The following is a 137,344-nucleotide window of genomic DNA, read 5'->3' as shown; positions in this document are numbered from 1 at the left end:
AACACCAAACATTGCTATTATAGCTACCACTGTCTTTTCTTAAAAAAAGGTGTACTTACTAAGTTAGAAATACAAGCAACTGTTGCATCATCTTACAGTACTGCTGTTGAATATCAGGGAAGGGTAATAGGATAGATAAAAGTTCTCTAAAAGAGAAAGCACCAGAACTAGAAGAAAGGTGGGGTTGGTCAGCCCTTCATTTGAATGTAAATGTAATTATGAGGCAGGCAGTTAGGCTGACGTCAGACGAGATCTTGGTAAACCATTACCACCAGCACCTGGTAACACAGTTGATAATAAAAGAGGATGAAGTAGAAGATTCCAAGCAGAGTGGCATTATTAGAGAAAACCAAACACAATTATTTTTAAGCAGTGAAAGAAAATACGGAAGAACAAGATGTTGTGACAACGTGTTTACAATCTGTGATAATCACGTAGGTGAGCTCTCCCTTGGATAAGGAGAACAGCATGTATCCAGGATCTGCGAGGGGTAACAACAACCTGCCAGTGCAAAACTTTGTGTCTACTCCACCCTATTCAGATTACATGGGATACCATCATGTGCCAACTCTGGACACCCATGGACAGCCTGCGGGAACCTGGGGATCCCACTATGGCCCACAGAGGGAGGACTGGAACGCTTACGGCCCAGGACCTTCCAGCACCGTTGCTGCTGCACAGATCAACGGCTCGTCTCCTGGACAGGTCTCCTACAGTTCTGCTGACTACAGCTCCCTCCATCCTGCAGGAGCTGGGGGGTTACCTCCTGTGGAAACAATTAATACACAGCAAATCTCTCCCAACAGCCAAAGGCACAGCTCTTACGAATGGATGAGGAAAACGGCGCAAGCTAACACTACTGGTAAGCGTATATTCAACTTTCAGCCTAAGAAAGGATATTCTGCTATCACTGATCTTATAAATAATTAACTTCACTTGAAGCACATAGGTTGGTGGGTCATTTATGACATTTATTTAACCTACTGCTGTTTAAAGCAGTTTTAACTAAATTTGCACTAGTTTCACTTTCATCCCATAAAGGCTTTATAGGGTTACTCTAGTGGAATGGCTGTTGTATTTAGATATGGCTGCATCTTGCTCAAGTCCAGGAATCTTTGTTCTGACATTCTGTAAAGCATTGTGGATGAAAAACATGATACTCTTGAGAATGTTATGGAATAATGAATGCAGTAACCTTTAACAGTTACAGGCAAAAATACTACATAATTATTTTGTGCCACAAGGTAAATATCAATATAAAATCAGGTCGATCTTTTTAAATCTTTAGAGACTTTTCAATGCTTTTAAAGAAAATTATGTGCTCTGATCCAACTGTAGTGATTATGCAATTTTCTGCTGTTGTTCCCCTGTCTTTTATTTTCCTACCTAGATTTATTAGGTGAGAAGAAATATTCCTAGAGATGTAATCTGACTCAAATCATCAGCGTAGACTATATTGTTTGTAGACCACATATCTCATCAGTTAAGCTTCCTTTTCATTTACTTTCAAATCAGTTTTACATATTTTTCTCACATACCAGAATTCTGCAGCTTGCCACAATTACACAATTAAAAATCACTTTCTTGCAAGTGTCACTCGCTGATGCGCCTGTTTTTGTCACAAGCTGCACGCCAGATGAACCTTTCGGTGTATATTCCCAAGGTGTAAATTGGGTGTAGTAAGGTTTGCTAAATCTATTGAAAAGGTTAAAAGTAGTAAGTGTATGTTAGAGAGCATCAAAGAAAATGTTCTAAAGAAACAAGAGCAATTACAATTGGAGCAATCTTAGAAGACACAGAAAACCAGCACTGCTGCTTAAGACACAATCCTCCTTCAAATGGTTATTACTCCAGAGCAAAATTAGCCTGGTAATTGTTTCTTAGTTATAAAGCAGATATACACACTGTTTTCCCACTGTTACTAAATAGAAAATACTTAGTGAACATTAAGATATCACAATACCACACTTCCACTTGGAGCCTCTATAAAGGTCTTCAAAGCCAGGCAGATTTATAGTCTGTTTTCCCCCCCTTATGTATACTCATGTAAATCAGCAGTAACATCGTTAACATCATTGGAGATTTCCAGGTGTAGAAGCGATGCAAGACTTGAGTGTAGACCAAATTCAATTGAGACTACTGAATGTCAATGAGGTAACCCTGTCTCTGTCATGTTGTCACTGAATTTTAAATGTGTTCGCATTCTTATAGAATAAAACAGACTTAAAAATCTAAATCCTAGTTTTACATTTATTGCACAGACACGGAAGACCCTGAAAGGTTTCTCACACGCTTGCTCAACTTCATAAAATATATATGCAATTCAGAAAAGCAGTTATGTGCTTAAATTCATCTCTAGGCTGAAAAGCACTTACACACATGTCGAAATACTTTACGGACAACACTAGACAGGTGAATCGGGGCCTGTCAATAGGTACATGTCCTGAGGCCGTACATTCCTAGAGCCCAGTCCTTTGAAGTGTTAAAAACAGCTCAGGACTTCACGGAATTGGGTTCAAGACAGCAACGCAGCTTAAAAAAAGGGTTTGGGAGAGTAAAGCACGAAAGTGGTATTTTGCAAAACAAGAGAAGTACCAAATAGATTTGGCTTTTCGTTGTTGTTTTTAAAATAGTTAACTGTAAAAATTGGAAAATTTTAACACCGACACATAAAAAGTTGTGAAAAATGAAAGGAAATTCAAACAAATAATGACAAGGCGAAAATTATGCATGTAACAGCTACATATTAACTCTTCAATGCTTCTTCAAGAAGGTAATGTAAGAAAACTTACTTGATGCCATTAGAACTACTCTTTGAAACAGACTTGCTCTGTTTTTCCTTATTGCCATAATCTTATTCATGCTATCAAAGGAGCTAGTAGCTTCTTCCCTTCAATATTATCGCTGCTTAATACAGTTGTCTAAAATTTCTCTCTATAATTTGAGAATTACAGCCCTAAACTTTACAAATCTATTTATATACATAAATATGTGTATGTCCTTAACTTCACTAGCGGTGTGTACTCACACCAATGTATGTGAGCAGCATGGAACAACAAATATCAAACCACATCTAATTAAATGAGGGAGCCTACTGAAATATTGTCCTAAAGACAACAGGAATTCTTTTTGGGGAGGGGACGTTAATGAGAATTTTTTCCCCTCTATTTAGACTTTATTAAATACACTACATTCTGATTCAATATTCGTATTTAGTGTTTTATACAAAAAATTAAATTGCAGAAAAAGTGAAATGCAAATTTACCTGACCAAGTCAATTCTCAGGATGAAACACCATCACCAAGACAGAAGTACTATGTCCTTTCAACAGATAACATTTTATTTGAAATTACATATCCTCTTACTAAAAGCCCGTAACTGTATATTCAGAACCAAACCTTTTTTTATTGCAAACACACAGACCTCGCAAACATATGAGGCGATAGGATTTTTAAAAAACAAATATTGAAAGTGGGCTTGGTAAAGATATCTTCCCAGCCAAGCTATCAAAATGAGAAGAACATCTACAGAATTCCTTACAATCTGATCCTGATTTTATGAAAAATTAATGACAAAACGCCCTATCAACTTCAGTTATGTAAGAGCAGAACTTCAGACCAATTCATTTCTAAAACCTGTGTAATCAACAGAGTAAAATGTGTATTTTATGAGAGCAAGTGAGCCTTCAAGGCATGAAACTTACTGAAAGGAAGGTATCTAAACAAGGGCCTAGAAAATAGATTTTATATCTTTTAAAACTTGCTATGAAACTGAATCTGGGAGTGACCCTTCTCAGGAAGAGAGGGGACTAAACAAAAGGACAACATTATTTTTATATTTTGCAAGATCAGCCTCAGCTTTTTTTTTTAACCATAGTCAACGCATTTTATGTCTTTGTCTAAACAGGCAGTGATGTACCAGTAAGTCAGGTTACATGACAGCAGAAACACAGCCAGAAAGCAAAACAGAAAAGCAGGAAAAAAGGCCAGGCCTCTGCTCTAATGCTAATTTATTTTGCTTTGTAAACTAGTTGTGACATCTATTTTCCACTGGCCTACATTGTCTGAGGTTTTGAGGCCTATCTGTCATATTGAGGCAACAGACCCTTTCAACACTTCACTTTGCTTTGATATGCAGTCTTGTCTCTTCCTTCTCCCTCTTTTCTTCAGGAGTTATATTGCCGGAAAGGGTGATGATTTTCACAGCAAATAAAGAGGCCTTCTCCTGGCTTTATTGTCTTCAGAAGAAATGCTCTGTGAATTTTATGACCAAGGGGAATGGGGAAAACTACTCCTTTTCTCCACCCTCTCAAATCATGGTTATATTTGCTGATTATAGTGAAGCCGGAATAACCCTGTTGAATTTTAACTTGTTTTCAAAGATTACCTTCTAAGCCTTCAGTTTACAAGGAACCTGAATATCTATACTATTGTTAACATTATAACTATCACTTAGAGCAAATATTTCAAAGCCAACAATTTGTACCTTGAAAAAAAGTAAACTTAGTTTGATGATTGTTTTAGTCCTGCAAACTTAGGCAGGAAAACCTTGTACACTAGAAGTCAAAGTGGCATAGGATTTGGGAAAACATCCTTAATTATGCGGATTTCAAAATGTCTTAAGCTCTGTCTGCCTCTAGCCTTCACATAAAAATATCGCAGTCTATCCGCAGTGCTGGTCCAAAATTAAAGAGAACTGAGGAAAAAATATTCCTTCATCTATTTCTGTCCTTTTTTCCTCTGCTAAGATGAAAGAGTCTGACATTTGTTTAGGGCTTGTAAATTCCAAACCAATTGGCTTGTGTTTCTGAATGTGAAAGGAGTTCTTGATAAGATCTCCTTGTCGCTCCTTTGTGTGGCGTGTGCTTCATCTTAACACCTCAATGGATTTTAGGGAACCACTTTAAAGGAGTCTTTGTCCTACAGTTTGTCCCAGAAAACTCACATCAAAAAAAACCTGGGAAGATCAGAAGAAAAAGGAAAACTATCTAGCTGGCTGTCGAAAGTGCAAAGGAGAACAAATAAGTTGAAAAGTGATCTCTCTATATTATTATTACACGAAGAATTGTTTAAAAAAAGTCTATGAAATGAGAGAGATCTTCTAAACATCAAGTAATGCTTCTCTTAACAGTATTTATCCGGTATAGCTAAGACTATTTCTTTTATACATTAGAGAGAGGATGATACTGAAATCCTTTTACAAGTATTTTATTGCCTCGTTTTACAAATTGCCAAGTGCCTTCAACTCAAAAGGGAAACTCAGCTCGCAGGGTACCCCCAGCAATAGCTCTGCAGGCACTCAGCATCTCGCAAGACCGGACCTTTTTGAAAAAATAAATTCAAATTATCATTTAACTTATGAGCACGCCCTATGGCCACACAAGAGAGTGAACACATTTCTAGTAGGACATTTCTTTGTGTGAGAGGTGATCTTTAAAAATTCAAATAAATAACCAGGACACAGTACAACTAAACAAATTGTGACTGAACTTCAGTTTTGAAACCCTGTGTATTTATGCCTGCATACAGAAGTCACCTCAATGAGCACTGAAATGAAACCCTTTTGAGGTCAAATATAGCCAGAACCAATTATGTACTGATATGAATTATTTAAGATGCTTCAGGGTGTTTTTCACTGAAGAGCTTTACATTTAAATGTAGTTTACAGAGAGAGGGAAATAAAGAGGGAAGACAGTTATAATTACCAATAATCACTTACTTATTCACCCTGCACCTCATATTCTTTCTCTGTAACACAGAAAACCATCCCATGCAAGTACTCTGTAGTTTAATGAATGTCTGTAAAATGTTTGAGATGTTTGACAGATGGATGCTATAGAAAATAAAATTCAACATATTAATAATATTTCTTTCTTAAACAGGTAAAACAAGAACAAAAGAAAAGTACCGAGTTGTTTACACAGATCATCAGAGACTAGAATTAGAGAAGGAATTTCACTGCAACAGATATATCACGATAAGGAGAAAGTCAGAACTCGCAGCAAACCTGGGACTATCCGAAAGACAGGTACACAGAGACTGTCCATCATTCGTACGCGCCGATCCACCAGACACTGTTACTGCCAGAGGACACGAGCAGCATTCGCGTTCTGTATCCAAAAGCAGTGTGAAGGCAACCGTGATAAAGTTTCTATATCTTTGACACACAGAGAATACACTAGGCAAATACAAATTAATAAATAGGCTAATTTGACAGAAACCTCCAATTATGGGTAACTAAAAATCAGGAATTCATTTATACTAGAAAAAGTACTTATTTTTATGTGCATAACAGCTTGCTAGACAGCCAGAATTTACACAGTTCAACTTAACGTTATCTTAGCTATGTTCTCAATAGTTATGACATTCACGATTCTATTTCTTCTTGCAGTCACACAAAATGGTGGCCAGAAAAAAATCCAAAGCATTGGATATATTTCAGCTGTAAGCCAGGAAAATGAAAACTCAGCATTCAAAGATCAGTCAAATGAGATATCTGTGTATTTTTTGTTACAAATTTATTGCCACTGTTTCCACAGGCCACATTCTTCCTCAGCCAGTTAGATTTCAGCACATTTTAAGGAGTATTTACAGCCTTTGATTTTCAAGTCAGGGTTTCTTTTTGCTATTATGTTCATGGGTACCTCACCTATAGCAGTAGTTCACACGCACTATATACAGGATGCTTTAGGCTATAAAATTTGGTGCCAAATCTTTATGCCTCTTATACACATATATGTAGCAAAGTAAATTTTTACTACATTTACTTAATTTACATTAAGTAAATTTTCAAGTGCATACTTAGATCCATTGTTTCTTTGGAAAGCAGCTCTGCATTCATTCATCTCAAGTACATATTTAAGCTCTGTCCTGAATAAAGACAGCCTCCTGAGCAGGGGCCCAGCTATCTTAGCTGTGTTCATACAGAGACTAGAGGAATTCAGGATAAAGAATTTCCTAAAATCACTGTGTTGGAGAGCACGCTTACAAAGCACAGCTCTGCACTCTGCAAATATAGTAACTGTTGAATCCAGCCCTCCTTACACAACAGAATTGCAATGGTTCTGCTACAGCTGGAGGATAAGGGAAGATTTGGCAATACTGAATAAGGCATCTCATACCTTAGCAACCAGATTTATTGCCCCCAGGTAAATTTAAACAAGAGATATTTCTGTTCAGAATTTTACAAACTTTTGTTCTTTCTGAATATACACATTCAGTTCACTAAATACTGTCCCCTTTGAGTGGCCTCCTCTGCTTCTGCATTCAGCCTGTGCAAGAATAGAGAGGGACCAACTGAGGCTGGAAGTGTAAGAACACATAGATAAGCAATGGTATTTTAGGATCAAGCACTGGATTTTTATAAAGATATGGTAGTGCAGTGATGTTCAATCCCAGACCCAAACAGTACATAGATTACACCCCACAGACCATAAGCAGCCCCAGAAAGTAACTACAAAAAACAAGTCCATCACTGATGGACTAAAGTTTGTTATACAGTAGGATATAGCTGCATTGGAAAATTTTCAGAGAACTGCAGTTATGAAAGATTCAAAACCTCCACCTTAATGTTATGCAAGCTGACTGATTTAGAATACAGCCATGCCTGGAGTAAGCAGTGATACTGCATAAAATCAGCAGTTTCCTTTTACATAGCTGTTGCTCTTAATGCCATCCAATTTTTGACTGGTAAATTTCCTTCAAGTATAATGCAGACAAAATACATAATCTGGCTGCATTTCTACAGGACTCAGGACAGACAACGCTAAATGCTTCTTACTGTCATTATCAGTAAAGTAATAAAAAAAACCTAGAAAATAATAATGAGATTTTTAATACAAAGCAATGGTACAACTTTCTACATCATATTGTATTCAACACACCTTAAAGGATATAACAAAAACTGTAAAGTAAGAACACAAAAATTAATTATAAGGAAAACACAAGTGGTGCTTTCTACTTATTCACACAAGGAAAGAAAATATAGATACTTAAACTAAAAGTAGATTTCAAACAGATAGGAGTTTTTACATATGCAAAATTAGCCTGGAAAATTCACTGTCATTAAATAATGCTGATGTATCTATTTATACACAACATAGTACATATGTACCTGTAAAATACATATATAAATATATAATCCAGCAACAAAAAAATTCAAAACTTTTAAAATACATAAGATCACTCACAAGGTAAATGAAGAAAAAGAACCATCGTTACTTGGGTTTGAATTAATCTGTAACATAGATGACAAAGAAATCTTCAAAATTATTCCATAATCGCATCTTCCTGAAGAATGACACATACCACTGTCAAAGCTTAGATGATGAACTAGGTGGACCATGAGTCTAAATGAGTAAGCTGATCCCTACATTCCTAAATATAACACAGCAAGTCCACTCTACACCAGGTCTAAGAAAAGAAAGTAATTTTCTATTAATTATGATGCAGAAAATGAATACAGAGTAACTAAAAAATTTTTCGCTGCACAAATCCAGTGTTTTGATTTGTGTTGGTTTGGTTGGTTTTTTTTTTTTGAGGTTTATGGGGTTTTTTGTGGGTTTTTTTTTGTTTTGGGGTTTTTTGTGGGTTTTTTTTTTTTGGCGTTTTGGGGGGGTTTTTTGAGTTTCTGTAATTTTTTTAACATCTCTATATGTTAATTGCTATTATTACTGTAAAAAGCTTACCACTACTTTGAATTAATCAGATATCATTTTTAACACCACAGGTGAAAATCTGGTTCCAGAATCGTCGAGCAAAAGAAAGAAAAATGATCAAGAAGAAAATATCTCAGTTTGACGGCAGTGGGGGCTCAGCTCAGAGTGACTCTGGCTCACTCAGTCCAAATGAAATATCGAGTTCTCTGTTCCCACCACCACATGGAATAACTGGATTACAGCCTAGTGACATTCATCAAGTCATAGTTTCAGAATGAAAAGAGGAAAAAAAAGAAAAAAAGAAAAAAGCAAGAATGGATTTCCCTGACATCCCCCCTCCTCGAAAACTCAACTTTGCAAAGGACCATTCTCATTTAACTGCCTTCAGAGTGCTCATTTCTAAGTACAGGATCTGGGACTATTATTAAAATATTTTAGTTACTGCAGAAATCTCAGGGAACTGCGCTGCTAAGATTCATCACTCAAAATCTTTCAGTAGGAGGTAATTTGCTTCAGACACTGACACAAAGCATGATACAACTGAAGATTCAAGTAATCGTAGTTCTAGTCTGATCATATATATATACAGAAAACTAAGTGAACTGATTATAAAATAGAGTAATATTGCATAAAATATAAGATGCTGGGTTTATGTGGTTTGTTACATTTGATATAATTAGAGTAAACCGTAGATGTTAATAAATATTGGCTTAACTTAAAATTTCTCTTTCCTTCTAATTTATGTCAAAATTGAAATAAAAAACAGGTTCACATTCAGTATATTCAAAATTACCCTCTTGCAGTTTCTAAACAAGCTCAAGTCTACCTTTCTGAGTTGCCAGGCAGTCAGGAAACACCATGCTGCTCTGACAAACTGGGCAGAAGAGCCACTGAAGCCACTGATGGCACTTCAGAACAACCACTGTTCATAAAGGAAACATTTCAAATGAGACTATTTTAGATGTCAAATGGGAGTTTGAATGAGATACAAAACACCTCCTATGAGACGTTTAAAATCAGTCTTGTCAATAAAAAGTGTTTTCCTTTTTCATGATCTTCACCCTGAATTTTTTCTGTCAGGTCTATTTAAAATGTATTCAAAGCATATATTAATAAATATTTGGGGGATACATCTCTCATGCACTAGATAATGATCTCTAAGCCTAAAAACTGTATCAGATTATCTTCTCTGGCTACAGGTAAGTCAAATAAGAAGTTATTCCCCCGATCTTGCACTGTGCATAACCACCCTCCATCTAGATCATAATGTCCCTTTAAATTTAGGTGTAGCGTCACAGCTCTTTCTCAAAATAATCCAAGGGAAAAAAACATTATTAAATCCTTTAGACTAACCTAGATCATTTTTAGTAAACTGGATTAGAGAGTGATTAAATATGCAGTCATATTCCCAGATCAGGAAGATGGGAAGCCATAAAGAGCAGAAAATGGCAAGCAGACAAAAGAAGAGAATTCTTACTCTGACAGGGTTTGTACAGTGTATCTGACTGTAGCCTACGCCATTTTTTTGCCAGAAAACATTATCCCAAATCAAAATACACTTCAGAACTACATGCTGGCACATTTTAATGGCCCATTAAAGACTGCATGACAGCCCGACAGGAGTCCATCCTATATTCAAGTTCTGCCAAGATCAGCATGGGAACCCAAGGATCAGGATGTGAAGTTGGGTGGAGGCCACACAGCCGTTACAAAGTCCCTACATCGCTGTTATTTTCTGGGCAGCTACGTTTGACTTTTCGACATTGCGCATGTAAAGGAAAAGCTTCCGAAGACATGATCCAATCCTTGTACTTAATTTTTGTATTTATGGGGGTGAGAAAAAACACTAAAGGCTATAAATAACATTTTATACTATTTATCTTTCCTCCTTTGAAGACTTCTACAGGGATTTTAATTAGACTCTCCCTTAGCACAATTAGGCAATTAAAATAATAATAAATCAAACACAATCCTTCTCACCCAGTGGGTATTTTCCCCAAGCTCTCTCAGTTTCTTGTCTTTTTCACTTTATGTAAATAGAAAACCATCACACTGTTCAAGTTCAGCTGTTTGATTGGTATTTTGAGTTTGCAAAGCAGCGAGCCGCTTCAACACCATGCTGATATCAAAAGAAGATTCTGCATCACCCAACTGTCTAATTCCAGCAGCCAGCAAATCCCTTCTGACATTTATTTGAATCACCTTTATTCTTATGAGAATGCTGCAGAGGTGCCAAAGCTTTGGGAACAATTGCCTTTCTCAGTCCCACTATCTATAAATACTTAATCAAGAAGGAACACTTTACCACAAACTGTTCATGCTGAGACTCAACGTATCAAAACTGAGGCATTCGCATCTCCAGTGAGGCCCTGAAGTTCTGAATCCCCTCCCCTTCTTGAGATGATGTTGATCAGCAAACACGACGGTTCGTCCACCAGCCCTAAAATACATTCTCCAAACTCCAAGAGTATATTCCTATTATCCAGCAACCTCTTCCTTTGTTTAAACACTTAAGTGTCTGAAATGAGTCAATTATGACAACCAACACGACATCTCTCGTTGCATATTCTTCCTTCTGAATAATGATTGTGTCGTGGAGATTTAATGGAACAAAGAAGGAAAAAATATATTGGAAGAAGACTCAGTATCTCTCAGGCCCACATTAGCATTCACCTTCCATGTTCTCTCAATTGAGCTTTTATTTAATACTGCACTTTGTTTTAACTCCTATCTCTCATGCACTCTTTTCGTGTTTCATGCTCTCTACAAGAACACTTTTATCCCAAGGAAGGAAGTGATTTGGGTGGATAAACACTGCCAGAGACCATCACCTCTCTACCGATCATTCAGTTTTTATGACATAATCTTTTCATCTAATAAACGGCATCCTAAAAAGAACATTGAAAATGAGGCATCTAAATACTTCTTCCCATGAAGCCATAAAGTTTGGTAAATCATACTGAAAAAATTCCCTGTAGTATTTACATCTGAAACTCAATAGTAACCAAGCATTCTTCAAATACAGATATGGGTTACAAAAGCTGTTTTTCTAAAATGCTCTATTTTAACTCCAGATAATCACCATTCCTGCTAGGAGAGAACCCCCCCACACACACACAAAAAAAAGTCTACTGAAACATCAGTTGAACTTTGACTTCAACCTATTAACTAAAAAGCATAAGACGTTAAATATGAAGCTAGTATAGCAAAGTATCTTTTTCAATTAAAGAGACTTCATTTCTTGGTTTGCTAATACCTCAGACGCTCCTTCTAAAAAGGTCACGCCGTATGTTATGCCAAATCTCTACACTTCCTCATTTTACCCTTCAATTCAGCAAATTATTTCACCACCTGTTTGAGCACTTAACAGAATTCATGCCTTAATTCCACCAAATGCTCCCTTCTGTCACAATGTCCATTTAACTGCCTGTAACATAAGCTTATCTATTAAATTAGAACACAAGTTGTATTAAAATGTAGGCTTTTCAATTAAACCTGCATGATGCTGCTGCTGGATCTCTCACTGTTTGCCATACCTTTCCATAACACCTGCAGCTCATCACTGTCATACCTAATGCTGAAGTTGTAAATCCTTGCAGATAAGTACCTGTTTCTTTATTTCACTTCACAGTACACATGCTGCTTGTCTCTCCTTTTGTTTCATCCTTCTAACATTTTCAATAGATTTTATGTGAACAAAACTGAACACATGCAAAAAACAAGAAGCAGACTCGGCTTTAGAGCATCCAAGGGGGGTCCTAAGCGCTCTAAAAAAAAAAATCTAGCACAAATCTTCTTAAAGGGCTTGATCCACATCCCAAGTCAGTGCAGAAGCGCTTATCCCAGTGAAAGCTGGATCGTGCCAGTAGGGCACAGTGTCGTGACCATGTGAAATCCCAGACTACAGCCCTCATGAGTTGTCTCTGTCGCTCTCATTTATTCACGTAAGCGGGCTGTGGACTGCTCCTTAGCCACCTGTAATTGTCTTTTCCCATGTTTTACCTTTCTCCCTTAGGTATCTAAGTGTTACGCACAGTAATATGCATAAATCACCAGACAGTGCTGAAAGAGGGTTAACGCCCTCACCTTCCCTAGCTCCGTGCAGCGTGGAGCCAGCTTTGCCGAGAGACAGTGAGATATCTCAGTGGCAAACTTTGTCACCCTCTTATTCCAAATAATTTATAATCATGTTGAACAGAACTTACGGCTGTTGGACCTCACTAGTTATCTTTCCCTGTTAAGAGGACTGTCTTTATCACTATCTTTTGTTTTCTATCATTTAACTGGTCATTAAGCTATCCTTCATCTCAAAACAGCTTAATTTCAGCACTTGAGACATTTTTATGGAAAACTGTTCTGAAATTCAAATACTTTACATCAATGGAATCACCACCAGTGTCATTTTAGTTTTACAAAAAACACACACAAACCCACGCATCCTTTAGCAGACAGGAACAGGATCTCTCAATTCATAAGGTTACAAAGATGCTGTTACAAGTAGTCAAGAAATCTTTGCTATTTCTTTCGAGGCCAATAAATCTTTTCTATGGATGTACCCACTGTTCCATTAACAGGAGTATTGCAAAGCCATGGTCCAGATGAAATAATGATGATAATCAAGAAACACAGACACCGATAGTTAGTTAAACACACAAAAAGATGCCAAATATCTTTACAAACATGCCTTAATCTAATTATTTAAGACAATATATTTCACATCTGTCTGGGTAAGAGTTAGAAACCCCACCTGTGGCCCTCTATTCAAATTATTCCTTTGAGTATGGAAGCACCTGTAAAAACTCTTTACTTGTCAGCTTACAATATTCTATGAAATAGAAATACACCAGCAAGGTTTATAAAAATCAGTGGTCATACCAAGCTTTGAGAAAACAAGAAGTGTCGTAGCACTGTGAAGAAGATAAAGCCATTATGTTTTCAGTATTTTATTTAGCATTCTGCAGGGACAGTGCTGGAAAATGCTTCCATAATAAACTAAGCACATGTTCCATGGATTGCTTCAAAATTATCCCAGAGCTGTCTGACTTCTGCCCAGCAACAGCACATAGCCTTGAACCCAAGAGCTTCCGTTAGCTCTCTCTCCTAGGAAATGCTGGCCAAAAGGACAGCAGGTTACAACCCCTGTAGTTTTATTTTAAATATCATTACTTTTCTCACGGACAGTTCACCAAAGCTGCCAAGAACTAAGATAATCTCAACTAAATATTAAAGCCTGTAATGTAAATGCACAGCATCAGACCTATTATTTCTTAAAGTGTTCTCAGATCTTCTTGTCTTTCACATCAGTTAAAGCAGACATCCTGAATTTAACTGAGAGTAAAATAAAGGCCAGTACCTTATTAGTAACCCCATATACAACTTTATTTCAGTGGTTTCAAGACTTTGTTTCCATGGGTTATGAATAGCAATCATGTATATACAAATGAAGACGAGTGGAAAAAACATTAAATCCTCAATTATAGAATTATTTTCCCTTTTTTGACATGTTTATAAATAGGACATCTTTTTAATATTTGGTAAATGACAGTGAGATATATTCTGTCCCACACTTAGTTTCTCTCAATTTCTCAACAATACTCATCACTAAAGAAGAAAAAAATATTTTGACAAAAATGGGAGAACAGAGAACATGTATTTTAATTTCATTTTATAACAACATGTTATCCCTTAGTTGTGATTTTTTTCTCAAGTCGTTAGAGTGTAATTTACCTGCAACTCCACATAAAACGGATAATCTGCTGAAGGAAGAGTACGCAGCACTGATAAAACTGTAGCTCATACAATTTTGCTTCTGGAAGCAGCAAAAATCTTCACAATCAAGTCATCTGCATTTTGCTGCTGTCTAGAAAGTCCTGAAAAACAGCAAAGACAATTTATGAGAGGTCTTTTCCTATGAACAGCAGACAGGGATGGAGACCCACTCATCCTCTTTGAGGAGGTGAGCTCCCTTACAGTAGCTGTGAGTCAGGAATTCAGATTTGGCCACATACCAAACCCAACCCATCACTTGATGGCAGCTACACTAATAATAATAATAATAAAAAAAATCAAACAATCCAGAAACCCTCTCAGATTTTATTTCTGATCCCTGTATTTCAATTACAAACACATTTTTGGCTTATGTTCCATTTGCAGTAGGTGACTAACAAAGTGCTTACACATACCTCAATAATAATTTACACCTGTGTATTGGCAAGGCATTCCTCTGCTCTCAACTTTCCGAGATTTTTCTTCCCCAGTTTTGGTACTCCTCCCACGTGGATTTTCTTTTCCTCTCACCACCCCATTACCCAACCGACCACCAAACCCCAGACAACCATCTCAAAGCTTCGGGAAAATTCAAGAGTCATCGGCCCCGTCGTAAAAATCATCCCCTCCTCCCTCACCTTCACCTTGGCCACGCCGGTGAGCGGCTCAAGTAAAACCTAAGCAAGCAAGCGACGAAAAATTAAGAGGGGAAAGTATCTCCCCGGCTGTTTTTATTAAAAACGCCACAGAAATACACCTGCAAAGGGGGCAAAACCGAGCGGCGCACCACCTGCCGCGCCGAGGGGCGGGCGGGAAGCCGCCTCCCTCCCTCAGCCGCCTCTCGCGCCGGCTCGTGACCCCCGCCCCGGCAGCGCGTGCGAGGGATCGCGAGCCGCGTCACCCCCCGCAGTGCGGCGGGAAAGGGCGCGCGCACCTGAGGCGCGGCGGCGGCGGCAGCCTCCTCCCGTCAGCGGGGCCAGCCGCAACTTCCCCCCCCCCGCCGCGGGTACCGCCTCCCGAGATACTGCAGGGGACACCCCCGTCCCCTCCGCAGGCGCTGCCGCCGCCACGGGCAGGCAGGCGGGCAGGCAGCCCTACGCTCCCCTCCGCCCCGCGGGGCGAGGCTGAGGAAATACCCCCCCACCCCTCCTCCGGATGCGCGCGCCCCTCAACCCTCTCACAGGCGCACACATATATGGGCGCGCGCGCCGCCTCGCGCTCCACTGCGCGTGCGCGCCGGCCTCCCGCCGCCGCCGCCGGCGCACGGGGCTCCGCCCGCCGGCGCGCAGTGCGCAGGCGCGCGGCGGGGCCGCGCGGGGGGAGGGGCTGAGATGAGCGTACTACTGCCCAATATGGCGGACTTCGACACTATCTATGAGCTGGAGGAGGAGGAGGAGGAGGAGTCCGAGCCTGTGGTGCGGAGCCAGGAGCTGCCCCGGCCCCGCGATGCGCCGGATCCCGTAGCGGTACGGGGCGCCGGGCACATCACCGTGTAAGGAGTGGGGGCTGGCGGCGGGCAGGAGGCAGCGTGACAGGCCGGCGGGGCGGGGCGGGGGCGGCCGGGCGGGAGCAGCGTGCTGCCGGCGGCACCGTGCTGCCGGGGCACGGTTGCTGGCTGGCGGTGACGGGGCGGGGTAGGGACACCAGGAGGGTTGAGCTCCGTCCCTTCTTGCCCCGAGCTCCGTCCCTTCTTGCCCCGAGCTCCCCTTCCCCCGCGGACGCGAGCTGCCCGCGGTACCGCGAGCTGCAGCCCTGCTCCCGCCCCCGTCGCCTGGTTTGTGAGGGGAGTTCGGCTTTTAACGTGTTAAAACGGGAAACTTCGTGTTTTCCAGTAGCTCGAGGCAGCCCAAAGTCATGAATGAACACCTGAAGTTCAGTTGGCCGTTGGGTGCAGAAGCAGCAGCTAATCAGCCCTGGCAGTCCTGGGTGCACTTTTTCCAAACAATCTGTTAGATAAAAACTAAACGCCCCACGATGCCAGGATCAGCAATCTGTTCCAACAATTTCCCTGTGACCCTTCTCTGCCTCAGCCGAGCCTCGGAGCCCCCGCACTGCACTGCAGAGGAGGCACATGGCTGTGTTGTAGTTTATCGACTGCGAACTTAGTTGTGAGTTTGGTTTAGGTTAAGTGTTTTTATCATTAGAACGCAACATGAGCCAGAATGTTTGCTCATCATTTAAACAGTTTGAACAGAAGATGAGCAAACTGTGACCTTATATGTGATGTTTACTCATAGGGATTTTCTTAATATTCCTACTCCTCCAAGTGGAGGAATTAATATAACCAAGTACATCCGTAACAAGCCGTTGGTTGTTACATTCACTTTTATGGCAGGGAGGGAGGTATTGAAGCTTTTATATTGCAGAGATCCATCAAGCTTGTGTTGCTTTGGGTCTGTCTTTGGATTGCATAAAAGAATGCACATTTCTCTCTGTAAATAGGTGCAGTGTGATCTCTAGCTATCTGCAGCAAAGCCACTGGGTGGGGAAGGCCCTCTCATCCTAAGGGAACTAATCTTGGATTTGATATTGTGTCCGTCATGTAAGTCTAAATCAGGTTTGCATTGAGCTAGTGCCAGTGGGCAGTTGCTCTGCTGCACCACAGTGTACTTGCTTGTGTTGATGGAATTTCTTTCTGCCCTGCCACCAAATAGCATGTTGCCAGACTAAAGGAGGGATGTAACACACGCAAAATGATCAGAATACCACAGACCCACCTTATTAGTTACCTGGTTTTAAGCACTAAACTGGAAAAAATGTTACACACTTATTTGCTTTGTCTGCTGTGATGTTTTTTGTGTATTAGTCGTGTTCCTTAAAGTTCCTTCTTGGCTCCAGCATCTTTTGGGGATGGGCAGGAGCATCTCCAAGAACTCTCTCAACTAGTGATGTGTACATCAAAAGAAAGAAGTACTTGTAAGTGATGTGTAAATCATGAGCTGGCATACATGCCCTTGTAACTACCTGAACTGAATTCTGATCCACCTTATTTTCCCTTTCTTTCACTCCTCCCAGCTTTCTTCCTGTCACAAGCATACATACCTGAATGGTAGAAGGCAGCTTTTATCAGTTCATGATGTATTTTTAAATCTGCATATATTGGAATCATGGAATCCTTTTGGTTGGAAAGGATCTTTAAGATCTTCAAGTCCAATCATTAACCTAGCACTGCCAAGTCCACCAATAACTACATCCCTAAGCACCACATCTACCTGTCTTTTAAATCCCTCCAGGGATGGTGACTCTACCACTTCCCTGGGCAGCCTGTTCCAGTGCTTGACAACCCTTTCAGTGAAGAAATTTTTCCTAATATCCAATCTAAACCTCCCCTGGTGCAACTTGAGGCCATTTCCTCTCATCCTATCACTTGTTACCTGGGAGAAGAGACTAAACCTGCCTCGCTACAACCTCCTTTCAGGTAGCTGTAGAGAGTGATTGCTCCTCATAAGACTTGTGCTCTAGACCCTTCACCAGCTTTGTTGCCCTTTGGACTTGCTCCAGCACCTCAGTGTCTTTGCTCCAGCACCTCAGTGCTGACACCCCTGATGCCTCCACAAGGAACAGAGATGTAGCATGGAAAAGAGACTGCCTGGGTCAACAAGAAAACCAGGCATTTGGCACTCAAGGGAGCCTTGGAAGGAGCAGTGAGATACCTCAATCAGCTGGAAGAGGCAAGGCTGGAGTGAAGGGTTGGACTTCTGCTCTCCCCTTGCTACATCCTGTCCTTGAAGATCTGTGTGAGAGGGCAGTGGCTAGAGGATTTTGCTATTATTATTGTTGTTGCTGTTACTCTTATTATACTGAAGCAAGAACATTTAATTTTGCACCGAAGAGAAAGCCTTGAGCTGGAGCTGGGTGCTAATATAGAACCTGAAGACCATAACACAGACTCTTAGATACAACAAGAGTCTGAAAGCGTCCATTAAGGGTCCAGTATTAGTTAACTCTGTCTTTTTTCCTCATCCACTTCCCCTGGTGTGCTTTTACATATATTATTAAGGTGATCTAGGTCACATATTTCTGCCCATTTAAACCCTTAAGTGTCTCAGTTTCTTTGGCTGATGATGTTACGGATTTGAAAAAAATACAACTGTGTTCTGCTTGGCTCATTGGACCATTTAATATCCTCCCAGCAACTCCAAGTACTGCCTTGATGAAACTCATCATACAAAAGAAAGGATTCCCTCCTCTTTAAGTACATATTAATAAAAACGGTTAGGGGATGTTATCAATAAAATGCAGATAAGCCCTGGACACTATAGTATGTAATCCTAACCTGCTTATTAAATGGCAAATATTTTGCTTCCTGATGAGTTTCTGGTTAGTATGTATCAGCTCTGAAATTCTGTCACTTTTTGATCACACAGATGCTGCTGCTTTTGAAATCAGTTGGCTTCAGAAGCAGCCTGCTCTAGTTACTGCAGTGAGATACATCATCGAGTAAAATTTGTGTTTGTTTTCTGAACCTGTCTGGAACATTGCTGATAAAAAATTCTCTCCTGACAAGTCAAACACTGTATTAAAAAAACAAGAAAAAGGAAAAGAAAAATTTACTTTTAAAAAGCCATTGTTTTCCTTGGATTTTTGTTTCAGATGCCTTCTGTTCCTCATCTGACACTGGCCGCCTTGGATACTTTTGGTGTATTGAGCAGGCATAATTCTCTAATTCCAGGGTCATCTTCTGGTCCAGTTTTTCATGTACTCTTACAAAACTCCCAAGTTAGTAGATTCAAACTATGTGTTAGTTTCTTGCATGAGAGTTTTTATTCTTATGATCTTGTCAGCTGCTGACCCTAATGGAGTTCTACTGCAGTATCCAACAGCACTAAATATAAATTCCAAAAATCTTCTGAGGGTTTTTAGCAGGATCTTGCTTTTTTCCACTGGCTGTTTTGCTAACCCTTTTACCCCTATGCATGGTAAGAGTGGTCATGTAAAGTGTATTTGTTTTATTTTACACAGAGAGAGAGAGAGAGAATGTGTGTGAAAGCAGTTAGCAAAATTTATGCTCATCTTGTTCAACGCTCTTTCACTCTAGAAGATTCAGACTTTGAAAAAATTAACTGTCAGTCATATTTACTGTTTTCAGAAAGCTTTTGAATTTTAGCACAGAGAAATTACTAGGACCTAGTAAAAGCCTTTTCTTTGCTTCTGAAATTCCATTTTAATGAGTTATAAACCCATTGGTTGCTGTTTCTTGCATAGTCAGTGTGACTCTGGTTGGTATGTCCAAATATCTCACCATAAACATTTTTAGTGAAGACTGAGTCATATGCCTACCAAAGCAACAGCGATAACTTTCAGAAACAGAGCAGTAAACAAACTCTAATTTGGCTAGAAGTTTTTATTTATCTGATGTAATTTTTCCATATCACTAAGTCCATGTGGATGGATAGTAATGAGGTAATGAAATAGCCATTAAACATATTTTTGCCCTTAGTATGCAGGTTGTGATTCCTGCTTGTCTGTAAACCACTAGTTTTGGATACAAGTTAACTTTTCTTGTTCTGTTACCTTTTCTTTAGGAGTGCCCCAGGGATCCACAATCCAGGTGCTAATGAAAAGCACATTGTCATCAATTAGGGAAGGCAGGGAGGAGCCAGGTGCTCTCAGTTGTGATAAGATGACATTTGATTATTATCTGATATTACTCCATGTTCTGTGTATTTAAAACAGCAGATTCCACATATTTAAAATAGCAAATGATCTAAGCCTTCCACTAGTTACCAAAAACTTAGTTTTCCAAAACATCATCCATAGGTAAGGGCGCTCTCCAGTAGTTCTGTTGGCTTCATAGGAAAAGGTCTTAGACTAGGAGGAGAAATGTGAAGTGTTCAAGGAGATTTCAGCTCAGGGCTCTTGATGAATGTCTTCTTTATCCTCTAATGCTGGACAAAGCTTACATGACACCTGAGAAAGAATAGTATGTAGGATCTGAGTTCGTCTGTTCAAGATAGGCTGAACTTAACCTGGATTAGGTGTGGGGAAAGGAGCCATGCTGAAGGGGGGTTGGAAAGCCTATTGTACCAGAGTTGACTAAACGGGTTTAGCTTGTGTAGTCTGGTAAGGCTGATTACTATCTATAAATACAGTAGTGGGATAAAGAAGAACGAAGTGCTATTTAAGTCAAAAGAAGAAAAAAGGTGTAGCACCTGTAAACATGTCTGTTCTAGATGTGAGACAGTGCTTTCCAAATCTTCCTGTTTCAGTTCTGGGGACAGGAAACTGTACATCCTTATGCTTTGTAAACTAAAAAAGAATTTTATAGTGTGATACGTGTTGCAGGTGGGGTTTGCAACTGATGATTCAGGGTGTTCATTTCAGTTTCTGATTTATGCAGGATTTATGAATATATCTTATTACAGCTCCCTATGAGAAGTTGCATTCTGTCCACTTTACAAATGGGGGAGAATGGGGTTATGGGACTTCTCTGATGCTGTACATCAAAAGAGGGAAAGAGAGACAGAAAAACTAGAAAGTGAGGTCATCCTAGTTCTATTCCAGTGTTGTTGCCTATAGGAAACAGTACCTTGCTTTTAGAGATATTGGTCATTTAAGGAGAAAATTGCAGCCGAAGTATCTGGGTGACTTACCTGAGTTTCTAAATGTTAGGCTTTGGGCAGCTTTCACTGAGGAGCCAGAGAACTAGCCCAGAAATAAGTGGCCACCAACTGATGTCTTAGATGATTTGAAGGACAGGTACTGGAATTTATTTTACATCGCAATTTTTAAATATACTGAATTTTAGAGGGTTTCATGTGCCAAATCGTGCTAGATTATTAGTCTGTTGTAGAAGGTCTAATGAAGTTATTTATCTCTTAATCGAGACTTTAGATTGTAACTTTTTTACATTAAATATTCTAATAACACTTCAGTACTTTTACAAAGTTGCTTGCAAAGCTGTAGAACTATACAACATTCTGCTTTAACATTTCTAAAAAAAAAATTATTTTTTTGTTTGGTTTTTGAATTCCAGTGCTCCCCCCGCCCCCCCCAGTCTAATAGGAGTTTAATGTTTCTGAACTGTGTGGTAAATCATCACGAGGATAGTCTGTAAAACTTCTAGAGACACTTTAAAATTGTGCTAAAGGCCATCAGTGATGCTGACTAAGCGCAGTATTAGAACGCAGCCTAGGCCTGGTTCAGTATAGTCAGAACCTTTTATATTCTTTTAGCCATTTGCAGGTGTCAGAGATGCATTTCTGTAACTGAGGTTTCTTGGATGTATCATAACTGAATGGCATGTTTTGGCAACTGATAAAAGTTTTGGCTTTTAAATATGTTTCATGACATTACCAGACTTCAAATTTAACGTAATAAAAGGTGTTGTGGGCTTGTATTCTTAATAGATCTAAATCAGGAAGCACTAATTTATGTCACTTTTTGTGGAAATTGGTAGTGCAGTGGGAATTTTAATGAGTAGATGTGAGATAGAAGACACTAGCTATGGCTTAGGAAGTTTTTGAACTACGAATTGATGACGGTCAGAAGAGTCTTATGGGGAAATACTAGTACACATTTGCATTTTTTTTTCTTTTGCTGTTTCCTAGGCATCTGCTACTGGCCATTGTAAGAGTCAGTGTTCTGGGCTAGGTGGACCTTTGGCATGATTTAGTGCAATTAGTCTGTTATATTGGTAGAGTAAATAATTCTGCAGTATTACCAGAACTTTCTAGTAGTTCATTTAGTATGTTGTCTGATTGCTACAACTTTGTGATCATTTCAGGTAGTTTCATTGCTGATCTATGGAAAAGTCTGTATTCCTCAAAGCAGTCTCGTGTATATGCTTTGTATTGTTGGTCTTTTATGGATTTTTTTTAAAGACTGAAAAGACTACTTCATTGTTCTTCAAGCTTCCTTGAAAATAAATACAGAGTGTAACAGAACTTGGAAGATTTCAGCTGAAAAAGAAAAGCTACAAAATGCAGAGGCTGACTTGCTAGATTACATTCACAGAGAATGGAAATGTGCTGATATTAGTAACCTCTGTGTTTGCTAAAATCTTACTGGTTTTGCTGTTTGTTTTTGTAGCACTAATGTAACATCATGGCTTGCTGGTTCACGTGAATATGCAGTAGCCCATGCTGTGCTGATGGTCAGGTCACTTGCATTGACTTCTAGAAACTTTTCAGTGAAAATATGTTGAATGAAACAAACACAAAGAGGTGGCAGTTAGTTGTAGTGCTTAGAATAGCTTAAGAGACAAAGGTTGAAGAAACACTTCAATTAAGATCTACTCTTTGGGGTTTTTTTAATGTTTTATACAAGTAGTGCTCCAATATGCTGCTCTTTACAAGAGTCAAGGCTCAGACTTGAATTAGCCATTGATTGGACTTCACCAGTATTGTTGACAAACATTTTAATGAGCTGGATTTCTAAAGACAGCACAAGTTCTTTTATTATGCTTCTCTCTTCTTTAAGGTTTATTTTACATTTTTGTAAACAAGCTACATTGCCAAGTTTGGATATCTCAATTATTATGCTGTGCCCATGAGTATGTCTGTAGTATATAATGATGGGGAACTGATGACATTGCAGCAATACTGGTATTTGTACAAGTGACCAGTAAGGAGTACTTCAGGTGTCAGTTTGACTCAAAGCAAATACTCCCTCTCCAGAAGGTTTGTTTCTACAATAAATATTACACTACTAAATGTATTTGCGCTCCCCTTTTTGGCTGTGATCCTTTTGGGTTTTTTCTTTTTTTTTGAACAAAAATACTCAGGAGATAGTTTAGCAGAGCTGAGAGTGAACTTGATGTACAGTATGTGTAACTTTACAAACTTACCATTAAGCTCTGTTCAAACATAGAGGTTGTAGCCGAGATGCCAGCTGCTGTTGTATTTTGTTAAACTACTGAACTGCAAAGGTTAAAGATTTCAAGTGAGGTAGAGGGGATGGAAGATCAGAGTTCTTGTTCTGCAGAAGACCAACTTCTTGCCTACTTACATGCTTCAAATAAAACAAAGTCAAGTCAGCCTGCACTGTCGGTATCCTGCTGATCTACAACACTGGCTTGTGGGGAGTTTCCATTGGTTCAGTAGTTTTGGAGCTAGTGGTAATACAGGTTTACAAGCGAAGTCCAGCCCCCTGTAGGTTTCACTGGTTATAAGGAAGATTTACCCCTTGCTTAATAAGAAGAACGCTTCAATGAAGAATAATCACAGTGATACCTAAGACTTAATTTTCTTGAAGTTCATAGTTGTTTTAAAACTGTTCCCTGTGTAGGCTCTTACATGTTTTGCATGAGATAGTTTAACTAAGCCCAAGCAATTTTTTAAAACTACATGGTTATAAATTTCTACGATGATGATGAATTTATCCTTATAACTAGCTTTATCTGTTGCATGTGAATAAATTGCATGAGTAAGAAAAATAGCAGTAAAAGGATTATTGAACCTAGTAAAAGTGGAGTTTAATAGCTGGAGGGTTTTTTTGGTAGTGAAAGCAAAGATCGAAACTTAGTGCTATCCAATCGTAAAAGAATTTTTGTGCTTTTAGAGACTTGAAGGTATTGAAGTAAGGCAACAAGCTATATTGCTCTGTCTTGTAAGTGACCTTATGAATGATACATGAGATCTTATATAAACTTAGATTGAAAGCTCATGAAATAATGTAAATGTAAGGACAAAAGAAATTAATAGCTTCATTTTTTTAAAGTACAAAATCTATTACATTTTTTTATTAAGGGAAACAAAATAAGTTAGGTGGAATATATTTTGTTTGTCTCTTTTGTTTTCAAGGTTTGGCTTGAGCAACAAGTTTGATACAGAATTTCCTTCTGTTCTGACAGGGAAGGTAAGTGTGAGATTAAACTGTTTTTTTAAATGGGAAGATCCAGTGCATCCAGTGGTTTGTGTTACAAATACATACTCATGAATCCCCAGTGCAGTGCAGGTCAGCACCGCACTGAAGACTGTTGCCATAACTCTGTCCTGTATGAACTAGCTGGTTGATGACCAAGTCCCTACGGTGTACTCTGAAACAAGGAGAAATGATTTGCAGTGATTGCTATCATTATTGACATCCAAAACACAGAAAAGCTCAACATGGCATCATACTGTTTTCATGTGGGCAATCTACATGAAAGCATCTCACTTAACCTTGCTTTATAGGTATTTGGAGTTTGTGCTGCCTCCTGTGTGAATTAAAAATAATTTCAAATGCTCGACCTCTCTTTAGTATGTCTCTCAAGCCTTGAGTTTATATTTAGACAGATCTCTGGAAGAGAACCTGTTTTATCTGAAGCTTTAAGGAACAAAACATTATAGTGTTAAATCTATAAATTAAGGAGCTTGTCTCTCAAGCCTTGAGTTTATCTTTAGACCCATCTCTGGAAGAGAATCTGTTTTATCTGAAGCTTTCAGGAACAAAACGTTGTAGTGTTAAATCTATAAATTAAGGAGGTTTTTAGTACACTTTCAGAAATATAATAATTTTGTATTTCTGAAAATTAGTGTTGGCAAGTCTCTTGCTTTCTCTGGAATCCTGTCATCTTACTAAATGCAGGTTTAATAAATATTCATTTGTAGCTATTAATTAATGAAATCTTGTAAGAAAATTCTTGGTTGTGGTCCTAAATTCTTTTCATAATTGTGGTTTTCTTTTAGACTTTTAAAATTCTGGTTTCTTTTTCTCTTGGATTTTTTTTTTTCTACTGTTTCACTACCTACTGCTTTTCTTCTGCTTCATTTTATATTCTTGTGTATCTTTTCCAGAATTTGCGAGGAAAAAGTTTATTTGGCTCTTACTGCTTTCTCTGATGGCATACCATACAGCTACACTGCCTCTGCAGCCTCTTGCAGTAGCTGTTGAGTCATATTAACAATATACTAAAATGCAGCTGGATGGCGTTTCCTAGTTCTGCCAAATCCATCTGGGGTTTTTCTCCTTCATTTTCACCCCAGAGTATAATGAATAAAATATTTATGTTGAATTTGTCCAGCTTTTTTCACAGCAGTACAATTGAAAAGCAGGTTGCTATTTGGAGTTTTTGGTTGTTAAAAGATAGCATGGGAGCTCTGGCCTTGCTTCAGAATCTCACTGAGCTCAAGAGGAAGAGTCTTACTGTTTCCGCAGTGTCTAATGTGAAGGCTGGTGATAACACCATTTGCATTTCACTACCTTGAATGTCTAAGGTTTATTCTTTTCTGCAAAGCTCTTTCTGAGCACTGAAAAGCCACAGAATACTTTTTGGAAATAACAATTTTATGTTCTTTTAGTCAAGTTGTAGTTTGTTATAATTAAGCCTATAGAAAATATCTAGCAGGAAATGTTAAATCTTATTATATAATGTCATCTCTTTGTGTCTCTCTAAAATATATTTGTGTGTATTAAAAAACAAAACAAAACAAAACAAACCCAAACCCAACCCCCCCCAAACACACACTTTTTAATATGAGCATCAATGCCTGTCGCATTTTCCACTTGATTGTCCTCCTCTTATTAAATAGACAGTGAACAGAAGTTTAAATTAAAGTTCAGTTGACTGCTTGGACATAATTTAGCAAAGAGAGGAAAGAGGAAGTTACTTGGCATTTACCCTTCTTGTTCTATAGATCTAATCAGTGACAGCATAAATCATATGAGCAGGGATTTGCTCTATGTAGGTGTGCTGCTTCTGTTGAGAATCTTGATATCCTGCTACCTTTTTCCCATATGTGGATTTGAGGGGCTTTCTGAGTAAGAAGACCTTGAAAATAAATTAGTTCCCTTTTGTGAGGGGGAAAACGCCAATCAGATGAGACAGTAAACACATTTTTCTTACTGCCTGTCACACGCTGCCATGAAAGACATTAAAAACCACAGTTGTGGTTTTTTTGGTTTTTAATACTTTCATGAATTGCAAGAAATAAATAATCTGCTTCTTCCTCTGGTTGTAGCAGTCACCTTTATCCCTATTGAAAATGAAAACTCAGTTTTTTCCAGTAGGAAGGTTTTCTTCAAATATCCTGATAAATACTGCACAATAATAAGCATTGTAGTCAATTGATACACCACTTTAAGTAGAAATTTTTACTTTCTATGAAATCACAATTTATGCATAGCATAGTGACTGTTTATATTAACAATTTGTGATTAAAATGTTTACTGTGAGCTTGCATTAGTACACAGCTAGTATAAGGCAATGTCATACTTTATTCAGAATGTTTGTGTAACATCAAGTTTAATGGCTTTGTTGTCATTGTGAATTGATATTAATAATATATCCCATCTGCTAATGGGGTGTAAAAGATGAAGCCATTAGGTGGGGTTGATAGATTTCTCTATGGTTTGTCTTTTTAATAAATACAGATGAAGATCTAGGTTTCTAAACAGAGGATGAAAATCTATCCAATGCACGATAAAGATGCTAAATAGATAAAACTGGCTAGCTACACCTTTCTCTGAGAAGCACAGACTTTTTGGATTTATGCCACTGTGTAGTCTTAGGAATTTACTTAAGCTTCCTGACCCTCAGTTTGCCCATCTACATAATGATGATCGTAAACCTGCTAACTTCCCTTTTTTAAAACCTGAAATACCCCTCCTTCTTCACCCACTTCCCCTATGTCCTTATCTCCTAGTTTTCAGAGTCTGGATAGTTATTGTAAATTAGCCTAGCGCCAAGATGCATGTAATTACATCTTAAATATTTAATTGAGACATGTTTGTTGCTTTTTTTGGGGGGGAGAGGTGAATGTGTATATTTGAGGATAGAACATAGACAATAAAACAATAAAGGAAAGGAAAATAGCAGGTAGGTCAGATGTTGGGCCTAGCTCATTCAGCTATTAATTCTTTTAAAACAAGCATTTAAAAGCTTTTAACAAAATACTCATATGATATATGGCACAACAGCACACACTGCTCCAGGTGACAAGAAAATGATGGAGGCAGCGAACCTTAAGGGAGAAAGTGGAGTTTCCTGCCCTGATCTTAAAACAATAAGGGTCCGAGACAGAGATTACTGTGCAAAGCTGGGAAATGTAAGCCATAAAATGTGCTCTTGGTATTGTGATCCCATTGCAACACGTGATGGATAGGCTTTGTGGGCATGATGACTGAAGGAGAAAGATCAGGCCTGCTGGGCTTTACTTGCTCTCTTCCTGTGTTTGGAGATCCTCTTGCATCCTGTTGTAAAATATTATTACACCCCCTCCTTTCCTTTTATGTTTGGGTTTTTTTTTCATCCCTTAAAGACCTAAAAGGAACTGATGTCTCTTTACAAGGTGTACTGCACAGCCAGGAGCTATGGACTTATCTCATTCTTTTCAAGGCCCAGACAGAAACTCTCCAAGAGACTTTCCAAAATTACTCAAAACTAGACTTTCTTAGGGAGCTTGCTTTGTTCAGGAGGCGCTGTTAATTCTCTGTTTGTTTGAAATAGATTAGTGATTTCATATTAACCTTTCAATATCTGTACCTGCAAGAAAGGCGAGATTTAAAAGCATGCCAGAAAATCAACAAAATTCTTTGGTGACTGTTTCATTTGGATACCATTTTATTATTAAATTAGAACAGTTATTTTATTTACAGATATTTCATTCTTTGTCACTGTGTAACAATGCTTAACGGTTACTGAGCTGTAAACTGAGAGCAACAAAACTGTGTTTTGCTTCTGTTTATCACAGAATGAGGCTTATCTTGGTCCTTGGTTCCTTTAGTTCCAAATGAGGATGTGTCATTGACTGACAGAAATATTTATTGAGATTACATTTCCTAAAGGGAGAAATATATCCAATAGTTTGGGTTAGCCAAAACCATCTTAAGTAATTTCATCTTAAGTCACAGCTAAGAGATTCACCTTTACGTGGAAGTATTTGGTGCATTACCAGGTAGTAGTGGTGCTTTCATAATACAGTATTAAGGTAAATATCATACCAAAATTGCTGAAATAGAAATTCTCTCTGTTTCTTGGTGGCATCCAAAGTTGGTTTCTAGTTTAGCCTTTCGCAGTGCTGTGCTCTACAGGAAGGAGAAGACGTCAACATTGTTCTTAGAAGGTACCATCAAGCTGTTAACCTGATGTTACCCTTAACAGTAGCACAGAAATAGGGAATCTCACCATCCCAGTGCTTTCTTATTAGGTCCCAAATTTTCCTGCCAGCTATGATCTAAGAATCTGGTTGACTTCTTCTCATGTTGGATGTTATCACTGATGACAAGGTTTCTTCATGTTAAACTAAATTCTAGACTGTGCGCTTCCATTGTCCTTGGTAGGTTTGTACAGCTGTATTTTGAGGTTGGGGTGTGTTGTTGTCAAGGTTCAGTAAACTTTGTGTCTAATAGAAAAGGAAACATTCTCTTTTCTTAGTGAGATTCATTGCAAAAGTACTAATGGGGTCAAGAAAAAAAAACCTACTTACTTTTATCTTTCAAATAAACAACTAGAATGATACATGTACAGATTTCAAAAGACTTGCCAAAGAAAGTGCCATGTGTGTACATCTAAATGTTAAGAACATGTAAACTTCCTTAGGAGCTGAGAATACGTACATTAAAATTAGCAATCTCAATTTACTTTGAACCATGTTTGATTGCAGTAGCTGTACAATATTACTTGTACTGCATACAACCGAGTTGCACTTTACTACAAAACTTGCTACCACATTGAAGGTGAAATGGTCTTACGTGCATCTGCTATTTGTAGTATCCTAAATACAAGAGCTGGCATTGCCAGAGATCTGCAGAACCTGCTGTTTCTGATACATGCAAGTACAGGCTAGTTTTCCACATTACAATGGGATTTTTTTTTTCTGTTCATTGAAAATGTCCCAATACGTGGGGTCTCTGTTTCTTTTTGCCATTTTCTTTCTTTCTTTTTTTGAACTAGGTGTCTTTTGTAAAACATATTTAAATGTTGATGTTCCAGTCAGTCTAAAGAAATTTGTTGTACTTCCTCCATTTGTATATGTAAAAAGAATTATAAGACAGTCTATTTAATATGGGGGGGAGCCTGTATAATTGCAAAATAAATACTTTCTATGTACTTATTAATTCCTGCTATAAAATAATCACAATGTTAAATCATGTTCTTATATTACTACCTGTAGGCCTGGCTTGTGTACAAACCCAGATGACCTCTGACTCTATACTACGTAGTGATCTGAAGGGCCAGGAAACAGATGTTGTATTTATTTACTCCCTTTCCTGCAATGTTTTAATGAATTTAGCTCTTGTGAATAGGCGGAGGTAGCAGAGTCAGGTCCTCTCCATTTCCTGTCCCATAGTTTTGCTCCTTTGGTGAAAGGAGTCTTTGTCATTAATGCTTTTGTTGTTGCCCTTGTTTGCAGAATCAAATGAGCAAAGTTGGGTTTGCTTAGTTGGAAGAATTATGTAGTAGTTGCACAGCTTTGTATACAGACTAATTCTAGGGGTTTTTTTGATTCAACGTGGCAAGTAGTTAGGAAAGACTTTTTTTTTGAGTTGTGCCTGACTGGTCAGGTCTATTGAAGTTGCATCTGATTATTCTGCTTTGTGTGTCCGGATGCTGGATTGTGTTACAGTTAAGTGCCATCTTGGAGTCGATACCATGAATCCATAGTTGACTTGTCAGATAGAAGTTATTTAGATTCTGTCGAGAGATGAGGCATTTGGGGTGTGTAAATAGGTAAGTGCTCTCGCTCTTCTGTAGGAAACATGCTGCTATCAGAGAAAGGAGCTTATTTCTGATAGAAAATGTGCCACTGTGACTCTGCAGTGGCAATATATAGCAAATACTATTTTGAGTAAGCTCTGCTGAATATTCCTTAATGTAAATAAGTTGGTTTTCAACAGCTAGGCTTTATTCATAACGCTGTACAAGATGCATTTCTTTGCCATGAATATGATCCAGTATATGTCTTTCCGGGCTTCCTTAGTTTAGGAAGCAGCCACAAGTGGAGTTGTGGCCTCATGTCGATATGGACCACTTCAGGAATTTATTTGTGGACAGAGGTCCACCTTCACTCAGGCACAGTGTAGACTTGCATTGGTATGAAATTAATTTGAACAATATTATCCTTTTTCCTATGTGACACACAAGTGTTTTTACTACGCAGCTGCCCCGCATTCCCTTGGAAACCAGACATCTGTCATTCTTCCATTTGTTTTGGTCAGTGTAGCCAGTGCGTACGTTGCACAGCTGTGCCCCACTTCTAGTTTTGTTTGGGGCCACTATGTTATCAGGACAATTGGTTTATTAGTGGAGCAATAAGTACGGATGAGGCTGTTCATCTAAGCGATGTTTAGCTTTTTAATGCACGTTTTTGCAAAGCATGCACCATAAATTAATTTTTTACAGGAAAGCGACTTTTCGTGCTCACTGGGTGACCAGTGTTTTAGAAGATGGGGTCATATTGTGTAATGGTATTATGTTTCATTGACACTTTAATCTGTAGAGGCAATTATTGAGAAAATACACCTGTAATGGCTTTCCACTGAAGTTCAGCACTTCTGTTGCAGGTTGCCCCAGAAGAATTCAAGACCAGCATCAGTCGTGTGAACACCTGTTTAAGAAAGAATCTCCCTGTCAATGTAAAATGGCTGCTCTGTGGCTGTCTGTGCTGCTGCTGCACACTGGGCTGTAGTCTGTGGCCTGTAGTCTGTCTTAACAAAAGAGTAAGTACATGTTTCATTCTTCTTATTCTATTTATTTTTGATAATATGAAATCATGTTCGATACTATCATCCCTGTTTCAAAACCGCTTTTTTTGTCTTGCATTCAAAAGGTAATTCCGTTTTCCATTCCTTAGAAAATAGAAAAAATATGATTTTTAATGAAATAATGCTCAATTACCAATTGAATTAATAGGTTTAGGAATAGCTAATCCCATCTCCGTTCAAAGAACAGGATGGAGTATATGATAATCTAAATTTCCAGGATTTCTAAAGGTCTAAGAATTGAATTAAATGCGTGCAGAACTGGACATTGACCTTCAAAGACTGCCTGAACTGGAGTGAAAATTACTTTTCTTCTTCACACACACCCCTGCCACACTCCAGAATAAATATTTTTTGAATTAAAAATCACTTTTTTGTATGTAATAGTTACCATAACTTTTCTGAGCTGTGGCTTAATTGACATATTTTACTGTGCTGTTTCTATTAAGAACAAACACAAATTTGTTTTCTGTTCAGGAAGTGTAAAGACTTCCCTTTTTTATAGGTTTTTTTTTCCCAACAGAAAGGTGACAACTCGGGTCCAAAGTAATACTTCTGAAAAGCGCTTTAGCAGTATCAAGTAAACATGATCCTAATTACCTCTGTGGTTTACATTTAGAATTGATTGATCACAGCAGTAAATGTTTAGAAAATACATAAATAGGTATAGTGTAGTGATATTCTTTGCAGCTACATAGTTTAAGACTTGTAGCCATAAAATCTTGTTATCCATAAATATAAATAGTACATAGGTGCACTAGGGAAAAAAACCTCACACTTATCAATTTAATTATAAGAAAAGATCTTAAGTAAAAATCTGCTAAAAAGTAATACTTCTGGCTTTTGAGAGTTTATGATCTTTAATAAAACAAACTGAAAGCAAAAATGAGGAATAGGCATTGATTCAGAGAAAATAAAACGGAAGTGTTTTGCCAAATTTCCAGCTTGCTCAAGAAAATAACAGTTCTATTGACTGACATTGAGTTTTTGGTTAAAAAAAAGTGAAATGCAGAAAAGGCATTGTTACCTTGTTGACACTCGCTGAAGCCTGTGTCACTAAAGTTACAGGACATGTTTTAGCTCGTTTTAACTGCCTTCATAAACATTCTTATTGCAGAGGAATATGCTTGAGATATACAGATGGAATATTTGCAGTTTTAAAACCATATTTAACATTCTTGTGCTAGTGAAAATCTAAATAAATGCCCATGTGATGTTGTAGTGTTCATGTAGTTGTCAATTTTCTCTTGTGGTGGGTTGAACCTGGCCAGCAACTAAGCACCCACCAGCTGCTTGGTTTACTCACCACCCCCCAAGCAGGATGGGGGAGAGAATCAGAAGAGCAGAAGTAAGAAAAACTCACGTGTTGAGATAAAGAGAGTTTAATAAATGAAGGAGAAAAAGGGAAGAAAACCCAAGTGATGCAAAGGCAAAGCACTTGCCATCTCCCTCTGGCAGACCGATGTGCAGCCTGTCTCTGGGCAATGGGAAGAATAGCCCCCAGTTTTATTGCTGAGCATGACATTACATGGTGTGGAATATCCCTTTGGTCAGTGCTGTCCAGCAATAGCTAAAACATTGATGTGGTATCAACACTATTTTAGTCATAGATCTAAACCACTGCACCATACAAGCTGCTGTGAAGAAAATTAACCCCAGCCCAGCCAGTTTGGATCTCATAATGCCTTTTGTTGCTAGATGAGTGTGTGGGGACTTTTTAATTTCAAGGATAGCTTCATCACTGGAAAACCTTAAAAAGAAGCGGTGGATTCTCCACCATTAACTCCCTGACTCAGGATTGGATAGCTTTGTATCTTTAATGAGATGGTGTAGCTCACCTACCGTTATTAGCTTTAGCAAAGAAATTGGTGGATGAAATTCTGTAGCATACAATGCAGGAACTAGAGTAGATCATCACAGTGGTCTTCTTGTGACCTTAAAAATCACTGGAACCCCAAAAATCATCTCCTCTCCCACAGCTGTCAAAAGAGTAGAACATGAAGGTCTCATGCACTTTGGTATCCAAGAGTTGAAAATACAGGCACTGGTTGTTGTGAGCTGGAGTTCTGTGGTGTTGAGATTTTTTTCAGGATTCAGATAACAATTACATTACCAAAATCTGGAAATTACATGCATGTAAATTACGTGTTGTCAGCAGACCACCTGTAGCAAGTGCAGTATTTGGCCAAGAGAATGTGGGAGATTCTGTTTTGTTGGCTTGGCTGTGGAAGACAAAAATACTGAATTCAAAGAATCTCTTACTAAGTAAATGAATTCTGGGAAAGTTGCTGTCCTTAGTTAACAAGAAACCTGTGGGTGTTTTCTTTTTTTTCTGAAGAAGATCTGATGGTGAGGAGTGGGAAGTTGAAGTGGTAGGACTTCCATTTGTAATTTTTCTTTTGCTTGGTTCTACTTTTATAAAAGTAACTTATTTTAAATTAATCTTAAGCCAGAAATGCAATAGTAAGTTTCTTCTGGATGAGGCTGGCTACTGAATCATTTATAATACAGTTTTGACTTACTTTTTAGACTAGAAGATCAATTCAGAAGTTATTAGAATGGGAAAATAACAGACTATATCATAAGGTAAGAAAAGTTAGAGTGCTTGTTTTTTTCAGCTTTAAGAATAGTAAGTTTTTTTGCATGATTGGCATGGAGGAATTTTACAGTCTTGTTATAATTCCATACTTTATACTGATCTTAAATGTGTGTCTGAAGTGTTCCAGATCCTAATAATTTGATATTGCTAATGCATGTTATGTTACTCATGGAAACGATGCTGTGGTATGCATTAATCCTTTGATAATTATTTTCTTAGCTTGGTTTGCACTGGAAGCTGAGTAAGAGGAAATGCGAAACTAGCAATATGATGGAATATGTAAGTATTACTTCTGTTACTTATTTGGTATTCAACATAACTATGATTTTATAGAGAAAATCCTTAATTTACTAGACTCACCTGTCTGAAAAAATCTCTCAGAAAAACATGCAGTTGTGCTTGACATATAGCCATGAAATCCACTTTTAACAAGAGCAGCCATGGCATATAATGAGACTTAGAAATTTTCACCACAGGTTTTCTCTTCATAGCAATTCTGCATTTGCACTGCAGGTACGCTTGTTTTGGTCTGTAGTTTGTAATGAGGGAGACCCACTGGGACTCGTGCATTGATGTGACTCCCACACCAGTCCATAGTTCTTTAACACTTACCCACCTTTTCCATTGGTATTCCTAATTACTTTGATTCAAATTATTTGTGCAGAAATATTGCGTTTTTATAGTAGTGTGGCTTTTGTCTGGATTTTTTTTTTTTCTTTTTTGCTAGCTCTGAATTTCATGAAGTTTTAACCAAGACAGTCCATTTAGGAAAGCAGAATTTGAAATATTTCTCTGGTCCTACTAGTCCCCCATACACTTTAATGTATAGCTGTGAAGAATTGGGTAGGCTTGGAGAAAAGAGATAGTCACTCCAAAAAAGTCAAGCGTCCAGAAGCCCTGTATTTCAAAATGACTGAAATCTCTGCTTTGTTACTCTGGGAAACATTCCCTCCTTACAGAATATCTCAGATATGTTTAGTCTTCTGTACTAGCTAATGTTGCATGGAAATTGTGCTGAAGGTTTGAACTGTTTGGTTACTGTGTTCTGTTCTTGTCTTTTTCCCTTCTTCAACAGGTAATATTAATAGAGTTCTTACCAAAATATCCCATATTTCGACCTGACTGAGGAACAGCATTTGGTCTTTCATGTTACCTGTCATTTTCTACCCTTAGTGCCTTGTAGATGATTTTGGAAAGAAGATGGTCTACTTTGCTGTGACTTAAAAATGTTCTTCAGTAGAATATCTTCCTTGCTATGTTACTTTCTTTTGTTAAGAAGAGAACAATTTGCACATTTTTTTTATGTTAAATGAGGCTTCTATGTTGCACTCTGAATTTTTGACATTAACTGATATAGTTGCCACTAGGGATATCTAACATCAGTACTGCTTAAACTTGTTCTGAGCATGCTGCCTTATTAATTTCTATATTTGCTGTCCTCAAACATGCATCCTAATGCCGTGTCATAGTATATTTCATTCTAAAAGTCACAATCCTATAAACCCTCAGTAGAAATGTCCAGGTAAGCATCTAGTAGTAATGATTTTAGTATAACTTGCTTGCATAGGACTTGCAATCAACAGCACTGGTTTTGTCCTGCACTTTGCAAAATCATCATTTACATTAGGGGGTTAATTATTTTACCCACTATGGATTTGTAAATATTGACTCTTTGCATAATGTAAAGTGTGGTATGCCAAGGTTTACAGAATGTAATATAGCTCTTATTCTATTGCCAACAGCCAGGCATTGTTTTATTCATTACATTTGCTGGTACCCCTCTGTATAGACCCATTCACATGCTGTTTTTATGGTAAAGCCATAATGAGTTTGTACATACTATCAGATGTGTAGGGCTCAGTTGCACTTTGTTTAGTAAATGGATGAAAAATGCATAGCATTTCTGTCTTTTTTTTTTTTTTTAAAAGTATTTCAGGTCTTGTTTGTAGCACCTGGAACAGGACGCCTAAATACAGTTCACCTCTGAAAAAGTTGCATTTGTGGGGTAGATGGCGGCTGCTATTAGCAAAATATCCCAAAGCCTCTTTTTAAGTTAGGAATATATGGATGTCAAGTTTTGTTTTGTTTTCTAAGTAAGGAAAAAAATGTTTTATAATTTGAGACCTTCATTACTAAGGAGAAAAATTTGGAACAGCCAAATCAAAGCTGAAGGAACACTTTGGTTATTTTTGTAGTGTGATAGTACTTCAACATCTTAGCAGTTAGGTGACATGGCATCCTTTCCAGTGGAAATAAATTTTATCTAAATCAGAGTAGTGTTTCGAAATATGCTGATGGGTGGAAGTGGATCAGTTGAAAGGGTTCATGCGTATGTTTTGGCGTTCAGGCACAGTCTGAAGAGCCACAAATGCCTCGTGGAATTCACAGATCTTTTTTGATTCTTCCCTGTTTGCCTGATCTCAGGAAGGGAAGTAATTGTAGAAAAAAGTCCTGTAATGGCTGGCTAAGCCACTTGATAATAGTAAGCAAATGAAAGTAGAGGCACATTCTCTCTCGTTTTCCAAACTAGAAACAAGAAATCAGAGAAAAACCAGCAGATGACTGAGTATCTGTGGGTTGTGATGAATATCATCGTAAGTGTCCAGGCATTTCTTTGCAGCAGCTTGACTCCTTGCAACATCATCCCAAGTTGCTTTTTAGTTTCAGGGTGACTTGGGATTTCCTCTGAATGTATTTGCATCTTTTCAGTATGCAATATTGTATCAAAATATAGTATTTGTAAGAACATTGCATTCTAATAGCTGTAGTAGGCCAGATTTCTTGTACACAGTGTTTACAGAAGGCCAGTTTCATGCAAGCTGTTACTTCGAATCAAATTTCGTACTATTCTTACTGTAGAGCTGAGGAGTGTTGGACTCCAGCACTTGCAGTAGTTTCCAATCACAGACTGACGCTTCCGATTCTGAAATCTGTATACTTAGTGCAGAGGTTTCATTTGACTGGTGGATTGGGGACAACTAACTGTTTAATTGCATTTGTAACATAATGAATAAAATACTATGTTGTTTGAATTTAACATTAGCTACACCTTGCAGCTCAGATTTCTATCACAGAACCAAGCAAGGTGTTCTCTCCAACTTATTTTTTTAGGATGAGCATTAACTGGAAGCAGAGAAAATACTTGATGGCAGAAAAATGCAGTGTAAACCAAAACTGAAATAGCACACCCGATTCTGTGTATTTCCCTTACAAACAAGTTTCTGGAGTAAATGAAGGGAGCCTAGCTTAATTAACAGAACAGTGGAAGTTTCTTACTGTTATGCCAGAACTTTGTTAGTAATTTTCTTTTTCTGTGTGTAAGAAACTGAAGAAATCTCAGCAGGTTCTTATTTTCTTCTTTATGTGACTATATTTTCAAAGTGTTCTTTTCCAACTGAGAGAACAGGCAAGCTGAGTGAGAGTTCACAGAATCACAGAATGTTAGGGATTGGAAGGGACCTCGAAAGATCATCTAGTCCAATCCCCCTGCCGGGGCAGGATTACCTAGACCATATCACACAGGAACGCGTCCAGGCGGGTTTTGAATGTCTCCAGAGAAGGAGACTCCACAACCTCTCTGGGCAGCCTGTTCCAGTGTTCAGTCACCCTTACAGTAAAGAAGTTTTTCCTCAAATTTAAGTGGAACCTCCTGTGCTCCAGCTTGCACCCATTGCCCCTTGTCCTGTCAAGGGATGTCACTGAGAAGAGCCTGGCTCCATCCTCTTGACACTTGCCCTTTACATATTTATAAACATTAATGAGGTCACCCCTCAGTCTCCTCTTCTCCAAGCTAAAGAGACCCAGCTCCCTCAGCCTCTCCTCATAAGGGAGATGTTCCACTCCCTTAATCATCTTCGTGGCTCTGCGCTGGACTCTCTCTAGCAGTTCCCTGTCCTTCTTGAACTGAGGGGCCCAGAACTGGACACAATATTCCAGATGCGGCCTCACCAGGGCAGAGTAGAGGGGGAGGAGAACCTCTCTTGACCTGCTGACCACACCCCTTCTAATACACCCCAGGATGCCATTGGCCTTCTTGGCCACAAGGGCACACTGCTGGCTCATGGTCATCCTGTTGTCCACTAGGACCCCCAGGTCCCTTTCCCCTACGCTGGTCTCCAACAGGTCTGTCCCCAACTTGTACTGGTACATGGGGTTGTTCTTGCCCAGATGCAGGACTCTACACTTGCCCTTGTTATATTTCATTAAATTTCTCCCCGCCCAACTCTCCAGCCTGTCCAGGTCTCTCTGAATGGCTGTGCAGCCTTCCGGTGTGTCAGCCACTCCTCCCAGTTTTGTGTCATCAGCGAACTTGCTGACAGCGCACTCTAATCCCTCATCCAAGTCATTAATGAATATATTGAATAGCACTGGTCCCAGAACCGACCCTTGCGGAACTCCGCTAGACACAGACCTCCAACTGGACTCTGTCCCGCTGACCACTACTCTCTGGCTTCTTTCCTTCAGCCAGTTTACAATCCACCTCACTACCCGATCATCCAGACCACACTTCCCCAGTTTAGCTGCGAGGATGCTGTGGGAGACCGTGTCAAACGCTTTACTGAAATCGAGATAGACCACATCCACAGCTTTACCATCATCTATCCACCGGGTAACATCCTCATAAAAGGCTATCAAGTTGGTGTTCTTCTAGAACACCAGAACTATCAGAGTTCTAGTAATTGCCAGCGGTGAATGCTGAGCAGTCTTCAGTCTCGCTGCTAAAAGGAATCCTCTTCTGTCTGTGCTGACTTCATTGTATTCAGTTCAAAATTTCTCAACTTGATTTGTCTCATTTCTGTGAAGTGCTGTGCCAATACCCTGAGCTCCAGGAGCCCTCAGTCCCTGTGGGCTGCTCCCTGGCCACCCCGTGCTGTGATATGACCAGAGATCCAAGGCAGAACAGGATCTCAGCTTTGCTTTCCCACCCTCATCCCTTTGTCCTCTTCCCATGGGCCTGGCCTTGTCCAGCGCTTGCAGGCTCTGCCCGTGTCCGATTGTCTGCCCCTGGGTCTCTCCTGGGCACCACGAGGCACTTCAGCACAGAATATTAGTTTTTAAAGTTTACATTTTAAGTATGTAAATTCTATACATTTTTACTTTGTCCTTAATTGTATAGTCCTTCAAACCATGGAAGGGTCTCTTCTTTTTGTGTTTTAATAGGCATTTAAATATGTGGCCATAAAGCAACTCGTAAAGAATGAGAGCCAAAATGGCTTACTGCCATTTACAGTAAGCTCCATCTTATAATAAGTAGATAAATTTGCATTAAAATGCAAAACCAGCATGCAGTATTATATTTGCATCTGAAGGACACAGGTTCCATAGCTCATTTAAAGATGAAGGCAGCTCTAAGTACTGCTGTGAACTCTGTGCACTTCTGCCTACAGGTTCTTTTTTGCCTGGGCTATCCTTTGCTTTAATATAAAAACATTCAGGGGTAATTGTATCTCAAGAGACTGAAAATGTCATTTTCTGACAAAAAGAAGTTAGCATGAGTTGGTAAACCTGTTTATGGACGATACTTGTTAATTGGAGAAAGACGTTGTAGCACTATAACAGAGATTAATGTTAGCAAAGTGTAGTGGAAGTGGTAAAGAAAGTGCCTTGACTGGTTCCAACAAAAGAGAAAACATTGTGCAGGGAGTAGGAGAAAAGGGAACTAGTAACTATCAGTAGTGTGAGTTTGCAGCAGATTTTTAGAAGCAGTTGCTGTCTGCCAAGTCAGTGTTTAATTTTTCATATAAACATGTTGACCCTAACTTTCCTTTTTAGTTTTTATCTAGGAAATATTTGGGTTTGTATCTAGTAAGTTTTTGTATCTAAGGAGCATTGAAGTATTAAAGAATACTGGCAGAGCATCAAAGCTCTTTCATACTCATTCCCCACCTGTGTCTGTGAAGTTGTTTTACTGTAGGAGGAAAAAAAAAAAAGTGTTCCAAGACATGCACAGACAAGTCTAGGAAGTGTGGATTCAGTTGTGGTTGGGTGACTTTAAAACAAAACATTTTTGCTAAATCTGGTGTGGTCTTGATAAATAAAACAAAATAGTTCCTATACTTTCCTTGATAGGTCCAAAACTCCATATGCAAAAACAAAAATATGTGTTTATTATTGTCCCACTATGACAGTTTACTACGTTCACTTATCAACACACTACCATTGGAGCAATAAAAATGTCAAGCTATTAATGTTCAATGTATTTATCATCTTAGTAAGTAATGGTATGTGATTCTTCTGCCATTTTTTTGTTTTCTGCTCTTGATGTTCTTACGGTGTTGTAACATTACTTGTACTGCTTAAGAAAAGTGGTTTTGTTTAAGCTGTATCAAACTCTGTGTTCTTAACATTTTTATTCTGTTTACAAGTGAACCGCCACTTTTTTAATAGGACCTCACATCTTGAGAATTTTCTCTTTTTTTTTTTTTTTAATTAAAATAAAATTCAAACTGAGCTCGCTTTCTACAGTTTACTGCACTGACTTGTGCTATTAAAAGAAGCTGGAAGTCAGACATGCTTAATCACTTTGAGACATTTTTCTTTAATTAAATTTAAAGATTAAAACGTTTGAATAGTGCAATGTGTTTGTGGGGAAAAAAAAAAAAATCTTCTGCATCTCTCCCTGTAGGAGTGTGCTGATCAGCTGTGAATGGAATGGCAGTAGTGGTGGGGTTTCTTTAAATGGACACATTTCGTGTATGGCCAGATCAGGTGCTGGTATTGGGACTTTAAGTATGGTTTGGCTGGTTTAAAGAACAAGCCTTGGAAAGCTTAGGAAGGCTTTGCAAAAAAGAAAACTGCAGAATGATCATCACATTTAGTCTTCCAGGTAATGTGTTTGGTCTGCTTACAGGCCCTCTGGTGTAAGGACTCCTTGTAGGAGTCTCTTGCCACAACGCTCCTCTCCAAAAAGCAGAGGGTTTTCTCCTGTGCTGTTGTAGTTGCACCTCAGAGGGAGCCTAACCTGAGCACGGATAGTGCGTGTTGGCGAAATAAATATAGAGGAAGGTAGGACAGTGCAGCCTTTTGTGTGTGTTAACAGGCCAGCTTTGTAGCTGTGAAAGCAGGACTTCAGATTAAAGCCTGTGGCTCATCGCCGAGGGAAAAATACTGCATTCCTGAAATGGGCACGTGCAGTGTTTTTGTTGCAAGTTGGTGTCCTCAGTTGTTTTGGACAAATACAGGAGCCTCTGGGTTGACACGCTGCTTAAGCACGGAACTGTTACTGAATATTATTTTGTAATTTTCTAAAAGCCCTTTTACTTAGTCCCTTACCTGATTTAAATTTTTCTATTATTTCTCCATCCAACTGAGCCAGTAATTTCCTTGTTGTAGTTTCTCTGGTAGATCTAACCTGTTTGGACTTGGATTTACACCTGTTTATTTTGTAAACATGTGGAATAGGCAGATGTGGGTCTAGGCTAAACTACTGTATTTTCTGTAATCACTGGATCTGTTCAGAGGATTATCCTTTTAATATATTCACATTTTATTTCACATTCTTTATATAAACCGTAGGATCCTTAGTAGCCTTCTTTTGAACAGTAAATTAAAATTTCTGCAGGAAATAGATTTATATATCTAAATTCACTGATAACAAATAGGACTTGAGATTTCTTCTAGGAAAAAACACTTTAAGAACACTCTGGGTCACATGGGATATACAAAATTGTAATAAAATCGGGAGGAGGAATTACGGTAGCTCTCAGACTAAAAAGAATTTAAAATTAAATTAAAAGGCATATATTAAACAAAAGGTAATGACTCACCTGTATTTAGTGTAACTTATGTGATGTGCAAGCCTAAATAAGCAATTGAAAGTGGTTCTCCACACAATATCTACAGGGATATCCTTGGACATTGATGGCAGTGAAGTGTCTGAATAGGGCAACAAAGGTTAAAAAGGAGTTCTCACGTTGGCAGTGTCGCAGACAGTGCGGTAACATGCCTAGTGGTTGTGATGGGTGCCCAACCTGAGATGATTTGAAGCCGTATGACTTGCAGAATATGGTCTGTTAGGACTTTCTGCAAACAGCAGCGCTATGTTTGAGTGCATAAAATGGCTTAGAGTGCCCAAACAGTAATGGGAATGGCTAGGAGAAACCCCAGCGATAGGGTACAGCTCAGCAGTGCTGGGCAGCTCGTGAACTTAATTCCACACTGGTTTGCTACATACCTGAACATTTCATCCTTCATCAAAGACGAATTAATTTTGACCTTAAAATGACAGTCTATTGGATGGTGAAATCCGTAGCCACAGAGGGTGAGTCCACATCTTCATCTGAGCTAGACTGTGAAGTACAAAGTTGTAAATTGAAAACTAAGAAGCCAGTTATCCTAACTGCTGTTTCCATCAAAGTACAAATAAACTCCTTTCAAAGCTAATGTAATTCCTTTTTTTTTCTTTCTTTTTTTTTTTTTTTAAGATAATTTTCAAGTGTTTGTAAGGTTCAAGTGCTGTTTTGGGACCATTTTGGGGGGAAAAAAAAAAAAACCAAACCAAAACTACAACTATTCTAAAATCTGTTAATAGGCAACAGGAGTTGTTGGCCACTGCTGAGGCTCTTCGTGTGAGTGGCAATTTTCCACCTCTGTGTGGGTCAGTCTGAAACCGTTGGTAATGTATGACCAGAGGATCTTGGGGGTCGACTCTCCGTGTACTTCATGGGTCCTGTGGAACAGCTGTCTAGTTCCTATTCCAGTTGCTACAGTGAGCATTTGTTCAGCATTTCTTTCCACCTGTAGCAGAAAGCAGGGGACAACGAGGAGGAGTGGATCCTAGCCACGCTTGAACCACAAAGGAGAGACGCTTCTGAGGTAACTCTTTGGTAGAGTACTTTTTGTCATTGTTGAGTGCGTGGAAAAGGTGACTTGCTTTATGATTCTTTATAATTTTCAGTAGCATTGAGTAGTGCTGAAAATCACATTGCTGTAAGTGTAATTCCTAATCAGTACTAATTCCATGTGGTACTGGTGGAATTAAGAGCTTTGAAACTCAAGAGAGGGTGATACTAACTGGTACAGCTGCTCTAAAGCAGAAGCTACATGATGGGTTTGAATTGCAGAAGAATAAGCATCAGGTGCTACGTGTTGAGGGTGTAAAATGTGTAAATCACTGACTAGCTGCAAAGCCAGAAATGGGTTGTGTAAATCCCACCCAAAAAGTACTGAACTGTTCCATAGTGTCACCAACTGTTTTGTGAATACTGCTATATTAACAGAACAGCTGTTAGGAGTTGTGAAACAAACACAAATAGCAGCATTATTTGCCTTCAGTCATTTCAAAAAACCTCTGGAACTTGTGCTGGGCTCCTCAAGCCCTTTGGGGAGCTCCTGCAGGAGGCCCATGAGCATTGGGCACAAGAGCCACAATGGCTGTTTGGGCTCTTCTGCTCTCCATGTTGAGCTAATTTCTGTAGCTGAAACTCTCCGGAGTCTCAGTCTTAGTAGACTCAGTGTGAAAGGCTGAAGAAATCTGTGATATTTTAGAAAAGTCTGAGGCATCCACAGTGCCAGACAGTGCCGTTGTAAAATGCAGGTGCTTGGCTCTGCTTGGGAAGTAGTTGTTAAACTAGGCTTTGGTGTGTGTCCTGTAGGGGCTGTGGCCGCAGAGCACCACACCAGATCTGGTCAGATCTGTGAGGTAAAGACGAAAGATTGGTGTGGTGGTTGTGACAGTGGAACCCAGCGCGGCTCACGTGCCGTTGGGCTCTCGGGACAAGGCTCGAGGCTGACTGGGAGAGCGGAACCTGCTTGTTCAGCTGGCGAGTGCCTGCGGTGGCAGTGGCCAGCGCAGCCTCCCCGCTGCTCCGCCCGGCCCGGCCCGGCCCGCCGGGGGCGCGGTGCAGCGCGCGGCGCCTCCCTCCCGCCGCGGGCTGAGGGAGGCCGCTCCCGCCCTTCCCGCGCGCCTCAGGCGCCGCCGCTCCCCTCGGCGCATGCGCCGTCGCGCCGCGCATGCGCGCCCTCAGGCCCGTCCGGCGCCGAGCCGTAGCCCAGGGCCCGGTGCGCGGCGCCTTTTGTAACGGCGGAGCGGGCGGTGCGAAGGCCCGGCGGCGCCTCCGCGCCCGCGCCGGGGGGTCTCGCCCTCCTCCGCGCCTCCCTCCCCCGCTCCCCGCCCGCCGGAGCCAAAGAAAGAGCAATGGCGGCGCGCTAGAGAGGCGTCCTGGGCGCGGCCCGGCGGCTGCGGACCTCCCCGCCCCGTGCCGACCGCAACGGATGCGCGCCTCGCCTCAGGCCCCGGCGGGAGCCTAGCGGGGCCCCGGCGGCCGCCGCCGCTTCTCCTCCTCCTCCGCCGCCTCCTCCTGTGGGCGCGGGGGAGGGCGGGCAGCTCGGGGCGCCCCGCTCCCCTCAGCCCCGCGGCGCGGCGGCCATGGCCACCGAGCTGGAGCCGCCGGCGGCTGGCGCCGTGCCGGGCGCGGCGCCGCTAGAGGCGGAGGAGGACGAGGAGCACTGGCTCTACGGTGGTAGGTACCGCCGCCCCCGGCCGCGCAGCCAGGCCGCGCCCCGGGCCCAGGGAGGGGGGATGCAATGCAAAGCACCCGGCCTCCCCAGCATCGCCCCCGACTCCGCCTTACGGGCCGCCCCCGCACTGGGGTCGGGGGTGTCCCCGCTTGCCCTCGGTGTGCGGGGCCCGGGCGGTGTCACCCGCCGGCGCTGGCCGGCTCCCGGCGGGGCGGCACGCCACTGCTCGGTGCGGGCGGCTCCCGACCGAGCTTCCCTTTGGGGGGCGGGCGCCGGAGCTGCTTTTTTTGGGGGCGGTGGGGATGGGTTATTGTCCTCTTAACAATAACACGGTGACGCAAGAGGTTAACGTGATGCTTTGTTACGGTTCCAGTTTCCTAATCATCCCAATCTTATTAACGTGATTGATGCAGGTGAACCCCTGGGCTAACGGGACTGGTGTGTGTGTGTGTCTAGGAAAAAGTGTAGACTTTATTTAAACATCTTTGTCGTTTCCAATTGAATACTTCTACGTTTCTTATTGCCTGGCATGTTAAAAGTCTATATATAGACCTTCACATCCGACTTCAGTTCCTTATGTGATGTTTCCCTTTACTCCCACCATTGAGACTTTGAATTTGTATTTTGAATTTTGTTCTGTGTTGGCGGGGTGAGGCTTCACTTCTGCAGATAGGTTTTGTTTGTTGGGTGGTTTTTTTTTTAGTTGCTCCATTTCTAGTTGAACTTTGTCAAAAAGAGAACATTGGGCTTGTAGCGCCTTGGCACTACTGGGTATTTCTGTAGCTGCAACATATTTAGTGCTTAAATTCAGCTTTTTTTTTTTTCTTTCACTTGAATAACTATTTTTTTATTGTTGTTATTGTTTTTGCAGATGACACCACTGGTAAGCAAGAAGATGGACCAATTTCTGGGTGAGTCCAGAGACTGTTTATTCATTCTAACAATATATGCTGCAAAGAAGATCAAGCCACGTTAAGCGTAGCTTCATGAACGCTTTAGACCAACGCTGTTGCCAGAAGTACCAGCCTGTCCTTTTCCCATCCCATGCCACCACGCTTGGGCTGGCACAGCATTTATGGATTTGGAAGGTGAACTGGATCAGTCAAGTGATTTGACTTAAATCTAACTTTTAACCCTTTTTTCCCCTCTCCCCAATTATTTTTAAATCAGATCTGTTTTCCAGTTTAATTCTATGGGAAAATGGTGCCTTGAGGATTGGCCTTTGTGCTGGCCTGGCGTTGGTAACGTGGCCTGAGCTTTAGCCTGGAAAAGCTAAAAACTTTAAGCCTAGATGAAATTATTGAGTGATCAAATTATGAGAGATCTATGAAATACGTGGTTTGGATAAGACTTTTGGATAAAAACGTTGGGGACAACTCATTGATCAGTTTTGCTTTCTGTATATGGAAAGTGTTGCCTGTCCTTGGTCATAACTCCCTTCTATTTGTAGCAGTGTGTTTTGGACCAACAGAGTTTTCTCTAGGCAGAAATATTGTCTGTTTGCCGTTTTTAAATGTCATGTGGTTTTCAGAAGACTTGATCTTCACTGGACTTCTGTGTGCTCAGCACCTTCAAAAGTTCAGTTTAATGTTTATTATCCTTTAAGGTCATTGTGAATTCAGTATCTGGAATTTCTGAGATTGTTGTGGATGCTGTCCTACTTCTGTAGTAAGTATCCTGTGCTTAGGGAATGTGAAAACTTGTTCAAAAACAAGTTTTAGGCAGACTTGGTAAATTGTTACCTGAAAACATCAAATGAGTTTTGTGAGAAGGAACAACTTTTAGTTTAGATGAAATTTACTGCTAACTTCTATAAATCTATTGTTCCTTATCACTTTCATCTGAATGTAATTTTACTGTACAAGCAGGATTAAAAAGCTGCATTTCCAGCAACTGTCTCCAGTAACTGCAAGATGCAGAAGTATTAGTGGTCACGCTAGCTCTCCTCTTTTTTCTTTTTTTCCCCCTCCTTTTGTTTTTTTTTTTTTCTTTTCTTTTCTTTGTTGCACAATGAGAATCTTCCTAAATGAAAAGCTGTGAAGTGTTTTAAGAAAAATGACTCTGTTTGCTGTGTTGTCGATGGCTGCAGTTCCAGGGATGCATTGCTGGCTTGTCTCGAGTGTTTGTCTCTACCCATGAAGCAGAAATCAGTGTGGTGCAGGATGCTGTTATGTCAGTAATGCACAGGGTTAGGGTGGCATTCCAGGGAAATTAAATAGCTGTGACACGTTTTTGCACGCAGATGATGGCTGTGGACCTGTCACATTGTTCATTCCTGGGAAGCAAACAGGTTAGGGACAGACTGTTACTTAGCAAATTATTTGAACTCCGATTCATAAATTTTAATGCACACCCACAGATACTTCATGTGACTTGAAGCTGAAGGTAATACTTGTCACTCTACCAAAATTCAGTCATCTTGGTCTTAAGAAAATTCTAGGGATGAGGTCAATGTTACAAGTTGCTTGGATTTGGCAAACAAAATGCAGAAAGGTCTTGGAGCCATCTGTGAGATTTTTTTCCAGTGGTACATCTTTTGGTCCTTGTGTAATAGCCCATGTCTGCAGCTTTGACATACTTCTACAAACTGATTTTCCCTTAAACATCTTGGCTGCTTTTTATGACTTAAAGTGTCTTCACCCGTCACCTCAGGGACTTGGTGAAAATGGGACCTGTGCTTCCTTGGTTAGCTGCTGAATCTTCATCCCTTCTTCTCAATCTTGGCTTGATTGTTGCATTTCTTGGTATATGGGGCTTTTCTAATATGGGAGCTTCAGGAACTGCTCCAATAGTTCTTGTTCGTTTGTTCTTTTTTTATGCTCAGTAACTGCTTTCTGAGTTGCATTAGTGTGATCTTTTGGCTTACTTGTTTGGTGTCTCCTTTCCTGCCGCCTCTGAAATGGCTTTAATCTGACCAGTGTTTGGATTCTGTTAGGTGTTACGGATGTTTCTTTTTGAAGATAATCTGGTCTATGGTTATTATCTGACATGGGGTTTTAAATTAATAGAAACATCCCCACAAAGTACTGGTGGAGAATTGGGTTTCCTGGGCCTGGGCTATTCTAATTGTCTCTTTTGAAAAGCCAGAATTATTTTGAAGTTCTACTAGGTTTTACCTACGACATTAGAGAAAAATGATCTCTGTATTTCAGTTTTGTAACATGTAACATACTCTCTTCTAGCATGTGTACACCAGTTTGACTTTCTTGCTTGGCTAATGCAATAAACAGTGTTAGCATTTGTACAGACTCTTTAATTGGAGTTAAATCTGAACGTGACCATTGTTGCATTAGGAATAATTTGTAATGAATGAGAAGATTGGGTGGATAATTATCTGTCTTGTCTTCTTTAAATTTTAACTACTCATTAATGTAAGCTATTTGTAGAAACACTAAAATCACTTTTTCCTTAATTTCTACGGGACACATGCGCTTGCTGCTTACTAAACATATGTATAATTATTAGCATCCTTAAGGGCAAGGTGAAGTTTTGACTGTTATGGTCTTGTTCCTATCAGTTGTGATTGTGCCAAACCAAAACTGAAGGCTATGGTAGTTGCCACTTGTATATTAGGTGTTGAGGGGTGTTTGGCGGGGCAGCCGTGCTCTGTGGAAGCGCTAAACCGATTGTTTCCAACAAAAGCAAAGCCAAGCAAGGATGATTAATTTTTTGTCGTGTAGTTGAGCTAACTGCCAGCAGAATGAACACACTACGTGAATAAAGCCATTATATGAAAGTCACCTGGATGAATGCTTTAGAAGTGTTTATAGGTGAACCTCTAGATTGGGCTTGTCCACTTTCCTTTGTCTGTCACGTTTACTAGACACACAGAATCTTCTCATCCTTTGCAAGATGCTCCTCAGGAGAACCGGCCTGCCAGCAATGAAGACCGAGAGGTGTCGCAACACGTAAGTGTTCCACTGCAAATGGTAGACATGCTTCTCCACCCCCTCTTCCTCTAGTCTTTTTGATGATGGGTTTATTTTCTGCCACTGTGGTATGTCAAGAGGGCTCATGCAGAGTTCTGAGAAACCCGTGTGCCATGGAAAAGGAGGGAGGGTTAGGAACACCTTCCTCCTACCCTTTTGTATTGGTGAGGTGTTAATTCAGCTCATGCGTCTTACAAAACTGCACTGCTGGATATCTGGAAGACTTCCTTTGCTTTTGTGCCTCAGCAGTGGTGCTCCACTGGAGTTGAATCGGCACCTGTAAAGTTCTTATGTAGAGTTAAGTGCCTTGGGGACTGGTTGTGCTAAATAAGCCAAGCCGAGCTCCTCAGCAGCTTCCTGCCACACAAGTTGTGAGAGAATATTTGCTCCAAGGTTCTTAGGTGAAGCTTGGTCAATGTAATTTGGTGATTTTTATTTGGGATTGTATGCTTTCACCATGGACCTGTGAAGGAGATGTGTCAGAAAAGCTTTGGCTCTTTCAGAAAGAGGAGAGGAGAACTGTGGGACATGATGAAATTCTTAGAACCGAGCTAAACCTTCCCCACCTTCAGAAATCTTATCCTGATTCTCATGTAGGGTCACTTCTTCAAAGGACATAGCAGTTTCTTTGTGGGCACCTGTCCGTTTATGTTGAAGGCTGGTTACGTCCGTGGTTTTTGCCTCCAGAGACAACTTTGTGTAGCCTTGGAGTGCAGTAGAAAGTTATGTCTTTATATCAGAATCATTCTTTCTAATAGTCCATAATCATACAAGCTTTGTGAGATTTGGCTTACTGTCCCAGGGAATTTATCAGTTTTACGTATTAATGAGCTTCTGTGTGCTTTTATTGGTGCTAGACCCTTCCAAGTGGTGAAGATGATGAAGATGACAGCGATAGTGACAGTGATGATGACGACGTGAAAGTTACTATTGGCAACATTAAAACGGGAGCACCGTCGTACATGTATGTATTGGTGATTACGGTGTGATTTTTGATCTGAGGTAGCTCTAGTGCCTTGATTGGGATTGAAAGTGTGGACGAGAGCTGATCTGTCCTGGGGGAGACATGGGAGTAATGGCTAGAACACCGGAATGGGGTTAGAAGCTGATGGGCAGCAATGTCCTGCGATTGCTTGTTGGGGAATCCATCTGTAAAATAGGAATGATAATGCATGGGTCTGCTCTTGGAAAATTAACCAAATAATTACTGTGCTTCATCGGGCAAAAGCAAAGGTGGGAAGTTATGCTTAACTCATCATCTGTGAAAACTTCAAGAACCATAATTATATTGATAAGAATTTGCATAAGATGTGAATTTACTGATTTTTCAGCTGTCTGATTTTTCATGATTCAGAAATGGTGAGGCTGGATTTGTGAACCAGGAAATTGTGTCACTGACTTAAAATTCTACCTAATTTGCATTGAATAAAAATAATACGACAGCTTTTTTGCTTGCTGCTAGCAGCCTTCCTCTTAAGGAAATGAGTTACATGTGCTTTGCAGCATATTCTAATTTTTCCACTTCGTGGATCATTTCCTTCCCTTGTTGCAGAGGTGGTTTCAGTCGGATGGATTACTCTGAATAGCAGCGCATCCGTTAGCAGCTCACTAGATTTTGCAGACAACCTTTTTGAAATCTGCTGCTTCTGCCTTTCTCTCCTCGTTCTGTGACGTGCAGCTGTGATTTCCATGTTGTTCTGTTCCATTTAAATACTAAGTACGTTCCTGGACAGAATGGTAACTGCCACTCTTAGAAATAACCTTTCCCTTCATGTTCAAGACAATCCTCTTGTTCTGTTGTTGGTCAGTGAGTATGTTTGCTGGGTTTGTGTAGGGTTAGAGAAACTCAGTGGCAAATCAGTCTCACTTGTAAGGTGTTGAGACTTTGTAGTAAAAATCGTAGAGGCATGAATGAACCCAAGTGAACTAAGCATCTTCTGAAGGATCTCAGGGCTTGAATATATTTTGCATGAAAATCTTCAAGCAAGTAATTTGTTCAAATACCAATGTAGTGATTCTTTTCTATAGGGGAACTCCTATGAATCTAAACTTAAAAACGGGTAGAGGCTATGGAGCATCTGCTTCAGGTATTGCTGTTATTTTTATCCTTCACATTTTGCAATGTTTCACTTAGCTGGTGCTGACAGCTGGAGCAGCTGCAAATCTTGGTCTGTGTTTGGAAGGATATAGAATTAGTGCATTTTACTTAAACGAGGAATAGCAAGTGCATTTCCTAAAGATACGCGCTCCTAGGGCAGTCTCAAGGGCCAGGGTGCAATGGAGTGATTTAATTACCCATCACTGAACAAGCTTATTATAATTCTATTTAAACTAGAAAAAAAATACATTGATTATTACTTTTATAGTAAAAAATGAGAATATTTCTAAACTATATCGTTGCACTGGGGCCAAACATTCTAAATTGCCTGGAGAAGAACTGTGTGGTCAGTATACTGAGCTGCTTGCAGTGTGAGATACTAAAAGAAACAAACTCTGGCCTTAAGTATCAGCTATGCATACTTCTGCAGATGAAATTTTCCCCACCACTCGGTTTAATTTATACTGTATGTTGAGACGTGGATTCTGTCCTTCCTCATATGTGAGACTGTCCTTTCATGGGTTTTGTATACTTCCTTCGGTTAATTTCTTTATGCAAATGACTTACCTTTTGATTGAGAAAATAAGAACAAATTCTCCTTGAAGATTCTGTACTCAACAGATTTTTGCTGACTCCACTTAAGACTGATCCTGAAAAAGTCTCTTTGTTACGAGAAAATGTGTGTATCTTGGGAGGGGAACACAAATTTTCTTCCCTTTGGGGTAAATTTCTTGCATGCTCTAATAATTTACTCCATTCGTCTGTAGTACTAATGGGTTGAATTTGCTTCTCTGCTGTTCGAGTGCAAGTGCTGTATACCCTGGCTGTTTATTTATAGAGTGACTGAAGTGATTTTTATTAAAAAGTTGATTGTGGTTGCCTACATGCTATAAAGCCAGCAGTGAATTTACAGTAACGCTTTATTTTTGACTGGAGTAATTTGCTCAGCAAATTAGTGGATTGCAGGCATTGCATTAAAAGTCGTAATGGTTTCTCTCTCTCCAAAGCCAAGTTGCAGCCCAAAGGTATTGACTTAGATGCCGCAGGGAATATAAATGGATTGCCTGTTATAGAAGTGGATTTAGATTCATTTGAAGACAAACCGTGGAGGAAACCAGGTGGGGCCTCACAGTTTCTTGTGGTAAATATTTTGTGCACTTTTAGTTGTCTCTTTAATTTCGCATGTAATTTCTGTCCATTTATTGCTGCCAGGGAGCAGGGAAGTGGAACAATGCACATTGCTCACCCTCTGATGCCTGTTTAGTCGATCAGTGACATTTACTGATCGATGAAGCCATGCTTCTACCTAAAATTGGGTAGCATTTACTCTATTACAAACTTCCCTAGAGGGAACAACTATTTTTTTTAATGTTCTATTTTATTAATTCCCTAGTTCCAGGAAATATTGCACTGATATCAATACGATAATGTTTGCCTGTAAAGTCAATTGAGTAGGATCAAGATTTGGCTGTTGATGTGTGGTCTCCTCTTCACGTGCAGCAGCTTGCTCATTCTGTCTGACCAAGGCCAAGCTCAGAGTCATCCCCGTGCACCCTTCTCAGTTGGGTCCTGGGGTTGTCCACGCTTCTGCAGGAAGGTGCCCCTTGCAGAGGGCAGCAATGGTGGGACTTACGTGAGCACGTCATGAGAGGAAAGCTGTCTTTTTGTGTTGAATTCTCCTGCTGCAAACGATGGAATAGAAGGAAGGAAAACGCTGTCTACTCTGACAAGAAAGGCTGGGATTTTTCATTTAGAAAAGCTGTGTTGCCTAATTCTTTGCTAGATTCTGCCCCTAGGTGCATGACTGTGAGCGAGCAGTCCATGCTTATTTCTTCTGGACAATATTGTCTAGACTGTGTCCAGACAAATAGTACTTGGCACAGCAGGTTTTAATATGGTCTCTTTTGTCTTCCTGATTAGTATTAGGGAGATTTCTACTCGGAAGCGGCTCTTGCATGACAGCTGTAGGATGCTACAAATAAACTTCTGGTTTTCATCTGAATTTGATACAAAAGTAAATGAAGGAACCAGAGAGATCCAAATTTTTGCTGTGCTACTCTCATAAAACATGTTACGATGAAATGTTAACTGAAACAAGAAATCCACTTGCCTCTTCTCAGAAATAATTTTTCTCCCTGCCAGCCCCTCTACTTTATTTATCTTTCAGAAATATTGCTATGCTCAGTAATGCTTTTATCAGGTTGGCTGTGGTGTGTTTTTGGTATCTCTTGCCCACCTGAAATGAAGGTGTACGTAACATCGGAGTACATAACAGTGGTAATAACTACATTGACATGTCATGGTATCAAACCAGCACTAAAGCGCTGTGGGATGGATAGTAACTAGTACAGACATAATAGAAAATGTGGTCTGTCTTCTGCAGGGGATTTTCCATTGATTGTGAAATGAGAAAGAGGGGGCTAGGAAGGAAATACTAGAAGGAAAACAATGAAGTGAGTTCAGAGATAAAGCATGGAAGTCACGCTGACATCCCTGGACCAGAATGAAGCCAGCTAGCCTTAAAACAGTGTTGAAATATGAGTAGAGGGAAGATGTCTGCACAGGGGTGTAGCCCGCAAGTTTATTTTAGATGGCAAGTAGCTTGTTACTCAACAGCCTTTCGGGTTTGTGTCCTTTTCAGTTGATTGTTCAGCAGGTTGGTATCTCTTTAAGTGAGGGAGAGGAAGAAGAAATGTGGTGTGGAAGAACTGACAGAGGGCTGAAATATAGGCTGATAAAATAGATATGTAAATGTCATGTTGCTGAGTCTGTGTTGGTGAAATTTGCATATTTGGGTGGTACCACAGGAAGAGCGGCCTGCCTAGAAGATAAACTCAAACCTCGCTGTGTAGATCCAAGCTCAGCACAGTCTAAGTGTTTTGCTTAGCCATTCTGTATCAGCTCCTTGTTTTAGAGTTGGTCTGTCTAGGAATACCTTTGCGAGAGGGATGTTTGAGGGACACCTCAGCAGGGCTAGGAGATGCTTTGTAATGCTTCCTGTTGTATGTTTTACGGAGTTAGTTGCAGCTGTTTGTCCCTCTGCACCTACGTTTTCTTGGCAAGCAGGTTGTGGCCACCTCTCTTACTCAGAAGTGCTCGTGCTGAGTTGGCACATGTCACAGATGACTGTCAAAGTAAGATAACGATGTTGGAAGGCTAAAGTTAGGATCGTGACTGAACTGTAATTACTGTGTAGTCTGAGATGTATCAATAAAAAACTTCCACTTTAGCCCTGTTTCGTGAAATGGGTGAGTCCCAGAATCTCTTCTCGAAACAGCAAAGGCAGGGATGGTCAGGAGCGGAACGTGTTCGCTTAGCTCTGCCAAGGAAAAGGTTTTGTGGCACCATCCAGGTTTTGTGGTGGGAGCTGGAACCATCATTCCTGTGTTCTCCCCAGCACTCGGCTCATTTGGACAATTGAAAGAAACCAGTCTGAAAAAATGGTTGGTGAATAAGTGGTTGCAAGGATCTCTTTTAATAGCCTGCATATGTGCTGTATTCTGTGTCCCAAATGGTCCCACTGCTGTTCAGGCTGTAGTCCCCCTCCCACCAAAAGATGCAGCCATCTCTGCTGTGTCATACAGTGGCTTTCTGACAGAATGGAGAGTAAGCTGTGCTCTCTAGAAGATTTTTGTTTTCTTAACTCTTCACTTAATCAGTTAAAGGACAATTTGAGAATGCAAGTCTGCTGGAATCCCTGTGTTAACTTCTGCTCCCTTTGTCAGGTGCTGATCTTTCTGATTACTTCAATTATGGATTCAATGAAGAAACATGGAAAGCTTATTGTGAAAAGCAGCGACGGCTTCAGCTTGGACTGGATCCTGCTCCTCCCATCAGCACTGAAAATAAGATCACGGTAGGCGACATGTTACTCCTGCATATGGCTACGATAAAACTGGGACTTGTTTTTGTGATCATGGAGATGGGAGTATAAGAGTAGAAGGTACCTTGATACCTAACTGTTTTGTGTTCCTTTCAGTGATGACAAATACAAAAATGTATATTTAAAGATTAAACCTCTCTGCTAAAAATCTTTTCTGTATGGAACGAACATTTCCATCCGCCTGTCAGGTTTGAACCACTGCAGCAGCAAGACCTGAGTGAATTTCCAGTTGACTTTGAGGCTACTCAGCTGTATGTGTGTCTGGTTGGAAGGTCCTGTGGATGTGAGAGGTGCAGAGAGGGGAGCTGGGCATCCATGGCTGTTTTCCTTGTTGCTGTTGACTGCTGCAGTTGTGTGGCTGCCTTTGTGTTTGGAGACTACTTTGGCCATCAACCTTTGCAGAAGTCCATCAGGTGGCCAACAGCTGTTAACCAGAACTTTGACCAAAGTGTCAATACAGCAAGTACTACTATTTCCAGTTTTGACTTAAGGTCAACATGAGAAAGGATATGAGATTGTTGAACTTTTGGACTTCTAACAGGAGACAGTGGACAGCAGGCCAAGGCTGGAAGAGCCAACTAGTTTACGGAAATGTCTGCCACCTTGACTGAAGAATAGGTTGCTCGTTTGCAAGAGCCCTGTGATTGTTCCTCAAGGGAGCCCTTTTCCTTTGCTGAGGGCTAGTCTCTGATTCTACATTCAGTTGAAAGTAAGGGCATTAAACCTGTGTGTTATATATTGCCTTGCATAGGTTCAGCAAGGAAGAACAGGAAATGCTGAAAAGGAAGTGGAAAACAACATCATCAAAACAGAATTCAAAACAGACTTCTTGGCTCTGGTGGGAGGACGCATGAAGGCTGGGCCGCCTCCTAACAGGTAAGAGATGCTGCAGACATAAAGCCCGGGTGCACTGTGTTCTTCATAGGGGTAGCTGGGATCCACCTGCATCATATCTCAATCTCCTCAGGCCTGAAACAGAAGCAGCTTTTAAACTTTAGAGGAAGCTACTGTGGTCACTCGCTAACTGTCGTCTTCAGCAGTGCTCTCCTGAGGGTTGTGCAACCCCTGCCTACCCATTTACCTCTCCTTGGTGATACCCTCAGTATAGTGCTGCACAGGGAGGGAAACCTGTATCCCAGCTGGAGGGACACGTCTCTTGGAGTAGAAAAAACAAGGCAAATACCTCAACTTTGAGGGCTTACATTGCTGGCTGCTTGTGCTTACTTGGCTTATTCTTACTCCCACGATGTTAATCTTTGCCTCCTTAAGTGGAAGTGGATTACGTGTTTGGCAGCTGATAAGAGGAGCTATTGGTTTCTGAACCTGTACACTATGCTGCTTGCTGCATGCTAATTAGTAACTTTCTCCAATGAGAGAGAGGATCCACAAGGCTGGACAAAGCAAAGCAATTGAGTCGTTTTGATTGGCAGCCTCTGTTGGGGAAAAAAAACACTTTGGCCTTATGAGGTTGATGCTTTTTTATCAAAAGCTTCAGAAAAACAAAGCTGTGTGAAACCAGAAGAGCCAGAGCTTTGGAATCTGGTGTTGCTTTATTCACATTACATCTTTTGCACACCTGTCTTGCAGAAATCAGTCTTGCATTCCAACTTCTCACTTTGTCTGAGAAGAGAACCAACTACATGCTTCAAGTATAAGCTTTAAAGCTCTACTTGGCCTGTTTGCATTTAAGCACTTTGGCATTTCTGTCCCCCTTCATAGTGCCATCAGACCAGTCGGGTTTGTTTCCAGCTGTTATGTGTATCTCATGAGATTTTTGAAAATCTACACCACTGCAAAATAAGCCAATGCTGTTGTGACTGCACAGCATTTTTGTCCATTTTAACTTGCAGTCTGGTTTTGAAAGTACTGGCACACAAGATTCCGTTCCTGCAGCAGAGCTTTTGGTCAGGACCAGAACGAGTATCTTTGTGCACCACAGCAGCATCAAAACCGTGGGCTTAGCAGTGAGTTGTTTGGGGTGTTTTTACTTAAACAAAATGAGCAGATTTCAGTGAGAAAACTTTATCTCACCAACTAGCCAGCATTTTATGTCTACTTTGTCTAAATTTCCTGCTGAGACAGAAAATTCTGTAGTCTAACTTGGAAAAGTGCTGACACTTTTCTGTCCTAACTGCAGGAAAACATGTCTAAGGCCATAGTTACAGAAATCAATTGATGCATAAATATAGGACCAGGGATTCCTAAACTTCAGTTGCGAGTGCTTTCTCTCTCACAAAGCTTTACTTGTGATGACCTTACAACGAGCTCCTATAAAAATGTTCTTCCCCTGAGAGTGACCTGGGTATGGAGATAAACGATCGTGGAGAATTGTAGGTTCTGTGACTGATTTCCACTGGTGCATACACATCACTGTTTCTTGGCTACATTAATATTTTCTTTTTCCAAGGATCTAGCCTTGATTTCATTGAAGGCAATGGCAAAAGTTTTGACTTTAATAGAAGCAGAGTAGACCCCAGGGAGGTGGGCTAGAAAGTGTCTGAGAATCCGATTTGTAAATAACTTAAATGATATCAGCAACAGTTGGAATAGGACAAAAAGTAGGAAGAATCTGGGCTGATAACATTAAAGGCTTCGCCTGATAAATACTTTCTGCTTTCTCTGAGCCTGATCTGGGAATGATTGTTCAAATCTGGAGAGTGAGTAAAGGATTTCAGCTCTGAACCAGAGTGTGCAATCCATGTTATTACACCCATGTGTGGTGATTCCTTGGATCATGTTTCTGGGTGTTCAGAGAGCCCGAACTCTCCCCTGCTGGCAGAGCTCAAAGTGCTCAAAAGTGAAGAAGGGCTTCTCATTCACCTCTTGTCCCCTTTGAGTGCTGCCTCTAGAGATTTTTCCTGGGTGGAAAAGAATGTACGAGAGAAGTCTGTCTGATAGTGGGGAAAACTGCTCCTTCTTTGAGCCTAAAAAGATGCATCTACTTTGTACCAGGAAGCTGGGTGGGACAATTGATGTGATCGGTGGCCAGGCAGGCACAATTAGGAGAGTAGAAGGAAGACGTCGTGATAAGCATGCCTCTGAGGAGAACCCAATTCAGGTAAACGTTTTGTGCCATCTTGACAAATTTCTGATTTTATTGATCTTCTAATGAACCCTGGGCAAATGTCTGTGCATTCCTGACCTCCCACGTCACAGTTTCTGTCTGCAGTACGTGGTATGTCAACCCTATCAAGGCGTACACATGTATCATTCCCTTCTGCAGGTTGAATTAACTTCTGTTAAAAGCTGTGTCTTGCTAGGAGCTGGGGATTGCCCTTTAAAGACTCGCCTTCCCAGCTGGATGGTGAGGCCCAAGTTCCTTTTCTCATCAGCTCTCCCAGAGTATTCCTCGGGGTACGTAGCTGGGAGGCTCTTAGGTGGAGTATTCCCTTCCCCTCCACTGTTGGGTTGGAATCTCCAGTTCTGCAGTGGAGTTCTGGGGGCTTGTGTTCCTTTTTGCTTTGAAGTAACATTTAGTCTAAGCATTGTTAGATGCAGCCCACGCTTCAGACTTAGGGTGGGCCTGTGTTACTGGATCTTGTCCCTTATAAGAAATAAAAGCCTGGGGTTTAAAACTGGAGTCAGTTCTGATCTTGCATGTCCAGTGTATGACCATAATGTTCTGGTTGGCTTCTAGGTAGGAAGGTGCTATGTGCAGGGTTTGAGGACCACCTGCTGAGAACTCTTCTCTCTTAACCACCTTCCTCCTACCAACCACTCCCAATTTACCAAAAAAAAACCCAAGTATGGAACCTTTCCCCTGTCTACATGTTGTTTTTACATGTGTTTTTGTGGTCTGTTAATATTTTTAGTGGTCAGTTTTCCAAATTTTGACAACAATGGCCAAAAACAGTTTGCCCAGGAGAACAAATGTGCTAGGAGATGGTGGTTGTTCCTCCCACTTACAAGCATTGATACCCGTGTTTCCAGGTCATTCTGGTATTTCTGCATGTTGATCGTTCCTTCGGCAACGGTGGGTATGTGACCTGCTTTGGTCAGGCAGCTGGGTACCATACCCTGGGTATGGCATAGTCTGGTCTTTCCTGGTATCACAGTGCTGCCTCTTTTGGTGATGTGTTCTCCCTTTATGCCAGCACAGCGAGGTCCCAGCTGCAGGAGCAAAGAGATTAAAATGCTCTCTTCTCATTCCTCTGCCTTCTAAGGTCCTTGGAGACCACGGAAGTAAGCCACAACCCCCCCAGCAGCCCCAGCAGCCATCACAGCCCCAACAGCCACCTCAGCAACAGCCGTTTGCACCACCAGCAGGCCCACCGCCTCCCCCGCTCGCTGGGCCACCTCCACCACACTTCCTCCACCCTCCTCCACCAGTTACTTCTGTTCCACCTCCCCTGCATCCTCCAGGTATGTGTTCACACAGCAATATGTGACGGTCTGAGGCTGCAAGTTAGGACGTCCCAAGCTTGGAGGGAATCAAAGGTTTAATTGTTAAATGCTATGGGACAGTCGAGCAATCAGGTAACAGGTCCTCAGACCTGGCCAATCTTCAGTGTCTCCGTCAGCCTGTTCAGCATTTGACCTTGAATACTTAAAAAATGGCAGCTGTTCCTTGAAACAAAAACCCTCTAGGCTTTGTTTCTGTGGGAGAGCCTTTGGGTGCTACCGATCCGTTTGCTTTACTGATAAATGTAAAGAAATGGGTTCCTGTTTATCTGTGGAGGAAGGGGAGAGCACAGGAATTGCTGTCCTGGGTCAGATCAGCAGGCTGGTTAGTTCAGATCCTGCCTGGCTGTGACTGATTCCAAATGTTTCAAGGGTGATGCTGGAATTGGCAGTTCTGCAACAGGAGCTCTAACAAACAACTTTCATTCTAAGCCAGGTCCGTTCTTGGTTGGTTTATGCCTTGAAATACCAAGATTTGTATCTTTCTGTGTTTGTTTCTGTGCATTTTATTGTACCAACTGCCACTGCAGGATGACTCTTACTGCTCCCAGAAGAGTCTAGTATCCAGTGCAGACATTAGAGCAGTGCTTCATTTTAAAAGCAAAATCTAAATAACATAAATGAGGTCTTTACCATGGGTTTGTGGCCAGTGCTCAGCATTGGCAAGTTTGTGTGCTCTTATCAATAACCAGAGGGGTTTGTAGTGTGCTAAGAGCACTTGGTGCTTGAGAAGACCCTGCCAAGATAAGTCCTGTGCCTGCAGGAATGCCCTTTGCCTCTGCAGTTACAGACTGAGTCCTGAAACCCAGTGAGATGGCAGAGGTAACATCTCTGATTTTTTTCTACTTTGTTGTCTTGAGCACGATGGTACAGAGCAGTTTCACTGTCTTTTCTGTGCATGTAATAATTCAGCTTCCACAAGGTTCCTTAATGCCTCTGCAACGTGGAGGCCAGCAGGACTCTTTGTGGGCACCAGGCAAAACAGGGCAATGCTGGTGAAGAGAACAAAGAACTTTGCAACTCAAAAGGCCAAATACACTTACTCCTGCAGCGTTTTCTGGGGGGGCGCAGGGTCGTTTTCCTGTTGACCCTTTTCAGAGCAAGTTTACAGACATACTGGCCACGGCCTGAGACACATTTTTCTGTCTTCACTTCCTGCTAAGTCTGCGTGTCTTCTGATCCAACACAAGCCGTGTCTGTGCCCCCGTTGCTTCTGGCTTAAGTAGCGCATCAAGGTTGAAGCAGCCAGGCTTCTGAGAAGTCACCAGGAGCACGTCAGGCAGTAACTCCTGTATTTTGTCCTGGCTCCACGTGCAGAAGGTACAGAATAAGAAAAATACAGTCAAGGCTTTTAATCTGAGGAGGATTATTACTGCAACACTTGCTGGTGGACCACGGTAGCTTTTCCTGCTGCCTTTCATCAGAATGATTTGCAAAATCAAGATAAATTGTTCACTTGTTCTTTTGGTTGTTGACCAGGGTCTGATGTCACTATGCAGTTATGATTGACTTTTTTTCTAAAAGTTCAAAAGAAAAAACAACAACAAACAAGCCAAAGGGGACACTGGCGTCGGCAGCAGGTTCTCCTCTCCAGCGCCTTCAGTTGTTCTGAAGGCCAAATCAATTGTTTGTGTGTTGACACTTGGAAAAAGGAATTCTCCAGTGTAAGAGCAGCAACATTTAAAATTATAATATAAAGGTAAAGGGATTATCATTTGGGAAAATTATATAGTTCGTAGGCTGGTCACTGCTTCATAGCACCGATTTTTCTGCTGGTCAAATATGTGAAATTTATTCGAAAGTGTGTTTTTAGGTTTAGCTTGAGGTACAGGGATGACGTGCTTTACCTGCTGCCCTCACTTGTTTTGCTTGCTTGTTTCCATAGGTCTGCCACCACCCGGCCCTATTCCAGGTAGGTGTTAACAGCAGTGGTTCTGAGCACACAGATGGCCCTGTCTGGGCGTTTGGATTAAGTAACACGAGACAGGATGACACCAAGACCCATTTTAGAGCACATTTAATTTAAAGCTAATAAACTCTAGTGCAGTGTTGCACTCTAGCTGCTTATCTTATATTCTGGACCTAAATAATAATCTGTAGGGCTTTTTAATGTGGTCTTGTTTTGTCTCTGAAGACCAGTCTAGAAAGTGAAATGGAGAACTTCAGATGGCAAAAGCCCCTCAGATTTGAAATGGTTTAGTTCTTGTTACGACATTTGCACAGCAAGAGTCTGAGTGCCAAATTGGTGCTTTGTATAGGAATTTGGAGTGTGAGACTGAGCAGAACAAATGCCATTTCCATCAGAAGCCTTTGCTCCCTGGTGTGCAGCAGAGGTGGTGAATACTAATAAGGAAATATAGCAACTAATCTTTTGTGTAAGTTAAGAACCCCAGAGCTACTACAAAACTGAGTTTCCTCTAGCTGTAATTTTTTTTTCTACTGGAAATTTTGCCTAGTCCAGGGAAAAGAAATTCAGCTGTCTCTGTAGTAGACCATTTGGAGCAAGAGTTCTGACCAGATGCTGTACCCCTGAAAATCCGAGGCTGATGGTGACACGTACGTGCAGTGGGGCCACTGTCTCTGGGTTGTACTGTGTACTTGATTCATGTACTTGCAAAAGGTCTGCACCCAGAGCACCTTGGACTTGATGTGCTTGTCCTCACTGTGTGTCAGACATGTTGGACTTGATTCACAGCTTTTGTGTCCGTGCTTTTGTATTTATACTCTGCCCTGGGCTTCCCAAATGGAAATATGGAAAACCTACACTAGCTGGGCTGTCCCTCAGACTGGGAAAATTCCTGTGTTTCTTAAAATGTCATCTTTCATACTCCTCCCAATATACAATAACATTGCAGAGCTGGTTTTCATTGTTGTACTGGAAAGAACCTGCTCACAGTAAGCTTGGACATAGAACTATATTGTAGTGAAACTGAATGCAAACCAGTCTTGAGTGTAGACATTGCAGCGCCCAGTTGCTAGTCAGGTGCATTCAGATTAAAGTCGTTCGGGAGGAGCAAGGTGGACAGAATGACCAGGCTGTTTCAAAGAACTTCCACTTCAGGTAACTGGGTTGGAAAGGGAGATGAGGGAGAATACCTGCTAATTATGATAATGATGATCCACCACCATTAGAGTTAGGTGCTTGTAACAGTGGTACTTTGAAGTACTTGGCTTGGTGAGCAGGTGTGATTGAAGTGCTCTAGGCATTGCATTTTATCTGAAGATCTTAAGAAAAGGAGGGGGGAAAAAAAAAGGGGATCTAAGAGTGAGACATGTTCCCCCAACACGTTTGCAGCATAAATCTCCACTAGCTGAGCTGGAGACTTCAGACTACCTCTTTTTGCAGTGAGACACTTCTAGGGAGGGGTTCTCCTGACCCACTTTAGGTGGTCACAGTAGGAGGTGATGAATGGCCCCATGGTTTGGTTGATTATGCTGGCTCAGTCTCCATTGACTTGAAAAGGAACCTGCAGTTAGTCAGGTGACTCGACTCCTTTAGTTTGCTCCTTTTTTTGTTTGTTTAATAATAAACAGGAATTTTTATGCAAAGTCAAGCCAATGGGTGGTCAGTCTGGTTTTGTTGGCATTGGTGACTGCCTGTAGAAATACTGGTTGCTTATAGTTATGGATACAAGTTTAAAAAATTCCCTTAGGAGCAGTCAGCACGTCCTTCTCACTTTGTTTGGTGAAGATTGAGGACTTTGGCTTCCAAGGCTTATGTCACTTCTGGAAGTGGCCTTCATAAACTTCTGCTTAATTCTGCTTTCATGAAGATCCTGCCTTGTGATTTTGTGTAATAACTTCATGTGTTTGACATTGGGCCCATTTTTGAAGTGTCAGACCTTTCAGGCAACTCTCTCTGCATCGTTGGTGCTGTGGCTTCTCATGATTTTTAGATGTGTGTGTGCTCAGAAAATTGGCTTTCTCTAAAAACAAACAAAACCAGATGAATTCTGTGTTAGATGCTTTGTAAGAGACAAAGTTACTCACTTTAATCAATGGAGCAATAAAACCTTTGCTGTAGTTGCACCATGTCTGCATCCTAAGAACCAGACTTTTCTGTCTTCCACAGGACTATAAGGGTTAATGTTTACTACTTAATGAATCTTATGTTTACGATTAATAAGCCAAAATAGAAGGCAGTTCTTCCTTTATTTTTCTTTCCGTACCCTTACAGCACTTAACACAGCTGTAGGGTTTTAATTTTGGTAGGAGATACAGCCCTGAAGGAAGATTATTTCATTTCAAGCAGGGCCTTGTTTAGAGTAAAAAGATGCTTTAACTGCTTTTAACTGTAAACAGCAACGAAGTCTTGTTCCCTCATGGCAAACTGAGATGTTTGTGGTGATTTACGCTTCTGTGTCTAGGGTTGTTCCCGCCTCCCCTGGCACCACCACCAGCTCTCCTCATTCCAACCTTGGATGGGTAAGACCACACCTGGGCTGAGCCATCAGTACAGCTCCTCTGTAGCGAGGAAGGGAGGAGAGCAGGTCTAAAGTCAGTGCTAGGGATTCGTAGTCTGGGGTTGGGTTGGGGTGGGGGGTGAGAGCAGAGTCCGTAGGGAATCCTCTGGGATTACCTTGCGTGTTCATGACACAGGAAGGAGCCAATAAAATCTAGGTGTGCACTTAGGTCTAGTGCAGAGTAGTTGATAGCACCTTATGTGCTCCAGATGTTTTCTGTAAAGATTCTCCGGGTGCTTTGTAAGCACTGGTTATTTCCCAGGAAGCCTGCCCGAGGTACAGGAGGGAGGGGTAAAGCAGGGCAAGCAACGGAGTTACAACAGTGTCCAAAGCTGTGGCAAAGCAACCGCACCTGTACGCGTGATAGTTTGCGATGCACAGTGAAAGAGATTCACTGAAACAGGGGGTTTTCCATGAGGGTGTCCCACAGGGCTTCAGAAAAACTGGGGTGAACTTGCAGCAGACATACCTGCACGGGTCAGTGATGTTAGTAACCTGCACCCTTTTGTCTCTCTCCAAAGCCAGCCGGCCAGCTACAACAACAGGCAGCCTCCTCCCTTTGGCTACAACTCTGCAGGTGAGCACTGAGGAGAACAGTCAAACCGCTTCTCTCTCTGTTCTCTGGTATTTGGTAGTTTAGGCTTTTCTTAAGCTGGTGGCCATCATGCTTGCTTTAACCTCAGGGTCTTGCTTGTGCCGAGTCACTAGACACACATCCTGAGTTTGGCTGCACCAGAAGGGGTTTAGAAAGCTGAATGTTCTGCAGCAGTGGTGAATGGAGTTTTGTAGCTGAGTGCTAAGCCAGGGTCACTGTTTTCAGTGCAGATACCCAGCAACAGAGAAGCTTCCCCGTGTGCCTCCAATGTGTTCTTGTTTGCACACATACCTGCTCACCCTCACTCCACGCTCTCTTCCTTTTCCCCCACGCTCAGGGACAAACCCAACCATGAGCTTCACATCTCCCTGAGCTTTTGTGTGCCCTCCTCCCCCACTGTATCATCTTCCTTGCCTGCAGGCACACACGGGCATCCGTCTCCTTTTGTCCTGTAATGGAAGAGGCAGTGCCAGCATTTCAGCGAATTTCCTTCCCTGTTGCAGCCCTGCCAGCAGTGCCCACGTTCTCTCCCCTTTCCTTAGTGTCCAGCACTTGGAGTGGCATCTCCTCGCTGTGCTGAGCAGGGAGAATCCCGGGCAGCACCGTGCTGCCTGCTCTAGAGGGGATGGTTGGGGGAGTGGGCAGTGTGAGCCCTTCCTGAGAAACAGGAGTGCTGTCATATGTGCAGCTTCTCAGCAGCTGGTGCTGCTTTGGGTATGACCTCGCTGGCCCAGCTGAGCAGGTCCCAGCACCTGGTTGGGGAAGCGCTGGTGGCTCTGGGCTCATCAGGTGGCATCCTGCATTAACAGCTGGTGCCCCTGGCCCTCCCCAGCTGCCACCGTAGGCGAGAAGGTGCCTGGTGAGAAGTGAGACCTTGTAAGGGTGGCCGAGAGCCTGGGGCTAACTCAGCAGTGGGAGAGGGGTGCCTCAGCACTGCAGGTATATTTGCTCTCCACGCCAGGATGTCTGGGAGGGATGGGTTGAACCTTTTCTCAGTGGAGACCTTAGAGCATGGCCTCTATAGCGGGACCTACAGAGAGCAAGAGCTGGGGTGTGCACAGCCCCTGCAGTGACGTGCTGTGTGAGGGGCTGGGGAGGTTGTGCAGCGACGTCTGCCAATATCTCGTCTTGAACACAAAGGTGGTCACGTGTTTTTAGCAAACTGCTGAAGGTAAAAAGGGAGAGTGAGGACAGGAGGGAGCTGGGCCGTTGTCACCATGGATCCAGCTGTACCTCCAGAGGGTGTCTTTGGAAAGGGAGGGGCAGAGAGGATGCTGTTAATGCTGCAGACGAACAAGGATTCTGCTCTCTCGCTGCAGATTCGGGTTTCATCAGCTACCCACCCATCTCCACGTCCCACACGCCCTGGGTGACAACGGTGGACAAAGGCACAAGCAGTTCCAGCAGCAGCCATTGGGAGTACTCGGGCTCGAGGCGTGAGAGGGAGCGGGAGCGTGAGCGGGAAAGGGAGAGGGAGAGGGACAGAGACCGCACTCCGACCACGAGCGAGTACAACAAGTGAGTGCTGCTTCGGCGGCGCCTGCTCCCAGCTGCTCAGCGGGGAGCTCTGGAGCACAAGGAGGTGTTTGGTTGAGGGGTGGGATTATAGATTACACCAGTTTAATTTCCTGAAACGTCTGGGGAAGAGACGCTTTGGATCAATAACTAGAGGACAAACTAGGAGCCAGTGTCACTGGCTGCTTTCCTTTGTTTTTGGTTTAAATCCAGCAGAACCAGTTCCTCTTGCTCTCCCACCTGTAATGTGAGGCCAGTAAATGAAATAGCCCCTCTGTGTTTACCGGGTATTTCACAGCTCGGTGTGAAGCACTGGCCAGAGGAGCTGCTGCTTCTTGTCTTCTAAAGGCAACTGTCAGATCAAAGGAAAAACCACTTGTGCTTTGCTCAGCTCTCCTGTAGAGGCTTTCAGGGCAAGGAGTGCCATTCCCCAGGAGTCAGCCATGAGATGTAAATCCTTAACCGGGCGTTTCTGCGAGCAGTGCTGGAGACAGCCACCTTGGTGGGAACCGCTGTGATCTCAGGTGACAGCAGTGCTGGGAGCACTTGGGACAGGAGGCTTTCAGCCTCCCAGCGTTGAGTAGGGAGCTCAAGTGAAGGCTAGGCTGCGCAGACTCTTTCTAAACCCCTCACTTTTTTGTTCTGTCCCAGGCAGCGTCAGTGTTTTTGCAGGCTTCAGGCTCAGAAATGCAATGGTCATTCAAACCATGATCAGAATGCGCATTCCTGGCAGAGGGGTGCTGCCTGCTGGGGAACTTCCCGGCCCAGGGGCTGAGCAAAGAGGGCAACGTTTTCCTAACCTTTTTGGATTTTTCCCTCCTCTTTTTTTTCCTTACAAGCCTGTGGGCACTGTGGGTGGAAGGGGGAGGAACAGGACAGAAGACAAACTTGCTACAGTTTGAAGAACTCAGACTCCCACACTTCCTGAGCAGGTTCATGCTGCGGCCAAGTCCGGTGATCAGCACTCCTGAGCACATTGTTCGCATTTCTGGGGGCTTTGGAGCGTGCTGACCTCTGAGATGGTGCTTGTCAAGCAGGGCAAGCAGCCGTGCTCAGCGGAGGCCCTGTGGAGCACTCGCAGATGATTGATATTGGATGTTTATTTGTCTAGCTTGTTTCCATGAGCGTCAGGGCGATGTTTCAGACTTCCTTTCTCTCAGAGTCTCAATATTGTTTCCCACAGCAGGACTTGTTAACCCATTAGATTTTGGGTTTTGGAAGCTGAATAGGGACTATGAGATGTAGAGGGAAGGGGAGGGTGCGATGTATCAGAATCTGGGGTACATCGTGCCCACTCCTGTGTGTGGATTTAATGAGGTGCCTTGGGCAGGTAGTTGGTGTAGGCAGAAAGACCGTGTCAGCTGTTCTCACAATTTGAGTTTTTGAACTCGTGGGGAAGAAAACAGTCCCTTAGTCTAACTTGTACAAAAGAATTACAGGTTATCTGGGACAACCGTGTTGTGAGGTAAAATCCAGCACCAGGGGAGGCAGAATGTGAAGAGGAGTGTGTCTCTGTTGGTTTTGAACAAGGTAGCTCAATGTCTTGGACATATTCCAGAAGGATTGTGAGAGCAAAAGCCCCGAGATGGTGGCCACATGCAAATCCAGAGAACAAATTCTGTGAACCCTTTGCCTCAAGAGGCCAGGAGAAAGCCATGATACCCAACTGTTTGGGCATATGAGCTATGCAGTAGGCAAATGGAGAACGTTATTTCGCTGTGGTTGGCAGCTGGGGTTGGGTTGCATCTTGGGTTCAATAAGCAGCAGCAGGTTATTGTTACAGGTGCTTGCAGGAGCATCACAGATACCTCACCCTGGTGACAGAGGAAGAGGTGGTGGATTTTGTTGGTGAGGATGGGGTTCTGCAGTCCTGTAAACACGGCTCCTGACTTCCAGGTCCACGAGTGGTGTGTTCCTCTGCCTCACTTCTCCCTTCTCTTCTGCAGCGATGACGAACGATACCGCTACTACAGCCGCGAGCGCAGCTACGACTTCGAGCGCGACTACCGCCGGAAGCCGAGACCGCAGCAGGGAGCGGGAGGATCGGCACCGGGAGCGCAGGCACAGGGACAAGGAGGAGAGCAGCAAGCATAAGTCGTCGAGACGGTAAGAGCTGTCCGGGGTTGAGCTGGGCTGCTGATGGGAACACACCTTAGCTGCAGACAAGGAGCTTTGTGTTCTGAGCTGTTGCCCTGGGTCATACTGGCTTCCCATGACCTGCTGATGTCCTAAGATGCAACACCCAGCCAGAGAAAGCGCTTGTACCTGGGCAGGGGACAGGACTGTAAGAGGGAGAGGAGTCCGTGGTGTTTGTAAGTTCTCACAGAGGCAGCTGGCAGGATGGCAAATCGCTGGCAACAAAACTGCAGCACTGATTGACGAAGGGAGAGGTTACCTGTGCTGAACATCACATCAGAACAGCAGAGCTCCCACTGTGAAAAAGCACACACAAAGTAAAATGCAAAGCATCAGCTGTCAGTGTCGTGTGTTCTTGTGCAGAAGAGCTGAGCTTTCTTCAGCCTGTAATCTGATATTGCCTCTTGGAGCAGGGGGCTGAGCAGTGTGCGATCGGAGCTCTGTGCCCAGTGCTTCTGCTGGTGAGCTTGATGATGATCTGGAGAAAGGTGAAACACTTGGAGCAGAGCAGGGTGTCCTAAAATCTCAGCTTTTCTGGAGAAAATGTGTCTGCTGCAGATGATGTGCCTGTGAGAGCATTCCTCCAGCACAGTAACAGGTCTGGTCTGAGGCAACACTCTGTTGCTGTGTCGGTTTACATCCTGGCAGTGCCTTGAGCAGACTTGCTCAGTTGTTTGGTGCTTCAGCTTGTGTCCTTCTTTCAGATGAAATCCGTGTCAGCTCTGTAGGTAACTACCTGTATTTTGAAATTGGTATCAGAAAAACTCCTACGTAGTGACTGGAGGCAAAAGGCTGTTCTCATCCTTAAGGAGATGAGTAAGTTTTCAAGAAAGGGCTGATTGCTGAAGGGTTGGGAACAAAGTGATGGGAAGGAAGGCCAGGACCATAATCAAAATTGAATACAGAACAAATGGAAGCCAAACTGGTACCAGACGAGCAAGCCAGTAGCTTTAAGGTTATTTCTCAGCTTCCTCTCCTCAGAATGACATCTGGTGTTAGATACCTGACTGTGTGAAACAGGATGGGATTCACCAAAGCAGTGTCGGAATCTGCTCAAGAGCTCCATTTACAGAACTGGGCTACTGCACCAGGTGGGAACGAGGTTGGCTGTTCCCTCTGCTCCTTAAACCACACACCGATGCTCTCTGTCTTGCTCGGAGTGGTAGGATGGGAAGTGTTCGTTAGCTAAAGCAAAGGGAGGAATACTTCGTGTTTGAGGCCCCTTCGAGTGCATACCAGAGTCCCTGCTTGAGGCACTTTGAGGTTTGAGCCTGTTTAAGGCATTTGCAGGAAGACAAAAGGGTTTCCTTGCAGTTTCCAGCTTACTGCAACTTGACCAGTCTGAAGGAAATCACTGACACTTGCTTAAATATTAAAGGACTTAAATATTAAAGGACTGTATTGTTCAAGGATAAGCCACTGCCACGTTGCTGACCTCACGGTGGCTGAAGATGTGTTGAGAAGAGGCAGCAGCCTTTATTTTCTTTCTCTTTTTTTTTTTTTCCTCTTCATTTTAATGACTGTGAAACTGTTTATTAAACAAGTCAGAAAATTCCTCAAAGCCTGGAGCTTTTCAGCCAGGGCTTCAGTGGTTCAGCCAGTCAGGTGTCTGCTGCTAAACTGGTAGCCCAGCTGTGGTAAGAATTGGTCTCCACACCTGCCTGTCCCTGCTCGCAGAGCTGGGTGTCTCTACTGTGGGACTATTGTGATAAATTAATCTGCTTTTCCCTGGACACTGTGCTCTGTTTTAGTTCTGCCACCTTCACACCACAGTCAGCCCTAGGGAGCTCACTTGGTTTCCAGTCTGTGAGGAAAAATAATTGCATGTTTGCAAAGCAGCAGAAAATCTCTTCCCAGGAGGGGCCAAGAACTGGAGTGGGCAAAACCAGAGCTCCCACCTTGCCACTGTCCCTGCTGGGAGACGGAGGCTGGTGTGGGCGGGTGGGGGCTGTCGGGCACGCGGTGTGCACGCAGCGCAGCCGGCCGTGCTCAGCGGTGCAGGGCGCGGAGGCACGCGCAGCCGGAGTGACTGGGGCTGGGATTCCTCCCACGTCACACAAGGCCTGTGTAAACGTCCACAGCTGCATCTGGAGAAGAGTTCTGGGGGAGGAGACAGAGGAGTTCTAGAGCACAAAGCTAGTGAAGTGCCAGGTCATTTATGAGTAAGCAGGAGTAGAAACACCATCTGCCTCCCATTAGGAAACCCACGTTTCTCTAGCTACACTGATCCCTTTCTTGCCTCTAGTCCAGGGATTTCCCCAAGAAATCTGAAATTTCCTTTCAGAGGAGTGAAAGTTTCAAACACCTCTCACATTTCAGACTCTCTTTTCTCTCGGCAGCCTCAGTGCTTCTCCTTGAAGCTTGAGATGCCTCAAAAACGTTAGAGCTCCCTTAGGAGTGGGAAGGACAGAGATGTTGCTTATACAAACTGTTCAAAAGTTACTCTGGCAGCAGTGTGTGGTACGCTGCAGCCTGGGCCGTGTGCTGACGCAGCGTGTGGGGCAGAGCAGCCACCTCCAGCGGTTTGTGTAACCTGCCCCCGGTTCAGCCACAGGTGGTATCAGATCGTCCCACACAGACACGATGAAGCCTTTCGGTGGCACCGTGCTGCCCTCAGCGCTTCTGGTCTGTCTCCTGCTCGAGATCAAAGCGCTCTCCCCGCGTGTGCCGTAGGGTCGGTGTGTCGGGGCTCTGCTGCGGGCTCGGATGTAACCAGCTTCTCCCGTTCCTTCCCCACCGCAGCAAACAACACGAGAGCGAGGAGGGGGAGAGTCATCGGCGTCACAAGCACAAAAAGAACAAGCGCAGCAAAGAGGAGAAGGAGGCCAGTGAAGACGGTGCCCAGGAGGGAGAGGAGCCGGACGCCAAGGAGTAACCCAGGCCCACGGCCAGCCCGCAGGAGGAACTCGCTCCGTTTGAACCAGCGTGGCGTTGGTGACGTTTTGTTTTGGGAGTTTGATGTTGTTCATTTTTTTCCCCCAGGGGAGCAGAGGCTGACTCTGGGTGAGCAGTGGAGCCCATGGCAGTGGTTTGAGAGCCGAGGCTGCACATACAGTTGAACTTTTTTTGTTGGTTGGTTGTTTTTTTTGATACGAGACAAACTACAGCAGTACTAGTATCCCAAGCACTGAGCTACTCATAAACATCCCTAGGGAGAACTTTGTTGTATCAGATCCTATGGTTTCTGATGGAAGATGGCTTCAGCTGAAACTAACGCATTTAGGTCATAGCTTTTGTTTATTTTTTTGTCATCATCATTCCTTTTTGAAAAATAGGACAGTAAGTGCGACTTGAAATTTATTGTCCAAAGAAAAGTGTGATTTAGATCCTGAGAGCCAGCTTAGAGCTTGGCTCCTAGTAGTGAAAAGTTTCATCCCCAAATAAATTTCTTTATAGCTACAAAACTGTCTTCTGATTTCTCTGGGGCCGCTGGGCAGCGTGTGAGGAGGAACTGCTTTTCCTGGTGGGTCACAAGATGCTGCTTTAGTCTGATGGCTTTGAGAAGCTCTCATGGGTGTGCAGAGACTTCAAACCCAGCAGTTTTTGTATTCAGTGCAAAAATAGTTCTTACGTTACACCTATAGGTGGGAAATCAACAGAAGACCCATAGTAAGAGCGTGAGTTTCTCTTTAATTAGTTTTAATTTTTTTTTAAAGTATTTTCCACTACTTTGACTTATTATTTAAAACTGTCTTAAATCTTTGCCCTAAAATAATACAGTTCTGAAATGTTACATTATTTTTCTTGTATTGTAATCTTGCAAGTCTGAGTGTCACGTGAAGCTTCCAGCCTGAGAGACGTGAGCCAGGATGGCACTATGGTAACAGTTTATGTGCTGTGACGGTGCATTTGATGAGTCATTAACTGCAAAACCTGGGGGGAGAAGAAAAAAAAGAGTGGGTGTTTTGTTTGCTTCTTGTTTTTAATGTAGCTTTTTAAAGGTGCTTTGAGATGCCAGGAAATGTGTGTGCAGTGGGGAGGTGTGTGCGCTGCACCAGAGTTCGAGGGCAGGGCCTGGAATCGGGCTTCACAGTGTTCCTGCCTCTGCAGCCGCGTCAGGTCTGGTGGAACACCGTGATTTGAGGGTCACAGCATCTCTCATCGGTCACCTGTGACTCTGGCATTGCTGCTGGCACCCAAGGGAGGGCCAGGCACTGCCCCCCAGGCCAGCCTGAGCTGGTCTGTGCCTGGCTTGAATCAGGGCAAAATGCTGGCACTGGAGCTTTTATGCTGAGGTCAGTCTAGGGTTTGGCCCCCGGTCAGCACTGCTCCTTCCATGTTTGCATGCTAAGGGGGACGTGGTGCCTCTCCAGGGTGGACAGAGCTCTTGTGCATCCACTCCCCTGCTCTCTTGCTCTGTTTGTGGAGGTGACAGAAGCTACTCAAGCTGTAAATAGGTATAATTAACAGTGATGACATCCAGCCTGCACCCCTCTGCACCTGGGTGTATGGATGGTGGTGTGGGAGAGGGGACAGAGAACCTTGTGTTGACGGGTCAGTGCTGCAGCTTCCGCTGGGGTTTTTGGATAATGTTTTTACAGATGGACCCAAGTCCTCCACTGATGTTAGCAGGCTTTTGCTGCCAGAAGCAGCTGTGAATTTAAGGGAAATGGTTTGAAATGGTTTATTTTCATGAAATAAGTAGAGGTGAAATGTTTGCCTTTAATGTGTTAGACAAGTCCAAAGGTGGGGCACTGGAAATGATCTTTACTTGCATCAGGTAACGACTACAGGTTTCATGGTCGTGTTCCCAGGGGCTACTGAATGGTGACTGGTAATTCTCGGACAAGAGGCCAGTTCTGGGGCCGGTGGCATCAGTGTTTGTACTGGACCAAAGCTGGAGGTGAGCGCAGGAGGCCCCAGGGGCTGAGCATCGCTGAGAGGGTGAACGTCCCAGCCAGCGCTCAGCACTTGCACAAGTCTCATGGTGCAAGCACCAGCCACCTTCACGTGGAGAGAAGGTGTAAGGCAGCTGGGGGAACCTCGGGCAGGTCGTTCAGCTCCTGACAGCGTGAAACAGGCACAGCCTGGAGGAGAGAGGCTGACTTCATTATGGCTGTGGAGCTCATAGTTAATGGCAGTGATGTCCCAGCCCACCAGACACTGCCCTTCCAGGCAGGGGACGGTTTGTGCTGCCTGCCCTGCAGCAGAAATCACAACAGCAGCCAACCCACCCCCAGCCCGGACATGCATCCTTCTGGGAGCAACAGCAGCAGCCCCAGCCTCGCCTCGTAGTTGCTGAGCTGTGCAGCCCGCCGAATGGGGGAGTTAAGCCTCGTTAAATAAAGCTTTATTTAGTCCCTGGGTTAGCTTTTCAGTCGAGTCAGCTCTGAGCCAGTGGGCTGGAGCCAGGAGCAGGGGCACAGCTGGGGGCAGGGGCTGTGGGGTTACTTGTGTTCAGGTTTTGTTCCCAGCCACAGCCGTGGTGTGTTTCAGGATCGTCCGGCTCCTTTCCTGGAGAAGCAGCAGACAGTCACCCCCTTTCCTGCCTCACGAGGTCTGTGTCTTAGAGCCTGTTGTTGAGGTGACCTATTCTGGGGGCGCTGGGTGATGCAGTGGAAGGCAAGGTCAAAGAAACACCCATAATACATGTTTTTCAGCAATGTTACAATAATTTATAAAGGCATCAAAACAAATCCAACATCTATTAACAAGGTGATCGTGGAAACAATACTTAAATTACTAGGACATTGTGGTGAAGTTGAAGGCACTTTGAAACAAGATGGAGTAATAGCAAACACCACGCTGCCTTCTGCAGCATCCTCTTCACTTACACTGTGTCTGACGCCCAGCTCCACGGCTTCCTCCTTCTGTACTTTATACAGGGGACATTTGGAATCACCCTCTTGATCTACAGAAATATTTCCTGTTCCCTACCAGGCACAGATTCTGCACGTTGATTGGAAAGAGACAAAAATTCCTCAGGTTTTTCTGTTCCTTTGGGTCAGACAGGGCCAGTGACTAATTTTCCGCAGGCACCTTTCTGACTCCTGAATTATTTTGCTCTCAGCATTCAGTAGGAACAACAGGGGAAAAAAAGCCAACGAGCCCAGCTGGCCGCACACTGCTGCTGTCGAGGTCCACAGGGGTATTTATCAACCACAGCGTGTGCCAGGGAGGCTTTTGTGACGCTGGGATCCGAAGCTATTCGTGTGTAATAGGCTCTGCTCACAGGCCCTGCTCCAGCCTGCCTTCAGCTCGCAGCCAGAGGAAGCGAAGTCACTCTGTGTGTAAACAACTACATCATCTAGCAAGGAACGATTCTACGCTGCAGTAATAGCAAACTAGGAAGGAGGCAGCCCTAAGAAAAGCACTGCTTCGGACACGGAGGGGCACTTACCTGCAGTCAGCTTGCTACAAGGAATTAAACATTCATTCTAGGGAGCATTTTTATAGGAGGGAGTTTCTCTGGCCCCATAAAAGGTACAGTAAAAGAGCGTAAGAGGAAAGATCTCTTTGAATGCAGCCTGGTCTGAGGAAGGTCTGTCATTTCTACTGCTGCTTAACAACCTTCTAAAAAAGGAGGGGCTGGCTTTGGGTGGAGGTCCCAAGTAGGAACCATAGGTCAAACCAACATAGAATTCGGTAACAAAGCCGACTGCTTTGGCTTCGGTTCTTTTATTCCAAACTTTCATTTTATCAAGTCCTAAAACCAGGGAACCCAAGCTGAGGAAGGGGATGAAAATTAAAAATTCCTTATCATCTCTGGCAACTGTGACAGATGCGCTCGACTCCCTAACCCAGCTCTCGGGGGTCTGGTACAGGCTCCAAAGGAGGTAAAGGCCGGAGCCGTAACCAGGCCAAGAACTTCTCCAGTCCCACTCTGTTCTGTGAAGGAGCAGCGACACAGGGAGCAGCGATGCGGATGAGCTTGGAGCACTGATCATGTGATGATTAACACGTGAATAGCAGGTGGCTTTTCCACAACTCATTTACCAAGGAACAAAGTAAGTTGTGGGTACGAGGAGTCCCACCCCTACCTTTTCCATCACGTGTAGTTTGACTACAAGCCAACCAGTTTTTATTCCATAAATACGACAGCATAAGGGAGCTGCCTTTGAGCTCTCCCTGCTCCGCAGCTGGCCGCGTGGTGGTGATCTCCCCTTGAGCTGCGACACCTCAAGGTTGCTCCTCAAGGCTGAGAGACCTCTCCCCAACTGCAGATCTTCGGTAAGCGACCGACATCACACGTAACCTTGTAGTACGGTAACTTTGATGTGTGTCTTGGTAGTTTTGAATCGTTATATCCTTTGTGCAGTAAGAGTGAACTTTAACAAAGTTCAATGGCAAAGTCACACTTTTACAACATGATATTTCAATGAAACCACTTCTGCTGATACCTTCCACAGTTCTTTAAGTGGCCTAAATCGCCCATTCGCAAAAAATTCGCAGAGCTGGCAGGATCCTGCATCAGGATTCGTGATGGCTACATGGTGATAGGACCTTCGTCCAAGTGAACACAGCTCCACCATGCTAACCCAGCAGCTCTTCAGCTGTCAGCTGAGACTTACAATTGGTTTTTTAATGTATAAACACATTCATTAGGCTTCAGTAACCTAAAAATATTGACTGGGGGCTATAGGAACTGCTTAATTGGGGCTGCAACCTTATAGTTTTATTAGTGGCTTTTAAAAGCATGTATAAAATGACTCAATATCCAGGACTGGCAGTCAGAGCAGTAGCAGAGCTGTATTAAACTAGTAGGGGAAATCAGACAGTCACACCTGTTCTGACCTCTTCAAAATATTAAATGGAAAGCAGAGCTCTGAAATTGAGGAAAGCACCTCAAAGGCAATTTGGAGAGAAACACTGGAAAAAGCTTTCTCTGCAACACCAATTCTAAAGAGCTTGAATGAGCCCAGGAAGCTACAACAACTGTTGGGTTTAACCATTACTTTGAATCCAACAACGCGATTTGTTGATGGCCTCAGCACAGTAAAGACATTTTCTCCAACAAGGAAGGTAAAAGTCTTCCATGGCAATATGCTGTGTAGCAAGAGTCCAGCATTCCCTTGGCTTATCTGTCCCACGTTTAGCTTTGTGTGATGGCCAGCTGGTATCGAGTACCTGAAGCTGTTGTGTGGTTGGTTTGTGCTTTCACACCAGGCTTCCCGGCCAGGACACCACAGTCAGCGTGACCTTGTTCCTTTGCTCCTTCAGCATGGGGATCAGTTCCGAGTTGCTCATGCCTATCGCTGGCACTCCGTTTACTGCCACTATTTCATCTCCACACCTACTCAGAAGACAGGAAACATGCTTGTCAGGATTTATTTAATTATTCCAAACACTGCACCCTAGGACCCCCAAGGTCCCCCCACCACGGCTCTGGCCCAGCTCTGTTCTTTCCCACTGTTTCCAGGGGAGCAAAGCCCAGCTCCCTACACCAAACCTATGTCCCCTGCAAGACAGCAGCCTCAGCCCCTCAGCCTGCCGCACGCTTGCTGAGGAGCCAGCTCTGTTGGCTCGCAGAGATAACGCTGTGAGGGAGCTCTGGGGGGTTCTCCAGCTCCACTGTTCGCTCCCCCACTCGCTGCGATTGTAACAAACAGGTCAGCAAAGCTCGTTTTAAGTTTCCTGCACAGGAGGACTTTTGTTGCTTCCACTGGGATACTTTTCCTAATCCAGGAGGTGTTATCCTCTGGAACCTCCTAGATTTCTCTCAAACATCCCCTTTCTACTTCTACCTAATGACTCAAATAAAACCTTTACAGCCTTTTAAAGCGTAACTGTTAATTCCTTGTCGTTGCACCTTTATAGAGAAAGCAAAGCACTTATTAATATCGGACTTAGTGTTACCAAAGTTGTGACAAACTATTAACTGCAGAAATTTCTGAGCGTCTAAGAATTAGAAGTCAGTAACTTCTAACTGAGCTCGTTAAAAGGGCAAAAGCCCCTCAGTAAAACGGTGCACACTGAGGTAAGCACCGCCAGTGTTCCTGACACAAACACCAGCGACCCACGGGGTAGCTCATACGTACCTCAGCTTCCTGTCCCGGAAGGCAGGAGTCCCGGGCACGATGGTTTTGATGAAGAATGGCTGGTTTCCTTTGCTTTCCTCAAAGCCTCCGACAATGCTGAAGCCCCAGCTTTCCAGGTTACCTTTACTAAGGACAATATCCTGACAGCAGTGAAGGTAGCTGTGAAGACAGGCACAATCAAAAGCAGAGACAGCTTAGGAGTGTGTCTCAAGGCAAACTGCCTAACCAGAAGATGATGTTTTCCCTTGTGGAAAGCGCAGCTCTGTAACAGCCTCATATTTTCTTTTTTTAAGGACTTGAGGCAACCCCGTTGCATGGCATGTTACAGGGATAATTCTCAAATCTGAAGATGCCAGTCCTTGAGAAATCTTTTCTCAGTATTGTCAGTGCTAGTTTAAGAGTTAACAGAAAATTACCATTCTCTAAAGATGAAAGATTAATAACTTCCTGAATTCTACTACTGAACATGCACAGTACTAGTGACAAAAACAAATTAATCGTGAACAGCAGTTACACCCATGTAATTAATGAGAATCGAGCTGGTTTTAATTCCATCTGTATAGTGCATGCTTGGTACAATGAAGGCATTCAGCAGCTGTGTATCACTGATGGAAAGCAAACATGTGAGGTATGGCAGCCTTTCTTCTACTAACTACCAAATCAGAACATGAAAGGTCTTTCCTGCAGGACCTACACCCAGGATTGCTGTGGACAGTAAGATACTGGAGAGAGATCACAGGCTGCTGGTTTTGAATGCCAGCCCCTGAGGTATGTCCTCTCGGTAAGCCTGGGGTGTGCTGCACTGCCAGGGCTGCCTTGGAGAATGGGACAGGTAAGTGCTAACAGCACTTGCTCCTTGAGTTTGTGGGACAAGGACCTGCAAAGCCTTTGCGAGGCATCTGAAGAGGTGTGGCAGGGGCGCAGGCAGCTCGGGTGCTCTGGCTCACAGTCAGGTTACGTTCTGGCACCGAGGTGCTGCCAGAGCTACCCTGTGTGAAACTGCCGCTGATCGCCCCACGGAGGTATTCCAGCAGCTAAACTTTTCCTAATAAACGTTTTTTGCCTCAAGGGCTTGGCTTGAGCAGTTTGCAGATGAGTTTCAGATTTCAAAAGCCTGCTCAGTCAACTTCTCACTAGGAGAAAGATCCAATTATCTACTTCTAAACTGTAATTTACTTTTGTATGAGTTCTTCACACATAAACGCTGGAAGACCCAGCTCTAGCTTAGTGATGCCTCCATGGTTTTCTTCTACTGGTCCCTGTAGCAGAAAATGTGGTGAAGCTGCAAGCCACTAGACGTCCAAATAAACTGGAAAAGGAAGAAGAGAGAAAGTACAGCCAGGCTTTTCCTTGCTATACTTCACTGCAGGAGCACCCATGAGGGACAAACACCAGCCAGCATCTGAGGGTTTGCACTCAGGTTTGGGCTGTCCAGGTGCAGCTCAGGGCTGGTTCACGCTGGGCCTGCACAGAGCAGACAGGCTGATTCCCCGGGAGAGCAGAGGAAACTGGTAGGACGGTGCTGAGTACAAGCCAAGTTACAGTTGCCTGAGACACAAAAGCAACCTTCCTTGGGCTGTTTTGTTTAGCATTTACAGGCTGCTAAGTAACACACGGGTAACGTAACAGAGGCTTTGTTAGTATTTCTTCTTTCAGGTGCCTCAAGAAACAAGGCTGTAAATAATCCGGGCTTTCCACAGAAGGGTTTGGCATTACTGTTCCACACGCATCTCCTGCACGATCCTCCTCCAGTCAGCTGGAATGCCAACAGACTCTACCTTTCTCCTCTGAGTGTATTTTGATGAAACTGCACCAGTGAGCGAACCAGAGGATCACCTCTCCAGGGAGGAGATAGAAATTCAAGATTTCAAAGCCCCAACCCTGTCACCTGGAACTTACCACATTGCTGCTCAGATCTGTGCTAAGTCTATGGTCCAAAGCTTTGCAGCAGGAAAACTCAACTATTCAGAATAATTTCTGCTTCATGCTAAAGATGACACAATTACAACAGCCAAAAAGAATTGGACTGAAAGAATGCCTGCCCCTAATTGAGATGATCAGATTAGAGACTCTAAAGCAGCACAGGTATCCATTGGCTTCTGTTAGCAATACAGAAAGAACCACAGAGTGATTTCAGTTAATGATATCTTAGCAGGGTCTGTATCTATGTTGACTCTCTGTCAACTCAGTGCCTCAGATGCCAGAATCTATACTTCTCATTTTCTGTGTTAGTCGTCTTTGAAAAAAAAGGGTTTCAGGAACTTCTGAAATACAGTTACTGTCCGACAGAAGTGGGGGAATGATGGGTCACACCGTAAAAAGCAGTGGAAGTTTCTTATGCATTTCTTAGACTCATCTCCTTGACAAATGAGGCTTTCCACTGGCTTAGAGCTAAATGAGAATACCAGTAATGCTTCCAAGTCAACCAACAAAGCAATTAATGTCTAGTGTTTGAGTGAAAGTCAGCTCTGTGATGGAACAGATCTCTGTACAGTCACCGAACAAACATACCTAGGCAAGCCGAGCCATGTGATCCAGAGGGGAGACCAGCTGAACCCTTGCTCCTTCACGTCCGGAGATGGCTCTGGTGAGTTCAGTGACAGGATTTCCAAGGCTTTCAGTACAACTGAGTGGGAAGCCGCGTTAGATTTCAGTGCTGAGACAGCTTCGTAGTAGTTCAGGTGAGTCAAATCAATGCCATTTATGCTCAAAAGTACATCTCCTGTTGATTAAATAAGATAGGATTATTACAGACCTTTTGCTGTGAAGCCCATTTCTGCCTCGAGGTCTCACATGGAACCCTGTTTCCAGCCTCGCTTTAGTTTCCAAGTCCACCTTTCACTGAAAAACCACCCCAGTTTCTAAAGGATAAAGGATCTAAGACCCTCCTTACCTCGCTTGACTCTGCCATCCCTGAAGAGGCATCCAATGGGCTGCACACTCGTTACATATATAGGGAGCTTGTTTTTGTTGTCCCTTCCACCTCCGATTGTTATTCCTAAAGATTCCTTTGGTTCCTTTTTTATTGCAACTGTCTTTTCATGACTTACGTATCCCTGAGGTAAATCCTACAAAGGAATGACAGTACAAAATGCAGCTTCATTAAGGCAATTAACATGAGAAGCCCAGATCTGGAAGAAAATAACAGAATATCCTGTATCTTTAATCCAGAACATTTCAGCAGTGTTGCTGGATGGTGAAGTCAAAGAATAACCAGCGCTTTTGCAGTTATTTACAGAACTTACCTTCTGGTAGTTAGATTTTCGTCTGTAGTGGTTCTGGTCTAGTCGCCTCCGATGGTGCACTGGGCTCCCTCCATTGCTGCTGCTGCTGCTGCTATTGGAGGTGCTGCCATCTTCCACTGAGTCCGACAGCTGGACGCCTGGCTGCCTCAGGACGACAAAGTTCACTCTCGAGTCACTGCTCTGCCAGGAGAAACAAAAAGAGTGTAAATAAAATAGCTAGAAAAATAAATTAGAAATTAGGGATGGCCCCTGTCATTTTCTGGGGGAGAGAGAGGAGTTGGTTTCTACAAAGGGTCTGAAACGGGGCTGTGCAGCGTGATGCCATGTTTTTTGTGAAGAGGCACAGAATCCTGTGGTGAAAAGAAAAAAGGAATTAGCACATGGTATTCAGAAGGAACAGGAATAGAGGCAGGCTTCACTGCTGCCTCCCTCCCCTACGAATGCCAAACAAGAGAAAGTGGAAAGGGACGATTAAATCCTCCACTTCAGTACAAATAACCACAATAGCACATTGTGTTGGGATACAAAGTGAACAGAGGTGGAACGCTGACCGCTCCACACCGATGGATGACCACGATACAAGTACTGGATGCTTTTTCTTTTATTGTAAAGAAACTCCTTAAAGCTCTTTCCCTCCCAGCTTATGTACCACGCCTGCTGTTCAACATCTCCCAGCCTTTTTTTTCCCAGAGTACCTGAAGACGTGACCTTTTGTCTAAGATTGCTGCCAATTAAACACTTAACCAGCTGTACGGCTGGCCTTGGCAGAACTACAGGGAAAGTATTCACTATTGTTACAGCTCTTCTCATTTGGTTTGTTCTTTCAGATAATTTGACAAAACCTTATTGTGAAGGACTCCATCGGGGTAAGGCCTATGTGCTTACTTGGGACATTTCCTGCAACGGATGAGAGGAGTACGGTTGCTGCTCTCACTTCTTGACATGGGACCCTGTTCCCCTGGTGCCAAGCACCCTGGCAGCAGGGAATTCCCTGGCCTCTGAAGAGGGACTGCATCAACAGTTTGGGGTTTTTTTCTTTTTAGACAAGTACTGTTTTCTGAAACAGAATTTAAAAGCCTCTTGCCTCCAAAGTCACTTCAGATAGAGCAATTTTTTTTCCAGACAAGTTGGCACACATCTATGTCTGCATAAAATATATGGCAAACATCACATCATAAGATGGGGATTTGCCCTCCCCTTCAACCAGGAGTACCAGGCTATGTACAGTACATATGGCTGTGCATATATATATATATATATATATGTAAATGGTACTTCACAATACAGGTAGAAGGACTCTTTTTTGCAATGGTTTGCAATCAAAAATAAAACTACATTTAACCAAGAATTTGAATTTTAGCCCTCAGAAGAACAGATAATGTTTGGAAGACTGTCACAGTTTTACACAAACATCACTTCAAAAGGAATTCAAACCTACTGAAGCTGGTTCTGAGACTTTGGTTACTGATTTCAGTGGGATCAAGAGAGAGTTCCTCATATGAGAGTTATGCTTGCACATTATGACAGAAATACAGCAGCACTTAATGGGATGCAAACAAAATTCTAAGAGGCCATAGAATGGAATCAGATCTATAACATAAAAAAGGATCTCAGTACTGGAACTCTGCTTTTTCTCTTCTTTTCTCCCATGCCACTGCACTCCTCTGCTGATTACCAGGAAGAGAGCTGGCTCTCCCTCACTCTGCTGACCTCAGATCCTTTCCGGGATATAAACAGTATGTGATGAGATGTATTGTGTCAGGATCTGATCTTTAGATAAAAACAGAAACTGGAGGTCATCGCCTAGGGAGATAAAGAATTTAAACTGATCAACACGGTATCTGCTGCACACGTAGCAATCCTTAATCCTTAACCAAAATTAGTCGCCCACTCCCTTCACCAAAACATTTGGCACACTTCAAGAGGAGCACAGGGAAAGACCACCTCTCTTCTACCCATTTAGTATTTTAGGATGTTTTTAGCCTGAGGTGCCTCATGATGTTTTCTAGGCTCCCTTCCCAAATACAGGTGAAATGGGGAGAGAGGGCTTCAAATCAGTCAAAAAGGTTCTGTTCTGTGCTGCCAGCCTATCACACCTCCCGACAAACACCTTCAGTTTGACTGAAGCACGAGAGGCTGTCCTAATTTCTCCTTGTCTCTGCTGCATGCAGCTACACAGTGCATAGAAATATTCACTCGACAAGAAAGGATCCAAACACCACACCACAAAGGAGATCCAGTTGCCTTAGCTGAACTAAAGGGCCATGAGCAACTGCCTCACTTCAGACTTGTCAGAGATGACTCACGATGGATTCCCGCTCTTCATGTTTATCTTCACTTGGAAGCAGTGCTTACCACACATCTGCAGGGAAGTCACTTTCCCAAAGAGATATTTCAGGGAATGCAGTTTGCTCTGGTGTGTTCTGTTAGCCCTTGGGTCAGAACAGGAGCCCTGCCATCAACGCAGACAGCGGCAGAGTCATTAGCCATACAACCTCACCATGTCATAAATTACCTGGATTATCTGTGCAGCAGCCTCCGGTGTTCCTTGCCTCAAATCCTGGCCATTTATTGACAGGACTCTGTCATTCCGACTCAGCTTTCCATTTTTGGCTGCCAAGCCTCCCTCTAACAGATCTAGAATAAAAATCCCTGCCTCATCTGTCTTCCTGATCAGTTTGATTCCCAAGGGTTCGGATCGGTCTCTCTTGATCAAGGTAACGTGGATCACTTCCCGATTTGTGGCAGAAGTAGAATCCTGCTGTGCAGTCCTATTGGAAAAACCCTTCTCCTGCAGGACCATGAGGTGGAGAACAGGACCTGGGTGGCGCAGGAAGGAGACAGCTTGGCAGTGAGTCACACTGCTGATGTTGACGCCATTCACCTAGAAAGACAAACAAACCAGAGTCACTAATCAGAACCCACATAATTTAGGCACTGTCCGCAGTGCAGATCATCACAAAGTTGGAGATAGGACGTAGAACTCCCTGTGCAAAGCTGTGACTGAAGCAGCTGCTTCTGATGCACATGAGAGAGCAGTTTTCTAAAAAAGGCGGCAGAAGAAAGCAGATGAAATTAGACCATAACTGATGGTGAATAGCTGAGGACAGCGACAAGACAGAACAACTCACATAACTAATAACTCTGAAACTGCAAAATATTAAATCATTACATCCACCCCACGGCAATGCAGAACTGATTTCCCTGAACTTCCAGCGTTCAATACACACTTGGAGGAGCAGACTCCAACTGGAGACTACTCATCCTTACTTTTAAGTTGAGGAGTGGTCCATAGTCTACAAGCGTCTGGAATCATCAGTCTAATCATGCTTTTACCAAGGTAACTCTGAGAAGCTACTTTTTGCTTTGTCTGTTGTCAAATAAAACTCTGTGTGGGCTTCTTTTAGGTTGGTAATAGGGCTACTAAGTGTGGGGACCTGTCTTATTTACAGCCCAGTCAAGACCGAGACAGGTACAATTCAACTAGATAAAAGAGAAGTTACTCTGTTGGCCTAAGAAACCAACTCTGAGATCGTATCGGCCCCTTGTGCATGTGGGGCTGCCAGGCTGTACTGAAGTCCACAGTCCAACAGCATAATTAGGTCTTTACGGCTTGTTAAATGATTGGGCAGCCACAGCCAGGAGGTGCTAACAGTTCTCACTGCATGTAGGCTTCACTCCTGCATACAAGCTTCTGTTGCCTTGATCAGCCCACTGCCACGCAGCGTGATTAATCTGGAAACTAAATCTGTCCATGGCTCAGCATGGTATGAGGTTGGTGCTCTTTATTACTCACATTACATATCTGATGCTTACTTCAAGTCATAAGGTCTTAAACTTTGGACCTGCCCATTGAGAATATGCAGCTTAAGCAACATAGTAGAGCAAGCAATTATAAGACTTCCTAACTAGAGCAGAGTCCTTTGGAGACAAATGGTGCTACTGGGTGAAATTTATCGGATAGAAATCTTTTTACTTTATCCAAAATGGTCTAAATTGCAAAAAGCTATCAAATACGCAAGGTAAATATGAGCATGACTGGAAGGAACTTCAAAAGTCTTCTTCTCAGTCCCAGCACAATGCTACTGACACACAAGTCTGATCAGTGCTTTAAAACCCTGGGCTGTAGAGATTTCCCAGTTTTTCTAGGCAACTCTCCTCTGCCAGCCCTCATCTCAAGTCAAGAGGAGCAGTGGGACTACAGCGGGGTTTTACATACCTCAAGAATATGGTCCCCAGGTGCTATTCTTCCATCTGCAGCAATGACTGAATCCTGCAAGACCTCCTGAACAACAATGTTTCCTAGTGGGGTGTCTTTACCCCCAACTATCCTCATCCCCAGCTCTTCCTCTGGGTCTTCTCGGTGAATTTCAATTGTGGTCGTTTCAGCCACAAGACTAGTTCTCTGAGGAAGGTCTGATTGTGGAAAGCGAAGAGGAAAAACAACACATTAATAGAATTTTCCTTCACATAGCACCACAAGATTTGTAGCACTGGCAGGTTGAGTTCACAGCAGCATCTGGAGGGAAAGCAGCTACCAGGAGAGGAAAAATTGGGTCAGAATAAAAGCTTAAAAAAGCCCCTGTTTCTTTACAGGTTCTCCAGGATGTTTCCCATCTTCTCCCAGCTTATGGCAAGTTTAAACTCTCTCATTATTTCTTGAGTTTTATTAAAGGGCATTCCGTATGTTTCACTTATCATTTAGAGATTTATTTTTCTACTGTGACAGCCGGCCTACCAGAAGCGCACACAAAACAAATACCGAATTCCACGATGGCCATTAGAAAAGGGGACTAATGAGCTGTAATTACTGATCTGCCATTGCAGTGACTTTACCACAGGCAGCTCACTCCAACTTCCCTCCTCTAATTTCCTGTCCTACTCTTTTCCCATCCCCCCTGTAAAACAGGAGTCATGTTTACCTATTTCATAGCATACTGAAGACTAAGCAATGCTTCTCCAACACTTTGAAGATGAAAGTTGTTGTTAGCCAGTCATATTAAATCTACCAGCACTGCAACATTGAGGCAGGCCCAACACTCTAATGAAGCCAAGCGCACTGCGGGTCAGGGTGAAGCGCAGTTGTCACACACGAGATGCAAAACCTGCCCCAAGTGTGCTTCGGGAAAAAGCCAAGAGGAGTCAACTGACCTGTGTATTAACTCTGGCACAGGCACGGCAGTTGCCAGCTCCAGCGTCTGCACGCTTGGAAACAGAGACTAACTTTGAAACAAGGCACAGAGATTTCCACGCTGCTGCCTTCTAGCAGGGGCTGAGACAAGAGGTTCTATACTGGAGATGGTTGCTTTTATCTGCAAGAGTTTCATAACTGACTAGTAATCCAAAAACTAAGTTACACTATACACACACACTTCCTGCACACCATTAGGGAGGTAGTGACCACTCCAGAAAAGCAACTGTATATTTAACTTTCTTAACAAGATTAAGAAGCTGGAACATTTCCTAGTTACTAATCATTTGGCTTCTGCAAGTGCTTTAGGTGCTGCATGTTCCCACTGACAGGGCCTGCCTTTGTTTCTGCAAAGAATACTGCAAATATTGACTGCAGTCTAACAGAGATTCTCTGAATTGTTTTGCACTGACAGTTTTGTGCTTGTGAGCAGATCCTGCCACACCTGACGCACATGAATGCATCTCCTTTCTGCTCAAGGACAAGCTGAGGAAAGAGATCACTCCAATGGCTACTAATGGCTGAATAGCACTGAGGATATCTAAGAATGTTGGGGTTTGTCTGAGATAATTACCTCATTTTTATATCATAAAAGGTAATGACATAATTACATTTCTGTATCAAACTCTCACCTTCTTCAGTCTCCTCAAAAGCTGGATTAACCAGTCCTGGCTCTGCAGTCCCTAGTGATACCACAGCAGCTCCAGAGCTTTCTGCCACAAGTGACGATCCTCCACTTGGTACCTCTGGATCCTTGAGTGTGTTTGTCTCCACCTTGGCAGGAGGATCATCCTTCCCTTTGGGAATGGGATTCTTTTTCCGCTGTAGTTCAGATTTGTATTTCTTGAAACCAGGACACCTAGAGAGAGAGTGTCAGTGAGTCTTAAGTGGCTAGGCTCTGCCTGCGTGGTTAACCCAGCACACGCAAGCTCTGACTGACAAAGGTATGTGAAGAAGCACGTTCAAGATCTCATCAGCTGCAAAGCTTGTATCACAGATGCTAAAATTTATTCTCATTTGACCTTCAGCTTCTGCTTGTACTAGTGTCAGCTTAAGAGGAAGCTTGTTATTACTTTCGAAATTATTAAGCAGGTTATTTTAAAAAGGAGAACGTAATAGGAACGGGAGTCTCCCTTGCCAAATATTTGCCTGGCAAACACTCAGCAGAGAAAACCATACCTCTTAAAATACAAGCAAATACTTACCTCTGTCCTTTTAGTGATGACTATGAACTGTATCTTTATGCAAAGGAGGTGGCTGAAGTTTCAAGCTCAGCCTTGAACTAGGTTTTGTTTTTAATAAACCAGTAACATGCAAGAGCAGCAAGTGAGGCTTGCTTATTTTTTTTTGCTGAATGAGACCTGACTCTCAGAGGGCACTCCGCCTCCAGTCCACGCAGGTGACACTCTGCTTGGATGGGAGCAATTTAGAGGAGCTTATAATCCCACTGACTGCTCCCCACAGGAGCTTCAAGAATTCTGCATTCAACAAAACACACTCTATGCGGCTACACCACAGCCAGCCTATCTCAGCAAAAAGGAGCGAGGAAAAACAAGCTCTTTTATCAAGAGGACTTATAAAAACGGTGGCAGGTGAGGAGGGTGATGAATGCAAAAGCATCACTTTCAGAGACATGAGTAGTATTGGGTGTTTACCAGAGTCACTTTTCAAATTAAACTTGACTATTTACATTCTGGCTAAACAAGTCTCATCCTGCTATTACTTCCTCTGGTTTACTCCTAGTCATTTATTCTCCAAACAGCAAAATGACCCTGAAACTTAAGGACAGAAGCTGATTGATCCACTTGTGCATGTGTCCCTTTTAGGATGTGGAGAAACAAATTCATTTTGCAAAGAGCAGAGAAATCCCCCAAGAAAACAAGTTTCTAGATGCTTGCTTCCTTAAGTCTCCTGCTTTCAGTTAATCTCACTTAAAACTAAAAAACAGGAACAATCCCAGTGTAATTTTTTTTCTCTCTTTTTTTTTTTTTTCATTTTTCAGTCTAACTGTGCTCACAGCCCAGAGGAAATAGCCTCAATTTTTAGAACACACCCTCTCCAAGGAAGACATAAAACTGTGAAATGTGTAAGAGAATGATACAGTTTCCAGACAGGTCTCTAAGGTAAACATTTAAGGGTGCCTCCCTTTTCTGTGTTTAGCTCCTGTGCCTGAGGGATTAACAAGTGACAGAAGTTTACTGATACCAGGGTAGATTTACAGAGCAGAGAGGAAGGCCCAGCCCTGGTACGGGCTGTGGCCCCAGCTGCACAACTGGGCAGCCCCGTCCCCATCGTCTAAGCATTCAGCCCTGCCTGGTAACAAGAAAGCAGTACAAAGAGCTAGTTCAAGAAAAAGGAGATTATAAACTTTCACAGATTGAGGGAAAGTGACACATGAACATCTTCCATCACTCCCCCTGGCTCTAACCCAAGCCCTCAGCTTGGTACTGCAGATGAGAGCCACAAGGATACGTCCTAGGCTGGAACTGCAAAGGTACCCTAAGCGTAACTGTTCCCTGCACATTGGTTGACCTATTTTTAACATAAGTCATTGCCACAAAAAGCTGCAACACAACTGAAGGGAAACAAGCCTGTTGCATTTCTCATTGCCCACTGATAAAATACACACTGCCAATGAAAGTCTGCTTCCACCTGCAGTGGGGCTTGTACTTAGCTCCCTCTCCTGCAATCATTAACTAGGCAGGAACAAGTGTTTTTCAAGCACCATGGCAAAAGCTCTGTCACCTGCACTTCTTTTAAAGCTACAATATTCTGTCTGCCACCAGCTCAACCAGCAGTGGAAGCACCAAAACATCTCTGCTGACAACCACAAGAAAAAAAGTCTCCCTTTCTCTGCACAAGGGGGAAAAAAGAGGAAAAAAAGTATTTTTCATTTGCTTCTCTTTCTCAGAAAGATAATGGAATTATAAATAGGTGATTCAGCAACTGCATAATGTGCAGCTTGGAGGGACTTACATTATTTGGATCAAAGATTTATGTATTGCACATCTTAATTGGACCAATTAAACTGGCAACACTGCACCATCCCTTGCTTCCAGAGTGTTGACTCTGTGCCTTTCTTCTCTGTGCAAGTGAAACAAGAATAAGCATGTTTATAATAATTTTCAGAGTCAGGTGCCCCAGATTAGGACACACAAATTTTATATAAATTTGATAGGTTTTGTGTCTGCAGACAACTTGCAGGCAAGCACCTCACCCTGCGCCTCTGTAGCACAGGCGAGCTGGCCTCCCTAACACCAACACGCACAATTACGCTGTCTTCATCCACCCACTCTTCTGGCCTCACCCTCTCATCTCTGGTGTCCCATCTTGCCCCAGTTTAAGAACTGTCCTGAGAATGGATCTTGCTGGTCAGAAGCACAACAGACAGCTGGCATTATACAAGGAGCAATAATATAACGTCAATGGGAACCCACCTGTTCTGCAGATGAGCTTCTAGTTCACACCGCTGCATTGTCTGCTGACACTCTGCCTTGAAAGGGCAGAAGACAATCAGCTTATCCAACAGGTTTCGTACGAGAAGGCTGGACTTGTGGCACTGCTGGAAAGAGAGCTTTTTCCGATCCATAGGACAAAAGTTATACTCCTGCATGAAGTTTTCAAGGCACTTGAAACAGTACGTATGTCCACAGGGGGTGTCCATAGGTTGGAGCAGAGGCTGAAGGCAGATATGGCAGACGAGTTCATCGTCCACTTCATCCTGGAAGTTGTAGAGATGATTGTCCAGCAAGAGGTGGCACTGACCACATTCACAGCAGAGTTCACTAACTTGGGCTGCGTGTTCTTCTGCTGCAGGATCAGCCATGATAGCCAGCATCAGGCGCTCTCGGCCCAGCAGCAAGGACACTTGTCACGTAGTGACAGAGGACCTCTAATGAAAAGGAGAGAGAGAGAGATTTCCAGCCAACTGTCTGCTCTAGATCTACCCAATTAAAAATTACATTGTATTCCTGCCTTAAGTTCACCCCCAGGATCTTCACCCCCACCGACCCCCCTTAGGGTTCTTCCTTCCAGAGCAACCCTGTGAATGATTAACCCAGGGATCACAGAACGCGAGGACCTCATTCAGCAAAATGTTTAAGCACATGGATAAATCGAAGCTTAAATTAGTTTATACACACCAGTGACACAGACTAGATAAAACCCTACCAAACATGAACTAGAACAGCTGAGACAAAAGCTGTATGTTCTTGAGGGAGAACAACCCAGAGATGGAAGGGAAGGGAAAGAAAGGATAACCAAGACAGTGATTTTTAAACTGACAATTTTTCTCTCTGGCTTTCCTGATTATACTGAATATTTTAAAGATATGTATCGTGAAACATCAGTTTGGGGACTTCTAGTTGTTTGGATTTTTGTTGTGTGTTTTGGGGAGGGATGAGGAAAAAGGAGAGGAAGAAATTTCAAAAGACACTTAAATCTAAACCACATTTCCTTCCTTTTAAGCCCACTCCCTTCAAAAAAGTTTGCTTTAACGAACAATGCATTGTTCCCCACTCATCCATGCCTAAGTTCCCCCATGGAAACACATTCCCTATAAAAAGACTAAAGCTTTCTAAGTGGAAAAAACATAAAGAACTGTCCACGTCACTGTTGTAATGTAACACAAAGGCTTGAGCTTCAGCTTCTTACAGTTAGGGACAATAAGACAAGGGGCAAACTAAGTTCTTCGTAGCTGCCCCTCTACTGATTTTAGTAGAGATGTCTCCAGTCACATCCATTTTGAATCTTGCCTATTGTAATTAAATATAAAATTCACCTGAGTTTGCTAGCAGATTACTCTACAGGCACAGAGACTACTGCAGGAAGGATTTTTTTTTTAATGTGGCAGTTTTAATGAAGTAGGAAATGTGGTACTAGATGAAGCCAACACTCTGTATTACACAGTGGGGGGTTTTGTTGTGGTGGTGGGGAGGTTTCTTCGGGCAGGTTTTTTGTTTTGTTTAAAGTTTATGTAAAAAAATCCCAGAGTCTTTTAAAACAAACAAAAAAAAATGCAGAACTGTGATTAAATGGAAAATTTCTGAAAGATGACATGGAAAATATCTGAAAACAATTGCTTTATCTGGAACAGGTAAAAGCCTAAGCAAGAGTGAACACTGGTCTGCACCAGTGCCTGGAGGACATGGCTGGCACGCAGCAGCAACTTTGGAGGAGGGTAGGCAAGAACAATAAGATAGCAAGAACGGCAAGAAAAAATTAGTCATGGGTTTCTAATAAAAATCATACATCACTCCAATTAATTGTCAAGCATGTCAGCTATTTAATTAAAGGGATAACGTATCACCAACAGAATCAAGCCATTTTACAGGCGGATTTTTACCTAGCCATAGAAAGTCGTTCCTTCAAAAGATGAAAGCATTACTGTCACGTTTCCAGGTGGGTACAGGGCATGAGTTGTTTGCTTCTCCTCCTGTTGCTGCAGCGCCAGAAAGCATCTTCCCCTTGAGGAAAGCGCTTAGGCTGGATGTACAAACCTAGCTCTGCTGTTTGCATTTACTCCTTAACTCCTGCATGACTGACTCAGTGCTCCCCAAAAGAGAAGGCACAGACAGCACACAAGCAGAACACAGCAGGTGTATCCATGCCCTCCTCTCTTAGAAATACCCCTGTTCTCTGGTACTTACCTCCATCTGAAACAGGCATCCCTACTGTTTGCCTTACAAAAAGTCTTCATTTGATCTTAAATCAAGCAAAAGGGAACATTTCAACATCAGACAATCACTTAACATCACCTACCAATTCTAATCAATCAGCTCAGCACCCAGCAGTTAACAAAACGCCAAGCGTCCAAGGCAAACATCTACCAATAAGAAATACTTGTGCTTCGGGTTGTAGTATTTGCATAAAACTTTGGCAGGTGATTAAACAAATGTACTTTCTCAGTGAAAACAAACCCCATGGTAATTTTGCTGATAAACTACTTTTATAGGGGAGTTTTTCAGATTATTTACCAAATGAATTCTCTGCTTTCTGTGTTTAAAGGTTATACAAGATGAATCCTATTTATGAGTCATTTCAAAACTCATGGAAGATAAAAGTATCACCACAATCTTGCTGCTTTTTTTCTTCCCTGTAACTCAGAGCTGTTCTGCTCTCTCAATTCTAGATCCTCGAAAACAAGGCGTGAAGATTTCATTCAAAAGTGCCAAAGTAAATTTTCCTTTGACACCACTGTCCTTTCAATCCGGAGGACACTCCAGCAGACACCAGGGAACCCAAGGCTGACACCTCCGTGATGAAACGCAGCCCACACCCTTCGGCAAGGCAGGAGTTAGTGAGCAGCACAGGGAGGGCAGCAGGCTCAAACAAGCCTGCCGCTTGTTCGGTGATTCAGTCAAAAAGCAGATGTTCTGTAAGAGGAAAATTGCTAACATCTTATTCAGCAAAGATGACTACTTCAGCACAACAAGACAGCTTTTAAGTGTCTAGAAAATGCACTGTTTCAACACAACAGGCACAGTTCCCCTCAGCTTAAATAGACCAGTGTCAAGAGAGTCCGTCTAGAGTCCCTAGGATTCTAGCTTTGGAGGTGGAGTTTGATACATGCTCAATCTTCTGCAGTTCCCATCAAATTTTAGTTACTCATTCCAACCTCTGAAGGTCAGACCAACCCCAACAACCTCCTTCGTGCTTGTGTTGCTCTTCTTGTTATCCCATTCCCCCTCTCCAGCTTCCTTCCAACAACGCCACGTTGAGCGGCACGCTCCCTGCTCCTGCCTTTCTCCAGAGGACTCAGACCTCTCCCCAGGCCTCACACATGTTTTGGCTTACACACAACGCACATAATATGAGGGAATCATAAAATAAGGATCTACTTTGGTCCCAAATTACTACTTATTGACTACATGAAAATGTTAAAGCCTGATGTGTACGTATGTTGCTGCTCTAATGGACTCTGCTGTTCTAAAAGTATAATGCAAGGGATGCCTCTGGAGTCTGAATTATTTAGAAAGTTTTACACCCTATTCCTGGATATGACAAAGAATTGAAGGAAACAAACCAGCAGAAATCTCTTTACATTTCCCTGTTTCTTACCCTGTGCGGGCTAGAGAAAAGATTTCTTTGGGATCACCTTTATCTTTACTGTATTTTAAAAAAAAAAAATCACTGTTGGCTTTTTTTTTAAAGTAGGATTTCTTGTACTGTAACACTGACTCAAAGAATAGACTTTTTTTTTTTTAAAGAAAGACTTATCAGGTTGTCTAATCTATTTCCCTGCCAAAGCAAGACTATTCCTGACAATATTAGCACATTGCCTATTCTTGTTTTAACTCTGCTAGGGCACAGAGCCTCAGATACACACCTCCTCTGCACATCTACAACACTGTTAATAGCTCTAGTAAGGAGCATGCCAAGAACCACACCGACAGCAAACTACTCAGCACCATTCCTGATGGACAAACTGTTCTCCAAAACACCTCAGACCTGTAAAGATTAATTACTTCTACAGCTTTTTAAAAAAATCCTTTTAAAAAAGCATAATTATCTAAGAAATCTTTCCAACATCATGCCTCCGCTTGCGCTACAGTGGCTGAAAGGGAACTGTGGCTGTGGTACTACCCCAAGAGCAACATCCCCGCTTCCAACCTTACCATTTGTAGTCTCAGCATTTGTGAACACAACTCTTGCTCCTTGTTTTTAAGGTATTTCGCTCTGCCATTGTCCGAGTGGAGCACAACTTATGGCACAATTCAGTCCAGGCCTGTCTGCTTGTACCATTCCAGCATTTGATACAAGTCACTGTCAGTCATGGACAGATTTACCTCAATGACATCTCTCTGAGGTATAACATGGTTGGTATTTCCATTTAAACACTGAGAAATGACATCACAAGAGACTAAAATACAGACCCACAGAGGCATCAGCTCATGGGAATTTAACACTTTAGTATGTCTCTGATTATGATCTCAAGTGACCTACCTAAGATCACATAGGAAGCTCCTGGGGAAGAAAAAAAAACAACAAAAAACAAACCAAAAAACCCAAAACAAAACAAAAAAGAAAATCAATACTGTTTCTGTTAACTAACTGATTTATAAAACCACAAATATGGTGATTGAGCCAGAGCACATTCCATATTACAAAATAAAGAAACATGCAGCCAGCCTGCAGTAAGGACACGAAACAGAAGTGTAAAATTCTTCCTAACAGATTAGGGTGACTACAGGCATGTCTCATATGGTTTTAGTTAAAAGATAATTTAAAAAAAATAAAATCTGTGAAATAACTAGTTCTCAATATTAAAAAACTACTTGTACCATGGAAAATATTTTGGACATACAACGGATTTATGCTTTTATGCATCTGTAGGCTAGCACTTGTATGCTGATATAGACTGTGTCATTGAAAACCCCAACATAAAAGTTGGCTTCAAGATTGCAGGGCGCGTGCCCCACGTATACTGCTCTGTAATGGTTCACTGCAATAATTATGCCAGTTATTATATTTATAACTACATTTCCCTGGGAGACTGGAAATGCAACATTCCAACTAAAGGCTAAACAATTAATTAATTTTTTTGGGGTGGACAAAACAAAGCCAGCACATTCTGGATTCAGATGGCTGAGGGCACACACCAGCAGGGCACTAACCCAAACCCATCTGCTTACACAGAAGCAAGTTCAAGGTGGAATCTAACGTAGCAAACACAGTGCTCTAGCAAGAAACCATAAGGAAAAAGTGGCAGAACTTTTGCTAAACTTTCTTCAAACAGTTTTCACTCAGTTAAGCAGCTTTGTGCTTCAGAGAATGGCAATTTTTCCTTCTAGAGACAGAAGTACATTGCAAAAGTGTCCTGTAACAGGGTTTTTTTGCTGAATTTCATCGCTGCTTTGAACGAGGATCTCACGTACGTGAAGTGGGACAGGTTTTATATGAAATGCACTGCTGTCCTGACTGAACACTTCCAGTGAACTGCTGCAGCGTTGCACAACCATGAGCAAACTGTCCTTAGTTTACAGCAGTGGCACAGAAAATAGTGTTGAAATATCAGAGGATTTTTATAAGCAATACTTAAATTAGGTCTTTTACAAAAACCACAATACCGAACCCCAGAATAGTTCCAGGTGGTGATACAATATCCTATTATCTTTATTATTTTCTGATATTGCTGAAGATGAGGCCACTGAATGTAGAAGTAGGAAGTCAAAACTTCTGTAAATGGTAAATTTATACAGCTAAATAAGAAGCAACACTTTCACTAATTAACCTTGCCTTCAAGCCAAAGGGTTTCTAATAAGCCACCTCCAAGAGTAACTGCTCAGTACATATATGACCAATTTGGTTGAGAAATTCTAAATCAAAGCTGCTTTACTGTACTCAATATGAAGGAAGATCGACAATTTAAGAAGTGTTTATTGTCCCCATCATTTATACCCATTCTTTAATCATAAATTTGAAAATAAATTGTATTCTAACTCCCTGGTGTTTCTGTGCTCATTGGACAACTTTGTATTTAATCTGCTTGAACTTCTGAGCAAGCATCTGTTTTCTCAACCAGAAAACAGAAAACTGATTGTATTTTCATTAATTATAATCAGAATCGTTATCCTGTTAGACTAGAAAAGACTTATTATTCCAGGAAACCCTATTCTGAGGGATGTGCTGAAAGGCTTGGTTGACTAGAGCAAGACTATAGCAAGGAGTTTTCTCCTGAGCAACTTTTGCAGTATCAGCTCTCCAGCATGGCACACGGATTTCCATTTTTAACATAATGCACTTCAAGACAGATTTTTTTTAAACTGTTTTGTTAGTATATTTGAAAGTTCCACATAAGAAAAGATCTCTTAGCTTTGTATCACTTATTTTAAAAGTCTTACTAGCAATCAACAGCTTAAATTGCAAACATACACCTAATTTTAGGAGGAAGAAAAGCTGACATGAAAAATGAAGAACTTGGCACTTACAATTCATTTCTCTCACTACCATATGCTCTTAACATTTCCTTCTCAGCTCAGTTAATGATACCACAGAACAGTAACGTCTCACCAGGGACCTAGCGTGCTAAAGTAGCAGGACCACACAAATGTAATTTCTACAATTAATTTCAATTCTTCTATAGAGCAGGAGATTCTGGAGTTATCGTTCAATTAAAATTATCTGGGTAACAAGCAGCAATAAATTTCCTCCCTCCTCCCTTCTTCTTAAGGAATTAAGTAGTGGTGTAAAATGTTTTCCACCTACACTTTTCTTCCAAGGGGATTAAACAGTGACTATTTTAACATACTGCTCTGAAAAATGGATAAATTAAATGCCATCAAATAGAAGTGAAGTGCTGCAGAAAAAGCTGTTCCATTTATATTTCTTCCTGCTATACCCACATCCTTTCTACATCCTGTCTTCCACATAGATGTGCAAGTTGCTCGTTTTATGCTCACAGGAATTCTTCTGTTGTACCACTCACTTCACTCAATTTGCTGCTTCGCAGAATTTGACCCAAAGACTCCTAGGGAAGTTTCACCACTGGCAGCACGTGTGGATTTTCTTTGTGTGTTCTTTATTTTTTTCTATTGTGTCTAATCATCTCTCTCTAGGAAATTAAATGCCCCTACCCCTCACCTCATCTACATTTTGAATTTGGCAGCTATCTGCAATTCCATCCCTAACAATCAGTTTGATGTTTGTGGGAGAAGTTTTCTCTAGACAAAGAAAGATGGAGTCCAATGCTATAATTTAAGGATAAAGGACCTAATCGGTAATTAATAACCAAAGCTTCTCTTTCAATTAAAGCAAAAAGCCCAAAAGCAAAACAAAAACAGATTAGGAGATTGGATGTTAAGATTTAGGTTCATCTAAATATCTGGTAGCACACTTACTTTACGAAGAGTTGGGTTTGCTTTTGAGGACAGGAGGTAAAGATCATGTGTCTATTGGCTATATATGAATACCAGGTGCTCTTACCACATTATTATCTGTGTCTACCTGTAAATTCCTCATCTACAGAAAGAAAATGGCACCATGGTTTACAGAATCTGAAATAAGCACGTAATGTGCAGCGGCTCATCTTGGGTATAAGCCTTCATAACTAGCCAGCCCTGGTCACTGTTACTCCTGCAGCAGCCTGATGAAAGAAAACCTGTACATCATTGTCCATTTGTGATCTGGGCGTTGTGATATAGGTCAGAAAAAAGCAGATGCTTTCTTATCACAGAATTTCTGAAGCATGCGAGGGAAGCAGCAGACTGGGCATTATATAATTGTATGTTTTTAGAAGTCACTGTTTGAATATCCTTACCAAGGCAGTTATCATCATATATATTTAAAAATAATGTGAGAAGGGGAGAGGAGAGGAGAGACTGTTGCTTTTGGTAGATACATGGTATTTCTATAGCTCTAAGCCTTACCTGTCTTGTGAGACAGTCCTACAAAGCTTTAATCTCTACCGTGTGTTACTTTAAAATTAAATAAAATTAATTTCAGTTTAAAGAAACTAATCTTGGCTATTCTCAACCTTAAGCATGAAATCATTCCTTTTCTAGGTTAGTTAAAAACAAACAAACAACACTTTTGCGAGTATTGTTTTCTACATAACTTTACCATAAGCAATCCAGCAGTATGAAAGCAGAGTTTTGCACCTGGTGATGAAATATTTCCTTATCAACAGACACATAGTTCAGTTGTTAGCATCAGAAACATCAGATTAGGGCTTTACTGCAGGATAAAGTAGCACAGAACTTTTCATTACCCACACCGAGTCAAATTCTGGTCTCAGCTGAGACGTGCACCATGGCTAAGAGCACTATACTAGAGGGACCACCTTGATGCCATCAGCAGGGCATGTCCCCCTGCTCAGTATACAACACCTCAGCCTTCCTTTCACGGGGTAAGAGGGCATTTTATCAAAGCCAGTGCAAAGCACTTTCTAGCCCAAGCTTGTTCCCACAAACTAAAAAAAAGCTGAATTAGAAGATAATTAAGTCTGTAATTCCCCTTTACATCTCATCTTACCATCAGATCATGGTAAAGGGGAAAGAAAGAAAACAAGTTTTCTTCATTTAAACAAAAAACCTAATTCCCTAGACCACGTCTTCTCAAACGCAGCTCCTCAGGGTGGCGTGCAGCTGAGTTTGAACTTAGCTTAAACTCCCGCCAGTGCCCGTGGGCAGGCAGAGCTGCTGCTGCTGCAACCAGTAGCTGAAATGCCCTTCACCACTGATGGCAGCTCGTAAGTAAGTAAGCACTATAGTAGAGTTAAAAAAAATATATATATATATATATCTCTCTCTCTGGATTAAGAACTACATTCCCCTAGAGATTTACAGAACAGTAGTATGGCTCATTTTTAAAAGACCTGAGACACATTCTGCTGCTTAGGACATCTGTATTACTAATTCACAAGCTTAAGCACTGTTGCACATGTAATTTAAGATGCCTTTTCATCATACAGTTTCTCCTGGTGTATCTTGTTGATTTTAGACTTAAACAACCCTCACAGGTAGGGGGAAACAAAACTGCAAGAGGCAATTTTTTGTTTTTTTTTTTTTAATTCCAAATTTTATCCTGATTTAAAGCTGTGTCCAAGCTGGTATCAGAAGCAGGTCTTTAAGTACCATTGTTATCTTACCTTACTGGGCACATATTTACAGTATACGTAAATTGATAATTATATTTTCCCTTGTTCTAAAAATAATGTTAAAATGGGCATGGCTCTCACCAGTTAAAAGAGCTGGAACAATAGACCAAAGTCCTTCCACTATCCACAAATCAGTGCAGCAACCACATTCTTCCTTAGCCACCCGTGAATGACCGTAAGCGCAGGTATACCTAGGAATGGGGAAGCAATCTCCTTTCTCTGTTCAGTTTTCAGCCTGTGGAGATTATAAGTGAAGTAGCCAAGTAGCCCCAGGTGTCAACCCCACAGGGAATTTCTTTTTTTTTTTTTATCCTAAGTACAAAAAGGCCCAGAAGACCCATTATGTTTATTTTTATGTATCCTACTTGAAATAATCATACAGCAATTTTTTGTTCACTACCAATTGAGATCATGTAAAAGAGGATATCCTCAGATCTAAGGTTCCCAGGGCAGGGACTGCTTCATTTATTTATTTCTATGTAGAGATCTGCAATAGCACTTACTAGGTGAGAAGAATTTATCTGTTATTTATTAGTCTAGCGGTCGGAGGTTAATAAGTTTGAGAACTTTACAAACTGGGTTTATCATGATTTACTGCACTTTCAACTGCAACACAACTGATGTCACAGGTGAGCCCCTTAAACTCTCAGAGGAACAGGTCGAGTTTTATCTCAATCTCTTTTTAACTGTCAAAAATCAGCTTTTAAAGGGAGAGTCTGCTGCAGCTGTTTACAAAACTTGCATGAGTTAAGGCCCAGGCAAAGAGCAGACAAAGCTAGACAACACATTTTTTTAAATACCTAATCCCTTCCAGTACTTCCCTCCCAGAATATTCCAAATAAGGAACACTACAGTCTTCAAACAAAATTTGCACAGAGACCCTCTGAACTCGGGGGACCACTGTATATACATAAAACCAGTCTCTGCCTGTAAGCTGCTGATTGTCTCTCCAAATTCCTCCAGCTTTATTCCATTTCCCTCCTTCCATCCTTGAGTGCTTTTTCCTGGACCAGGGTAATAATTCCTGCTACTCACGTTCATGTAAATCCCTTCTAACACTTTAGGTGGTTTGTAAGATACTGGCTTGTGGGCAATTTCTTATCCAAAGTATCAAAAAAATTTCCAGGTATTTTCAAACTCAATTCATGTCAAAAAATTCCTAAGCCAAGAGCAACATTTTATGTGTTATAAATCAGGAAACATAAATTGATGAGGGACTGTCAAACACAATTCCTAACAACTGTGTGAACAGCACCACTAAAGTAAGCTGAGAAGGAAAAGCCAAACAAGAGGGTTTTGTGCTAAACCAGCAAAACATACTCAGGCCTGTGAGTAAGACAACAGCTGCAACTACTCTGGCAAGATACACACGATCAGAATGAAATGATGCGGCTTAATTTTCAAAGTGAAATCAATATAGCAGTTGCAGCAGGGGTTTTTTTAAATGCAGAAAACAAGAAATATATGGCAATGCACAAGAAAGAGTAACAAAATACAGCAGGGGTTGCTTTGTGAACTACAAATATTTTATTCTGCAGTTATATTTATTCTTTTAAGCTTATTTTATTACACCATTAAGTCTATAAGACTGTACAATCTCATAAACACATGTAAATTAATCTATTAACCATACTTAGGGAAGTACAGCACTACTATGGTTTACAAAACCATTAGTTACAATTTCTAATTGAAGTTACTGGAATCACCATTCAGGTAGCACTAATGTTATCCAGCATAATCCTCAACCTGTTTCATCAGGTACCTTTGAACCTCATGGCTTTTTTTGGAGGTCATGTAGCTGCCAGGTCCCTTCTGGAGCTGTTTCTTCCACCTTTTACAGCTCTCATTCCCCAGGCCGTATGGCTGGGTTTGTTTCTTAACTCTTGCTCACTTCCCTCACTATTCCTTTGGTTAGAAACTTTAAAAGAAACTTGTCTTTCAACAGACACAGTCCCTTTTTGCTGCACACCACAGGTCCCTTTCTACATTTCGTTTCACTGGGGTTTTATGCCAGCGCATCTCCGTTATTTAAATAAGTTACATATGCATCAAGCTTGCATACTAGAGCAGACACAGAAATAAGGTGAATGAAGGTGTGAATTTATGGCACAGCTGAGTTTTCCAACAGCTAGCGAACCCCATAAAAGGTTGGCCTCCTGTTTATCATTTCCCTGCTCCATCCTCAGCCATATGAGCCCTTTGTTTTTCCCTGCACAAGCACTGATGCTGTTCTGACTTCATGAGCTGGTTCAGGGAGAAAATCCCTTCGGGGGAGGGAATAAATGTTACCACTGCCTTAGCCCTTTTCAGCAGCAGACACACTACATCTGCTTAGTTATGTTGTAAACAAAGAGTTTGAACGTGTAACTTAAGAGAATGAAGTTCTGTTTTGAAGGAGCCATGTGCACAATCTGCTTTCTCTTTGCTGGAGAACTGCCAAAGAGCTCTGGCCTTCAAGCATCAAGGACACACGTCAGCGCCGTCCCTCAAAGGCATGGCACACAACTGGCATTGCTGCAGGAGGAGAACTACTGTTCTTCAAACTACACCACGCCACCCAAACCTTGGGCTGCTCTGGGGTCTCCGGAGGCTAAAGGATTAGACTGGACAACTCTGCAGCCGTGTGACAGTGGCAGAAACTTCCCTGGGCTGCCTGTCATCTCCATAGGCTTGTATGCGGTGACCCTGCCTCAACATACCCTTTGCAGAGCAGAGGCCTCCCCTAACACTTACTATCTGCACTTGAGCTGGAGTAGTGTTTCCTATGGAGCCTTTATACAGTTGTGGTCCTTTTACCTTGGCTAAAAAAATAGAGGAGAAAGTGAAAATACGACCCTTTTTTGTTTGGTAATCAACAGGGAAATACTCATTTTGCATTCCTTTCTTTACCAAGGTAAAGTAGGACCAAAATAATTGCCTGAGGAATTGAAAAGTGCTGTTTCAAGCCTGGCTTAAAGCAAACTAAGCCTGCACTGCCACCGAAAGGGGCATTCCCGCTCTCCCTGCCACCTCCGATGCTGGCATCAGCTGGCTGCTGCCTGGTCTCTTCGTTTTCAATCAGATAACATCAGGAGTAGACAGATGACAGATGTCAAGCGCACCCAGCCAAGCAGCGAGGCAGGGTGGGATCGTCCCTTTAGCAGCACACAGCCTCACTCTACTTCAAACCCCTCATGAAAAACTTATAAAATAAAACAAAAGCATTCCAGTTATATAGTTACCCTTAAACATTTCTTTCCAAGCCTCTTACAAACTCCTCCAGAGCATCACCTCATATTTAACATCACCTGTATTTCTTAAGGCATCTCCAAAACGTCCACATTGTTGTGTTGCTCTCCTTTGCCTGTTATCTCAACTTCTATTTATAGGCTTTTTCTGCATTAATCACCAGCACAGCACTAGAAACCCGCCAACTTAGTACCTCTCCATCTCCTAGCAAAGACATTTTGCCCTACACCCTCCCTCCGACCCCGAATCGCCGAGTCTGGGGTGCCCTGCGCAGGGCCCGAGTCCTGCTTGTCCGCAAGCCCGACCCGCGAGGAGTTAAACCCTTGGGGCAGGCACTCAGCCTCCCCCTGCGCCGCCCAGCCCCACTCGCACCTACTGCCCCGTGTAACCATAAAGGACATTCGCTCTCCAGCCCCGCTCCCTCACGGCCGAGAGCCGCACGCCCGGGGCAGGAGCTGCCCCCCCCGCCGCCTCCCGCCCCTCAGCCGCGCCGGGAACCCCGCGCCCCTCACGCAGCCCCTCACGCGCCGCTCACCTGCAGGCGCCGGCGGCGGGAAGGGGCCTCGCTCGCCCCCGGGAAGGGGAGGGAGGAGGCGAGGGAAGCCCAGCGCCAACCCGGCCTGCGACGGCGGCGATACGCGGCTTCTCCACCAAGTTTCCGGGCGGGGAAGAAAGTCGAAACCTACGTGAGAGGAGGAGGCAGCGCAGCCGCCCAGGTGTCTCTCGCCCGGCACGGCTCGGCCCTGCCCTCCCCTCCCCTCCCCTCCTCCCCGGGCCGGCCGGGGCCGCCCACACCCCCCGCAGCGCTGCCCCCGCCCCGCCAGAGGGCGCCGCGGCGGCGCGGGGCACGTTCTCCGCCCCGGCCGCCCGCGCCGCCCGTTCCCGCTCCCCTCAGGAGCCTCAGGGGCGGCCCTGCCCGCTGCCTGGGACGGGTGCCAGGGGCTCACCGCAGGGAACGACCCCGGGACCTCGGCGCCGTGAAGAGCAGTCTCCAGCCTCGTTTAGGGATCCCTCTTGCTTGCTGAGGTGATTCTGCTCCCCCCCCCTCGGGATGTTTCCTCTCCTTCTATCACTGTCCTTAGGCCTCTTACCAAAAAAACCCTGTAAATTAGAAGAAAAAGCAAAACCTGGTGCTGCTCTGAGTGCAAGGAGCAAATAGTAGTTCAGCCAGCTGGAAAAAAACCATAGAATTTGAGGGGAAATTATTTTTTGCATTTATATTCTGCCCGCTCTCCTGGGCGATAAACAGAAATACTGACAGTTTGGAAATGTTCAGCTTGTGCTTGTGCTCAATTTGTTGGCAAGGCAAATCGTAAGAGTGTAGGAAATCAGGGAGCCCGCTGCCAGCCGCCGAGCAGCTGTCATGCCGTGGGGCTGTGGGGTGCTTCGTGGCTGGTAAGAGCCAGGGAAGGGATGGCACTGGAGGCATCAGAGTGCTAATTTCTCTGCTGCTCCTATAAACTGTAAACAGGTTCAGCTTCCACTGTTCGTATTTAGGCAGCTCCCTGTTAACTCTCACACTTCAAACCAGCAAAATGCCAAACCAGGTGTGGTCTAAAAGCTGCCAAGCTATGTTAGCATGATGTCCAAGCTCGGAATTCCTCCCAAAGCAAGAGACCTTCCTGGATGTGTATTGTGCCTTTCTTCGTGCCAGATCACATTTGGGTCCACACAGTGAACTAGAGGCCAAAAAAACCCCCCAAAACCACCCATAGTATTTTCTCAGTTATAATTTCTTTTTCTGGTTCACCACACAGCCTTGGAAATACTCTTACTGCAGGCAAGAGGGTCATGAAGTAATAAAGATGACATTTTGCCAGTAAAGAAAAAAAATAGAGCATTACACCATAGAGGAGGATCTATTGGGAAGGAAACCCTTGTGTATTAACAGGTAATTTGCAGTGCAGGTGGAACTAGCACACACCTGTCTGCATTTGATCATTTAGGCATGTCCCATAGTTGCTGAAGTAAACCTAAATGGAGAGAGGAAAGAGTGCTTTTAAAGCCCTGAAAACATCTCTGCTTCAGTAGGGCTAAGGATCTGTGTTAGTCAAGTAGGACTCCTCAAGAAATGTTGGTACAGAGAGAAGAGATTGTCTTTTATTTCAGACATGGACTGATTTGGCTCAATTTACCCATCCTGTGTTAAATTTCCTGTGTAATGTTTTTGGTTCCTTGCTACCTCACTAAATCCTTCTGTTCCCTGTTTTTGTCTGGTGAAGTCTTTCAGCGAGGGGCTGTGGGCTGTGCTTGTTAGTGTGCGAGAGAATCTTTGTGTTTCAGAGGTGAGACCGTAGGAGATGCACCATGTACCGAAAATGCAACAAGGCCCTTTCTTCTTTTCATTTAGATCATTGTTGGAAATCCAATGGAACCGAGGCACGCCAGCAACGCTTCTTTGTTCAACGAGATCCATGTTACCACAGGACGTGCAGCGTAAGGTATTTTTGTAGGGCGTCGCTGAGAATTGTGATCTAGGTTTGCAAAACCATCGATTTTCTTTAGACTAAATGAATTGTTTGATAGGATTTCCTCTGAAGCACCAAGGCTGAGATGGCTGAGAAGGATGGATAGCATTGCATCCTCAGACCATTCTGAACAAAAAATATTTTGGCAATAAAGTGTTCCACTGGTCTGAGACTGCACAATTAAGCTCTAGTTTGGGAAGAAGCAGCAGTCAGCAGCGGTGCAGAGCGGTGCGATGGCTGGAAGTGCCTTGCCAGCTCAGAGGCGAGCGCTAGAGCCTGATGCAGAGACACCAGGCTGTGTCTGCACTGCCAGCCAACCTCACGCCAAAGCCTGTACTCATTAAGCCAGAACTCATTTATATTGAACACTGGCTTGCATGTAAACCGACAAAGGCTTAAGCTATGCTTTGTGGAGCTGGAGCACTCTTGAGGGGAGAGGTTTAAACCTTAGCACAGAACCAATCTCTCCTTCATGCAGCCTGCAGCTCAGTCAGCGAGGACAGGAAATGTGTGGGTGAACTTGGGGTGTTAGGAAGACAAACCCCAGGGAAATTTCAAATGGATGCAAATCTTTAAAATTAGGAATTCTGTCTAGTTAGCACTTGCTGGAGATTCTTATCATGTATGATGACCTGTTTTTCTGAGTGGACAGTGTGCCCATATATAATTAAGATATGGTGAAAGTTTATTGTATTAAGTGTGGTGGAGTTTTGGTTTGGCTTTGCAATAAAGGAATCGCACTGAGTCATGGTTACTGAATGGACTCGTGGAGGATATAGGTCTCTTCTGCAGAGCTAACACAAACGTAAGGAACTGAAATTAGTTTCTTTCCTAGTCCAGGCAAAAGCAGCCACATCATAAATAAGGCTGTGGCTTGATGACATGAAGCCTTTGCTGCATTACTGGTTCCTACCCGCTCCTTGTTCCTGCCCTTGCACCATAGCACACCAGCCCTTAGCTGTGTCTGCACCTCTTTGTGTGGCTGAACCGTGAACCAGATCAAGATACTGATCCATCTGAAAAATAAACCAGGTGAAAATCTCTATAAATATATTTTATTTAAAATATATGGACATATTTAAAACAGATGCATATAGTTTTTAAGCCAGATAGATCAGTTCCCCAATCTAGTTTGTAATTCAGAGGTTACGGATGATGTTCTTCCCTACTAGTACAGAAGCAAGAAGTTGGAGGAGCCAAGTGACTAAATATGAAACTGATGCTGGTGAAGAAGAATCCCAAACCACAGCTGAATATTCAGTCTGCAAAGCGTAAACAGATTGCTCCACGGCATTGTTGTGCTAGCAGCTAATGTGTTGTGTGAATTTGAATAGCAGCTCATGCAGTTTCAGATGTAAACATTTTGCCTGAAAAACATCGCAACATTTGGGAGAGAAATAGTTCCTCGGGTAACACTCAAATTATAACTTCAGTTAACCTGGTGTTGAAGAGAATCTCAGTCTGCTGTCCCTTCACTGGCACCTCTTGCAAACCCCACAATCTGTTGGTCTTCACTCTATTGATTTTGAAACACCAAAGTTCTTCTCCAGAACTCGAGGACTTTTTATTTACTAGCAGTTCTTCTAATTTACTTGTGTAGCTTTTGATAACCGAGAAGACTCTCTCTGAAAGAATACAGCAATCACAGTTTGAGCTTTTATCTGCTCTAACTGCTGATAATTTCCTGCGTGTGATGGTGTAATTTGTACAGTAACCACTGTGGTGCTATGTGGAGAAAGATTATGGGCCGCATACCTCTGCGATGCATATGTCAGGATTAAAATGCCACTTTCTGACGAGCAGAATTGGATGTATCAACTAAATATACTTGTATGTTTACAGAATATTAATAATCCTTTTATTTCACATGAAGATTTAGAAAGCTTTTTTTGTAAAATCTGAGAAAGAAAATAGGAAATCAGTAAGCAAACAATAGGAAAAATAACTAGGAAAATTGAATGGGGAAGCAAAATCACATCACACAAAGGTTCACAGATTAGTTTAATCCCATTAATGTTGCATAAAACTTGGTAACCATGTGTGTTTCTATCATCCTCTTGTGGGAAGGTGCAAAGAATATATGGCTGCACAGTATTATTAATTTGGGACTCAACTTTGATGTTTCATCACAAACAAACCTAAATTCCCAACCCACACACAAGAATGTAAACACAATTAAAAAACAAATCCCACAAACAAGGAGAGAGAGTCATCCCAGGAATTTATGATTAAATGGCCTGGAATCTCCCTTTTGTGGAGAGCAGAGCAATGGAAGTATGCATGCATGCATGAAGACCCAGCGGATTCTGGTAAATCCAAGGCCCTAAGCCTGTTGTTTGGATTCATTCTGCCAGGTTCTACAGTACTTTTGTTCCTTTTGCAGTATTTTGTTGTGTTTGCTCCAAATTATTGCTACATATGCATTGCATACTGTATATTTGTAGGAAGTAGTTGGAGTCCCATTGTTGGAAATTTATAACTGGGAGCAAACAGATTAAGAAATATAGTATAAGAGTCTTGTGTGTGTTAGGAATTCGTTAGGACTGTTTTACATTATCTTTCCTTGTGGTGTTTTATTAACAGTGGTCAGTTATTAACAGTGTTGGAGTAGTTTATTTGATGGATCTGTAGAATGTTTTCATTAGAAGTAAACAGATTGATTCTCTGCTTATAGAAAAGTGTGTGTTGGCAGATGTAAAGAGGACATCTGGCTTTTCTTAGGAGGGTAATAACCCATCTGGCTTTCTACAGTGGAGCAGATATAATAACATAAGAAAAAAAATAAGGTACATGAAGCAAATCGCTTTCCTGATATGCTGTTGTGAATAATATTGATGGCTATTTCATAATTTTTAAATGATATTGTTGAAATGTTGCAGCTGCTTTGTAACCAACACAGATTTTTTTTTTTATCACAACGCTTCTGTTGCAGCATTTTAAATGAGACTTCAGAAATATAACACCTATCAAGCAAGATATTGTTGCAGTAGATAAAATAACATTTCATTAGGCCAATTTCAGGTCCCACAGAATTTTCTGTTATTATTTTACGGGATTGGATTTGATCTTTTGTGATGCTGAGGCCAACTGCCTTGACTCCCTTCCCTTATTAACTTCTTGAAGAAAAGAGAAAAAGTACCATCAAGTTTCTAGCAATTATTTTTATAAAGCAAGTATGATGTTCAATTTACTTGATAGCCCATAATTGCAACAGTGTTCTCTTAGTTAAAACTGATAACAGATACTAAGTAGACTTGATCCAATTCAGGAATATTGTCTGGATAATTTTGTGCCTGGGAGGTACTGCTGCTCTCTGATATTTGGTATTAACCAAATAATGTGTTTCTGCAGCATTTAGGATTTGACCCCTAGCCACTTTTGTTCTGTTAACTGTTTGAAAACAAAGGCTGACTTTCTGCTGTACGTGTTTATCAACACTGCTTCTTGGACAGTTGTGTCAGAGGAAAAAGCTGCGTGTTTCAAGGGGTATTATCCTGTCCCTAACAGGAAACTCTTCCCCTTAAAGTCCCAAGTGACTGCAGCAGCTTGCTGCGGTCTTCCTGGAGAAGCAGGAGTCACAGGAAGTCTGCAGCACTACTCCTAGTGTACATGAACTCCCCGCCACAAGGGTTTAGTAGCAGCAGCAATGAGTATGTCTGGGCTATGGAATATAGAGCATGGCGTGGTATTTCTGGAGTACGTTCAGGTCTTGTTCATTAATTATTTCAAGGTAACCTTTATTTCAGGGCACCTTTATTTCCCCAGCATAAGTGCAAAATACTCGGTAGATATGAGTTTGGGGATATTAATCACCTTCCATTTTGAATTGTCTGTGAGTGGGTACTCTTTGGATGACCACAGGGCCAGTATCCTTCCAGTCTTATGAGGTGTGCTGTTTGCTTCAGCAAGGTTACTCCTAGGACAAAGGCTGTTTGTGTTCTGCTTGGCTGTACAATGTTCTTTGCTAGCAAGACATCTACATTTGGAAAACTAAACCAGAGATCCCCTTGGTTCATGCCACCACAACGTCATTCAAATATTTTTCAAGAGCAGTATCTTTCAAAGTGTCTTTTTTTGGTTGTATTTCATCCAGCCGTGCAGATGCAACCTGCACCCGGACTCAAGAAATTACTACATCAAGTCCTACGTGTCAAACCAGCCATCATCAGTGGGACAATGTACTTTGATAGCTATGGAAGGATTGTTAAAGAATAAAAATGAAGATCCTAAAACTCATAAAAACTGTCAGGTTACATTCATCAGTTCTTTACCAACAGCTTGCTGCACGCTGTTCAGCACAGCAGGCGCCAAAGCAATTTAAATATGTATGTAGAAAATATCTCCATAACGATTACTGCATCGTTTCCTGATTTGCACTCACTTCTGGAATGGAAGATGAGACTCAGTGTCCCTTTATTTAATAGTACATAGCACCATCCTACAAGAGAGTGAAGAAGCATCTTAACATCAGTATGTTACAGAGGCAAAATGTACTGAGACAACTTGGAATTTCTTTTCTCCCTGGAGCTTTTAGTTACTAAAATTGCCCCAGAATACCTTTGGTATTTACAACAATCAATTTTTAATAACACCAACATAGACCCAAAAGCACTGAAAAGAAGAATGTGGGATGGCTGCAAGTCTCATCAAGATCTAACACAGATCTGGACCCACACTAGTTAAACATACCTGTTCTACAAAACTCTGTTCAGGCAAAATGACATAGTGAGATTGTTCAATCTACACCAAGAAAAAGACATGTCCTGAGGAAAACAAGATCCATCCAAAGTAATTGCTATGTGCTGCAGCTGGAACTCTGTTTCCAGAAAACAGCTAAATATAAACATTCCTAACTGAATGAGTGGGAAGCCAAGACTGCCTTGCAGCAAAGATACCCACTAAATAGGATTACCTATTAACAGGCTAATCCACAAGAATTCATTTTGCCACAGCACTGAGAGAGAGATCAGAGAAACAAGCAATATAGGTGCTCAAAGTACAATTATACCATTAATGGGACTTTTCTGAAAATGCCATCGTGGCATCTGGTATGAGTTCTCTCTCACATTCCCAGACCAAGCTGCTCCATATCCAAATCATGAGGTTACATTTTATTCACTAACAGCTAGGAACTCTGCAGACCCTCCCAGGGGACCTGCAACTCTAGCTGTTTTCTCCTGCTTGTTGCAGCGCCACTAGAGATGATGTGAGAAGGAGAGCTTATGGTAGGCACCCACAATTTCGGTGGTTGTGTCCCAGATGCCAGCTTGGAAAGGATGCCCCAACCCTGACAATAGGGCTTTCCATAATCTTTGTGCTCGTAGATCACGTCTCATTTTTTAGGTGAACTCTAGAATAGAAATCTGAAGTGTCACAACAATAACACAGCTGTCAAAATAGTATAAACCTTACCTAGGAATACTTTATTTTTCAAAATAATTCTGCCACAACTTGGAACTGTTACCAGGCTGTTTTTTGGCAGACCCAGTTGTGAAGTCCTACATGCTTCTGTAACGTGTACTTTAGGCTCTTTTCTGCAGAAATGTAATTCTGCAAAGTTGCTACCTTAAATTCTGGACCAGATGCCTCAGATTTTCTTACAGTATTCATGGATGTAGTACACAAGTTTCTTGACCATAATTATGGATCTTTGCAGTAGTGGAAGTCCTCTCTTGTGCTTCCCCATTAAGCTGAATTCTGATGCAGGAGACAGTGGTAAGTTCAATTAAAAAAGGTACCTCCATTTGACACAGAATATTCCAATACTAATTCTCTTCCAGCCAGTTCTCTCCCTGAACACTCAAGTCATGATTTGCGGAAACCAACACTTTGTGTTTCTGTACACAAGAATATTGACTGGGGTTTTATAGGCTCATCTTGTCGAACAGTGTAAGCAGCCCTGAGAGACTGTTCTGACCAGTTTTAGCAGCCTGCCTTGAATTTAAGCTATGCATGACTTAGGAAGAAGGGCCTTGTTAAATACATTCCAGTGGTGAGTTAACATAAGAAAACACACATCTTCCACAGAATGTTAGGAAAAGCACTTCTAAGTCGGGGGGGGGTTTTTACTATGGATAATTTGCTTGGCTCGAGTTATTAACACTCTGCAGTCTGAACATAATGAAAGAGTTTTGGGTAAGGCATGACTCCCTCCATCTCAGTCATCTGTACTTTTATGAGCTTCAAAATACTGAAAGAAGTAAAAATACTTTTACTAGAAAAATGAAGGAATCTGACTTTGATATGAAGCAGCGACTTTGAGAAACAGAATATATCTGTGACTGCAGTCAGATATTTTAAATAGACCTTCACTGGAAGAGCTTTCTTTTGTGTTTTGACCACCGTGTTCCTATGATGGACCTAACTCTGAAAGGAGGCTGCTCCGTGCCGATTGATATCAGTCCTTCTCTCCTGAATTCGTTAGCGCATACAGTAAGATAAATCTTGCTGCCTGTGCTCAAGAAATACCTTTAATAATAATTTTAATAAAAACTCAAGAGATGTCAGGTGAAACAGAACACAGATTTATCATATAATATTCATTGAAGTACATACCTTGCTCTCAAATTAAAAATGCTCTTTTAGTCATAATCCACTTTAACATTCACTTTTGTTTAAAATCTAGAGCCCTGCTCTGAATTCACAAGCAATGCAATAGCTGCACTGTTGGCCCTTCTCGGGGAAAATGTATTTAAGAACCAGCTGCTCTGGGAATATTGTCTGGTGCATATCCTAGTGTGTTTTCTGACATGAAGGGAATGGATATTAAATCTATCCAGCTATCAAGACCAGAAACCAGTGCTCACTTCTAGTACTATCCGTTTTACATTTTTCAGAAGATTCAATGGTCAAAGTAATGATCCTTGTATATTTAAAGAAAAAAAAAAGACAAACCTTACATTCTGCGTTCCCACTTGAGCAAGGGACTAACTTCTTAGCTAGTTAAGAAGAATTTCTACAACTGTAGGACTGAAATATGTCTCAAAAAATGAGTTACCAGAAACAATATTTTCAACCAGCTGCTTCACCTCACAGATACAGCAATTCTCTCCTGTGGCTGAAGATGCTTTTCTTTTGGTTTTGCAGCTCACTTGACATCTTTAGATTTCTGGTCTAACTACATTCCTCATCTCCCATGGAAGTTCCCCTCTGCTGATGAGTCCACTAGCAAGTTTGCCTTATTTACACATAATACTTGGTCCTTCTTCATTTCTTTTTACCTAATCATCAAAAAGCAGTTTGCAGATATTAATTTGCAGATTTGCCTCCTGGCAGTCTCCCAGTTTACATTTCATATTACTGATTAAGAAACTGAGGCACGTAGAAGTTTAGTCACTATAGCACTACAAACTCTGTGTTTAATAGAACTCAAGGGGCTGCTTTTATTCTTATTTACATCAGCTTGTACATTTCTTTATTCTTTTTATAATTGTGAAAATTGATCCAACAGTTGTCTTGCTTTCTACAAAAAGGAAGGCTTCCTGAATCATTTTGTTTGCTGCTGGGGAGAGGAAGGCTTATGTGTGGAATTTTTTGAAGAGTTTGCCAGATAAGGCCCCAAGTCAAAGGCAGGCAGGCTATATTTATCTCTGATATGACTCCAAGTTGCAGTAGTGATGTTACAGTAGCAGTTAATTTGGTGCTTAGAGTTCAAAACAAGGGAAAAGGCAACTTGGTGCTCAGTAATTTTGTATTATTAAATATTGGTTATGAAATTTCACTTCTTAAAAGGTTGTCTTGTAAATACATCAGAAGGGAATTCCTTTTGCTGGGATTCTTGGTGTCAAGATGTTGCTTCCATGTATCTTAGCACAGGGCAGTGTGTGTCTATCATGTTAAAAACTGTTTGAACTTTCCAACCCATAAGTCTCTCTCCCTTTTCCCTTTCCCCTCTGGGGAGGGAAAGGGTGAATAGAGAGCGTCTGTCCCCAGTGCTTCATTTCCCTTTTCCCTGAGGGATGGCTGTCTCTAATCTGAATATCCTGGCTACTCCTAGCTCAGCATCGACCCTTGCGGTGGAAGGTAGGGTTTCGTGGGGAATGAGCCCTGCTCAAAACCCACATTTTGTAGTGGTGTCACTGCTTCAGCAAGGAGATTTGTGGATTTTTTTTCACATCAATTAATGCATACAAGCATATGCAGGTAAAATGTGCTTATATTCTATTGTTTATTTTCCAATCCTGTATTGGTATGAGCACAGAATCACAGAATGGTTAAGGGTTGGAAGGCACTTCTGGAGATCATCTAGTCCAACCCCCTGCCAAAGCAGGGTCACCCAGAGCATGTTGCACAGGGTCACGTGCAGGCGGGTTTTGAATATCTCCAGAGAAGGAGACTCCCCCCCTCCCTGGGCAGCCTGTGCCAGGGCTCTGGCACCCTCAAAGTAAAGAAGTTCCTCCTTATATTCAGATGGAACTTCCCATGTTTCAGCTTGTGCCCATTGCCCCTTGTCCTGTCACTGGGCACCACTGAGAAGAGTCTGGTCCCCTCCTCTTGACACCCACCCCTAAGGTATTTGTAAGTGTTGATAAGATTCCCTCTCGGTCTGCTCCAGGCTGAACAGACCCACGTACAGACTGATAATATTATTTACACTTGGACTTGAATTCCCTTAGCTGTAACATTCTAGCTACAGAAGCCTAACAAATACGTTGATGATAGTTTCATCAATCTAGCTCTTTTCTAATAGTTATGACCTTCTGCTTGTCCTAGAAGACTGAGGGTTAAAGAACAGCGTTTTGGAAACAACCTATAAATCATTGTCTTTGGCAACATTTTCAAAGTTTGATTTACGTTCTTTTTCTTGCTCTATTACTCACAGCTGCTCCTAGTGAAGCTCTTTAGTGACCGGACAGAGGTAAGCAGCTATGGGCATTCTTTCATTCACTTCAGTACTTTGCTTATGCTTGAAGGTCCCCTACTGTCCTCCAGTCCTCAGGAGCATTCCAGTGCACACCGGGCCGGGGATGTTCAAAGTATGAGTACCCTCTGCTGGCATGTTTTTGTACTGGGCTCTGTCCTGTAGCTCTTCTGTCTGCTTGTATTCATGCATAGTACATTACCCAGTTATTCTTATCTCCATATATTAATTTTGGAAATTTATTTCAGTAACAAAATTTTGTCTTTACTTAAAGTATTCATGATGAGAAGCTTTTTTCTTTCTTCATTTCTCCTCATTATAAAAAGAAAAGTATTTTATTGCATTAGTTCAAAAGTTTGGTGACATCTTACTACATTATGAAAGATGCCCTTCAAAATAACATCACTGCTCAGACACAGAACACCGTTAGGGATAGATATCCCTTCAGAGGCATTTTTGTACTTCAGTAAGTTTTACTATTCTACCTAAATATTATTTTTTTCATCATACTGTGGCTCACATAGATCATTGTACGTAAGTTCTTTCCCTGCTTTGTGTTTCGGTCCTTGGCATAAATGTTTACCCCAACAATCGGCACTTGGACAAAACATACTATTATTTGTTTTTAAGGACTGATACGCTTGATACAATGCGTGTTAGGTGCAATGCTGATAGCTTGCAGGGGTCACAGATCAACAGTGAAAGTCCTGAGGAAGAATCTGGCAACAGAAATATAAGAGTGGGGGGATAAGCATTGTCTTACTTTCTACCAAGAGAGTAAATAGCAAAGGAGAATCGCTCTTCTGGAGAAAAGATTGTGAAGAAAAAATTGTCATGGGCAAAACTAGAGGTAGTATTTGGTTGGTGGATCCAGGCTTTCTTTAGTCACTCTTAGCTGGAATTCAGAGAAGAGACACTGGGATCTGAGCCCTCTGATGAGTCTTGAATGCAATGGAAAGTTAGCATAGCTGGAAGGAAGGAGCAGCTGCAAGTCAAGACTAGAAATCCCCTGTGGAGCACGGGAGAAGGAGACAGAGATTGTGCTGTAGTTTGCCCCATATCTGGTTCTGACCATTCCTTCCCATAAACGGTTCACTACATCTTTAGGAAAGAAAAGCCCAAGTTCCCTTGGGCCCCTAATTGTCCTGCTGTGTTTAACTCGCCTGCTGTCTATGCATCTGTGGCATATAGGAACCAACTGCCTTCTCTGGGGCCTCTCACAGATGTTTTGTAGGCTGCTTTATAACTGGGCAGCTGTTGTAAGTTCATGGAAACCCCCATAAAACCATGACAGTTGCTTTTAAAGCTACTTTAGTGACAATTGTCTAAAGCAAAACCTGGTACCTCTGGTTTCTGTAAAACATCAGATCCACCTAGAACAACAGAGCTATCACTGAGCAAGCAACACAGAAGAGATTCTGACATAACACTTTAGGCTGTACACAAAGCAGTAAATTAATGTATTTATTTCCTGTGTTCATCTCAAATAGTCCTTTGGAGGTCTGAAACAAAAGCAAGGCAGTGCTTGAGAGGTGCCAGCTCTTTGGGACTCATTCTGTAACTTCACCAGCGCACCCATCAATTGGGTAACAACTGAACTGAAGAGAACACCACAGCTTTATTTCCTTTCCTCTTGACACCTGGGGGATCTCTGATGACTAGGATGGCCCTGCTTGGATGTGTCACCTTATGAGGCAGCAGTTCTTGAGTACAGCACCCTCCAGAGGGACTTGCATCAAAGAGGAATTGAGTTCTGAATGTCTGTGTTTCTGCTGGTTAGTATTGGCTATGAATGCTAAGCCATAGCTTTGCAACTTACACTGCAGCCCAAAATTGCATTGTATTCCCAGTTCTGACAAGAATAACCGTTTCAAAATGCTGTGACATCTGCTTTTCTGGAGAAATGGTATCTGCTTTCTTTTCCTGATAGCTCTGTCGAGCTGTGTAGCTGTGAAATACCTGGTGGTTTACAAATCTGACACAATAGTAAGAGTTTGCAAGTCTGCAGCTGTGTGATTATTGCAGATAGAGAAGTCTGTTAAACTAATAGATTTGGATTTTCATTTCTCTTTCTTGGAGGGAAGTTGTACTGTTTGGTTTGCTTTGCCTTGCTGCTTTGATTCATATTTAGAGCCAGACATCAAGTATAGCTTGCCTCAGCCCCCTTCTTCTTTCAGGGGTGATGTTGGATTCAAAATCTTAGTCATTAACGTTGCAGGTTTCTGACTAAAGATCATTGGGCTTCTTTTCTACGGTCTTCTGATTTGAATGATTTGTTTTCAAGAGGCTTTATCTGTCTTTAATTGTGCTTTGTAAACTGAGTGGTCAGATCCAGCTGAGATCAAAAGGTTCCCATCAGATTAAGGGAGGTAGGTAAATAGTTATTCCGAGACCCCTTTCAGAATTCAGAGACACAGACAAAGCTGTGTCATTAGCAAAGCAGACAGTCGGTGGGATTTCTCTTCTCCAGCCCTGACTATTGCCCCTTTCACACTTGCATGTGGTTATCAAACCGGGGCCTTGTACCGTATTATGATGCTAATATCTGATCCAGTATCCTGCTGTCATTTATGTTGGACAATTACAGACTACATGGAGTATGTTCATCTGAAGTACAGAAAATAGAAATGGGAAATATCTGTTAAGATATTGGACCAATAATGCATTTGTTAGCGGTTTGTCAGAAGGGGGGAAAAAAAAACCTGATGCATCTTGGCGTGACACTTTCTAAAACCTTCTTTCATTTCCCTCTTCCTTCTCATCCTCCCAAAGACAACCCTCACATCAAAGTGCTTTGAGTGCAAAAATTTGCAAACTTGAAATACAATTGCATGATTTTCACATCTCCATCCCCAAAAGCCTCATCCAGGTCACCGAAGCTGTTTCCTAAGCATGTGCAGGCTCCCTTACAGTAAATGAATACTGCAGGCGTTCAACAAATCTAGAGATTTGGGTCAACCTGCACTTTTCTGTTCTTGTTCACAATGTAGTGTCAACAGTACAGTCAATATTTATCATTCATATTCAGCTATCAAAAGGCAGTCGCAATATTTGCCCAACTTTTTAAAGTGATGATTGGAAATCTTTCTAGTGCTACATATTAAATAGCTTATTTTGCTGGGCATGTGATAATTGAAATATGTATAACGGCACATTGTCCAAGAGACTCGCCTGATTGCCCTTACATTAAACAAGTATTCAACTGAGGCTGCAGCGGGGAGACAGAAAGCGTGTGTGTGTGTCTGGGAGAGGGTGGGGTGGAATATTCATGCCATTGAAAAGACTCATGTTGTTACTTAACAACTACATTAACCTCATGTCACAAGTCATGACCTTGTGCTGACCCTGGCTAGCAAAGCAGCACAGCTCTGAAGTACAAAACATGAAAGTGGGAGAAGTAAGGAGCAGAGGAGGAGAAAAGATCAGCTCTTCATGGAAGAGGCTCCCAAAGCCATTCAGACAAAATGCCAAACAATAGCTGCAGAGGGGCTGTGCATAGGCCATCTCCACCCAGCCACTCACTCACTGTTGAAGCATTTTCATGGTGAGCCTTTCAGAGCCAGCTGCAGACTGAGGCGACCTTTAAACTGCGAGGTTCTTTTTAATGTAAGGCACCCTGATAAAGCAGAGGGAAGAAGCCTGGGAGCATACAGACAGGAGCCGTTAGATCTCTTGTTTCTATCCTCCTCCTTTGCTTTGCAGCAGAGCCCTGTTTGCACAAGTGACTGCATTCAGAGATGAGCCTGGAAGCTCATCCCACCTGAATTTCAAAAATTTGGGGAAGAGGAAAACATCACTGACGAAAGATGCTTTTTCCTTAGCTTTTTGGTCCCTGGAGTCTTTTTGGTCCCTGGAGTCTTTTTGGTAGCAGTGATGGGATTTACAAGCCCTGCTCTGCAATGTCTGTATCAGGAAATGGGCAAAGTGACCCCAATTTTAAATGAGAAGGAGGTGGGATCTGACTGGAGAGCAGAGCAAGGGTGGGAGGGCAACAGGAATTTGTTTTGCAGAGCAAGAACTGCTGCAAAAGTTAGGTCGGACCTGTAAAAAGGTACTTTAAAGCCAGGCTGGCAGTCTGAGTGAGGGCTGTGGAGAGACGGTGGCATGATGAGAAATTTCTCTTGGTGAGGGGCTCTGGGGAGAATTATCAACTCACAGAAGCTCAGGCAAAGTGATTTCCCCCCCTCGTATTTTCTAACAGAGTAGCAACAAAAGTGGTGACACCACAGGATTGACAGGGGTGGCTTCAGTGAGCCCGTTGAGGAATTATTCAAATGTTTTGCTGACCACATATTTTGGTCAGCAGGCACCTTACTGCTCAAGGAACTGCTAACCCATCTGATCATTATTTACTCCTGTTTGCCATCACCAGCAGACGTCAGGACAGGATGTTTCAGAGAAATTTCCATAAAGAGCCATTCTAAAATAACCTACTTCAAAAAGAGGTTCTTGGTGCAAGCAGAGATTGGCTTATGTTCTGAAGCTTGAGGTTTATGAAAATTGGTGTTTCTCTTTGATTTTCCAGTGGTAAATAATTACACGTTTGACATCCTCAAGCTTTTAAGTATCATGAGTCAGGTACCCAACTATGAGACGGTTCATAAAATTCTCACTAACCTAAAAATAATAAACACTGGGTTATTTTTGCTTTCTTCCTGGATTTGCATCCTTTGGGGTTACAGTTTTTGGGTTCTCTTCTGCGGCTGTTTAAAGTGTACTCCTTCTTACGAAGGCTGAGGACTGTGCACATGCACAGCAAATTCCAGGAGCGGGGTGATTCAGAGAAGCTGGACAGCTCTCAAGAATTGCAACCAAATCCTGACAGCTAGCAGAGGAGGTCTGGCACGAGATCCTATACAGTAACCTAGTGCCAGGCCAGGAAGTTCCCAAATGTATATAGTCATATATTCTCAAAGGGGCTGTATCTTTTGTTTGATCTACAGGGGCCAGCACCAGATAGGCCTTCCCGTTTGACAACAGCCAGGCCAGGCCAGCTGTGCCACGGACGCCTCCCACTTCCCTCGGCGGATCCTGCATTCAGCTCAAGGCTGCTGGCCCAGCTCTCTGTTTACATGTTTCCAAATTCAAGGAGGAAAAGTGAATATCAAACAGACCTGCACTCTTTTGAAGTGGCTAAAGGATGCTATCAGGTCTGGAGGGGGGATGTTGTGCCTTTGAGGCTTGTTTGTCTTTCCCTGGTCCTTCTGTGCAGGCCTTTAACCAGCCATTCGAATCTTCAAAGCTGCCCTAACCCCAACGTCCAGCTTCTTTGGAGCTGACAGCATTACCAGGGCTGGGGCGTTTTGTGTTGAACCACTTTTCTCTGTGGTTTTCAGACATGGAAGTTTCTTTATTCTTTTGAAATAAATAATTGGACTGAAATTAGTTACTGTCCAACAGGAAGAAAATACGGGATTTGTTTTGTTTTTCAAGTAGGAGGTTTTGTCCCTCAGCGGTGAGCTTCCTTCTTTGATGTCAGCTGCAATGATTGCCGTTTGGAGAGCTTTTGTCATACTTACACGTCAGTAAGTGATGGTCTCAAAAATGCCTCCTACTCCTTTTCTCAGCTTTAGCACTTTAATTAACCAAAAGCTTGCTGTGGCTTTAGGGCTGTAGCCTCAGATTATTGTCAGCGTCTGTCCTCTGCTGGTAAATGGTTGAAATTGCTCCTCGAACACATTAAATCGTGTTGAAAGGAAACTCAAAGCACCTGGGATTTTTTGTGTTTTATTTTAGGACCATCTCACTTTGCCAAATCTCTTTTAATGTGACAAATCGTTCCTTTTATAAATGAAAGATGTGCATTTGCTAATTAGAAAGTAGTGAGGAAAATTAAATTTTGAAACTCCAAATTCTTGAAGTAGTTACAATTTTGAATATCAATATTAGAAAAAAAGCAACAATAAAATATTTTCAGTTCATTAATAAGAGCTTTTTAGATCCAGGATCTCATTCATTGAGGTTGTTTATAGGTTTTCCAAGAACTGGACTAAAAGCAGCTCAGACATACAATCATAGACTCATAGAATAATTTAGGTTGGAAAAGACCCTTAAGATCATAGAGTCCAGCCATAAACCTGACAATTCACCACTACACCATGTCCCTGAGTGCCACATCTACATGTCTTTTAAATACCTCCAGGGATGGTGACTCCACCACTTCTCTGGGCAGCCTGTTCTAGTGCATGTAACACGAAGTTGTGCCCTGGCTATATGCAACGAGCAAAAGGTTGAAATACCTTTACTTTGACTCCATGTACTGCTGTGTTGTGCTATCTGCAAAATAAAAAAAAGTTAAAATTAATTTTAAAAATCAGTCTGAAAATAAAAATAATCAACAGCGTCTCTCAAGAAAAAAGAAAAAGGGGGGGAAGAAAAAAAAATCTGGACATTTTTCTAAGTTTAATTTTTCCCATTTGTTTTTCACTTTGAAAATATCAGAACTATCAATTCTGTTTATACGAATCATCTTAGGTATTTTTGTTTTCTAGACAGCTGCAGAACTGCAGTTTTTGTTTGTAGATCAATTAGTTATGCCCTAAATTGGAAGTAGCAGAAATTTTGCGTTCCTTAGTATTCTAGTCAGTGAGTCCAGGTAACCATGAAAGGTGGCAGGGTTGAAGTTTTAGAAAGAGACAGACTGTTTAGTATCTGTGCTTTAATCTTATCCTGATCAACCTTTTGGTTCTCATCTCTGATAGGCCTGGTGAAGGCAAAGCTTGCTTACAGCTCTGTGCTCTGACTTTTGGAGCTGGCCTGATGGTGGAGCAGCAGAAACCTGCTTAGGTCTGGCAACTCAGAGTGACCCCCTGAAAGCCATTCTCAGCCCAAACGATCGATTTATCTAACTCACTGTGGCAAGGCAAAAATTTTCATGCCTGGCCAAATCCCTCTGCTTTGGAAGTTGCATGTGAACGTGGTTCCTTCATAGAAGGGGAATCGCCCTCCTTGAGAAAACCCCTTTAATAAATCCTCCCGCATTTGGCTCTTTAGAGCTAGCAGGGCAGCCCAGAACAACAGGTCTCTTTCTGCTTTGCTTGCCAGATGCCTTGGACACCTCTGCAAAGTTTATAGTACAGCAACAGGGGGGAAAGCATCTTTCCTCTGCTAAAATCAGTTTCCACATCCCTTTCCTTATGTAGTAAGAGGTTCCCCTATTGTTAAAAAATCTATGTTGGGTACCATTCAGGTGATGTTCATGTAGGAATAATTTTATCAAGGTTTAGAGACCTAGTGATTGCACAAGGTGTCTACGACAGACATAGTCTGCGAGATTCAGATATTAAAATGATCAGAAATCTTAATGAGATCTTCACGTTCCGGTATGCTTTGTTCTTAAGACTTTGGTGTATGATGCTTGGGACGAAAGGTTGGAAGCAGCCTGAGATGGCCTGGCCAATCTTCCCTGGACTGCACGGGCTGCTCTATATTGAATCCTGCAAAAAAAGTCTTCTGAAGATTGCTAGTTTTTTGTACTTGCCTAGTTATAAAGAATGGGCTGAGATCAGACAGTAATCTTTAATTGGATGCCTTTTAAGGGTGCAAAAATGTTGTGTGATTTTTTTTTTCCTTGTAAGTGTTGTCTTATGCCAAAATATTCTCCTTCCCTATCTCCTGTAATTTGTCATAAAGCTGTTATCCTAGTCTTAGGGACATGGTGATAATTTCCATGACAACACAGAAAGATTCCAGAAACAGAGATTTCTGACTAAATATATGAAGGTTGTCAAAAAGCACAACTGCAAGAATTCTGCCTACTCACTGTAAATAACAGACTGAAAAGTTAAGGTTACATGAGCTCATCTTTTGAAACTGAAATTTTCTTAACACCATGTTGATTTACTTAATGTTGTGGTTTTTTTTTAAATTGAGTGAACAAGCAATAGCAATATGCCCTTAATATGCAGATCCACAAAGCCTAGCTACGTGTCATAATGTTAAATTGGTCCTGATTTCACACAAAAATACACGGAACAAATACCCACAGAACTGAGGCTTTATGAAAAGATGGCTAGAAATTAACTGAAACGCTTCTAATCCAACAGTTTGATCCGAATGTAAAACTGTGCTTAGCTCTTAGCCTGCAGTTTAAATCTCTCCACAATAAGCAAGTCCTAATGCATCACATTTGGAAATGTTCAGAAGTAAAGAGACTTTGACCCTGAGCTGCCATTTCCCCTACTGGCTGATCTACCTTTGAGGAGTACCCAGTTGTCCTGATGTCAAATGGGTTTTCCTCCATATTTATAGTAGTTTTCTGGGATTTTAACCATCATTCTCTATTATATGAACACCAACACTGTGCTTGATGCATTCTGAGACAGGGATTAAGATAAACCCTGGCTTCAGCAGGTAGCAGCTTATAAAGAGAATAACTCACCGTGCCTTGCCCAGGGGTGGTACCAGGGTCAAGTACATGCAAAACAGTTATTCTTTGCACTGTAGTTCCAGTGTTGGGTAAGGAGCTAACTTTTTAATACATTTCTTTATGGATTTAGAAAAGCTCTCACTGAAAGTAACCTTGATGATTCTCGTGTCCTGCACCCACACACTGCAGTGACTAACAGTTTCTAATTCATACTAATAGCTTCTCAGAGGAAAATGGAAATGGTTGGCCCTTCATCCTGTGTTGCTCTTTTATTGTGGTTCCTCTTTATATATCAACAAGCAATGCAATTTAACCTGCTGCACGCTGTTCCTTGGAGAGAATTGGCTGTTCCTACCTTCCTGCTGCCTTGATAAATGCCCCATTTGCATGGAAAATAATGCAAATTAGTCGTTGAATCTTTGCCTTACTTAATTGCAAAGCTGGTTACTGTTCTGTGTAAACAAGATGATGGTGTTTTGTTTGCTGACAGGAAAAAAAAAGGAATTGGGACAGTTTATATTTGGCAATGCTTATTTTTTGTGGGTGGCTTATGGCCTAATCCTGATGGAGACATTTGGTTTCTATTGTATGCTCGAAAATAACAAGATTTTAGAAAAACACTCTGAATCTTCTTGGTGTGAAGTGTTTGATTCAGCTCTGATCCTCTGATGCTTCTTCTGTTGTAGTAATAAAACCTGAAGCAGCAAATGAAAACAGATTAATTGCATATTGGCATCCAGCAGCTTTGATTCTTGTTTTCCAAAACATTCTGTTGCTCCTTACATTGCTAAAAGGCTGTAAAATGCCACAGTGCGGTATTGGTGAAATTTCATTTGTTTTGCTTTTCTTTATAGAGGTATAAATAATTATAAAAGGTGGAGGAAGGGGGACTTCTGCATGTTAGGTTTGTCTGTGTCGAGTCTTGCGCTCTCAGAAAGTCCAGAAACTGCCTATCTTTGTATATGGCAGCAGCCAGGGACACCATCCTTCTGTCTCCAACAAAGCAAAAGGGTAATGCTCACATTTGGGACTTGAGGGGAAAAAATAACTGGAAAGGGTTGGAGGCACATGCTGCACTACGTGAAGTACTGGCCTTTGCCAGGTAATGCCCGGTTCTCCTGAATCAGTTCCCGGCCTTTCCTTGTTTGTTTTTGTAGTGTGCCTCAGGATGCGTTGCTGTATTGCCTCTAATAGGAGTTTTCACCGAGTTTTTTTGGAGGTGTCTGCCACATTCCAGGGCATTATGCAATAAGACACGCACTCATTTTCCCTGCAGCCTTTGTGTATGTGTGAGAATGCTGGTACTGTGTGTAAATTCATGAGATCAGCATCTCCTGGTTAACCCAGTCATGCGCAGGGTTGGTAACTGGGCATCCCTCTACTTACGTGCTTCAGAAACGGATCCAAAGAGAAACACCTCTGCAGTAGTTCTATAAAGAACCGAGATTTTCCCTCACCCAGGTACTTTCATTCTTTGACAGCATTTGTCCTGATGAGTTTTGTGTGAAGGATATTTGTCTCTTAAACCCTGAGAACACTAAATTCACATCTAGCAGATCTCTGGAAAAAACTTTTCATGACCTTCAGCTCTTGTTGAAGTGACATTAGGACTAAACCCACTATCTTTTCAGCCCTCTGACACAGCTAGCTCCCTGTCATACGCTATTGTCATTCACATTTATCCAGCGATCCCTGAAGTGACAGCAGTGGCTTGTGCAGATACCTGAGCTGGCTGTAATACTAACCCACACCCTGTCCCCCTGTCCAGCTCTAGTCCAAATTAGTTGGTCCTTTAAGTCTGCACCAGCTAGGCTAGCGGGGAGGGGAATTCAAGCTCAAGTGCTGCCCACAGTGGGGATGCAGGAGCTCAATTTGTAATAGCTCATCAGCTGCTAATTCAGTAGGGCTGTTAATCCAGTCTTTCTGTACAGCTAATCAAACCACACTGTGTATCTTGAGTGTTTTTGGTGGTGACTGCTCATCTTCAAACTAACAGTTGCTGTGAAAATAAGCATTTGAATTCTGGCAATTCAGGCAGGTGAGGTAACGGTAGCATTATTCTTTCACCCTTCAAGATGCTATCGTCTGATGTGGCCAGACAAGTTTTAATGATAATGTGATTTTGGGGAAAAAAAATAAATCCATCTTTTCTTAGGACAGACTCTTAAATTGGATCAGCTTCTCGGATTTTCGGTGATCCAGAGGACATTGGCTTAGCCTCGTGACTCCTTTTCATTCCATAATAGCTTGTGGTATTTTAGTGATAGGGAACTGTGGGGAGCTACATAAGCCTTGTCATTCAGGGCCAAAAATATTTTCACAAGAAGTGGCTGCTGCCAAAAAATTGGTTCTCTTAAGTCACAGACTTTGGCCTCAAAGTGTTGTGGAATGCCATGAGCTCTAAATGCAGGAGGAAAAACATATTTGTAGGGAGAGTTCTCATTTGATTATATCAGTGGGGACGCCGAGTAGTATAAATAAATGAATTTCAAGAATAAACTGTATTTAGCTCTAATTAAAGGAAGATCTCAAAATCTGCCAAATTAAGTAAATACTGTATTAGCTCTCTGTCTGTTATAACCATGGGCAAACTAGTCCATTTGGAAGCTAAATTGTTTCCTGGAGACCCATAAAAAGATAGTGTGTTCTACATGTTATTTTACCATAGAAAGTTCTGGATGAGAAAAATGCTACTTATGCCCAAATTAAGGGCTCAAATGAGGCTCTGCAGTCTGCGCTGGCTTTCTGCGCTGGGTAGGAATTGCCTCGCAGTGACTGTAGTTATACAGCTCCCAGAACCACCATGCTTAATGCAAGGGAAAACTTGTAGGAACTGCTGTAGGAAGTTTGTGTTAATCAAAGAGGTAAAGGTAAGCCTGAAAATTTAATCAAAAGTTTGTAATCCCTTAATAAAAGGCATTAACAAGACCTCTCGTTATGTAGAAGTTCATGCTATGCACAGCAAAGGCTGTTGCAAGAAGGTGTCTCACTTGACATGAGGGGAGAGAGTTCATCATTTCACACTAGATATTTGCCAGGTATTTGCCACACCAGATAGTTGTCCAGACACTCTTTATAGGATCTTTTATACAAGGTTTTTATATGTATTGTATAAGGTCAATATATATGGTGTCTCCATATAAGGGAAAAATAGGTTCTTCTCTGAGGCACAATTCATCTCACCCTGACAGAGATATTTCCAGGATGAGACGAAGTGTGCCCTTCAAGTACTCATTTCTCTTAGTTGTAGACAAAAGCTGGAAAACTAGCCCTCAGATATTTATGTCTACTCTGTAGATATCCAAAGTTAATGAGATTAATCCAGGCTGTGTACTCTTCAGGGATGCCAACAGAAAATCCCTCTGTCCAACTCTTTACCTATTTACAAATACAGAACATTCTCACTGTGGATTTTCTTTAATGCAAAAGAATAATATCAATCAACTGTTACAGTCTTAGAAATAATTTAGGGAACTTTCATTATTTATGCATGGCTATAGTGCCACCCAGAAATATGTTAGAAAAAGACAAAGGAGGCACCACCCAGAAATATGTTAGAAAAAGACAAAGGAGGCAATTTGGGGCAAATCTGAGGAATTCAGTAAGAAAATCTCATGTGGGATTCCTGAGTCTAATTATTTTGCTTGTATTTTTCCTGTAATTTATGGCACCCTGTACAAGCATTAATCATTCTGCAGTGTTCCAGCAGACTGACAGAATACATATGAAACCTCATCCAGCTTTCAGAACATATGCAGTTTCTCCCTCCCCACTCCTCCCTTTCTTTCCATGTTATTTCTTCAAAATTAGAAGCCTAATGCTAACTCGGAGCTGAGGATTGAGCCTTTTCACAGTTTGGCCATGTCTCCTGCCTTCCTTTGGTTTGCGAAGTGCTTAGCATACCATCAGTCCTCCACAGATTTGGTGGATATATTTTGTCAAAGTCTTCATTTGAAGGTGAGGAAACAAAGGTTTTTGAAGGAAATGTACTATCAGTGGCTCTGAAACTTCCCAGTGTTAGGTTCTAAAATAAGACTTTTATCAACTACTGTTGGTTTCCCTTGCTGTCTGCAGAGGGACTATTTTATTTGAAGTGCTGCTTGCTTCATTTCACCAGTTCATGGGTGATCTTCTAGGTGTTGTTGCTGACAACTGCAGATAAGAGGGTTGCCTTCCAAGGCCTTCAGAGAGCCATTCATTAGGTGCTGGGTGCCGAGGACTGCAGTTTAAGGGTAACTCCTGTCCTGTAGGATAACAGAAATGTTAGTGTGGAAGTGTAAGAGTGCTCCATGAAAGGTCCACGCCATACACACCTGATTGACCTGGCCTGAGGTGAGAGGAGTGATGAAGTCCCAATGCCCACACACATGAGGCACACACACTGACGTATTCCAGCATGGGTGATTCAACACAGAGGGAAGACAGAAATGGTAAATGAGTGGTTTGCAAATAAGCCAGGCTAAACAGAGCCCAGCTTCCCACACTAGAATGTGCAAAACCACTGTGGAGAACCTTGATGATGGAAAGCCAGGATATAAAAATAAATCTCTTTTACGTTTGGAAACAAGCAGGCTTACGTTGTTCAGCAACAGGAACATCTTTGATTGGTTACCAGTAGGTGTCATTGCAGGTTTGCAGACAGTGGGGATTCATTGGGGCTCCAGCACTTGTCACATGCATCCAGGCCTTGGCCATGCTTCTTGGATAGGCATGCACTAAAGGAAACCTCTGCATCGTCCCAACTTTAAGCTGCAGCTTTAGGGTGGTGCAGAAGAAAATCCTGGTTTATTCCTCATCTATCATTTTGATTTGAATTTTTCTCTGTTTAGGATCTGTCATCCTTATTACAACCATTTCTTTTTAGCCATAGTGGCCAGCTCTTCTTTTCTGTGTATTTAAAACCCTTGGAGTCAATCTGTCCAGGATGGAAAACTTTAATATTAAAGTGAAGAATGCTATGGGGATGAATGTGGTGCAACAGTTCAGCATAAAAGATTAGGATATGCCCTTCTCCCACTTACTTTGGGACTTCTTCCTCCCAAGAAGAAAGTCTCTCGAACCATATTCTCATATTGAGATTGTTGGAGGAGAGTACTTAACTTTTGACTTGGTATGTGCCAGGTCACTGGAAGGGATGTCCATGGACACTTCCAACTATTGCAAAGCTGTCTTCTACAGTCCCTAAGGGGCAAATCTCCTCTTAAAAACAGTTAAAGTGTTTGTTCCCCACCGGAAGGTTCTTCCAGAACTTCACCTGCTCCCATGGATAGAAACCAGCTTCTAGTTCCCAGACTACTGTGAGTTCATGGCCACTTTTTTCCGTAATTCCTGCTCAATGTTGTTCCTTAGCTAACAAATTTTTCGTCACTGCTCTAATGGGTGTGTAGCGAGTCACTTTGTCTCTTCTCAGTATATTTTCCACAAGCCCAAATAGGGCACCATTGTGAAGGCCTGCCTCTACAATGGAAATGGAATTTCGCCAAGATTCCCTAGTCACCATTGACTGAGCAAATCTCAGGTTTCAAAGAAATCCAGACGTATTTGACTGTCTAGAGACTTGATCTTGATAAATGACCTTTTTATTGTTGCCACATTGTTCTTTGGGTGGATCAGTTTTCTGACTCCATTCCCAGGTTCCCAGGTGACTGCAGAAATGTTTGTGTCAGCACAATGGAGAGAAGCAGCCTGGGGGGTGAGAACAAGAAGATGGAGGCTCCAGAGGGGGCACATGAACTGTGTATGTAGCCCTACCACCAAACATCCAATCACATCTTAGCTAACACTTCCATGTGTGATGTGCTTTGCAACGTGGACATCAAAACACATCTGTAGCCTGCTCCAGGATCTTTGGAGGTCGGAGATATAACAATACAATCACAGCTTCAGCCTTCTCTGACATGACAAGTTTCCTACCCTCAGTAATTCCTCTGCGTGCACCTGTCCTACATGGACATCTGATGAGCAGCCATCCTCTTTCATTAAATCCCCAGATGCTTATTTGGATGCCTGAGTGGGGGCAGCTAAAGCACATAGTTTGCGACTTCGGTAGTGGAAAACGTTGGCCCTAAAGCCTGGTATAAAGCACACCCCTCCACACAGCCCTTCTGTCACTCAGAAGTGGTACAATACAAAACTGAGTTTTCAATGACACGTAACTGCCTCCACGGAGTATGTAAACAGGATGTTAAAGAAATGAGGTACAAATGGAGAACTGAGAGTAATTTTTAGATAATGTATTAACTGGCTTAGTAGAATGCAAAAAAACCTTGCTGTTATCCTTCCTTTAAAACCTAATCTAGCCTAGACTACTAGTTCCCAGACTTGTGGGACCGTAGAGTGCTGTTAGCCATAAAGAAATGACTGTAGATTGCCAAGCACCTGACCAGCATTTTCAGTTGAAAATTTGAAAAAGACAAAGTGGTTCTGCAGGGCAGCTGCAGGTCTTTATCACAGCCTTGTAAACCATCAGTGATCTGGGAACTACAGCTATAGCGCTACACAATATTCAAGCTCCTTTTCCCTGCTTCTTAGGATTGAGGTTAAAGTATCCTCCTCCTTATAAGAAGCTAGAATTTCAAGGCAAAAAAGTTGTTCAACAAGCTGATCCACTGAAATCAAATGAAAAATCTCATGCGTATAGGAGTACAAGTAATAGAAAAACAGGTTTACAGTGGCAGGGCTCTTTTTTTGCTCTACATTTGCTTGAAATATGCTGGTACTAAATTTATGTTTTGTTTTTAAAATTTTTAGACTTCATAAAACTCACATAATGGAACTAGGCCAAGTGGCTTCTTATCGGTCATTTTATTTCCTGCTCCCTACTTTACAGGTAGTGATGATATCTTTATTGGGGCATCTGGACTCACTGGAACATTGAAAGGTAAATTGGGCGTTGATATTGAGAAGAGCACTCAAAGATCTGGATGCTTACGTAGCTGCCATCATCGTTAGAAACAACAGTAAAGCACAGGGAGGGAAACACACTAAAGAAGGGACGTAACTATAAAACTGAATTTAAATTGTATGACCCAAATTTTCCATGACTGGTTTCCTCAGTATCTCTTTAATGGCTTTTATGCCCTGCTAAATAACCAGCCAAGAGAGTCCTGTTTGGTTTTATGTGATAGCTCTTTCTTCGACCTGGATTTGTGGGCGTGCACTGCAGGGGCATAGCTGCTGCCACCACTGATGTTATAACAAACGAACATGCTTCGGTGAGCGTAGATGTTTGCAGAACACTGTGTCTGTCACATCTCCAATTCACAGCAAAGTAAGTGTGCAGCACTTGTAAGGCTGCTCATGCCATAGAGCATTTATTAAACGCTGCTTGAACTTTAAAGGCAGGGAGATGATACTGCTGATGAATTTAGGCCTTTGTTTTGCTCACTGAATTCTTGTGGTTAGATTATTTACTTTTTTTGTGCTATTCAAAAGCAGTGGGGAGGTAATTCTTTTTCTGTGTGTGTCCCCAATGATGTTGAGCAGTGCTGTATGATTATATGGCTTGTGCTTTGTTAATTATGACCACTTAGAAAAAAATTACATTGCATTGTTTCTGTGCCGAGTGGGTGAGGGTATGAGCATTTCCAGAACAATACCCAGCTGTATAACTCTAAGGGCATGTCCACATCACACAATAGAGTGTGGGGCAGTGAGTCCTCAGTTAATGCCGACCAAACCAGCTCCAAAACTGGAAGCAGCAGGGCTGTGTTAGCATAGTGCTACATTTTTGCAGTTAAGCAGGGATTATTAGCTAGAATGCAGCTTTGTGCTAACAGAGCTGTGCTGCTTTCAGGTCTGGGTCTGGCATGGCTGCAGAGGCAATCGCTGTGCTATCTGGATGTACCAGCATGGCCCGTGGCAGCTCACAACGTTCTGTACCATGCTAGAACGTACTGGTGCATCTATAAATAATCTATTTGGTTGTGGCTGTAATTTCATATTTGTTTTATGATAGTCTGGTAGCCCACAGGTGGATCAGGACTCCCGCATGCATCGTAGTAGTCTGATGCTGCACAACAGGGTAACTGATATCCTAAAGACATCAATCCTAGTCGCCAGGAACTCTTGTGCCAGGATAAATCTCACTGGGATGTTCCTGTAAAGTGAATGCAAAATACGCACGAGGAATTTAAAGCAAATCAGAGGGCCACTAAACATGCAGAGCTGTTGTTTACACAAGTCTCAAAACTTTTTCCATGTGACTTAATGGAGACAACTGGTAGACACGAAGGCTACCTCTGCCAAGCCTCCTCTGCAATCGCAGAGGTAACCTGGGGTTTGAAAAGACGGCTGCCCTACTTTCTCTGCATATGTGAAACTACCTTCCTTGCCTCAGAAATGGTTTTTGCTGTGGGTGATTTTTAGGCTGGGTTGAATCCTCAGCTAATAAAAACTGACAGCTGGATTTCGTTTGATCCGCAAGACTCTCATGGTGCTATGGCAATTTACACCACTTGAAAATGTGGCTTAGGCAAATATTAAAAAAAAAAAATCCCGTCTGCTTGATGTGGAGTCTGCACAGAGCATTTGCAACAGGAAACCCTGTGTCAAAACAGTTATGTTCCAGATCCGTCCCTTGGAGAATATTCACAAGGTGAGGAGGAGGCAGGCTGCCAGGCCTGACCTTGTTTTAATTCAGCTCCCTGTGAGACATCAATCTGGGTTTCTGCTTCTGGGATTCACCTTCCTTAGAAACAGTTGTTCATTCCTAGGTTCACCCAGAAGCTGCAGAGCTCTTGTAGCTTTTGTTGTAATTAGAGAGCAAAGTTTAATCCCCACTTCCTATTCTATTAATAAACCATCAGCTCTTCTCCACCCAAGAGAGCAGCGATAGAATGTTGAAACCAGTATGACACCTGGCTTACACACGGGAGTTTCAATCAATAGATCTCAAAACCCTTTACAAAGAAAGGAAGTATCATTTTAATTTTATTGGCACTGAAGCATAGGGGTGGGACAACCTGAGCACCACCCTGCAGTGTCCTTGGTCCCTTAAGTTACATCATGTCTTGCACTAGCAGGAAAACATGCCTGAGAGACAGGGAGTGAGAAGACATGGGACTAGAGGAACTGGTAGTGTCCCACAAAGGACATTCCTTTGTGTGTTCCAATACACATAGTAGCATTGAAGAGGAGACTGAAATGAAGATCTTTCAGTTCATTTTGAAGGCTGAAACTGCGTGCTGACAACTGGTAGGTCTGACCTAGGGAATTTTCATGCGGCCCATTTTAGAAATAAAATGTTTGGAGCTGTGGGCAGGAGTTCGACCTTTTCCTAAATCATAAGAACTTGTTTTCATGTAGAACTCCTAAAAAGAGTTCTAGAGTCCTCCTCCTTGGAGGAGCCTGCATCTTTATCCTGAAAGCATTAGAACCCACCTTTGCCTGATAGCCTTAAAATAGGATTTGTACCTGTCAGCCCACAGAACTGCTCGCTGACCAGCTTTTCTGGCTGTATCATCCACCAGTCAAAATCTGCTCTTAGCAGCTCTGTTATTTAAATCTTTCTGAATCCTGGTGACAAACTGGCCTGAGGATTTCCTGCCATGAAAGGAGTTTGTTTTTTTCATGCAGCTGAGGGGCTGTGAGTGGTGTTGAGCAAGAGGATTTGTCAGCTGATTCCCTTCAGACATTTGTTATCATTTGGTGGGAAGATGCAGAATTTACTATTCTCAGCAGTAGGCTGATCTACCAAATCTCTTTTTTTGGTACTGTCATCATTTGGGGAGGGGGGTGTCCTTATCTTTGCTCCTTGGGAGGAGTGCATTGGCCATAAATTGTTGGGTTTATGCATTGATGTGTAAGCCCCCAGGTAGTGTACACCAAAGGCTGCAGAGGGGACCCATGGGGGAGATGACCATGAAGTGCCATGTGCCTGTCACCAGCAGCTCTGACACCCATGCAACACTCTGTTGCATGCCAAAACATCAGCCCACCAAAGAGGCACGTGGTGCCCTTGCTCAGATGTGTTTAAGAAGGAGAAGCAAGGAATTGGGGTGGACTGAGTGTAACCCAGGATGGAAACAGGGAGGTCGAGACTGTTGCGTTTGGCTTAAGAGGGAGGGGTAACGAAATGTGTTTACTTAAGTGTTTGTGTAATTGTTTATATTTTCTGTTTTTCTCTATCCCTGTATCAGTGATTAGAAGCTTATGTTAATTAGCAAGATATTAAATAAGTAAAAATTCCCCAATGGAAACTTTTGCCCATGGCAGAGGAGGTGAAAATTACAAGGGAAGCAGACAAACATGTGATGCACTGATCTGTACAAATGTATTTTGACATCGTGATAGTCATGAATGAGTGATTACTTCGTCCTTGTAGGAAGGCCTGCAAATGAAATCAAACCAGACCAGTCTCTCTGTATGTAAGGAGTGATCTGAGATCAGGTTGGTCTGCAAAATCAAGTGAATTTGAAATCTGATGAATTTTTAAATTGAAGTTTGCCGCGCTGGGTAGAGCCCTTTGGTGTACGAAACAGATCTGGTAGCATAGGAAAAGACCCATGCAGGCAGGAAAAATAAAAATAGCAAGCAGTCCCCCCAAAGGAGTCCCACCTCCTGAATTTGCAGGGTGCAGGAAGGACTGAAGCTGCAGTTAGTGTCTGGGCAGAGATACTGTGAGAAACTCAAGGCGCATTTTGCAATGTAGCGTGGGAACCGTGCCCAGAGCAGAAGCACGCACACAGGGGAGAAGCAGAGGCAGGAAGTCCTTAAAGTCATACACACTTTGCCTGTGGCTCCACCACAGCCCTTCCAGCTGGGCTGAAGCTGCTTGAGAAACCGTCCTTTTTATTTCTCCGGGTGTCTGTGCGTTTCTCTGGGTTTACTAGCTCACCACTCCATGCTCCCCCTCTTTTCTCCCCATCTCTCCCACACTTTGACCTCACACCATGACACTGTCAGAGTGAGGAAACAGTTTGAGCTGAAACATTCATTCCACATTACGTGATTCTAGATTAAAGGCAGGAAACATTTAACCCTTTAACAGCCTTCTCCCCTCATCCTGTGAAGCCTTGGTTTTAAAGCTCCTTGAAAACCATGTGTAAATAAGTGGTGAGCGCTGATGCTTTTTAGATGTATATTCTTGTCTTACCAGTGGCTCTTACCAGTAGCCACTGCACAGGGATTAGGGATGTCTGGGCTTTGCAATCTGAACATATTCTCTCAGCCCTATTCATGGTTCTTGGTTCTTCCAGTTTTGAGACTTATTTACAGCGTGGGGAAAATGTGCGTTGCCAAACATATAAAGAGATGAACCTTTGGCTCCATTTGTTTTGCTTCATTCCCCAGCGCAAGGTTCATAAGTGCAAATGGCTAAAATTAAAAATACAAAAATAGATAAAAAGAGGAATCTCAATGATTAGCACTCAGGATTTAGAAACAAAACTTCTTGCTTTCTCTAAAGCTGCCTAATAAATAATGCTAGCAGAAGAGCCCTTACATATAAAATGAATCATTTCACAGTCCTGACACAAATATGTATTCTGGGTTTAAAAGCTGCTCTTTTGGCAGATTATGGCTCTCCTGAGAGCCAGTTACTGTTCTCCAGCATAGACTGATGAACACTGGTTGGATAAATTTGGTATTTGGTACTAGCTCTTGGACTCTGGACTTCATAGGTGGTCTTGGCAGTTAGAAGGGTGGATAAGAATGGCAACTCAAACCCTCCGTTCGTTGCTGGAGCTGTACCAGTATCTACACTGAGACCAGGAACACTATTGTAGCCCTTCAGGAGAAGCAGCGACTTTGACAGAGGCATAATTTATCCACGCGGGCTGGAATGTGATGAACACGTGGGGTCTTCGCGACTGCTCTGAAAGGACGTAGATGGGAGATGCTAATGGCGCTCCAAGGCCTGGATTCTGGTTTTCCATTGCAGCAGAGCACCTCCAGATGTGTAATTCACAGAAACGTCATTTCAGTTCTGCCTCAGAGAACCCATGGCTTCCCCATAACCCCTTTTTGTGCACTTGGGAGCTTCTTCTCATATATGTTGACCTCCCCCACCACCCCCAAACAGGGCAATTGGAGCACAGACTGTTGAGCCAGAACTGCCATCACTGCTTTCTCTATATTCAGCACCTTTCCCAGTGCTTGACGGAGAGTCAGTCTCTCTTACTGAAAATCAAATGCACACAGGAGCAGAATTTAAAGATTTTATGCCTCTCTTTCATTCCCCTATCCCACTGCTCTTTCCTGACAGTCACAGAACTGCTGAGGTGTACGACTTGTTCTGCTCGTTAAATAATGAAGAGTCTTGTTCATTTGAAATGATAAACACCTTGGCTTATAGAGCACAAGTATGAGTTCTAGTCCCCAACAAATGTAAAACCAGCTCAGACACCCATAATCTTCATCAAAAATAGGGAGGCAGGAGAATAGGCTATTGCACTTCAGTGTGATATTCCAAAGTTGTTTCGCTTTTTCATCATGGCATAGGAAAATATGGAGAGTTTTGAAGTGAAATACAATGCAGAACACTGTGAAGAGTGGTGGCTCCTGCAAGCATCTGGAAACCTGGATCACAGTCAAAAAGTGACATAATTCAAGTCTCTTTGTGAGAGTTCAAAGGCTACATCAGAAAAAGCCCAACCCCTGCTTATCTGGTGAGCTTTCTAACCAGCAGAGAAGGTACAGTGTGTCTCCAGATTCAGCAAACAAAACTAATGTCTTTTCAAAATGACCAGTTACTGATTGCTAGTGTTCTGCATTATTGCCCTGAAAGAAGAAAAACATTACCCTTAGGAACAGTCTCCACAATCATCCATAATAACAGCACCAGGCATGCATACTTTCACCCATCATATTTAGAAAATGTGCAGCTTCCCCTTGACCTGCTACAGAGGAGACAGTAAGTGTCTGCGTGACGAGATCCAGAGGCTGTGTCTTGAAACCCATTTGGATAAAAAGGAAAATTTAAAAAATGTATCTTCTAAAGAAAAGAAGATTGGTATGACAGCTCCTGAATGAATTGGCTCCTAGGGTTCACAGAGCCTATCAACTCAACTCTCTGCTTTATATTTAGTGTTTTTTCCATCTGTAGGAACCTGTGCTGAAACACTATCATTCAGGCTAAACTTTGTCCACTTTGTGATGGATAAAATTATTGTCACCACAGGAGGTTGCCAGATGAAGGGAGACTAGAACTGTGTTTGCTGCATCGCTCTCCGTGCTCATGTTTATTCCCAAATCTTCAATAATGGGCAAAAATGTGACAGAGCAGAAAATCACCAGCTGTTCTGAGCTCATCTACCAGTTGCACAGCTGCTTAGAGAAGAGAACTTGCTTGATTAAACTGAAGCGATTTCAGCGGAGAGCAGCAAAACTTGACAAGAACTAAACAGGTTTTAGTAAGCAATGACTACGCAATACAAACCAGCTCAACGCTGTAAGCACAAAACAAGGGAAGGAAATATTGGGCTAAGCCAGCGAGAGCACTTGGGGAGAAATGGCATGAATTCAAAGGTTTGTCTAAATACAGAGTTGTACTGGCTTCGTTTAGCTGTGCTTTAAAATGCTTTAGGTAAATAAGGTCAAAAGGCTAAGTAGACACTCTTCTTTTGCTATAAACCATGTTTAGAGTTAAAATAATTAAAAATAAATTTTGAACTAAACAGCAAAAAATATATTTCTAAGCCTACGGAAGAACAATTGCAGAAGTTTTTGCTTGCTAAATTAAACGAGATCAAAGGCATGCATGGAGAGGGACAAGGAAGGGCAGAGCCAGTGACAACAGGGGAGGAAAATTATCAAAGGAAGAGTCTTGCTTTGTCTCTAGAGGTGATCGATTGGATCATCTTTTCTAGCACCATTTTCCCTGCTTTTGAGGTTTTTAGAGTGAAACTGGAGATCTTTTTTTTAACTTTTAATTGCATGGCTTTCCTGTGCTAGCCCCAAACCAGACAGGGACAGCTCGTAAGAACTCTGAAAATACGTGAACAACTAAATACTAGCAAATATGTCACGACATTCTGCTGCTTCAGGGTCATGTGCTGGCTCTGCAAACATAGCTGCAGCTCTAGCAGAGTCAGTAGGATTTTGACCCAAAGTCTTCTAGCTTGGCAGTGGGCAGAGGGAAATCCAGCTCTAACAATAAGCTGGCAGCCTTCCAGTTTGCCCTGTAAAACAATTAGACAACTGTTTTCAGGTACAGACTAAGTTTCTTTCGATGTTTCAGAAAGTTACTTGTTCCTCTTCATTTGTACACCTGACGTAAGTCCTGTGAGTAGCCAGGTACCCTGGACACAAATATTTCTGTCTGAGCTGTTCCTTGAAATCAAGATCTGAATTTTCCAATTTTTTCCTATGTTTCAAGTGTGGGATCCAAACAACTCCGAGTTTAAGGAATCCAGAATGAAGATCTGACTTCAGATGGTAAGATTTAAGCCATCTCTACTGCAAACGTGGGCAATTCCTTTATTTCTCACTGGTGATTCTCTCCTGTGGATGCTAAAGCGCATGGCAAAGATGTGGCAATATCCTTCCTCTTACTTACGGACACAGTGACTTCGACTAAGACATCTGGCCAAGATCATCAAGCAAGTCACAGGGAAAGTTAAAAATGGAGCCTGATTTTCCTGTCTCCCAAGTCATGCTGTATTTCCATGGGGAACCACTGGAAATGTGTGAGAAATGCAACTGACAGAAATACTGCAGAAAATAACCATTTACAAATATCTTCGCTAACTCACAAGCCAGTCTTGGTATTACTGTAATGGTGCACGGTGCCAGCACGTCAGTAATACTTTGCTCAGTCAGTTCATAACATAGCTTGTAATTTAAGTAACTTTTTCCAACTTTTAATTACATTCTAGTGTAGTACAACTCACTGGGCTTTGTGCATACCTTGAGGGAGGTGGTATGGTCTGGTAGTTGTTGTAAAGAGTTGGGAATTAATTACAAGGACACAGTTTTTGAGTTCCTGTCAAGTACTTGCTCAGCTGTGTAACCTTGGGGCAAATCACTCAACTGCTTTGTGCCCAAGTAAACCCAGCTGTAAACCATCTTGAAAACCAGATGGTGCACAAGATTTAAATTGCTCAGGAGAATGAAGAAGGATGAAAAAAAACCCGTGAATTCTACAGCTTGTTGCTGTTGGTATTGCTTCCAGTGGAGTTAATCTGGATTTAACAATACAACCGAGATGAGAATTTGCCTTGCTATAAAAAAAACCCCACCCCACTCTCAAAGCTTTTTTTTCCTTTCCTCTCTTGACTTTATGTCAAATACCTTCTCTCTAGAGGCTTAATTTTAAACCTTCAGTAGAATACATGTTTTCCCCTGGCAGCCTGAAGATTCTAATTCAGGATCAGGTTCTACATGACTAATCTTTGATATTTTATGTGATTATTTTTAGGCATTTAATTCTACAGCTTTCTCTTCTCCCTGCTCTTCATGCTACCGTTCTCCTTCCTCAGCCTTGCTCAGCTTCAGTGGCACAGCGGTGTGTTCTGGTGCTTAAGTACAGCACTGCTAATAAAACTGCTGAGCTCTATTGTCTTCTGTAGACTACATCCTGGCTTAAAACCAGTATCAAAGCTATTACAGGATTTGTATTGCTGGTCAATGAACAAAGGAAATCCTATACTCAAGTTTCTGTAGCAGAATAAATGTTTGCCACATGTTAGTATTTAGGAGAAGACTTAAATGTTTCAATATTTTTTGGCCTGAGCTAAAATGTAGACTTTTTTTTCTCCACCAGTGCTGCAGGAATGTGGGAATACTTACTTATGTAAGAATACAACTGTAGGAATACTTGTGTATACTTCCAAAGCAGGGTGTATTAGGTTATAAAAAGGGAAAAAAATATATTTTTAGTCTAGAATAAACAAGGAACATTTAAAGATGTGAGTTGTAAAGGAGCCATTTTATACACTACTCAAGAAAGACCTTACATGTTTTTATTAATCACTATTGAAAAGAAAACATTGACAGGTTTGAAATTTGTTGAGAGCTGAAGGAGTAAGTTACAAACAAATTTAACAAGCTAGAGCACCTAATTCTCGTAGGCTCTTATGAAAACAAATGTTGTCAGCAAATTGTCTTCAGCAAATTTAGCCCTTGTTATACAGTACTGGGATGGTAAAATATTTAATTGCTGTTCAAAATTGGTGATCATTTTTCCAAGGTAAACAATTTTCAGTTTGTGTGTCTCTCGCAAACTTTGCTCTTTTTCATGTTATTGAATCTTTAGATTCAGTATTTGAGCTATGTTATTGGTAATTTAAAATATTGAAATTCTCTGCTAATAAATGCCATACCAAAGTGCCTGCAATGAATAATGACACTGCTCAAACATCAAATTGTTAATTAACCATAAGCTAAAGTAGAAAACCTCTGGTATTGTTTGAGTCCCTGTTTGGATGATCTAACTTTCCTTTTCCCCTCCTGCTACCACTTGAAACTAATTTTTAAAAAAAGGTGCAGTTCTTTTGTGTGAATAAAAGAATTTTGAATTAATCAGAACATAAGACATTCTCAGATGACCAGCTGTGGAGTACAATAAATAAAACAGAAAGTGAGCTGTAGATAGAGCAAATCCAGGTGATAGGGAAAATCATGACTAGGGTGGTCTAACATAGGGACAAGAAAAATATAAATTATATTTTCAAGCCCTGAGCTATATAAATACTCATCAGACTCAATTTACATTTTTGCTGCTAATAAGGAGTAAAACATTGATTTAGCTCAGTATTGCCAGCTGAAACTGCAGCTGGGAATATTTTTCTATTCCATCAAACGAGGGTTTTCCCTTCTGTGTTCCTCAGTGTAAATCACTGAGCTTTATTTCATTTCATGTGCCTGTGAATTGCTCAGGTGGTCTATTTAAAGAAAAGATTGTTGCATCATGACTTTTGCATGGTCCAACCCCGTTTCTTTCCACTCTCCTGGGGAACAGAATGGTGGATGCTTCGTGCCGTTGTTATTGCTACCATAAAACGGGCCAGCTCACAGGATGCAGCTTCAAATCCCTTTGTACATGCTGAGACACAACGTGGTGAGATGCTGCCAGGGAAACAAGTGTTGATAGACTGGTGATTTGGATGCACTGTGAGGTATTGAGTAAAGGCTGGTACTAAGGCAAATAACAAAGTGATGAATTCCCGAAGCCAGGAATTTCAGGCATCATAAAACCTTTTATTCTTAAAAAAAAAAAAAAGAACTAACGAATTAAATATACTTTATGTGAAGGCCTTGTTTCTTTAAAACGCCATCTTGAACTTGAAATCTAACTAACTTGGGAAAAAAGTTCAATAGTTTTAGGTCACCTCCTTGCTCTTGATTAAT

At 42.3% G+C, this 137,344-nt stretch overlaps 4 protein-coding genes across 4 annotated transcripts; 3 read left to right on the top strand and 1 right to left on the bottom strand.

Annotated features, from left to right (window-relative positions):
• The first annotated feature begins 218 nt into the window (after positions 1-218).
• Positions 219-8,934, top strand: LOC137668079 (homeobox protein CDX-4-like). The gene is made up of 4 exons (XM_068409374.1): positions 219-281; positions 439-862; positions 5,882-6,027; positions 8,728-8,934. The coding sequence occupies exons 1-4, from the start codon at positions 219-221 to the stop codon at positions 8,932-8,934; spliced, it is 840 nt and encodes a 279-aa protein (XP_068265475.1).
• Positions 8,935-15,753: 6,819 nt separating this feature from the next.
• CHIC1 (cysteine rich hydrophobic domain 1) lies at positions 15,754-35,537 on the top strand. The gene is made up of 6 exons (XM_068409251.1): positions 15,754-15,914; positions 24,166-24,220; positions 30,848-31,003; positions 33,575-33,631; positions 33,864-33,923; positions 34,720-35,537. Exons 1-6 carry the CDS (start codon positions 15,754-15,756, stop codon positions 34,768-34,770), a joined length of 540 nt encoding a protein of 179 aa, XP_068265352.1. The 3' UTR covers positions 34,771-35,537.
• Positions 35,538-43,620: 8,083 nt separating this feature from the next.
• LOC137667836 (pre-mRNA 3'-end-processing factor FIP1-like) lies at positions 43,621-70,526 on the top strand. The gene is given in 17 exon segments (XM_068408961.1): positions 43,621-44,104; positions 44,974-45,013; positions 47,926-48,010; positions 48,889-48,995; positions 50,060-50,118; positions 51,137-51,247; positions 53,855-53,985; positions 54,764-54,888; positions 56,965-57,070; positions 58,176-58,374; positions 60,299-60,325; positions 62,781-62,838; positions 63,398-63,453; positions 64,791-64,989; positions 66,933-66,999; positions 67,001-67,092; positions 69,865-70,526. Coding segments are annotated over 17 exon segments (1,689 nt in total). The 5' UTR covers positions 43,621-44,010; the 3' UTR covers positions 69,998-70,526.
• A 2,244-nt stretch (positions 70,527-72,770) lies between these two features.
• On the bottom strand, positions 72,771-101,070 carry LOC137667800 (ligand of Numb protein X 2-like). Its single transcript, XM_068408895.1, has 10 exons — positions 100,895-101,070; positions 87,974-88,428; positions 85,169-85,395; positions 83,565-83,761; positions 81,861-82,229; positions 79,346-79,525; positions 78,994-79,168; positions 78,612-78,822; positions 76,101-76,259; positions 72,771-75,355 (listed from the first exon to the last, which is right to left on the bottom strand). Exons 2-10 carry the CDS (start codon positions 88,372-88,374, stop codon positions 75,220-75,222), a joined length of 2,055 nt encoding a protein of 684 aa, XP_068264996.1. The 5' UTR covers positions 88,375-88,428; positions 100,895-101,070; the 3' UTR covers positions 72,771-75,219.
• Positions 101,071-137,344: the final 36,274 nt, after the last annotated feature.

Source organism: Nyctibius grandis, chromosome 10, assembly GCF_013368605.1.
Source record: "Nyctibius grandis isolate bNycGra1 chromosome 10, bNycGra1.pri, whole genome shotgun sequence".
Taxonomy (NCBI): Eukaryota; Metazoa; Chordata; class Aves; order Nyctibiiformes; family Nyctibiidae; genus Nyctibius; species Nyctibius grandis.
This window is presented reverse-complemented; position numbering and strand designations above follow the sequence as displayed.

Excerpts from the sequence above, each read along its gene's own strand:
- LOC137667800 (XM_068408895.1), bottom strand. The coding sequence starts at position 88,374 with ATGCTGGCTATCATGGCTGATCCTGCAGCAGAAGAACACGCAGCCCAA. Across the intron at positions 79,526-81,860 it reads CTGCTGCACAGATAATCCAG|AGCAGTGACTCGAGAGTGAA; the intron begins GTAATTTATGAC and ends TTCTCCTGGCAG. Across the intron at positions 79,169-79,345 it reads GAAAATCTAACTACCAGAAG|GATTTACCTCAGGGATACGT; the intron begins GTAAGTTCTGTA and ends ATTCCTTTGTAG.
- LOC137668079 (XM_068409374.1), top strand. The coding sequence starts at position 219 with ATGAGGCAGGCAGTTAGGCTGACGTCAGACGAGATCTTGGTAAACCAT. Across the intron at positions 282-438 it reads ACCATTACCACCAGCACCTG|GTGAGCTCTCCCTTGGATAA; the intron begins GTAACACAGTTG and ends ATAATCACGTAG. Across the intron at positions 6,028-8,727 it reads TGGGACTATCCGAAAGACAG|GTGAAAATCTGGTTCCAGAA; the intron begins GTACACAGAGAC and ends TTAACACCACAG.
- CHIC1 (XM_068409251.1), top strand. The coding sequence starts at position 15,754 with ATGAGCGTACTACTGCCCAATATGGCGGACTTCGACACTATCTATGAG. Across the intron at positions 31,004-33,574 it reads TAGTCTGTCTTAACAAAAGA|ACTAGAAGATCAATTCAGAA; the intron begins GTAAGTACATGT and ends CTTACTTTTTAG. Across the intron at positions 33,632-33,863 it reads ATAACAGACTATATCATAAG|CTTGGTTTGCACTGGAAGCT; the intron begins GTAAGAAAAGTT and ends TTATTTTCTTAG.